A 144,179-nucleotide genomic window follows, 5' to 3' on the forward strand; every position below is an offset into this window, starting at 1 on the left:
AGGGGAGGGGCCTCAGGTGGGAGTGTGCACAGCTATATTCTGCATGATCATGCCACTCCTGGGAGTTCTCAAAGCCTAAAGAATGTTTCAAGGGTTTCTCAATGGTAAAAAAGTTGAGAAAGGCTGAGCTATATAAATGATCATTCACTTCTCTCTTTGATAAAATTTTATTTGAATCTCTTAATGCTCAAGACTTCGTTCACTTGATTGGCTACTGCTTTCAGTATTCACAATGATCCAAGGAGGAACAGAAACCATATAAAATGTCTCTGGTGATATTCATCTGGAACCATGAATTTATGTTTGCTAATCTGACTTCTTTGAGATTTTGCAAAAGGGGAATTATTTCAAAGGCAGGTATCAAAATAAAATGTACAAAAAACTGAATGCTTCAGAAGATTCTAAGGAATCTATTCTGAAGACACTGAAGAGCATAGAATATATTTCAATATGTAGAAGCCTTTGTGATTGTGACATACTAAAACATAGCAAGAATAAAGCAAACTGAAATACAAGTGAACAAAGATCACACAAAAGGGGAACATAGAATCATAGAGTTGGAAGGGACATCCTGGGTCATCTAGACCAACCCATGCACTATGCAGGACACTCACAATCCTATCGCTCATCCACTGTAACCTGCCACCCCTTTGAACCTTCACAGAATCAGCCTTTCGATCAGATGGCTATTCAGCCTCTGTTTAAAAATCTCCAAAGATGGAGAACCCACCACCTCCCAAGTAAGCCTGTTCCACTGAGAAACTGCTGTAACTGTCAGGAACTTCTTCCAGATGTTTAGACAGAATATACTATGTAATCCTGTCAAAATCTGGATGAGACCTGGGAAATCCACCATGATAAGAATACAAGAAAATTAAAAGCTGGTCACCAGAAAACTCAGCTAAGTTTTATGGAATACATAAGTGAGTCAGTTTAGTGTAGTGGTTAGGAGTGCGGACTTCTAATCTGGCATGCCTGGTTCGATTCTGCGCTCCCCCACATGCAACCAGCTGGGTGACCTTGGGCTCGCCACAGCACTGATAAAACTGTTCTGACCGAGCAGCGATATCAGCCTCACCCACCTCACAGGGTGTCCGTTGCGGGGAGAGGAATGAGAAGGCGACTGTAAGCCGCTTTGAGCCTCCTTCGGGTAGGGAAAAGCGGCATATAAGAACCAACTCTTCTTCTTCTACATAATGTATTCCAGAAGAACCATGTCATCCTAGTGCTGTTGACAGTGACCCTCTTATAAGGACCAATGCTGCATGTACTCTAATGTAGGGGTAGTCAACCTGTGGTCCTCCAGATGTTCATGGATTACAATTCCCATGAGCCCCTGCCAGCAATTCCCTTCAGCCCCTGCCATGAACATCTGGAGAACCACAGGTTGACTACCCCTACTCTAATGAGACATATGAGGTATCTTGTATGGGGCTTCTGTTTCACATACTGGTCTCCTGTGGCTGAATGGAACATGGAGCCATAAGTAAAACCATAAGGTTCTTAAAAGTAGTTGGAATAATCGAAGGGCAAGAAGAAAGCTGAAGACTCAGAATGCTAGAAGTGTTTATATTGAGCATACCAGCAAAGCTGGGATTGGTTGGCAATTTCTGGATGTATTTCTCCATTTGCTAAAACTACAGAGTTTCTCCTTCAGAGTCAGGTGGTCCAGAGAAAGTCCCCAACACATCTTTGAGTTCCTTTGGAATTCTGAGGGATGCAGCAATAAAATGGCTGATATAACATGTCTGCAACAAGAGGAGGAACAAAATGGTTGCAGCAGCTTATCTTCAGTCATATAGTAAAGATCCAGGCTAAACATGAGCAGGCAGTGTGATGCAGTGGTAAAAAAGGCAAATGCCATTTTGGGCTGTATCAACAGAGGCATCACATCAAAATCACAAGATGTCATAGTCCCATTGTATATGGCGCTGGTCAGACCACACCTGGAGTAATGTGTGCAGTTCTGGAGGCCTCACTTCAAGAAGGACGTAGATAAAATTGAAAGGGTACAGAGGATAGTGTTGAAGATGATCTGGGGCCAAGGGACCAAGCCCTATGAAGATAGGTTGAGGGACTTGGGAATGTTCAGCTTGGAGAAAAGGAGGTTGAGAGGGGACATGATAGCCCTCTTTAAGTATTTGAAAGGTTGTCACTTGGAGGAGGGCAGGATGCTGTTTCTGTTGGCTGCAGAGGAGAGGACACGCAGTAATGGGTTTAAACTTCAAGTACAACGATATAGGCTAGATATCAGGAAAAAATTATCACAGTCAGAATAGTTCAACAGTGGAATAGGCTGCCTAAGGAGGTGGTGAGCTCCCCCTCACTGGCAGTCTTCAAGCAACGGTTGGATACACACTTTTCTTGGATGCTTTAGGATGCTTAGGGCTAATCCTGCGTTGAGCAGGGGGTTGGACTAGATGGCCTGTATGGCCCCTTCCAACTCTATGATTTTATGATTCTATGATCCTTGTGATATGGTAGCAGCTGCTGCAAAAGCTTAACAGTCCTTGGCCCCTCTCCAGACCACCTGGCACTGTAAACTGTGGGGTGCCAAGGAAAAGTGTCCCAGCTCCCTTGGTCCCACTCCAGGTTACCCAGCACTGAAAACCCCATGCCTCCCCTTCTGGGTCAACCCCACTCATGGACCTGCGTTTTGCCCACCCTCGCACCCACCCTCCCCTCTCTGTTTCTGGATTGCATTTTTTTTAAGGCATAGTCCACATTGCTGCGGGACCACAAAGCGATGTCCCCTCAATACAAATAAAACGTTCTCTTGTGCATGGTAATATTGGGATCAGGCACCTAAAACACATTCCTATTTGTGTTTTCTGGAGGTAGGGTAAGAACAAGGAAATAAGGAGGAGCATGTTATGAAGCAGCCATCTCCCTATTAGCTTGGCATCTGCGCTCTGTGTTTTAAATCTTTATTGTGAACATACAATCACCAGGGTCCAGTTACCATGGCCAGCCTATGACAAATTTACCCAAACATAAAGAGATACAATTATACAAAGAATCCCCAAAAGGGATCAAAGGAAATGTTTCACCAATGCTTCACCAAAGTTACACAGAAGTGAAAGTTATTTTGAGTCCCCAAAACCACTGCTGTGAAGAGATGGGTGGCTTGCATTGATTGACAACCCAAGGAGAGGGGGGAGAAGTTCAGGTTGTCCATGATTTAGGCTTCTCCACCACCTCATCTGGAAGGAAAAAGCCATGATGAGGTGACGGTATAATGCGGGAGGGGTCTCCCATCAGGAAGCATGCAAACATTCAGTTTCCTATTGCACATTTGAAACAGGAGGCGAAATGTGTTTTACACTTCCATGCAGAAATGATATGGGAGATCTTAATACATCACTATTATAATTAAGAATTCTAGATTTAAGTGAGTGAAATTTGAACTTTGTGCTATGTACAAAGAATATCTTCGTGCTTTCAAAGAAACATTCACATGCTTCTAATATGGCATACTTTGGCCTATATTTGGTTCATTTTGTCAGAACATTGTTCATTCATGTCTACCCAACTTTCCTTTGTTATATAGATATATTAACACATATACCCAAAGGAACATTATTGATTCATTTATATGAAGAGGTCCAAAGAGATATTTCAGCCATATAATGGATGAATTTTGCATTAAATGGAATTTCCATTTTTAAAATCTTTATATAGTCATTCAGAGCTATTAAGCTTCCTGAAATGCCTTAAAACAGCAACAAATCATGCCGGTCATTTTGGATAAGTCACCTGCTGAATTTATGCTGGCGATTCAACCATATAATAGCTTTAAAGGACAAAATATTATATGAAGATAGATTTTTTTAAGATAGAAGAGAATTTGTTTTGAACATGAGTCTGGTTTCATAAATTTTGAATTGACCTTCTAAAACAATTAACGCCTCCTAAGATACTGATGGCTTTTTCAGTTCCCTGGCAGCTGACAACTGAAGGCCACTGCAAAGTACCTTCACAATCAGGCAGGGTCATTTCTGAAATACATTCACATATTTTTCTGTGACTGAATTTGCTGATTTTTCTTAAGTACATATCCGTTAAGGTTTGGAAATCAGTCAAGTACCAACCACTCCAGGTCTCTTGAATGAGGGGGAAAGTAAATATTGACATCAAGTATCTGGTTATATCTGTGATTTTGTCTCAGACAATAACAAGACAACATCCTTATTAAATATTATGCTACAGCAGAAAAATGTGAGAGTCTGAAATGTGGATATATCTGAAAAAGCTCTAATGATATTTTTTTATAATCTTACTGGAAATCTTTTAGTTTCTCTCATAGTTTTCTCAGAGTTGGTTTTCTGAGGAGGAACCTCCACATTCACATACAAAAATACTCCACGTGAATTCAGGTGCAGTTTAAGAGATGTGTGTTGTATTTTAATAGCAATAGAATTTTATGTTAATAGAAATAGAGTATTTCTTCATTGGTATTCTGAAGTTTTTTCCATCTATCTACCCACTGTAGACTTTTGCTAGGCAGACTAGACTTTTCTATAGAGAAAGAAAAAGGGCGGAAAGGGGAAGGAAAAAACATATGGCGGAGCATTTGGTATTAACTAGCATCCCCATATTGAAGAGCCAAAGGCCAATATATATTCTATTTATTGTATATTATTAAATAGAAGTTGAATTTCACAATTTGGATATTCATGATATTTATATTCAAAGAACAACCATTGAGGAAAATTTCCATTTGAAAATGGGACATATATAGAAATTGTTCTGGTTGGATCTTATACGAGAATAAACAAACTAAAACAAAGAACACTTTACTTCATTTATTTTGTAATAATTATTGTAACATTTATAGTATCCTTGGAATAGTTTTTTTCTTTCTCTCTTTGTATTCACTACAAACCATCCCACTTGTCTATATTTACCTATCCTGGATGCAAACTGCACGGAGCTTTTATTCCAACCCCAGATCGATTCAGTCCCTGCCCTCTACACAGAATGCGATTTCCGTTTGGATTTGGAGCAATTTAAAATTTCCTTCTGCAGCAAGAAGGATTGATCCGGAGTGATCCTACCTTTATTGTGCAATACCTTAGAGTGCTTTTAATGCTCAATATTTAAAGGCTGTTTTAAATCTGGGCTCTCCTCTGTGGTAGAGGACCCGTGATTGGCTACAGGTGGTCATGTGACAAACTTGCCTTAAAGGAGAAGCCCCTAATTTCTCTCAACTTCTGTCGGTTCTGGATTTTTTCTCCCTTCTCTGCCTTTTTTTATTATCTTCCCCCCTCCAAGAAAAGAAAGAGGCTCCCTGCCTGGCTCCTCCCCCCCCCCTCTTCAAGAAAAGAAAGAAAGAGGCTTGGCTTCCCCCCCCCCTTCTGAACTACCCTAACCACGTGCAGAACACTTTCCTGTTTCAATGGGGAGGGGGTGGAGAGGAAGATCTGCGTTGAAAGCAATCTGAATTCAACAGGATTGACAATGGAATAAACAAAGTAAGTGCAGACTCTGCCTTGGCCTCTAGCAAACTACAAAAAGTAGTTTATCACTAATCTGATAAAATGTATTTAAGATGTTTTAGCTATACAGGCATCTCAACATTTATCTGAAATTCAATTATATAACACTTCGTAGTAGCATAACATGGAGACCTATCTCAAGTCAGTTTGATCCTGAAAGTTAAGTAGGTTTTCCTGGGTGGGAGTCCATTGGGAACCATTGTTGCAATTGCTCCCCACCCTGTAACACACCGCTAGCATTTAGCTGACCACTCCAGAAAACTCAGATATGTGTTTAGAGACTACCATAAGAATATAACACTCTGTAGGTTCAGTAGGTATTCAAAAGACTTAAAACTCAAAAGCCAAAATTTCTTCTTAAGTACTTACTCTCCTTTAAGCAATACACAGACATAAACACTGCATAGCACAAGAAAAATAAAGCTACAAGCAAAGATCTTGGGGAGTTTTGCAGTTCAAAAAGAACACAAGTATTAATCTAATGAAAGCATTTCTTACTTAATACTCTTACCAGCAACTGGGGACAGTGTCCAGAGAAGTTAGGAGTGGAGTGGTAGCTTTGATCTACCTGTCGTCCATTGAGGTCACATGGTCCAGAAATAATTGTTGGTCTTACTTATCTGAAGTAAAGTATGATCTTATATCTGTTTTTCTGCCATTGTAGAATTTACATATAATAGAGTTCCCATTTCTGTAGCAAAAATTGAGCCATTATTGACAATACAATCTGACATATTTCAACTCCTAGACCTATTATGCAAAAAGCCCCACTGTTCCCTGCATGCGCATGGGGAAGGGGCTCCCCAGCATACACTGGCCAGCCTGATGCAACGGCCCTGCGCACGCAACGGGAGCCGGACGCACCGGGAGCACTCTGCAATGGTGGCAGCACCAGTGGAGGGGAATGGGGGCATGGGGCCGCCACTGCACGATGGCAGGAAGCAACCTGCTGCTCTCCCACCATGGTGGGGGTGGGGGATGCCCCTGTCAGCTCCAGGGAGCCACAGAGCTGGTTGGGGCAAGAGGCATCCCTGCAGGGATGCTGTAGGTCGCTCTGATTATGCACTAGGCTATCCTGACCTAGCCCTCGCCTTCGCCCATGGCAGACCCGGGAATGCAGAAGAATCCGTGTTTCCTTAATGTAGGCCTTCCGAGGGCCTGAGTCAGGCCAGGGCTCGGCGGTGCCCAGGATGGTGGTGACATCAAGCATAATTGGGGATTTCCCCCAAAGCCCCGTTGTTGCCATCTTGTTCCAGGCCATGTATAATCTGTCCTATTCTGTCAGGAAACCAAAGTTGGTCATTCTGTTCCACCATGTCAAGAATAATTGATTTCTGATATAGGAATTAGTATTTTTGTCTGAATGCAAACAAGATTAAAATGGTGATATGTGTGTATTCTTTCTCTGTCAATCCAACTGAACTTTCTTGACAAAAAATGCATGTTCATTGGACACTTTTACTCTTATATGTGTTAACGACTGTCAACCTGCAGGAGTATGGGGTGTAGGGATGGGACAAATGACACTATACTGGAGGTGTGATATCACTTCTGGTGAATACCACATTATGTGGCTGGCAGGATTTGGGCAGGATTTGGGCAAAATTCCAGATGTTTTTTCCAAATCCTAGAGTTTCACATTGACAGCATCTCTGGGCTGAAACTCAGGGGAGAGCGGTATATAAATATCAATATCAATATAAATATTTAAAAATTACATCTCCACAGATGGGTGTACACATCATTAATAATATATAGGTATGTAGCCAGTTGTCATGCTCATTTTTCACAGTAATTGCTTTAACTTCATGACTGATATTCAATAATTGTAATAAATTATCACGAACAAGTTAGTAAGTAATACACAGGTGGAAAACATAGCTGAACAGATATGACAAATGTTATTTCAAGGTTCTGAGATTGCACTCTCCTTAAATAAAAAGTGAGTTTCCCTTTTCAGAGTTAATAATTTCCTGAAGCATATGCAGGAAAATATGTTGTTGGTGAGGTACAGAATGTCATCTGATTGACTTTTCTGCCAAATGAGATCATTCCACACCTGGTACTTTCAATCACCAAGCAAGAAAATGTCCCTATGTTAATACCATGCAAAAATGGATACAAATTTCTGCCTTAAAATTTCCTAAGTAATGTATTGGCCATTAATCTGCCCTTGAATAGCTTTAAAAGCTACAGAATCTGCATTTTGTAATACAGCTCAGCTAATTAGTTTGCACCTTACGAGACACCTCAATTCCCATGTCCTTCACCCTTTGTGAAGAAGTTTGCTTGTGTTTTACAACTAAGTCCATTTGTTTGCAAGGTTCATGCCACTGAGCTTGTCTGCAAAGGAGCTCTGCTTTGTGCAAAGCTGGCTCACAAACTACCATTCTGTCTAAAGTGTATTATGCATCACAGAAAATTCACAAAAAGACTGCCAAAAACAATGTGTTATTTTTCAATTCTTAATGTGGCATTGTTTTTGCACTGCAAACCTATCGTGTCATTTTTGTTTTTGCACTGCAAATGCTGGCCACCGTTCCAGTAGCATTTTATTAGTGAGGCTTCTGAAACTAGTTTTACAGCAACTTTTCTTGAGTTATGGCACTGAGAATGGTTTTTTTTATGCATAAATGTCAGTGTGTTTTTGGTCTCCTCCCCTTTTCTGCTCACAGTCCGTCTGCCAATGAGAACTCAAGTGCCTTTATCTGCGATCACATGAACATGCCATTTGCCCTGGCAATTCTGCTGTATTGCTATGTAAATCAGTAGAAATTAGGTAAAGGTAAAGGTATCCCCTGTGCAAGCACCGAGTCATGTCTGACCCTTGGGGTGACGCCCTCTAGCGTTTTCATGGCAGACTCAATACGGGGTGGTTTGCCAGTGCCTTCCCCAGTCATGACCGTTTACCCCCCCAGCAAGCTGGGTACTCATTTTACCGACCTCGGAAGGATGGAAGGCTGAGTCAACCTTGAGCCGGCTGCTGGGATTGAACTCCCAGCCTCATGGGCAAAGCTTTCAGACGGCTGCCTTACCACTCTGCGCCACAAGAGGCTCTTTTACAGTAGAAATTACCCTGTGGTATTTATGACAGTTCCACCTTCTATGAACACTCCTGAGACTACAAAACATATCAGTGACCGGGGGGGGGGGGTGAGGCACTTGCTGCTGATTTCTTCTTCCTCAGTGTCAGTGAGCAGGTGAACATGCAATTTGATTCAGTCTCCCATTGCCAGTAATAACCCGAGGATAGCCTGGGTGTTCCACTTGGCTTTTTCTTAGGAAGGAAGGGGCTTTGCCTTAACTCCAGGTGGCTCTCTGGCATCCACTTTAGAGCAATTTTCCCTAGAAAGCAGTCCTTCATAGCTTGATTTCCACAGACCAAAGTTCTCTGTCTTGAATTGAAATACTATTTGCAGACAAACTAGTTTGAATGTTAATGATGTTGCTGAGCAACAGAATTCCCTCCTCTTATATGAACTTTATAAGGTATAGAATCATAGAATAATATTGTTGGAAAGGACCTCATGGATCATCTAGTCCAACCCCCTGCACTATGCAGGACACTCAAATCCCAATTGCTCATCTACTGTAACCTGTCACCCCTTTGCCTTCACAGAATCAGAAGAAGATTCAGATTCAGAGTACCTTTATTGGCATAAAATTGCAAAGCATAAAATGAAAATTTCAAACAGTTTCAGATGTAAAATCTATCGTAAAAGATTTTCATTTAAAATTGCCAGTAAAAACGTTGCTACTTTTATAATAGTTGCTGTGTCCCTCACATTTAGTATCATAATACTAGCTAATATTAGCTAACGGGCGACAAAATACTTCAAACTTAGGACACACCAGAAGTATATGGTACAACGTGTCAGGGACACTACATCCATGTAAACAGTATGTCTCCTGAGGAGGGATCTTCAAAAATCTACCTCGGGTGACATTTGAGGGAAAGATGTTTAAGCGAGCTACTAGAAATGCTCTTCTTAACTGGTATGTCTCCAAAATTTGGAGATATATGGGCATGGATTTGTAAGATAAGAGAATATCTCAGAAGCGGGGAGAACATACACTGTTGTTAGAGGAGCCTAGAATCAGTGTATCCTGATCTTCTAGTCTCTGTGATATTAGCTTTAGTATCGTCCTTTCATCTTGCATGCTAAGGGATGAGATGTCCAGACCCATAATTTGAAGGGTTTTTTGACATTTTGCCCAGCCAGCTGAAAGAATAAGGGTCACTCAAAGGTTAATTAACAAACTACCTGTTTGAGCATGGAAATGAATTTTTAACCAGTATTTAAAAGACTGAAACCAAGCCCGGCCTTCTAGACTCTGTTGGCCAAGTTCTGCGACAAGTATATGATTGGCCACACAGTTTGGGACTCCTAGCAGATTTCTGAAAAAGAAAGATTGGATATTCTCTAATTTATTATTAAATGCATCCATCCATATTGGGATTCCATAAAGTATCTGAGGAATTATTTTGGCATTGTAGATTTTAATGGATGCTTGAAGGTTTTTGTTGCCTTTTTGATGATAAAACTTGGCTAAAAGGGACAACTGGCCTTTTGCAGATTTGATTGTTTTTTCTCTATGGTTGGCCCAACTGTTATTATAAGTAAATTTTATGTCTAAATACTTGTAGTGATTGACCTGTTCTATATGTTTACCATTTATTATCCAGGGAAACTTATATCGGGTCTTTGCAAATACCATGATCTTCATTTTTTCAAAGTTTATTTTGAGTTGATTGTCACTACAGTAATCTCTGAATGACCGGAGATAGCGTATAAGGCCAACTCGAGTTCTAGATAAGATAACTGTGTCATCTGCATATAAAATAAGTGGAGTGGGTCTTTTGCCAAGAATGGGGGGATGGCCATTAATTGTGCTCGCTTCGGCAGCACATATACTAAAGAATCAGAATAATTGCATAATTGCTGAAAAACAAACACAGTATCACAGAATGTGCATAAATGGGAATGTTTTTAAAATGTTTTTAAAACAGATTATTTAAAAGGGTTGGCAAACTGACTGCATTGAAAACTGATTCATGCATAATAAGCCTAGGATTCTGGCTGCATGGAACTGTCATTTGTATCAGCTATCAGACCCACTAGGGAAACCAGTTTGGGCACCTGGAATTCAGTAATATACAAGGAGATTAATACAGTTGCAAGGAATATGGTACTGGGTCAGCAGTCCTCAATGGGAGGTGAGTCCAGGAAAAAGTAGCATCGAGCATTGTTAGTGCTGCAGTTTGCCATAGGAGTTGCCTGCAAGTGTCCAACTTCTTACATGATGACTGTGCAAGACATCACTTTCTAGCAAATGATACAGAAAGCTAAAGTTTGCCAGTTCATTTCTGCATAGTCTTAAAAGTGCTGGGGAATGCAGACGGTTCTGGCCCATTGCATTTGTAATGTGACTGCTAAAGACTGACTCCTTACGAAGTGAAATTACAGTGTATTGACAGTGCTGCCGTTATAGAGGTTTCTATTCTTTAAAAAATAGTACAAGTACAAATTGAATGGAAGTGAGGTGGAACACAAAATGAAAAGATAACAGTTCTTAACTTCAAAAAGTGGAAAGTTCCAAGGGTAGAGAGATTTCATTTTTAAAGTTAAAGTACAGTCTCTAGATGGGACCTGATCAGAGATGTGCATCTCAAAAAATATCAGTGTTTTTCAAATCTGGATTTCAGGGAGTAGGAAATTATCGGTATTCCTGGTTATCTGCATTCCAACTACTGGTTCAGAATTCAGATCTGTCCCCCCACCCCACCCCAGGCTTCCAGTATTATCTGGCTCCATTATTCCATATGGGGAATCTTTCTGGAGGACTAGAAAGGCTGGGTGGTGGTGGTTGTTTTTAACCAAATTGCATCAGAATTGTAGTAGACCTGCTGGTGCCTTTATACAACTTCTATATTTCAAGTGAATCAGACCCCTGAACAAGGTGCCCCCAGCCATCCTCCATTCTTTCCTTTGAGGAGGGGGTAATTCCATGCTTTCTTCAGAGCAAATAATAGCTAAAGAGAAAAGAGCAAGCAAAGCAAACAGAGCCAAACAAACCCAAAGATCCAATGTAGAACCAAGAAATCCCAATAGACAATGTAGCTAGACAAACAGAATAAATGTACAACTTGGGAATCCAAGCCAGTTTCAAATCAGAAAATCCTCCAAGCCAAATCAAACAAGAATGCTGTCAAATCAACAAATGTAGAATCAGAGAATCCAATCTAATGTATAACCCAGCAATTCAAGGCACTCTTGAGACATACAACATACATGACATAAACATACGTGTTCAGAGGATGCAATGTTGCAAGACATATAAACTACCTTCAAAGCCCAGAACCTAAGCCAGATGAACCTGGCAAGCTCAAAACATCCTGGGGAGAAGACACTGAAAGAGACACACAACAGAATTGAAGGGAGAGGAGGGGAAAACACTGGATTTCATATTCTGTTACAAATATTTCCAAGATTTTTGAGATCAATTTCCTGGTATCCAGGAAAACTCAGAATACCATTCTGAGACAGGAACATATCTGGAAAATAGTGATAAGCTCTCTCTCTCTCTCTCTCTCTCTGTGTGTGTGTGTGTGTGCAAGCAGAAACTTAAACTGACTTGTCTCAATTCCATTTGTACAAGATCCTGCACAGCACCTAGCATTTTCCTCCTGATATATTACAGAGGCCAAAATTGATTGCACAAGACCATGCAGAAACAGAAGCACAAATGGAGATATAATAAGTGTGACTTAGCATGAACACCTGCCTTCCTTTTTTCCTTGCACTTCTTGCACAAGAGCTATAGCACAAGTGGAAATTTTGTGCTCAATCTACCCTATGTTTTTTTCTTAATTTCTTGACATTTGGTCAGATCTTGTTTGAGCAATGTGGATTTTTCCCTATTATATTTTGGTTTTGCCTCTTTGGCTCACCATTTTCAGGATGCTGAAAACTGGCACTGTTTAGATCTACCCTGAAAATATCCAAGATTTTTCCAGGACTTTTTTGGTTTTCCCAAACAATCCCAGATATTTTTGGGATGCCAAAATATACCCCCAAAATACCAATAAGACATTGGGGGAGGGGTATATATTTGGCTTGGGTAGATCCCATACTAACAAGCTTCCTGTCCAGGTATCAAACACAGGGCTCCACAACTGGCCCAAAGAGACATACAAGCCTTAGATCCACCTGCCTTTGGACAGGTATTGTGCTGGTTTATTAATAAAAAAACAAATGCTAATAGGGCTGGATGAGTGATCTTCTTCCTTGATCCATCTTAAGGCCAAACAATATCTTGCGCTGAAAAAATATCAGCATGTGTGACATTCAATAAAAAAACCCCTTTATCCATTGTAACTGGAACTGTAGGGGAAAATATTTTGCCTTTATTCACATAAATGATAAGGGAGCAAGCTGCAGTAAGCCTTTAAATCATTGTGGCAGAACATGTCAGTCACACATCATCAACTGCGCATCTGCTACAAATAAAAAGATTTAGAGAAGGGAGGAGAGCCAGAGCGTTCCAGCTGAATGTGCTCCATTTTCTTTTTTTTCCTTTCTTTTTTTTTTCTTGGTCCCTGAATAGGAGGCCAGACATTTTCTGTACAATAATCCAGTCACAATTGCATTTGTCCACAAATTAACTGAATACATGGAGATATGTTCTCTATTCAAAAGCATTTGAATGGCCTTTTTATGTAAACAAATTGCAAAACAGCAAGAGACTGTTTGTTTTCCAATCAAAGGGGTGTGATACCAATCCAAGCTAAGCTGGAGGCCATTGCTGGCAGCTGAACCCAAACTTTTCAGCTGCCAAAGTTGTGCCCCGGCACTACCAAGCTCTAGTCTGAACTTTAAAAATAGCCTAAGGGTATCATCTTTCCATTGCTGGCTTTATAGCTCTCCCCAGGAATATGCCAGGCAATGCAGATGGCACCATGTCCACCTTCCTATAAAATTCTGTTTTGTAGAAGCCACATGGAGAGAATTGAGTGCAGTCCTAAACAAATTGCCTGCTGACTCCCATAGAATTAGACTGGAGTAACTTTACAATTGTATTTGGGAAGCCACTGCAAATTTGACCAGTTGGTTATTACATGTTGGCCAAACTCAGTGAAGCCTTGGCTGAAACATAAACTTTCAGCATTTTCCATTGATCTCTTTCCTAGTTCGTAATTAAATATTTCTGTTTAACATTAACATCTAACATTAACATCTAAAGAACAGGTGATTACTTTCTCAACTTAAATAAGTCCCTCTAGTCTACTTAAAGCCTCCTGTAGATAGAAAAGCTGGTATCAGGAAGATACTTATCGATAACATGCTAAGACATGGTTCTCTCAAAATGGTTACTATGGTTTGTTGTTATGTGAATGAGGCTGGGTGATCCTGGGACTTGCACAGCTAAATGTGGTGAAAGAGAACCAGGCAAGCCCAAAAGAAACTGACAGTAGAGCACCACTGGTGGTCATCTTCAATTCAAGCAGATCTAATGTCTTATTAATGTGCTACACCCCATGCTAGATATTGGTTCTTATCTCATACGAGCACTGGATGGGTGGGAGGCTAACATTTTCTTGCCTATAGACAGCTGGCTAGCCTAAAACAACTTCACGCTTGCCCTGATGAACTACTTAATAGTAACATGGACTCTGGTACGAAAGTCTGCAACAAACCAAGGTACCAAATTTGCTTTCATATAGATCCTAGTAACTTCATCAGTGGACTCAGTATCAACAGCCATACAATCTCTGGTTCATGCTCCTGCTTACCCTCTAATGTGATTTATGCCATCATAAATGCCTTTCTCTATGTTGGACACGCAGGCCAACAAGGAATCAATGGACATAATTCTGATGTTAGAAACCACAACATTCGAAACCCAGTGGGAGGACAGTTTAACTTGCCAGGACATTCAGTCGCTAACTTAAGAGCAGTCATTCTCATATGAAGAAATTTCAAAGGGAAATTTAAAAAGACTGCTGAACTGCAACTCATAATGAAGTTCAAGACAATGCATCCTCCTGGACTGAATCGCGAATTAGGATGCCTGTCTCATTACCTGTGCTGACTTGTGCATACTCACAACAAATAGAAACACCAGATATGATTAATCCCTGTAACAGATAATTTCTCTGATCAAGGTTACCATGATTGCTTTGGTTTCACTAATTTTTAAGCAGTTTTATATGTTCCACTGTGGTTCCTTGACTGTAGAAATTTTGCAATGAAAAAAGAATCATAATAATAATAATAAGAGTTGGTTCTTATATGCCGCTTTTCTCTACCCGAAGGCGTCTCAAAGCGGCTTACAGTCGCCTTCCCTTTCCTCTCCCCACAACAGACACCCTGTGGGGTGGGTGAGGCTGAGAGTGCACTGATATCACTGCCCGGTCAGAACAGTTTTATCAGTGCTGTGGCAAGCCCAAGGTCACCCAGCTGGCTGCATGTAGGGGAGTGCAGAATCGAACCCGGCTTGCCAGATTAGAAGTCCGCACTCCTAACCACTACACCAAACTGGCTCTCAATTACTGTAAACAAGTGGAAATGAACAAACAAAAACAACGGGGACCTGATTTCTCCACACCTACTACCCCTCCACATACCATACCTAACCCAATCAAGCCTGCTATTATCATTTGACATCTGAAATCACGCCACTGTCCAAGATATAAGGACAGTTGGAGTCACATTCTAGCTGTATCTCACAAATGGATTGTAAGTGCGTGGGCATAAGGGATTGTGTCAGTGCTTGGCTCTTGTGGCCCTTTCTTGCAGGCCCAGGGAATTGCTGATCACCACTTTGGGGTTGGGAGATGAATATCTTCCTAGCAAGACTGGCTAAGGATTCTTGTTTTTTTTTTTTGAGGGAGCATCATCTGGGCATGGAGTTGGAGTTACTGTGGGAGGGCAGATAGTTGTGAATTTTCTGCATTCTGCAGGTGGTTGGACGAGATTACCCTCGAGGTCCCTTCCAATTCAAGGATTCTATGATTCTAAGCAGTGAGCGGTAACTCTATACTCTTGTTAGAATGTCTACACACCCAGGCCAAATAATATATTCTCACCAGGTTTTTATTTAAGGGGCTTCACTTTAACATCTGTTTTATGCCACTCTTCTGACTTTAGGTCTGTTTTATGAATGTTTTTAGGATGACCAGCAGATACATCAAATAAGACTCTGAAAAGGAAGCATAATAATTAAATAAATCAACAATAAACTTATTCCACACGAGAGCACAAATCTCACATCTCATATTCAAAAGCAATATTGCTATGCCCAGTACTTTTGGAATTGTGGGAGAGAAGATGGGTGTTGAAAAAAGTTTTCAATTGGCTAGAAATATGTTCTGAATTTAAAATCAAGAGTTTTTCATTCTAAATTAATAGACAGTTTTCTTCATACTGTTTTATCAAAAATTATAACAGAACTAGAACCAAAACAAAAACAAAACCCTAAAATTGCCTTGGAATTACCAATGTATCTGTGAATACATTCTGCTCATTAGTAATCTACCTAAATACGAGGCCAGGTGCGGATACTGAGCCAGCAAAAGAAGAAAGCACTTCAACATACAATTTTAATTAACTTGGTGTTAGCCTACAATCCCAGGAAAAGAAATATATTCACTTCTTCAAAAATACTACTTATCCACTCACTCACTGTACCCAGAGTTCTGAGACTAACAACACTCTCCAATGCAGGGTTAATTTCAGTGGACCTAGACTATAGCAGCTCTTTGTAGGACTGTATTGCCCAAGTCCTTCAGAGTTTTGTCCAAAGTATCTTTGTAGCTTATTGATCAAAGCCAATACACTACAGCATCAGTGAGAAGTAGTTTCAAGATATATACTTGAGTAAACTGCAAGTGTATAGTTATTCATCATGTGGAGTCCTTTTTAAACTCAGGGACTTCTTAGCAATTCAGTAAGACCTAAGTCCACTAGTGAAGGCAGTGGTACATGTTAGTTACATGTGGATCATCAGTGTTATATAAGTAAAACCAATGTTCTTTGATTAAGTGTCAATGTGTTTGGCTCTAAAACTATACATTAAGAATGCTGACAGGTGCTGTCTGGTTATTTTATAAAATTAGGAATGTCTGAAAAGTATTTCAAGACCTTTTGCTGGTATCAGAAGAATCCACTGGGACTGCAATTCAGTTTTCAAGAGCAAAGGTCAGCACTTGGGGATTGTTCTGTGAATTAATGGAAATTAAATTCATCCCATGAAATTCTGATCTCAAGACCTCTACCTCCATGGGAAGAAGTATAATGAAGATACATTGGCCACCTCCCCAACCCAACAATGTATTGGCTCTTTCTCTTAAAGCACTATTATTTTCTTAGTATGATGATAAACACTACTTTGTCACTGTACAATGGTTTATTTTTATTTATTTATTTATTTATATTTATATACCATCCTTCCCCGAAGGCTCAGGGTGGTTTACAGGGAACAGGAAACAGATAAGATAACATGAGGTAACATATGTGACAACAGCAATAACCCTACAACAGCAATACCCCCAACATGATAACAGCAATAATAATATGATAGAACTGCAAAGGAGCCTCAGCTTGGATCCCACCAGCACGTTACATGGACTGAAAAACTTATGATCATGAAACTGTCACTTGACCCATTTCCTCCATCCTGTTGCAGCCCATAATCCTTGCCCCCTCCCCATGGATTCCTTGGAAGGAGATGGTGGTCTGACATCAGAGGGGGGGGGATAGCAGATATCTCCCACATGTGCATGCAGAAATGTTAAGCGGAATCCTTTAAACATGTTTAAAAGGAGTTATGAACATGGGACACGATTGTTTCACCACCCTCCAAGTTCAACCGACACATCTACATTTGAACACCTGGAATATCTCCAAGTGTGCAAGTATAGTTTATAGACCTTTCAATGAAAATGTACAGACAGGGGTAGAGGCCACTGTTGCAATCCCACTCCCCTGTGCGTTCAATAACCCGTTCTCTTCCAGGAATGTCTAGAAAGGGATGTTGGATTTCCTATTTTTAGACTGCTGTCTAAAGCTGTGGCTCATGCCTGTCCCCTGCAGAGAAACATATCGGCAACTGTGAGGAAAGCACACGGGCTGATTACAGATGTTATATAAATAGTGAAAGCAGTAACTCATGCTTCTCTTTCCCAGCTTGTCACAAACCCAAAGCTACCCTGGCTCCTTTTGTTCTAATAACTTTAACCTAAAACTATGAACCTTGTGAAGCATGGAGCTCTGGTACTTTCTCTATTTTTAATGAATAAATGTTTTTTTAAATGCTCAAACCTCCATTTCTTCCATCGAGAAGAAGGACGTAGCAGAGATCTGAAACTCAGAACTGGCAGAATTCTGTAAAGCTGGTAGAAGAGGGTTCTGGGCCATACTGAAATTAATCCACTCTTCCTTACTTTGTTAAATTCCCCAAACAGATCAAGAACAAAATATTCTCACATTCATTAATAATTTAAATTTCTGCATTTATGTAAACTGCTACCTTATGAATATTGAATGGCATTGCTAACTTATTCCAAACAGCTCTTCTATAAATATAGACACTTGATAATTACTTGTTTGGACTGTTTGTTTGCCAAATCAACAATCACTAATACACAACACAAATCAGTCTAACACCGGGAAGGAGAATCCACTTTGTAATAAAGTGAACTGAGTTATCAAGGTGCTTATTCCTGCTTTAACATCAATGTCACATTAGAATCCTCTTGTTATATTTAGTAAAACAGCACTTTTCAAATTTTGTTCTGGGATGGGTGGGAAGGAGAAGTTTTAGTATACTTTCTTGAAAGCCATCATCTCTTGTAACAGGATTCACATAAAAGTATGTTGCAGGCATGACTGTTACGTGTTCCTAAGCTGCAGGTCATGAAACCTTGAAGCTTTTTAGAGCTCAGGAACTACAGAGCTTGAGCACTTGTCAGAGATATACCCTTGGAACCTTAACATCAAGCCATTTATGGGCTTTAGCACATCTTCATCCAAGTTGTGATTCATTTCCACAAATGTTTTGGCAAAATAAAAGTAGCAGCAGTCTGACTCTCACAGTTATGTGAAACACATATCTGCTCTAGGGTTCCTTTGTCCTGGGCCCTTCCCTCTCTCTGACAGATGTGCTCACATGCACACACAGACTCCTTCACACCCACTTCCCTCCCCTCCCCCTCCTTCTCTTTTGCTTCCTTGACCTCATCCTTGGTCCCTACCCCTCCCTCTCTCAGACACACACACAGACTCCTTCTCCCTCCTTAGCTCTTGCAGCATTAAGGCTGCCCTCTTCTGCAGAGTCCTTTGGGCTTCTGCCTCCTCCTCCATGGCCTCCACCAGCACTGCTACCTCCTGGGTTTCCGCTGCCACCTCAGACTCCCCCCCCCCCACCGCCCAGCAGCATGGCTGTGGCCTCAGCCCTGGCCTCCTCTACCTCTGTCTCCTCAGCCAGCCACCTCCCTGCCTCTTTCGGCATGCTCCCTGGGGTGGGACTCTGGACATCATGTCCATACCCATTTCCGTCCCAGGGGGCACGCCAGAAGATGTATTCGACATCAATAACTGTTTATCTAGGTTTGTCAGCTCTGGATTGGGAAATACCTGGAAATGTTGGGAGCAGAACCTGAGGAGGTAGGGTTTGGGGATGGGAGATCTTCAGTGGGGTCTAATGCCATATAATCTCACCTTCCAAAGCAGCCATTCTCTCCAGGTGAACTCATCTCTCTCACCCAGGGAGATCTCCAGTCATCACCTAGTTGGTCCACCTGTGGAAGCACTGAAGGTTGAGGCACTGCTTTCCCTTCCTCTTCAGTAATCCTATACTGTTTGTAGTACTGTTTGTAACCCCCAGCCAATTCTCATTTGAACTGGGAGAGGAGGGTGCAAGTTAAATGTTAAAAATAAATTAAAACAAAGGGTTGGAATGGATCTTTTAATGCCACTTATCCTCTTCCTACAGCAATTAATTCCAAGCTTTAAAATAATGACTTCTGGAGGGATGGAGCCTGGTACATGGATTGGTGGGCTACAGTGAGCCAATATTGCATATCTTCTTTGCTTCTCACAGCTTTCCACAGGCTGGTTTATCTTATTTTAAGTTTTACACAGTGCTCTCTCCTGAATTTTTATTTTCTTGCTGGTCTGGGGCTGAAATGGTCCCTGAACTTTGCCCCAAAATTGCACAACTTCCTTTTTTCATGAGGCTCTAAGCATTCCAGGACAAGCTCATCATTCAGTCCTGTTCTCCGGTGCAATACCCATGGGCACCATTATGTGTTCTTTCCTAAAGCAAAGACTCACTTCTAGCTTTCATCCATCATAACATAGAAAGTGTTGCCTCAGAACATTAGTGAAGGTATCACAGATCATCATCTTCAGAGGACACCTACTGGAAGACAGCCACCTTAATCATATGAGGACATTTCGGTTTGAACCCTCAACATTATTTATTAGACACAGTTTTTAATGCAAACTATTTTATGGTTGGCTATACTCTACATGGTTGCCATTTTGTTGTGACCCTACTACTTGTCCTCAACATTCATTTAAAAACTCATAAATGTGGCCACAGCTTTATTGTTAAGCAAAGAGAGCATAGGGAAACAAGGGCATATCCAGCCTCTTCTGGCCAGCCAGCCATGAGGATGTGACCATACCAGCTGGCTGCCCCACAGGGACTGAGTGACAGCAGGTGAAGCTCCTCCCAATGGGTGGGTGGCTCATGGCCAGAGCTCGATGGGCCTCTATTGGATAACTTGACAGCCATCTGCAATGCCAGGCAGCCACATCCCCAGCAAGGGAGAAATTGCTGCCTGGCATGCACCCAGCCTCTTATGGGGGCCCTCAACCCTGGCAGAGTCTGGCAGGAAGGCAGGGATCTCATGGAAAATGATCCACCCCCCAGCATAACCACCAGCTGTGACATAACATAATAAAAAATAACATCACAACAACATAACATAGACATGACATATGATGAGCATGTCAGGAATCAGGCTGAGCCCAGCCTGTGGAGCCTCCGGTGAAAGCGCATTCGAAATCCAACAGCCGGTTGCAAATTTCAAAAGTAGCTTTATTAGGCAAAGTCCACAGTACGCTTAAGCAGGCCAAGATCTTCCTAAGCAAAGATCTTGATAATAACAAAGTACAGGGGGAACGAGAGGGGTAGTTATAGGGTGCACCAGGTAGGGGCGGGGGTCAGGGAATATTTCGGCGGGAGAGTAGAAAGGTGGCGAAAACAAGTCGGTTCTCAGGCGGCCAGATGGCCAGGGACCTTATCAAGCGGTTGGCACTTTGTTGAGACTTTGGGCTGTCTCCGCAAGGACACCTTACAGTAAGATTGATACATTCGGACGGAGCCCTCTCCCGCTGGGAAAGGAAGGGAGTGCAGATCTCAAAGGACAAGTTTATTGCTTTACGGCCTTGGCCAGATGCGGCCGGGGGAAGCATAGAAGTGTGAGAATATGCAGGGACGGATGGAGCCGGGATGGCATGAATCGGGGTTCATGACAGAGCAATGAAATTAGGGATGGGACTTGTCAAGAAAGCAGCTAATGGACCTGGGACAGAGCTGTGTAGCCTTTTAAAGCTGGCCCATTTCATCTAGCCTATCCCTGCTCACTCTGTGGCTCACACAGGACCGAGTCCAGTTTTTGCCTTAGGCAGCAGCTGAGCTTCCACGCTGCCTTTTCCCATGCCAGCAACCCCCGTGGCTGCGACCGATAAGGGTGCAGCCATATTTGTAGAGAACCTTGTAACAGAGCATTAGAATCACCCTTCTGAGGTCTTTGTGTAGCTGTTCTTAAGTGGCAATTAATATGATTATGATAAAAGGTAGCATTTCTAGAGGTGGACTGCACTTCTGAGGGAATTAATGTTCATCTCATAATTTCATTGCTTGCTTAACTGTGAGGCAATTACTAATTTCAGCAGCATTCCTAGAATCATAGAATCATAGAATAATAGAGTTGGAAGGGATGTCCTAGGTCATCTAGTCCAACCCCCTCCACTATGCAGGACACTCACAACCCTATTGCTTATCCACTGTAAACTGCCATCTCCTTGAACCTTCACAGAGTCAGCCTCTCCATCAGATGGCTATCTAGCCTATGTTTAAAAATTTCCAAAGATGGAGAACCCAACACCTCCTGAGGAAACATGTTCCACTGAGAAACCACTCTAACTGTCACGAACTTCTTCTAGATGTTTAGACAGAATTTCTTTTTCATCCCATTAGTTGTGGCCCATCCCTCCAGGGCAAGAGAGAACAACTCTGCTCATCCTCTATATGGCAGCCTTTTAAATACTTGAAGATGAATCATAGAATCATAGAGTTGGAAGGGGCCATACAGGCCATCTAGTCCAACCCCCTGCTCAATGCAGGATCAGCCCTAAGCATCCTAAAGCATCCAAGAAAAGTGTGTATCCAACCTTTGCTTGAACAATGCCAGTGATCTGATGGTTATCAGATCACCTCTCAGTCTTCTCCTCTCCAGGCTAAACAGACCAAGCTCCCCCAACTTTTCCTCCCACATCTTGGTCTCCAAACCCCTCACCATCTTTGTTGCCCTCTTCTGGACATGCTCCAGTTTGTCTACATCCCTCTTTAACTGTGGTGCCCAAAACTGAACACAGTACTTCAAGTAAGGCTGAACCAGAGCAGAATAAAGTGGTACCATCACCTCTCATGATCTGGACATGATACTCCATTTGATACAGTCCAAAATCCCATTTGCCTTTTTAGCCACTGAGTCACACTGCTGACTCATGTTCAATGCATGGTCTACTAAGACTCCTGGATCCTTTTTGCATTACTGTTTCCCCCTCTTTACAAATTGTGTAATTTGGTCTAGGGGTACCTCATCCAAGTCCTCTGAATGGCTTCATGGTCTACAGCAGACCCACACAATAATAGCATTCTCATTTCCTACTCCTTTTATATTTACCCAAATACACTCAACTGAACTTTCATGCTCAGGTACCTGTATTTCTTCTTAACATATATTGCTACACCTCCCCCCTTCTTTTCTTGTCTGTCCCTTCTGAATAGATTGTACCCCTTGATTCTCATATTCCAATTGTGAGTATTATCCCACCAAGTTTCTGTGATCCCTATTAGGTCATAGCCCCCTTCTTCCATTAGAACTACTAGTTCCTCCTTCTTGTTCCCCATACTCTGTGCATTAGTGTAGAGACATTGCAGTCCATCCTTTGTGTGCCCCATGGTTTTGGTTTTTGAACATTCTTGTAAGTTAGTCATTCCCTACTTATGTGCCATTCCCTGTAGATTTGCAATCTTCCTATCTTCAGTTCTTGCCATCACATCATGTTCTGAATTTACATTCAGTCAGTAACCTTTTATTGGCATAAAATGTATAAGACATATAAAAATAGGGTTTAAAATTTCAACAAAATAATAAAATGGGGTTACATGACCAAACAGATCTTAAACTATAAAAGATAAAATACAAGGTAGGCAGCATATTATAAAAGCATCTTAGTTAAAACTCTGGCAACTATAATGGTTATCTCTGGGTCTTTGTCAGAGAGCAGAAATTGCAAGGTCATAGATTTACTTACAGAAGGCTTGTTTCCCAGCAAGGCAACAAAGCTGTCATCCCGACACTGCTCATATAAGGGGCAATCTAACAAAATGTGTGAGACAGAGTCAGGGCAACCAGAACCACACGGACAGAGTCTCGCATGGTATGGGATATGGTGGAATCTTCCCTCTAAGACCTTTGAGGGGAAAGCATTCATTCGTGCGAGGAGAAAAGCTCTTCTCAGGGGTGGGACATCAAGGAGATGCAAATATGAAGGCATAATATTTCTCTGCATAATGATGCCAAAGAATGCTGGTGAGCAGACTCGAGGCTGGGTAGGTATGAGTTCCTGCTGCTCATGGTCTAAAATTCTCTGTTTAATAATCCGGAAGATACATTTTTCTTCCAGAGGTAGTAGGGAGTTCAGATCGATGCCAATGGAGACTAATTTTTGTTCAATAGCCTGGAACCATTGAAATTTAAGAGGGTCACTTTTTAGACAAGTTAAAAGGCTGCCAGTTTCTATTCTAAAAAACAGTCTGACCCAAAATTTAAAAGTGGCTATCCAGGCCCTTGTCTCTACCCTAATTTGGCCAAATTCTGCGCAAATGGCATGGTAGGAGACACAGTTGGGAACCCCTGCAATTTGCCTATAGAAAGCAGATTGAACACCCTCAATAGATTTATTAAAGGCAGGAACCCATAAGGGGCATCCAAACAGGAGCTGGGACATTACTTTGGCATTAAAAATTTTAATTGCTGCAGGGATAAATTGGTTACCTTTCGCAGAGAAAAAGAACTGTTTTATCAAAGAAGATGAGGATTTGGCCAGATTGATAGCTCGTTGGCAGTGGGAGCTCCATTTCTGGTTATACTGGAAGGTAACACCTAGATACTTAAATGTTTTGACTTGTTCTATTAAAGTGCCTCCAATAGACCAAGTCATTGCATGCCAGCTCTTAGAGAAAACCAAAACTTTTTTTTTACCATAGTTAATTACTAACTTATTATCTTGGCAATATTGGTAAAAGGTGGATAAGTATCGTTGTAAGCCAACCCTTGTATATGAGAGTATTGTAGTATCGTCGGCATACAACAACAAAGGAATATGCTGGGAACCAAGTTTTGGGGGATGACCATTAATTGGTTCCAGTTTTAACGCTAAATCATTAATGAATAAATTGAAGAACAAGGGGGCCAGAATACAGCCTTGCTTAACTCCAATGGTCATTGAAATCTTAGAGGTTAAGTCTCCCTTTGAAGAATACCGGACTTGGCAGGAGGTGGACACATAAAGTTTTTGGATGAGAAACACAAGTCTCGGTTCCATACCCATTGATCGCAATTTATTCCAGAGCATATCCCTATCTATCTTATCAAAGGCACTTTTACGATCTATAAAAGCTGTGTATAGCCTCTTACCATTTTGGGACGTATATTTCTCGGCCAGGCATGAGAGAGTTAAACAATGATCTATAGTAGAGTTACCCTGCAAGAAACCAATCTGTTCAGGACCTATAATTCTTTGAGAGCGAGCCCAATCAGTTAGGCGCCGTTCGAGATGTTTTGCATAAATCTTACCTATAATTGATAATAAACTAATAGGTCTAAAATTATTAGGGTCATTATGGTCACCCTTTTTAAACATGGGAATAATGATTGAATTCAACCAAGAACTTGGAACAATCCCATGTAAGTCAATTAAGGTAAATAAGTTGGCCAAGGGAGGAGCCCACCATTTAGGGTTGTTTTTTAGAAGTTCAGCTGAAAGGGCATCCTGGCCTGGGGCTTTGCCTATCTTAAGGCTCAGAATTCCTCTACTTCATCAGGCAAAACTGGGGACCATCTAGGGACATTAGTTGGGATGGAGTCATTCAGCAGATTTTCTGGAGCTGCTGGGACATTAAATAGAGCTGAAAAATAATCAACCCAAACTTGGGGGGCAATAATAAGTTCTAAATTATCAGTCTTCCCCCTCAAGGGTCCTCTTACAGCTGACCAGAATGCTTTGGAATTTTTGGATTTAACAATGTCAAATAGGCGGGCCCAATTATCGTGAGAGTAAAGCCGTTTTTTCTCTCGGATAAGACAATTATACTGTTTTTTTTGTTCAAAGTAACTGTGGATAGTAGTCTGATCCTCTGACGATTGGGCCTGTCTAAATAGCTGTCTCAGGTTTTTTTTTGAGATATGACATTCTTGGTCAAACCAGGAGGAATTGCTGCCTTTGTTACAGACTGGTTGTGCTTTAAGGCCGCAAAGGTCAACTATCTGAGAATACAGCTCTACAGCAGTCATAGGTGAGCTTGAGTTAATTAAAGTCTCCCGAAGTTCTATCATTCTTTCAGATTCCAAAAGAGATGTGATCTCTTTCTCCATCTTAGCGGACCATCTAATCCGTTTCAAACAAGATTCAGTGGGAACTGCTGGTATTTACATCTCGCTCCCCCCTTTGGATTTAGTTTACAGCCTCTTTACCAGGTGTGCAAGGGTTCTCCCCAAAATACTTTTTTCCATCCCTTGTGAGATGCACACCATCTCCTGATAGTAGCCCCTCATATTGACAACGTAAACCATGATCCTGATGACACCAGTGATGTAGCCAGTCATTTACTTACATTATTTTTCTCTCCCTAAGCCACAGCCACTTACAGGAAGGACTGATGAAAACCCAATCTGTGCTCCCAGGTCCTTTACCTTTTCCCCCAGATCCACAAAGTCTTTCTTAATATGTTCCATGCTGTGCTGGGTAGTATTATTTGTTTCTACATGGATGAGAAAGAAGGGGTAATGATCTGTGAGTTTGACGAGCCTTTCCAGATGTTCTGTGATATCCTTGATGCATGCACCAGGTAGGCGGCAGACCTCTCAGGACAACAAGTCTGGTCTACACACTTTGGCCTCTATGCCTCTCAGCAGGGAATCCCCAATAACCAGTACCCGTTTCTTTGTACCCTTGGGAACAGGCCTAGAACTCTCACCTGTAGGGGCCTGTGACTTGTTTCCTGGTTTTCATGAGGGCTTGAGGAATTGCTCATGCTCCTGTGTTCCTGAATCAACATCCTCAGGCAGATCCTGGATCTGATTGCTGATCATCAATGGGGCAGACCTTCTCATTCTTCTCCTTCCATTCATTACCCTCCTGTGTTCAGTGCTCTTTTGTTTGTTTTGATGGCTTTCCCTCCTCCTGCACTTGCTCTCTCAAGAGTGCTTCATGAGTTCTGTCCAAGAACTCTTCACCCTCCTTTATATGTTGCAGTATATTCAAGCGTTCCTCTTATCCCTGTACTTTCTCCTCCAGCAGAGCCACTAATTTATACTTGCTGCAAGCATAAAAGCTGTCCCCCAGACGTAAGAAGACAAACATGCTGCAGATGGAACATGTTACTACCTCAGCTCCTTCAGTCATCATGCCACTTTGATTCACCCAAAATGCTTCTGAAACAGTCCTGTCCTTCACTGAATCCTTCGGCTTGATCCTCCAGCAAAGAGCCAACAGCCACATGTCCTTTAGCTCTTGCCATTTGGCCCCTTACAGAATCTCCTGGCTTGATCCAGAACCCAAGAGTTCTTCAGTTTTTGTAGTTTTGTGTGTGCCAAAGGTGAACACTTCTGGCAAGCAAGAACCTTTTATAGAACAAAGGCCCATTCAGCAGAGGGCAGAGCTAGCTGTCAGCTCCTGAGTCAGCTGTTGATATGCCACTTCCTCCTTCTCCCAGCTCCAAGTGCTGCTTGACTGCAGTGTTTTTCTTACTTGTTATAAAAATCATCAGAACTGTATCTGACCTCACCTGTGTCAGAGCTGTTCAAGTGCTCCATCATCACATATGAAAGAATTGACCTCAAACTGAATCAAAGCTCAAGACATTCCTGCAAGATGGTTTATCATTTTATATGACCAGAGGACTTAGCTGAGGCTTTATCAGTCCCAATGGAAGAAACATTCTGCTAGACTTGTAATACATGGATTATTTATACCAGTGGCCAATCCAGTTTGTCAGTGCAGTTTAACTACCTTTTTTTTTCTATTCAGCCTACTGGGACCTTTACCTGAACTCTGTTCAGCATATTAATTTCTTGAAGCAACAAAAGTCTAGTGGAGCTAGATGGAAGCCCATAAATCATCAGATTTACAGATTACTAACCTGTAGATAGTTTCTCAAAGCTATCCTTTACATATTAGGGATCTCTCTCTTTTTAATATGGGTATTCTTAAGCATAACAGAAGAATTCTACATTTGACGGTAATGTCATCATTTTCATGTGTATACATTGGAATAGAATTTAATAAGGAACAGAGTCATTATTCATACCTGATTTTTGTTACAAATTCCTGAATGCAGTAGTAATAGAGTGTCTCTAAGCATGTGCAAATGCTATATTCATTGGGGGGGGGGAGGACATGAGGAGGTGCCAAAATTCATGGAATTTCCCAATCCAGTATTGGCATTGGGTTGGGTTTGCAAAAAAAGGGAAACAAAGATAAATGAGGCTGATTCATACCAGCAAGCTTCTGAAATTGATAGCCTCCCTAAGCATCAAATGCCTACAAGACATCATTAATAATGCACAACTCTAAAACTCTGCACAGAGAGAAACTGAAGTTGGGTGAGAACAAAGCTGTAAAGGCTTTGAGGTTCACCCCCCCCCCTTATTTTCTCCAGAGAAGGGCATGCCCTATTCTTTCCAGTGGTGCCTTTGGGGTATACTTTACAGAGAAGGCCCACCACAGTGATTTGCAGAAGAAAACTTCAGGCAAAAATACATTATTTTACTATGTAATATACTTTGTGCGTATGTGGGGGGGGGGGAAGGGAATATGAATGTAGGGCTAATGCATACTTGACAAGAATTGTTCCCCTGTAAATCCCACCTACTATTTCTGAAGTTCCGCTTCCTCTATGCAATTGCAAGGGATTGCAATCCCACCTTGACTGTGTACTAATATTGCAGCCCCCAGGCCACCAAATGTACTATTCTAGAGGGTTCCTCATTTCAGCAGCAGTTTTTCAGAAGGCTCAGAAGCCTGAAGGGGACAGACTGACAACATATTATTTCCATGAATTCAATGCAGTCAAAAAAGCACTGGATCCAGCCCAAGGAACATACGAACAATACACAATTCATGACGTGAGCCTGCCCTGAACATCCCAAATTACATCATTAGCCCTACAAGTCTGAGTCCAGTGGCACCTTTATGGCCAACAAAGTTTCATTCAAGGTATAAATAAGCTTGATCTTAAATGTGCCACTAGACTCAAACTTTGTTTGCTACTTCTGACCAACACAGCTACACATCTAAATCTACTATTGGCCTTGTTCAGACTTCAGAAGAAAACACTACCCATGATCCACTACCTAATATATGGGGTTATGCTTTTTGTGTGAAGAAACAATGTATTTCCCAGTTTTTGTATGTTTAGGTATGTACTCTTAAAAATATAAATTTTCCATAGCATAGACTGAATTTGGAAATTATACATATTTTTTAAATCTATTTTGTTTATTATTACTTTTATTCCTCTGATTCCAGCACAGTTGGCTCGCAATGGATTACAACATATTACAGCATACATGTTCACACAAAATGGCCATAGCACATATAGAGAAGATCATGCACATTAGAATTTTACCCCATGCATGGTTGGATTGTGAAATGAAGGGCCAGGGCTCTGTGGAATGGCATCTGCTGGTATACAATCCTGCCAGCCCCAGTTAAGAGATCGGGGTGGGGGATGGAGACAACCTCTACCTGAGACCTTGAAGAGCCACTGCCAGTTAGCGCAGAATCTGAGTGGACCTATAATCTGATTCAATATAGTTAATGTGCTCAAAAATGGAGTGAATGAGCTGGACAACTATTTCTTGTGTTATGTACAGATGCAGCTCCAATAATAACAAGTCCTTTCACATCTGGGATTGGGAGAAAGGTGTGCCATAGAAGTTGTCAATTTATGGCAGAAGAGGTCTTCTGAGCAGGAGGAAACTAATATGACAACAGCTTAGAAGGAGAAGGGATTTAGAGAGGTCAACACTAAGAGAGTAATTATTTTATACAGCAGTGTGTTGACACAGGCTATACCGAGAACTCAGTTTTTATAAAATAATTATAATTTTAATCCCACGGACCAAATATTTTGTATAATAACAGATAGATTAAAAGCAAGATTTGACAGAGTAAGCTATTTGTGCTTCTCTTGAATAAACAATGAACGCTGGCAGAATTCCACAAAGGCTTTTATTTTGTAACCATAAACTACCCGCTTACAATTTTAGCTGCTTGCAGAATTGATATGACTTGTGATTTTTCTCTGCTGCATGATTTAGTGAACAAGATTGCCTGTAGTAATGGTAGGGCAAAGTTCATGTTAACCTTCAAAGAATACTGGAAGTCTTCCATTTTCTACTTTATTGTGGTCTGATCCTGAAAACACTTGCACTCTGAGACTTCCATATGAAATATGGTGGGGATTGCAGCACCTGAGTTGTTTGAGAATGAGTACCATTGTCAGTATGAGCAGCAAACCATTTTATAGATTAACCACCATCTATCAAATTGTTTGAGGTCTGATAGGACTGATACACTGGCAGCATTTCATCTCCAGGCATCACACTTGTCAAAACAGAGTGACTGGGATGCATAAAAGCCACTGCTGTTTTCAGCAGTCATTTTGAGAACTGTCCTTTCTTGCCATTTCTGTTTTGAAACTGATGTGCAGTACTACATGCCTCTTTTCTGTTTTTGTTTAAGAAAAAAATAAAGAAATAAGTTGGTCCAGCTGCTCATTCTTGGGCAAACTTTGAATCTAAGACATGTCCTCAGTCCCAAAGTAGCTTGTTTTTGATCTAAATTTATTAAAAGGCCAGTTTAATTATTCCTGCAAATAGGGGACTGAATGGATTAAAAAGAAACAAAAACTAAAACTCTTGTTCTTTTACTGTTTTAAGACCAAGTAATAATGTAAGAACTTTCATTACTCATGTTGATGTGCTGTTGCTAAATATTTAAAAATCAGTTATTTTACAGCTTTCTCTGTTTTGTAACTAAAGGTTGTCAACCTCCAGCTGAGGCCTGGAGATCTCCCAGAATTACAACAGATCTTTGGACAATCTAGATCAGTCACCTTGGAGAAAATGGTTGCTTTAAAAGGTGGACTTTATATTGAGGTCTCTCCCCTCTGGAATCCCACCATTTCTGTATTCTACCAGATATCTAGGAATTTCTCATCCTGGAATCAGCAGCCCTGTAAGATGCATTTGTGTACGACAGAATCTTTGTGAATTTTAAAGGTTTCAGAAATCATGTTCTGAATGGTGCAATCAGTTCACATGAACTGTCAGTGTTGCTTCAAAACACAGTAATGCTCTCTCCCACAGCTGTGCATTTCAGAACGTAGTGGCCAGAGTTTGGAGGGCCCACATCGAGCCTGTGCTCCAACACTGGCTCCCAGTTGAACCTAGGATCAAGTTTAAGGTATTGGTACTTATCCATAAGGCTAGTTGTGGTCTGACCTCTCTGTCTATCCCTACAAAAGCTGGGGTATGTCTTGCCCCTACCTAATGAAATGAACTTCCAGAGCAGATCTGGGCCCTGTCACAGCTGGCACAATCCCACAAGGCCCATAAAACAGAGCTCTTCCACCAGGCTTTTGGTTGGGGCCACTAAAATAACATCTACAGGGGCCCTCTCATTGAAGATTCTCCCTGACTGTAGACTGGCTCTAGAAGAACAGAAGACATTTTGATAGCAGGATCTCTGACATCTTAGTTGCTTAATATGCTGAACTGGTTTTAAAAAATTTTACTTAAACTTTGCTTTTAATTTTTAATTCATATGTCTTAATTGATGTACACCACCCTCAGCCAGCTCAATTGGAGGGCAATATTAAAAATGTAAAGGTATCCCCTGTGCAAGCAGGGTAAAGGTACCCCCTGTGCATGTCTGACCCTTGGGGTGATGCACTCCAGCATTTTCATGGCAGACTCAATACAGGGTGGCCTTGCCAGTGTCTTCCCCAGTCATTACAATTAAATTAATAATAATGATGTAACAACAACAACAGAAGATTTGTAATGTGGGAAGGGGACAGCTTAATGTTTTTCTAAGACACTTGCTGTTTTTAATGATCATTGAGTAACCCCTCAGAAGTTTGCAAGGAAGCCCATAGTTCCCCATCGTACAGTCTGAAAACAATTTACAAAGAATAACGTTACCAAGAGTTGGGGGTTTGGGGAAACAAATTTCCTGGGGCCCAAATTAGCTGTAGGGCCCCTGAAGTCACTGTCATGCAGCACTGTCACAATTTATTTTACTTCTAAGGCAATTCCTCACTACAGCCATTAGAAGCTAAGGGAAGCCAGACCACAGTAAACAGCAGTAGCACTGACTGTCTGCTGGCTGTTTCTTTCTGCAAAGTTTATAACAAAGTTTATGCTTGCATATCCTGCTAAATAGTGTTTTTAACAGAGTTATTATTATTATTTCAAACAGACTGCTTTCCTTTTTCACACAGCACCATGGTTTTGTTTGCTCATCCAGATCTTCTAACTAGGTTGTTGTTCCAAGCATTCTGTTTCCACCCAGCTCTATTTTCATCCACAGCCAAATTTTCCCTGTTACTGTGTTGTAGAAAGAGGGATAAACTCTTGGTTTATGAAAATATGGTTCTGTTTGTGGTTTCTAGCATGCACTGTTGACAAACCATGGACCATTATGAACTTTTTGGTGCTACGCAGGCCAGTTTGGTTCATGAAGTTCATGATGGACTAGAACAGTGTCCCCCGCCCCAGGGAAGCTAGAGAAACCAAGCTCACAGAAGATCTCTAGCTTGCTCTTCTCTACCAACCTACCAAAGTTTAGTGAGGCCAGGTTTTACATGGTTTGACTTACAGCCCCCCAAAGAGTTTACCCTTTGGAAAGTGCTTTCTGGGGAAACGAGAAGCATGTTTAGGAGGTTCAGAAGTATATAGAACAGATGCTGTGCAAGCCAAAGATACCAAACTTGCAGCAGATCTCTGGATGACTCTCCTCTGTCTGCCTTCCAAGTATGGTGAGGATTGGATTTACAAGGTCCAAATTATGTCCCTTGCCAAAGAAGTTGCACTAATGGATTAGGGTCAAAACAGAGAATCTCTGCAATAGAAACTAAATGGGGGACATATTTTGCAAGCCCAGCAAAACCTCTGCCACTTTGGCTGCACAAACGCAACAGGACTAAGGTGAATTCAAGGGAATGTCAAGCACAGATTCAAAAGTGTTTAGAATGGACCCCCTGCAGGATACAGACACAAAACACACCCTGACACCAGCTTCTCTATAATCTCTCCAATAGATGTGCTACTATGCAGACCCTGGCTGCCACATTCTGGGCCAGTTGCAGTTTCTGGATCAAAGTTAAGGGTAGGCCTGTGTTAAGTATGGCAGGATAACTTTATTAAAAATAAATAAAAAGGAGAATGCCTACCAGAATTCTTAGCCAAATGCTTCGATCCATATGCAGCCATCTTTAAAACCAGGCCTACAGCTCCTCCAGGTCCTGGTATATCAGAACTATAACAACACATGGGATGGAATTATGACTATTACAGCAAGAATATTATTTTGTTTATTTATATGTGTAAACCTCTTTTTCCCTACTGATAAAGGTAACAACCAATGGAAATGTACATGTTCTTTTATATATTTCTGTAACTTACATAGGAGACATTTCCACTTGATACATTCTTCCATATCAAGGCCAATGAAAGATTTATTTGCTTGATTAGTATTTTAATGTTAGGAAATAACAGCCATTTAAAAAGCATTATGCAACCATGTGCCTGAGTTTAATTTTTAAAAATACACATTTTTTAAAAAAGTATCTAAAAATAGTGTTGCCAAGCAACAGGCTAAAAATACGAAACTATACCCATTGGAGAAAATATACTGTACAAGATTAATTCTGTCCTATAAACTGGGAGTTATTTCTGATGACTCCCCCCCCCCCCTTTAGTATGAAATTTCCAGCTAAGATTCATGATGCAGGCCCTTGAAAGCCTTTTCATTTGTGAAATGCTTGTTATGTCTGTCATGAATATGATTTGAAGGTATTGGGGAAATTTTTTGAAACAATGCCAATTTGTATTTCAGTATTCATTACACTCCTGAGTAGGTATTAGTATGCTGCCGGGCTCTAGAGTAACACTGAACAGGAATTTTTGAGATGTATATCCAGATCTCGTTTATTCTCTGAAGCTTACGCCTTTGTACACACACCATTTCCTGAGGGACAGAGCGATATTGGCAGGCTAGCAGAAATGGTAATTGTGTCGAAGAGACACAGCAAATGATGAGGATGTCTAGTGGGAGGCTAAAAAAGTGCAGGGTTTAATTACAGCCTTCAGATCCACAAGCTGTGAAAGAGGAGAAGACCAGTGTATGCATGTGCCATTGATCTGTGAATCTTTATTAACTTTCTAGAAGCCTTTCCCAACATTACAGTAGATCAAGCTTTACATAATAACGGAAGCACCTTTTCTTCTGTGCAGTATTAACTACCCCACCTGCAGTTGCAAGGGTCACTTAATAAGTGAGAGGCCATGATACAATGAAAAACTAAACTGCATTTTCTCCTCACATCATACAGCCATACACAAAAAGGTAGAAACATCACATTTTTCTTGCCACAAGTTTCAAGGCTGATCTGTTTTGAAAAGCTTAGAAAAAGCCACACTCATTCAAAATATTATATCTCAGCTAGCTACACAAATGCATTTTTGGTAGCATTTTAGCAATCAATATGGCAACATTTCCAGGATCAAAGCTAAAGCTGTGTGGTACTTTTATGCAAAGATTTAAGATGTAACTCTCTCTACAAGGGTTGGTATGGCATCCAAGGCTTGCTTCTTTTAGGTCACCTAAGACCAGTCATTTCTGAGCTGGGGCACATGCTGGAGTGTGGAACTGACTGCACTGGCCCCACCCCCTGCCTCCGTGTGATCATCTCCTTGTTCGCAGGGGCAGCTGTACGGAAGAAGCTGCTGTGTGTAGCCTCCCTTTGTATGATTAGGTAGATCGGGACTTACCCCGGGCGCATTTGCCGCCGCGGGGAAGCCCTCGCCATGAAGAGGCTGCCTGGGACTTCAAGTCCCATGATCCTGTGGGGGCCGGGTTGCTGGGGAAGGCCTGGGAGGGAGGGAGTTCAAGCCTCTCCTCCCAGGCTCCTCAGCATTGCCCATTTAGGGAGAGGGAAAAGAGGTGCGAGTCTCTTTCCCTCTTCCCTGCCGACGAGGTTGCCCACCCTCCCTCCCTGTTACTATGATTGTTAAAAAATATGATGGTATTGGAAAGTTTGTAATTGCAGAGTTTTGAAAATAAGAACTTGAATAAGAATGTATTAATGATTTGGTTGGATTAATTGTCACAACTTGCGGAATTTGGGCATGGGGGAGGAACCATATGGGAGCAGACCCAGCCTGCGTGTGGGCCTGCTATAGAAAGGGGGCCTCCATAAGAGGCTGTGTGTACGCGGTGCCGGGCGGCCATCCCTCATGGAGGAGGAGCCTTGCCGGCAAAACCCGCATTTCCGGGTGACTAGGGAACTCGGCAGAGGTTCACGCCTCAACGAGTTCTCAAAATGGGGGTCACCTCCCTGGACAACCAACAGGCCATTTGGGGGCTCGGGGAGCCCAGCAGGATGCCGGAGGGCCCCGGGCATGCCTGTTGAAGTAATGCTTGGCTTCCTTGTGGCCGGTGGGCCACGAGACGGCTGGTTCCTTCACCCCATGCTCTCCAACGCTTGGTTTATGTGTTATAATAAAGTTGTGGCCTATTTAAATGCCAACAGTTGTCTGGGTGTCTTTATGGCGACAGGTATTCACCTGCAAGGCAAGTGATGTCATAGCACTCACTGTGCACAGGCAAATGATCAGCAATTCAGTATGGGTGTCTTTTTATTGAGATTTTATTTTGAGATTTTATTTTGAGATTATGATTTTGGGTTTAAATATGGTTAGCTATTCAGGGATGTTGGAAAGTGTAGGATAGAAATGTTTTAAATGAATACATAACAGCATATCCTCAGATTAAATTTGGGGTGTAGGCTCAGTCTTTCATTTATATTTCCTGAAAACAGTTTCTCTTCTATTCTCTGATTCTCAGAAATCATTTCCAGGATCTGCCTGTAGATAGTGACTCTGGACCATAGGATTAAGGGCTATTCCTCCAACTCTCCCAAAGCTCAGAAGATGTTTCACAGGCCCCTGTAGATTAGCTCTTCTGATCCCCAATGTATTTTGAACAGTAGACATGTGTTGACTAAACTTCTTGTCTCAGGAGGTATGCCATCTAACTGGCACAAGAATCAAGGATGTCACAGAAAGGGTGGAAAGACTTGTAAAGCCCAAGGACAGATATCGCTTTCTGCTCATTCATATGAAACAAATGATGCTGCTCGGTGCAGTGCAGTGCAGAGCATATGAGATGAGACTATGTGGCCTGGGGGAGGGGAAGTGAAGGACTTGGAAGCGCAGATTTATTTTCATTGGTTCTTCCTGTTAATGGCTGAGGCTTAGGAAGGGAAAGAAAAATAATTCAGATAAAAGTCTGGCTACATCATTCATAGAATCATAGAGTTGGAAGGGGTCATACAGGCCATCTAGCCCAACCCCCTGCTCAACTCAGGATCAGCACTAAGCATCCTAAAGCATCCAAGAAAAGTGTGCATCCAACCTTTGCTTGAAAACTGCCAGTGAAGGGGAGCTCACCACCTCCTTAGGCAGCCTATTCCACTGCTGAACTACTCTGACTGTGAAAAACTTTTTCCTGATATCTAGCCTATATCGTTGTACTTGTAGTTTAAACCCATTACTGCGCGTCCTTTCCTCTGTAGCCAACGGGAACAGCATCCTGCCCTCCTCCAAGTGACAACCTTTCAAATACTTAAAAAGGGCTATCATGTCCCCTTTCAACCTCCTTTTCTCCAGTATGAACATTCCCAAGTCCCTCAACCTATCTTCATAGGGCTTGGTTCCTTAGCCCCAGATCATCCTCGTCGCTCTCCTCTGTACCCTTTCAATTTTATCTATGTCCTTCTTGAAGTGAGGCCTCCAGAACTGCACACAGTACTCCGGGTGTGGTCTGACCATTGCCATATACAATCGGACTATGAAATCTTGTGATTTTGATGTGATGCCCCTGTTGATACAGCCCAAAATGGCATTTGCCTTTTTTAACAATGCATCACACTGCCTGCTCATGTTTAGCTTACAATCCACAAGTACCCCAAGGTCTCGTTTACACACAGTGTTACCTAGAAGCGTATTCCCCATCCAGTAGGAATGCTTTTCATGTTTCTGACCCAGATGCAGAACTTTACACTTATCTTTATTAAATTGCATCTTGTTCTCATTTGCCCATTTTTGTGCAGATTCAGCCCAGATTACCAAGTTTTCAGAGAGACAGGACCTAGTGGTCATGGGAGATTTCCATTACCCAGGTATCTGTTGGAAGGCCAGCTCTGCTAAAAATGAAAATTCCATTACATTCTTGACTTGTGTTGCTGACAACCTCATTTCTCAAAAAGTGGAAGGGGAAACTGGACTTTATTATCTTGGGGAAGAGAAAAACTGTGCATAGTCACACGTACAGGCTGGACTTAAAGTTCTGTTGGGTAGAATCCCATGGTCAGGAAAACTAAGATGGAAGTCCAAGAAGGTTGGGAGTTTCTCAAAAGTGAAGTACTGAAGGCACAATCTCAGACAATTCCCTTGAAAAGGAAAACTGGGAGGAACCTAAAGAAACCTGGGTGGCTCCATAAATACAGAACTGAACATTTCATTTAGGAAATGGAAGGAGAACCTTATAACCAAGAAGGAATATAAACAACACATGCATGTAGATAGAATGTTTGAAAAGCTAAAGCTCAGTATGAGCTTCAGCTAGCAAGAAATACTTTAAAAAAGAGGGTTGTTTAGTTATATTTAAAGTAAGAAAAAGAATAGGAACATGGTAGGACCATTGCAGGGACCAGAAAGTGACATTGTAACAGGTGATGAAGAGAGGGCTGAATTGCTCAGTTCCTACTTCTCCTCAGTCTTTTCTTGTGAGGGGAATCATGCTCAATGTGACAAAATAGTTTCATGTGATGAGGGATGGGAGTTGTGGCCTAGGATCACTGTAGCGGTAGTTCATAAACACCTAGTTTCTTTAAATGAAACCAGATCATCTGGACCAGATGAATTGTATCCAATGGTACTAAAAGCATTTTCAGGTATAATTTCTGAGCCTCCGTCAATTATTTTTGACAATTCTTGGAGAACAGGTGAAGTGTCAGAAGATTGGAGGGAGGCAAATATTGTCCCCATCTTCAAGAAGGGGAAAAAGAAGGACTGGGTAACTACTGACCCATCAGCTTGATGCCTGTAGCTGACAAAATTTTAGAACTAATCATCAGTCGGTCCTTGAAAAGCTAGATGAGATGGCTGTAAGAGTCAGCATGACTTTCTCAAGAACAAATCATCTTTTTTTTGAGAAAGTTACTAACTTGCTAGATCAGGGGAATGCTGTGGACATTTCAGTAGGGCTTTTGATCAGGTTCCACATCATACCTTTAATGACAAGTTGGTAAGATGTGGGATGGATCTTATTAGTATTAGGTGGATTGAGAACTGGATGACAGATCATACCCCCCAAAAATGCTTATAAATGGTTCATCATCCTCTTAGAGTGACGGATGGAGTGCCTCAGGGATTTATCCTGAGTTCTGTGTTGTCTAACATATTTACATGAACGAATAGAGGGGGTACTTATTAAATTTGCAGATGACATTAAACTGGGAGGGGTAGCAAACACACCAGAAGAAAAGACAGAATCAGAATACAAGATGATCTTGACATGCTAGAAAACTGGGCTAAAATGAATTTCAGTACTGATAAATGTAAAGTTCTTTATTCAGGTAGGAAAATCATATGCATCACTATAGGATTGGTGAGACTTTTCTTGGCAGAAGTACATGTGAAAAGGATCTGTGGGTCTTAGACCATACACTGAACATGGGTCAGCATTGTGACTTGGTAGCTAAAAAGGCAAATAGGATTTTCGGCTGTATTAAAATATAGTGTCCAGATCATGTGAAGTAATGTTACCGCTTCACTCTCACTTGGAGTACTATGTTCAGTCTTTGGCACCACAACTGATGTAGAAAAACTGAAGCACGTCCAGAGGAGGGCTACAAAGATGGTGAAGGGTTTGGAGACCAAGTTGTATGAGGCAAGGTTGAGGGAGCTTGGTCTGTTTAGCCTGGAGAGAAGACGAGTAAGAGGTGATATGATAACCAGCTTCAAATACTTGAAGGACTGCCACATAGAAGATGGAGCAGAGTTGTTTTCTGTTGCCCCAGAGGGTCGGACCAGAACCAATGGGTTTAAATTAATTGAAAATAATTTTTGGTTAAACATCTGGAAGGAGTTCCTGACAGTTAGGCGGTTCCTCAGTGGAACAGACTTCCTCAGGAGGCGGTGGGTTCTCCTTCTTTGGAAGTTTTTAAGCAGAGGCTAGATAGTCATCTGACAGAAATGCTGATTTTTTGAACTTAGGCAGATTGTGAGTGGTTGGGCAGGAAGGGATGTGCCAGTGTTTGTCTCTTGTGGCCCTTCCTTGCATACTCAGGGAATTGCTGATCACTACTGTGGGATAGTAGGTGCACGTCCTCCAGGCCAGGCTGGATTCTGGATTTTTGGTGGTTGGGGGATCACTTGGGCATGAAATTGGGGACACTGTGGGTCGGAAGTTAGTTGTGAATTCCTGCATTGTGTAGGGTGTTGGACTAAATGACCCTGGAAGTCCCTTCCAACTCTATGATTCTACCTTTGGGAAGATGGGGTATTCTTTTAGATTGTCACCCTTCTCTACAAACACTGGGGATCTTTATATCAAGTAGATGCTGCAGTATATGACCAAGGAATAAAAGTTAAGCTGGTTCTGTTCAGAGAGGCTGTTGAAGAGGCATCAAATGAAGAAGCATTGACCATGAAAATATGTATTTTTAAAAATCCACAAAAGATAAAGGAATATATATATGTGTGAAGATAACTCTCGGTGACATTTCACAGCTGAGATGGATAGCCTCTTGGTTGTTGATATGGATGTAGCAGACTTGTATTGACATGAAAGAATTCCTTTATAGTAGCTGTTTCTGCTGGTCGGCAATCCTCCCTTCTCCTCTTTCTCTTGCCAGGGTTATTTCTCTAGTTTAAAGGTTCATCTGCCTTTGAGAGAACAAATACACTGCTGGAAATTAGCCAGGAGGAAACTGAGCCTCAATGGAACTCTATATTAAAAGAAAGAGGGGGGAGAAATCTAGTGTTTCCGTCACTATTTTTGCTTCTTTGGAAGCCGAGCTTGGGACCCAGGTGGCCTGATTCTTACTTACAATAAGGCCCTTTTAAAAACTGCCACAACCTTAAAGCTTCTTTACATTCCCAGATGGAACAAAGAGGCTTCAGTGTAAATCAGAAAAAGCTTTTAGGATCTTTTTCCTTCCTTCGTCCACTCTTACTGAATTCAGTATTAACATTGCTAGGACTTAAATACTACTAGCACTTCAATTTTTATATTTGTTAATTATAAGATATTTCCCTATAGGGTCCTCAAGGCAACTCATTTTGCACATAATAAGTGCAGAAGTTTCCCATACAAGATATTAGATCCAGACTAGGCAGGCAATTTTCACTGGTCCCTCACTGCTGGCCCATGTTATTCCCCAGGATCGTTTTCACCCAGGAACAGCATCTCATGCCAAATAGTGAGCTTTTTTTTCAGGGGGAGGGGGCGGAGGAGAAAAGTTCCATTCTGTCTGTATGTAAAGTGCCATCAAATTGCAGCTGACTTATAGTGACCACAAAAATGGGCTTTCAAGGCAAGTGGCAGTGAAAGGTGTTTTGACATTGCCTCCTTTCCAAGTATCAACCCCCTGCTTAGTTCCTATGTTCTGATATACCATGTCTGCTTCCCTCCCATGTTCCATTCTCCTCATGAACAATTACTACAGCTTCAACTCATAGCATGGGCTGAACAATGCATGGCTTAGAGAAATGTATAGCCCAGTCCTGCTGTCAGTTCCTGGGCTTCTGGAGCAGCTGTCCCAGACCAAAAAATAAAGGAGCCCCATGCTGGGAGCCCCTCACCACCACTCTTCAGCCACCCTGAATACCCACTGCCGCCACAGAACCCCATACTACCTGAATGAGTTTGCTGAATTGCCCCAAAGATCCTGCTGCATTGAAGTAGTATTGTGCAGGTAGGATCTAATGTAAAGGTCTCCTGAGTAGCTGAATGATACTATTCAGATACCTACTAAAATGCAGGGTTGCAACTTTTTCTTTTTCTCACAAAATTTCTGCATTTTACTGTGACTTATACCAATCCCTGACTCTATGTGGCAAAATTTTAATTGATTTTTATAGGGGTTTTTTTTTGGGGGGGGGGTGTTGCTGAATAACACCAACAACTTTGTGACTTATGAAGTCGCTTCATTTTCAGGGCCATTCCACACCCAGAAAATGTAGTGAAAGGGTTACGTCTTGCAAACGCTTTTTTTGTGACATTTTCCACAATGTCATCAGCATCCAACATTCTAGCAGCAAACCAGCAGCTAAATCTTCCATTTTAAAGTGGTAGTTGGGGAATCATATAAAGTTGATTCCCCCAACTCTGTTGCGCAAGCAACAGGAGAGCAACCCGGAACCACTAGAAAAATAGCTGTGCGTAACCAAAGTGGCCAGAAGTAGCTTGATCTCTGGCTCCAGTGCCTGCCTCCTTTTCCTTGGAATGGGCCACTTTTTTTTGTAGCAAGCTGCCTGGGGCAATGAATACGCATTGCTTGATCAAGGCAGAGAAAAAAAAATCCACTCACCAGTTGGTGTACAAAGCATGCCTCTCAACACTGGCAGTCTTCAAGCAAAGGTTGGATACACACTTTTTTTGGATGCTTTAGGATGCTTAGGGCTGATCATGCATTGAGCAGGGGGTTGGACTAGATGGCCTGTATGGCCCCTTCCAACTCTATGATTCTATGATTCTAACACCACTCCCCCACAAAATCTGGAAAATAATTATTTTTGTTGATCTTCAAAAACTGGGAGAAAGTTGATTGGCTGGCTGCCATGATTGACAGGCAGTGGGAGACTGGTGGGTATAGCGAGTTCCTCTCCTCCGCCATTTTTATCAGCCTTGCAGAGTGCCAGGAAGCATGAGAAGTGGAAGAAAGCGAGAGCGGAAGGAGATGAAAAATGGTGGGGGGCATGATTTTTAATAGCGTTAAGCAGTTGTGTTGGCTTAACACTATGTTCTTAGATGTGTGGAATGGCCCTCAGTGAGTGCATCTAAAATTAAGCCTAAGACTGTGAGTAATGAGCTGACAGACTGTAGAGGTAATGGATAAGCTGAATGATTTTTATGCATTCAAAATGTATCAATATGTTGCATCTTTGGATTTTCTTGAACAGTTTTGATATATTGTAAGGTACTTGTTTGCTGTGCAATACTGAATAATTTGATTTTCAAAATATTTCAAATGGAACAGCCCCGTCCTTTACTATGCTGCACTGAAGTAGTGGTGTGTAGCATCCTACTAATAGGATAAGAAGACAAACTCCCAAGTCCAGCCCAGAAGAATGACCCTTTCTGCTATCTATAAAATTATCTTTTATTGGCAGGATTCCTGTGCTTTTAATTGCTCAAAGGCAAGCAGAAATTCAACAAGTACCGCTTTGTCAGCATGTAGAGTTTCAGTAGCAAGTCTGTTTTGAATTTCTGGGAACTAGAAGTAATGGCAAAAAAGACAGCAACTCTAAAAGCACAGATGCAGTAAATTACCCTTGAAAATGGCAAGGAGGCAGCAGCTTTGAATAAAAAGGTCCTAGGTTCAATCCCTGGTACCTTCCGCTAAAGGATAATTACTATAAAATACCTCTGCTTGATAATCTGGACAACGTTTGCCGATCAGAGTAGACCAGTGGTCCCCAACCCCTGGTCCGGGGACTGGTACTGGTCCATGGATCAGTTGGTACCGGGCCGCAGCTCCTCCTTGTCCTCCTCCCCGGCTGCTGCCTCAGGGGCTGCCCTGCCACTCTGCCTCCGGCTCACCTTTGGTGTTCTCCACGAACAACCATGGCTGAGGCTCCCCCTCGGTCTGGCACTGCACAGCTGCTGCTAGCAGCGCCTCCCAGCGGGCGGCGGGAAGACAGGGGCACCAGCAGGAAAGCAAGCAGAGCAGGAGCTCAGGGGGCAGCGGCAACGTCCCCTGGCAAAAGACTACCCCCCTGGCCTCAGTAAAATTGTCAAGCGTTGACCGGTCCCCGGTGATAAAAAGGTTGGGGACCACTGGAGTAGACAATACTGATTTGAACAGATCAATGGCATGTCTCAGTATAAAGCAGATCATATGTATATTTTTTGAAACAAATTTGGCAACTTACTTGAAGGTATAACATACAATAATTAAGACTTCTTAATTTGTTTTGGATAATAATATAGAAGAACAAGTGCAAATATGGGGGATAGAAATCCCATTTTCCCAGCCCACAAAGTCATCCCCTTTACCACTTATCCCATCAACACTTTCTCACCCATCATTCTTTCACCCATCATTCTTTCATATCTCTCACCCATCATTCTTCTCTGTGGCCACTTTCTCTGCACCTTCACCACTTTCTCCAACCTTCCTTCCTTGTGGCTGCGTCCCACCTCCTACCCCCCACTGAAACTTTCTCTTCTCTTTCTGGTCAATCAACAGGGCTTTTTTCCCCCTGACAACTTGTTAACTAGGCAGTTATACTTTGCTAATCATGGTTTCATGAGATCCGAGTCAACTTTTTAAAGATGTAAATTTGGTTTTAAAAACTCATTTCCACCACTCCACACACACTTTTTGTATTTTGCTGCAAACCTAGAGATTTATAGAAACATCCCTGTCTCCATTGTCTGGATTTCTTGATCTATACTCTGAGGCTAGGTTCAGAATTGGACAGAACAGACCAGCTCCTAGCTCCTTTTAATACACTCTTCTTCCTTTAGAAACTTCTTTTTCTAATGAAAGTGGTGGTGGGTAGGGACAGATTAATTCTGGATTAAGCAGCACAATTATCCAACATTAAGAGAGAGCCAAATTAGTATAAAATGTGCATTGACTTATCAATGAAAACATCTGCTGGAGCTGTTTTTCTTGGATGCCACCAAAGGAGGTAAAGTGCAAAGTGATTGGTAATGTGCTCAACATTAGAAGTCTCTGTAGGAACAAAATTAGAAGCCTCTATAAAAACATAGACCCTGCAAAACAAGACAGTGACTAACAGTAGAAATAATCAAGCACAATATCCTACCATTTCTCCATACAATCTGATTACTAGAGTTAAGGATTCAACCTTCAGTTTCATAATTAAACAATAAGCCTCCCTAGCAAGAGCTTGGATATAAGATAAGCTTCAGATTCTAATATGAAAATGTTAGCCTGAGTAAACATTAATCCATTTTTGCTTCATGTGGAAATGTGTATTGTTAACCCTGATTAAGTGTTCACTTTTGTCAAGCATGTTCAAGTGAGAAGAAGAGAAATGATGGCAACGGATGTATTGCAAAAGGACTTCCCTGTGGGATTTGTCAGCTTTCTGCAGGGCCTGTAAAACGGAACTCTTCCACCAGGTCTATGGTTGAGGCTGGGGTCAACGAATCAGGGACATCGCTCCCCCCCCTAGGAGTTGGAGTGTACACTACTCCCCTATCCTTTCCTCTTCACCTCTTTGATAATTGGGGAAGGGATGGGGGTTTTAGCCGTCATGTTAGTAGATTGATGTTTTAATGGGAATTTTAATGGGGTTAGTTGTTGTGACCCGCCTCGAGCCTGTTGGGAGAGGCAGGAAATAAATCTAAAAATAATAATAATAATAATAACTGTACTGTGGCATGGGGGATTTTAAGATATTGGCCTCATTAAGTCAGCACCCACTGCTGCATCAACACTGGGAGTCTTGGCTTAACCTCCCCCCCCCAAAGTTGGCAGCTTTAGTTTGATCTCTCCACCTGGAGCAGCACTGCCACCCACCAATGCCAGCCTCAGCCAAGGAGTGGTGAGGTGAGGAAACTGCAAGAAGATGGACTTATTTGTAATTTTTTCTTTTTAATTTATTTTTATTTGCATATGGGGCAATGCAGACACGATGTGATAGGGTGAGGAAATGAAGGGCCAGCTCCAGATCCCAGCTGGCAGCAGGCAACACTAGGCTGAAGCCAAAATTTCCATAGAAAGGCAATAACATTCTCAGATCTATATCACTTCACCAGCCATTGGCTTGGGCCGATCTACAACAGTTTTACAAGTTGTAACATAAATATATTCTTCCATATCCCTGTGAAAAACTTTAGTTGAACCCTCATGCCAGCAGGGTATCAAACTTGCAAAACTGTATGACATTACCCTAGGCTTTATCAAGGACTCCCCAATCACCAATCTGATAGAACGGATCAGAATTGATGGAGTCTTTCCTATTCTCCTCCCTTAGGTAGAACGAGAATTTCCCTCTCCTTCCTAATTTTAGTACAATATTGCAATGTCTAATTTAGCTGACAAGCAGTCACTCCTGAACACATTAGAATCTGATTACAGATACTGAGGATATTGGCAATTCAACTGTACTCATTTTTGGCCCCACAGAGTGGGGTTCTGGGTTCTATTTTACTAATCCTACACAGTTAAGGGCTCTGATTTAGTACACAGTGATATTTGGAGTAGATGGCTTAGATGTTTGCAGCTGTTTAATGTGACTCTTAATATACAATATGTTAACATCATAAATTACTATAATGTTCAAAAACATTTGTATAAATATAAAATTTTCACTGTTCCTCAAAAACAACAAATTGTATAAGAACTGTAAATAAGACTATTGCAATAATACTAGAAATAAGGTTTCTATAGCTTTAAGAGATCCTGTGCCCACAGTTATTCATTTTAATCATTAATCCATTAATTAACAAGTTCAGTTACTATTTTGTGCACTCTTCTGGCCTGAACAGCTGATGTGCCCCAATTTACTTTCTTCATTTATAAATTCCTCTAGAAGGTGTCATATATCAAGGGAGAAATGTTCTCTGCAGAGAACTGATAGCACTTAATGATAGTCAGTTGTAGAAGCTGTATAGATCAGGGTTTTTTATATCTTGTCTCCTATCACATTCATTTTAATAATCTATTCAGAAAGCAAAAACTAGTCCTCAAAGCATCCAAGAGAGCTATGTGAGGGTGGGGATTTATGCAAAATAGAAGAACAGAAATAACTGGAGAGATATAGAATTGTCCTTTATTCAATTCAAACTGCTTCCCAATAAATTTAAAATTATCTCCATCTATTCTTTTGCATTGCTCATAACCTACAACTGAAAATCCAGCAGAAAAGCATAGATGGAAATTTTCTCCATTTATTTGGAAATGTGCTTCAATGGTGAATAAATTAGAAGCTTTAAGCAAGCAACCGTTTCACATATTCAGTTCCCCATCTGCACTATATGAATAATCATTAGAGTCAGCATCAGTGTTGGGGCATGGAGATCTCCAGGAATGGCAACTGATCTTCACAATACAAAGATCCCCTGGAGGAAATTGTAGCTCTGAACTCTAGAGCAGTGGTCCCCAACCTTTTTATCACCAGGGACCACTCAACACCAGGGACCACTCACCGGGGACCACTCAACGCCTTTTACTGAGGCCCGGTGGGGTGGGTAGTTTACTCCTCTCAACCACTGCCCTAGCGCTCTCTGATCGCTATGGTAATGTTTAAACATCCCTTCAAAATAAGATACAGACACGTCACAACAATGAAGTGTGTTGTAAAGGGCCGGGGGGGGGGGAGAAGGCGTACTTCGGGGCCCACCTCCAATTAGTCGAAGGACCACATGTGGTCCGAGGCCCACAGGTTGGGGATCGCTACTCTAGAGCATCACATCCACATAGAGCTTTGTCTCCCTCTCACACATCCATCACCCTTGCCTGCATCACAACAAAACCTCTAAAATTATACCAAACCAGATTTCCCTACCCCAGTGATCCCCAACCCCCGGTCTGCGGCCCGGTACCAGGCCGCGAGAGACTTGGCAGCAGGCCACGGCTCCCTCTCCCTGCCCCCCCCCACAGCGAGAAGCTCGCCAGGCTGCGAGCAAAATGGCCGCCAAAGCGGCCGATTAGCTTGTGGCCTGACAAGCTTCTTGCTGGGGGGGAGGGAGACAGGGAAGTGTGGCCACCGGCATGCTGGTGGTGCAAACGCGAATATGTGGCAGTTTCGTGCATGCAGGTCCGCTCATGTGTGTTTGCACGGGCCCTGGATCACCCTCTCCCCCCACCCCTTGGCAGCGGTCTGCAACCGGAAAAAGATTGTGGACTGCTGCCCTACCCTATCCAGCAGGGGGCAGTAGATAAAGCATCAGATTGGGGGACGCAGCTTGAGTCCCTGCTCTGTCTTGAAGCTCACTGAGACCAATTATGCATGGCAGTGGCTATACTCAGCCGCCGCCAATTCCTAGCAGCAGGGAAGCATGGCCCACCACATCCTGTGTAGGCATGGGGGAAGAATTACCCCAGCATGCACAGTCCACCCCAGAGTTGTGCATGTGCACACACAACTCTGGGGAGGGACCATGGGAATCCTGTGTGATGAAATGGTTCTTACTCCTGAACACTTAAAAGTGAAAGCAACTAATAATGGAATTTTAAGATTTTATATGAAAAGCATATCAGTTAGGAAGTTCACCAATCTCAAGTAAGATTAACTCCCACTCTGTAGCCGGCTAGTCTAGGTGACTGTACATAATTTCTCTCAACTGTTATCATCACCACATGGCCAGCTCCCTCCCAGCTCTCTTCAGGCTGGCACAGATGTGTATAACAATTGCCTGCTAGGTATATATGCTTAATTCCCTTCATGTTCTGCAAAGCCATATAGTAGTCTCTAAATAGATACTGCATACAGGAGATACATGGCTGATATATTCAAATTGCATATTTCTCACCACATTTTCACCACACATCTTTGTGGAATGCTCAGAGATTGCCAGAATATCTTTACAGGAAATGAGACTACACCTATTAAGTGATATGTATAATTCCTGCTTCTAAACAAGTGAAAGGTATATTTAAAAATACACAAGTGACTCAACAACAGTTGATCTGTTCTGTTTATTGGTCCATAAATTATCCGTGAAACTAAAAATTCTTTCGATACTGGCATTTGATACAAGAATTGAATGAGAATATTGAACCCATTTCAACAAATTTGGAGTAGCAGATTCTTTGCTGAAAATAATATTTTCAATTATCAAAAGTGTTCCTTCAAGGGAAGTGAACATTATGTCCAAGGCACTGACTTCCTCATAAAGAAGATTTGGAGGGAGTTCTTTTTTTTCTGTGATAACATCCAGATTTGAACTACTTCATTAAAAGAAGAAAATTATCATAATTAGCCAATATGGTGAATTAACTACTTTTCTAAGTACTTGAAGAGTCTTGTGTATGTCAAAAACCCTGTTATCACAAGCTTTTGCCTGTCACCTTTACATTTGCCATAAGTCCTTTTTCATCCCTTGCTATTCACAGTCCTAGGTGTGAAGCTAGCTGGTTTAGTGCCTCTGGGATTTTGGCCCTTGGGTTGTTTGACGTTGTGGTAACTGTGAGAATACACTATCTCTTCCCCCACCCTTGAACAGCAGAGGCAGCAGCTGAGACCAGCTTTTGGTTTTGGTTTTGGTGCACCATGGGGCATCTGGACAGTTTTATGATGAAATGGGTGATCATGGGAATGGCAAGGGTAGAGGTAGATCAGGATTAACGGTTCTCAGGGAGATCAGTTTTAGCAAGAACTTAGAGATGCTCAAATAATTTCTTCAATAAATAATTTTCTTCAGCAAATTTCTGCTCATTGAGAGCCATTCGTTGCTTCTTACTGTTCAGGAGGGCATTTTTAGATAAGGAATAGAGTTGAATTTCTAATTAGGAATGCGCAAGAACTGTATTTTAGGAGTTTGGTTTGTGGTTTGTAGCTGAACCATGAGCTGAACCCAAATTGATACTTCGGTTTGTGAATTAAACTGATTTGTATCGATTCATTTATGCTTTCTGCTCCCTGCTGCTCAATTGTTTTTCATGAAGAGTAGAAAGCAGGAATTTAAATGACTCAGAGCCATTTAACCACCTGATTTCTGCTCCTCATGAATAGTGAAATTATCTTCAAATACATACAAGTTCATGGCCACTCTTAATTTTGCAAACATCACTGTGAATATGAACTGGCCAGAATTCATGATGCACTTTAGATCATATGTTGATTCATGCCCATCCCTATCTGGACTATCTAAGAGAAAATTTAAGCCATTTGCGGTATGCATTATACTATTTTATACCACTTTTAAAATGTTTTTAATCTGCATCAAACCTCAATGATAAAAGTGGACTGATACTGAAGTAAGTAACTAAGAGCAGGTGCAATTGGAAGAGGGAGTCAATTGACCCCCATACTAGTATAACTGAGATTTGCATTGATTGAGATTTGCATTCATGCCCCAGGTGAAAAGATGTGTTAGGGCATGCCTGAGGTTGCTGTTGTGAGGGGGTGGTATGGTGTTCACCATACATTGAGTAGCTCTTAGTGACAACTGCCAAGGGGTTTCACCAATTAATGTGACAAATTGGCCCTTATAAGAAGTGACATTCCCCCCTCTCCCTCACACACAAACACACACACACACACAGAGAGAGAGTTAATAAATACATCAAAGTTGGGTTTGTTTAAAATAATTATCCATGAGATCTGATAGAGGAGAAGGAACCAGGCATTTCATAACAACTCTGCCCCTTATTTGAGCATAAATAAAACCTTTAGATTTTTTTTTTGGGGGGGGGGGGACTTGCCTGATGAGAGAAAGAGCATCAAACAATTTATATGTATATGTTCCTACCTACCCTTTCAAGTGAAACCATGGCCCCATGTTAGAAAGAAAGGATTGAGGAGCATTCCAAACCAGTCAGCTCAATGCATGAATTATGAGGGGCTTACTTGAAATATTTTGAAGGAAAAGTCCCTTCCTCATTTTAAATCTATGTCCTCACAAGTCTCTTGTGGCAAGAGAGAACACATTTGGTTTATGAAAGAGAAAACCAGTTTTGCTATGAAAAGTGGTATTATCCAACACAATGTGGTATCATCCCATAAAATGTGACAATTAGCTGCAAATTAAAGAACAAAACCAAAAGCACAGAATGCAATGGTTTAGCCATGTCTGCAGAATGAACATCAGAAGACCATCTCATAAACTCTGGCATGAATGAACAACTGAATAGAAGATCCAACAACTGGTACCAAAGAAAACATGGCTTAAACAGATCAAGGAAGACCTTAGAAACCAGCAATTGACTATCCACACAGTCAGAACTACTGCCACCAATTGCCCAGAGTGGAAACATTATAAATAAGGCAAAAAATCCAGCAGCACCTATCACAGTGTATTGGCAGAGAGGACAACCTCTCCATCGATCACCAGCTAAAGGATAAAAAGAACATCATCCTGCAGCCTTGCCCCAGATGGAATAACCCTTCTTTAGATTAGAGCCACCTGGGTGGGAAAAGACAGCTTCCTATACCTCCCCATCTTATCTGCTTCTGAGACATTGTAGTAGAACACATTAGGTTAATGGGGGGGAGGGGTAAGAGCAGAAATGCAAGCCAGACTAGATGTATAAGGCCCTGACCAGCATGGCTCAGGGTAACCTGATTGCTTCAAATCTTGGATGCTAAGCCAGGTCAGCCCTGGTTAGTACTTGGATGGGAGGTCCCCAAGGAAGTCCAGAGTGGCAATGCAGAAGCAGGCATTGGCAAACCACCTCTAAATGTCTCTGGCCTTGAAACCCTAAAGGGTTATTTTAAGTCAACTGTGACTTAAGGGAACTTTCTCCCAGAAAAATAAGATTTCCATTAATAGGTGGTCCCCATATTATGAAGAGAGTTCCCTCACAACCTGAGGCATGGGAAGAGGTGAATAAGGAGGCATTGCATTGAGCTTTCCTAATGGAAATTTGGGAAAGGTCTCTTTAATTCCCTCCCCTCCCCTCCCCTCCCCTCCCCTTTGCTCTTCCATCCTACTTGCAACCTTTGGAGCCTGCCCATCCAGCTTGAAGAAGCTGGGCTTAGGCAGCCACCTCAGTTTCTTCATCTCTTTGCTGACAGTCCAGCTTCTCTCAGGATGTAGACCCTGAGAGCTCTGCAGCCAAGACTTCCTTGCAAGCAGCCAGCAGCCTCACAAGTGTCTGAAGGCAGCTGCAGCAACGAAAGCCCCCAGGCTCGCACGTGTTTTGGCCTTCAACTATTCACATGATCAAAAGAAGCCTCTGCTATACCATTTCAACAGTGGGCAAAGTTTCCCAAACTTGATATGTTGCTTTTCTTAACTAGAAAATATAGATCTCCACCCCCCCCCCCCGGACAGGGAGTCAAAAAAACTGGACTGCTTAATCAGACACCTGGAAGGCATAGTTTCAGTTTGTTATGAGCTGAGATCAGCAGTTGAGAAGATCAAAAATACATAATACACATTGGATGCATAAAATAGATACTATGTACAGAAAATATGCAATACTAATAACAAATTATTCAAAAAATAGACTTTCTGCTGCTGCTTTGTTGAACATGCCAGAGTGCAGAATCTTTCGACCTTAAGAGTAGTTTTGTTAAAACAATCAGCAAAAAGTATAAAAATCATTTGATCTGCCTGGATATTTAGGCAGAGTTGGGTAATGTACATATTCCAGATGTCCTGGTAAAATTGTCAGTGCAAGAGGACATGTTTGATTGTTTCTACCATTGCAGATTGATATGGGCGGAAGCACTGTACATATGGAATACATGCATATCTCCCTTTTAGAAGGGCTGATGGGAGGTGAGTAGCTGGAGGGAGGTGAGTAGCGGGGTACCTCAGGGCTCGGTGCACAGTCCAGTACTTTTTAACATATTTATTAATGATCTAGATGAGGGGGTGGAGGGACTACTCATCAAGTTTTCAGATGACACCAAATTGGGAGGACTGGCAAATACTCCGGAAGATAGAGACAGAGTTCAACGAGATCTGAACACAATGGAAAAATGGGCAAATGAGAACAAGATGCAATTTAATAAAGATAAGTGTAAAGTTCTGCATCTGGGTCAGAAAAATGAAAAGCAAGCCCACTGGATGGGGGATACGCTTCTAGGTAACACTGTGTGTGAACGAGACCTTGGGGTACTTGTGGATTGTAAACTAAACATGAGTAGGCCGTGTGATGCAGCGGTAAAAAAGGTGAATGCCATTTTGGGCTGTATCAACAGGGGCATCACATCAAAATCACAAGATGTCATAGTCTGATTGTATACGGCACTAGTCAAACCACACCTGGAGTACTGTGTGCAGTTCTGGAGGCCTCACTTCAAGAAGGACGTAGATAAAATTGAAAGGGTACAGAGGAGAGCGACGAGGATGATCTGGGGCCAAGGGACCAAGCCCTATGAAGATAGGTTGAGGGACTTGGGAATGTTCATACTGGAGAAAAGGAGGTTGAGAGGGGACATGATAGCCCTCTTTAAGTATTTGAAAGGTTGTCATTTGGAGGAGGGCAGGATGCTGTTCCCATTGGCTGCAGAGGAAAGGACACGCAGTAATGGGTTTAAACTACAAGTACAACGATATAGGCTAGATATCAGGCAAAACATTTTCACAGTCAGTAGTTCAGCAGTGGAATAGGCTGCCTAAGGAGATGGTGAGCTCCCCCTCACTGGCAGTCTTCAAGCAAAGGTTGGATACACACTTTTCTTGGATGCTTTAGGATGCTTAGGGCTGATCCTGCATTGAGCAGGGGGTTGGACTAGATGGCCCATATGGCCCCTTCCAACTCTAATTCTATGATTCTATGGCATTAAAATGGTCCAGGCTCCAGAGTGAAGGCTCTATTTGAGGGATTCTAATATATAAAGGTGATGTTATGGAATGGAATTTGTTGCCATTTCCCACTGCCAGAGCACAGTGTGATCTGTTGACTTGAACGGATTAATGAAGTTAATCCAGGGGGGAGAAGTTTAACTTGAACCAGGAGTATATAGCTAGGAACCAGGCAGGCACTTCAAGTGGAACCAGTCCTGCTTATAGCCTAGATAGGGAACTGGGCACACAACAAGGTACTCCAAATAAGGATCTGAGGAATTTGGAATGGATTGCTTCTAATTTACTGTAGCCATTGCAGAGACATGTTTGTGAGCCATCCATAAGCCGGGGGATCATTTTGCCCTGCATATGGCATGTGAGAGCCCCCTTTTGTAAAACAAAGAATCTTAATGTTGCTGTGGCTGTTCTTTGGGCAGACTCATGATATGGGAGGCTGAGCTATCCATGAGCCAGACAGTTGGAACACTACACCTAAATATCTTAACACTTTTAACTTGTTCGATCTCATGGCTGTCAATCTGCCACCTGTGCTTGTGAAACCTTTTACAGAAAAAAGAATCTGGCCTTTAAAAGACTGAAATGCTCCTCACGGCAGTAAATGGCAAATGCTTGAAGGGCTCTCCTGAGTAAGCTAGAATAACCATATAATCTGCATTAGTGTGGAGGTTGGACTCTTGGTCATATTGGATGGATGGAAGTTGGGATGGGATAAGGCTTGCGTCATGGAGTTTATACAGAAGGGATCCCAGGACGCATCCTTGTTTCACGCTTCTCCTAACCAGAACCATATAGGACAGATGACCTTATGAGTTACATCCCACTGACAAATAGTTGTTCTCATGTAGTGTGGGTATATAAGGGCAAGCAGTTAAAATCTATTGTGGTAGATTGTTGTGGCCTATTGTAATATTAGCCATAATCTGTCATGTGAAATATTATCAAATGCCATCTTATAATCAACAAAGGCTATGAAAAATGCCCCACGTGGTCTTGTGGTATATTTCTGCACCAGATGATGCACCATCAAGCACTAATCCATTGTGGAGTGACCACTTCTAAAATCTGTTTGCTCCTCAGCTAAAATGTTCTCTCAATTGAGGTAGTCCCAAATTTAGGTGTCTGGCATAAACTTTGCCCACCACACTAAGCAGACTAATTGGGTAGAAAGTAAAGGGTCTGGTTTAATCCTTATCCACAGCTGCCCACACCCTGATTGGGCCAGTCCCTAGCAGCCTCCCTCACAGGGTGCCTATTATGGAGAGAGGAAGGGAAGGTGATTTTAAGCTGCTTAGAGACACCTGAGACCTGCTGGGTGACTGTGGACCATTCCCAGTTCTCTCAGAGCTCTCTCTACCCACCTCCCTCATGGGGAGTCTGCTACGGAGAGAAGAAGGGAAGGCAATTTTAAACTGCTTTGAGACACCTGAGGCCTGCTGGGTCACTGCGGCCCATTCCTAGTTCTCTCTCACAGACCCATCTCCCTCACAGCTTGTCTGTTGTGGGGAGATTAAGGGAAAAGGTGTTTGTAAACCGCTTTGAGACTCCTTTTGATAGTAAACAGCAGGGTACAAAAATCCAGCTCTTCTTCTAAGGAGCAACAGTGAAAGAAGCATTTGGGCACATAATATTTTATCAAAAGTAAAAAAATGGAGACGGAAGAAACAGGGTGGATACCTGTGTACTGTGACTAGGTGTATTAGGGCAAGGGGACAAGAAGGGAAATGTATTCCTGGTGTATTCACCAGGAATATCACCCTTGACTGTATCATTCAAAACAAAAAATCCTAATTTGCATGTTGATTGTGATAAGCAAAATCCTTTTCAATTCTATATAGCATCTTTGGGTTGTCTGGGGAGTAAAGGAAATATGATTGTTTGGGCAACACAGTGGAGGTGGTAGAGATACTATAGATAAATTGGGCCATTCCACTCTGCTGCACTGGGCAATGGAATCCTCCACACAGAACTTTCAAGCTACAATAGAAGTAGTAAAGCAGATATAAAGACTGCCATTGTTACAATCACAGCTGTTTCCTTTTCCTATTAGGTGCTTTTCCCTTTGATCTTCTCAAAGGCTTTTCATCTTTCTATGTATAATACTTTCCCCCTAAGCACTCTTATTTGAATATGGCCTACAAACACTGTGGTCCATTCAAATTCTTTAAAAAACACACACACCTTTAAATCCTCTCTGACAAATGCTCAGTTAACAAAAATATCTTGAGGGGAGAAAAAAGAAAGCAATGCAGTTATTCCTGTAAAGTCTTCTACTGTACTCAGTTCAGTTTTTATTTGTTTGTTCTTGGCGACATGAGAAGCAACCATATGGTGTCTGCTATCTGTAATAGGATCCAGTATAGCTCACAGTAATATACTCTCTTTTTTTTCAAAGAAGGAAAGATTGTTTCTTTTGTTATCCCATGAACTGTGGAGATGAAGTGATTGGACAGATACTGTGCACTTCAAACACTTTATGGGCTGAAGTTAAGAAAGGAGTGGGCCTTGGGCCAATTGCTATTGTGCCAGAAAACTGGGGCGAAGACAGGTGTAATGTTTTACCAGTGCAATCCAAAAACAAAGCTGTATCCTTAACACTGTTGACTTCAGTGAACTTAGAAGTAAGTTTGCCCAGGATTGCACGCACTGTAAGGCATATGCTTTGAGGGCAAAGAATATGTGTTTATACTATTTCTACCACTCTTACAAATGTGTCTCTGTGTTTTCCCTTAGTGCTGAAAATGACATAATGTTTCAGCATGACATTAAAATACATGACATCATTCCAACCTGGTACTTATATTATTTTGGGAGTATGAGCTTATGTATGAGAGAGCATAGAAGCATTTGATTTCACACTTGGCTTTTGACATGACACAGCCCAGAAAGAGGTCCACTACATGCCTTCTGTTTGATTAGCAGGGTGGCAGTATGCCAATGAAGACATGACTCATTTCTGGCATCAACATGGCTTCAGCCACTTTATTATTGTGCCAACCAAAATGGAGTTGGCCTAGCATGATAGGAAGCCTGCCCCTCAGCCGTTTGGCTGCTCACCTGAAGGTCCACGATTGCCATGAGACCCGCTTCATCCCAGCCGGGAGAGCAGGTCCTCTGTGTCCAGAATCCCTCACCAGGGAAGCAACCAAGTCGGGGCCCACCTCACTTTGGACCCCTTGGCCGCTTGGATGGGAGCCCCTGGCCCCTCAGCCAGGTAGGCTGTGCTCGCATATTAGCCAGTCTCATTAAGGAGGCCCCAAACCCCAGGGAGTCCAGTGCGCAAACTGAACTCCCTGCCAACAGGCTTCTATCATGCCTAAACTGCAGCTGCAACAAAGAACATAATCACAGGCAAACATAAACAAACTTCCAGCTATACGGCTGGAGGGTGGGATGTTGTTTAGTTGTGCGGGCAAGAGGAGCCGGGAGGCCTGATATAGGCACTCATGCCCCACCTTTCATGCACACTGCAGAACGGCGTGCACAACCACACAGCCCCTTGTCGTGGCTCAGTGGCCACCACCTGCCACATCGAAGGCAGCTGAAGTAAGTCTCGGCCACTGATTCTTCTTCTACATATATAGTTTTAACCTTATAATCTTCAGTACAATGGCTGAAGGATCAAGTTACTAATCCTACAATCCAGCCAGTTGAACATTTGCACAGTGGATAGGGCCATGGCTCAACAGGTGGAATCATGGGTTACCGGTGGATGCTCTTAGCATGGAGAAGTTCCTAAATTCAGTCCCTTATGAGATGACAAATGATGTGAAAGATGTATGCCTGATAAAATGGAGAACCACTGCCAGAGTAGACAGTATTGATCTGGCTTTCACTTACTATAAGGCAGATGCATTTGTGAATGTCCATGTGTTTCCTCCTATACACCCTCTCAGGAGCATCCTGCTGCTACCCATTCACTCCAGTCATCCAGCCATCTGAGGGGAGAATGGTGGCAGCCTGAGAAAGGGCCTTTTCAGTCATAGTGTCAAAACAAATCTTAGATTTTTAATGCCCCACTTTTCACTGCCTAAAGGAGTCCCAGATAAATTATGCACGGTGGTGGCTGTTCCGGTCTGCTGCCTGTTTCTTGTAGTTGAGCAGCATGCTCCACAGCTTCCCGTGTCCCCATGGGGATCTTTTACCATGGCGAACCCTGTCTGCCCTAGGTTACAGCATCTCCACAGATGCAGCTAGGGTGGAAAAGTTCTGCCGCACAGGGGGACGGCAGAGGGGGTTCTTTGTGTCAAGGTGGAATTGCATGCCAACACAATCCCACCTTCCTGTAAAGCAAAAAAAAAAAAAAGTCCCATTTGGCCCTATAGTGCTGTGACGTGCCATGGAGCCATCTGAGACATTTTTTGTCCCTGCCAGGACACCGTAGGCAGGGAATCATAGAATCATAGAGTTGGAAGGGGCCATACAGGCCATCTAGTCCAACCCCCTGCTCAACACTGGATCAGCCCTAAGGAAGGAGCCTCTTCCCTATATGCACAGGCCTGGCCCCACATGGGTGCTGATGGCAGGCAGCAAGAAAGGAAGCTGAATAGTCAACATTCCCTTGTCCCAGGCCATTGGAGGCCCTAAAGCATGCCAGGGCCAGGAGGGGGTTGGTCCGGAGACGATGTTATGTGTAAGCAGGGATTAGACCTGCTGCCATGCGAGTGCCAACCCACCTTTCCCACCATGCACAATTGGTCCCAAAGTCACTTATAAACACTTTCCCCCTTCTCTACCCACAACAGACACCCTGTGAGGTGGGTGTGGCTGAGAGAACAACTGCAAGAACAGCTCTAAAGAACTGTGAATGACCCAAGCTGGCTGCATGTGGCAGAGTGGGGAATCAAACTCAGTTCTCCAAATGAAAAGCCACCACTCTTAATCACTACACCATGCTGGCTTTACTCTTTTAAAAGTTTTCCCTAATGTTCACTGTCCTGGGTCCCTATTTTTCAGGCACCCACAAGCTATCTTGTCTTGGGCACTTGGCTTCTTAAATATTTGGAAGTCAGGCTAAACATCCTTAGGCCCACATTTACCATTTGATTGCAACATATGTGTAACCCACGTATGCATCGCAATGAAGTCCATTGTATATCAAGTGGCGTCTATGGCTTTCTGGGTAGAGCTGGATCTTTGAGGTGTCCTCTGATAGATGACATTGCGAATCTTACTCTCCCCTTGTTTCCCTTTTCAGTTGAAATTATTTATGTCCCTTCACCAGGGAGTGAAGTTTGGTTCTGTCTCAGAGGCAACCAGTTGTCCTTGTCTGAGAAGTACTTGGGTAACCCCAAAGTCTATTTACTGTAATGATTTATTCTCTGCTGTCTTGCTGAAGTGTGGATTAAGCATAACCTTTAACTATAACTACTGTCTCTTATCTGCATCTTTGGTCATGAATACTGTATGAGCTTTGACATTTTTACTTAGGTGGTATCTTATGATGTTTGTGCTTTATGACCCTAAGAAATGTACTACCACTCTTCTGCTTGTGATTTATCAAATTACCAGTGTATTACAGAAGTTCCATAGGTCCAACACATTAGTGAACTGACTAGTCCACTGCATAATGTCTGGCTGTTATGTGGGATAAAATTCCAAGGAAGTGTCTACCTTTATACTTTTCCAAGACACTGACTGAAAAGCCACTGACATCCAGTAAGGTACATACTCAGACTAGCTGATTTTTTATACCCTGCTTTTTATTACCTGAAGGAGTCCCAAAGCAGCTTATAAACATCTTTTCCTTCTTCTCCCCAAAATAGACATCTTGTGAGGCAGGTGGAGCTGAGAGATCTCTAAGAGGATAAGTGAGAATAGCCCTAAGAGATCTGTGACTGGCCCAAGGTTACCCAACTGGCTGCATGTGGAGGAGGAGTGAGGACTCAAATCCAGTTTTCCGGATTAGAGTCCACCAGTTTTAACCACTACACCAGTCTGGAGTTTTGGTGTAAAGCAACCATTTAAAAGATAGTACCAACAATGGAACAATCACTGGAACTGTACTTTGTTTTTTCCAAAGAACGATACAACTTTGAAGTTCTACAATGGCTTTCTATGTTATTTGTCTCTTAGTTAATTACAAAATATTGTTTCCTTGTAATGTGCTTTTCTGTTTAATTTTGTAAATGGCATTTGATGTATTGTTTTTCTGACAACCGTACATTTGTATTAGGCTTTAGTCATCCATAGATCTTATGAAGTGAGATTGCTTTGTTTTTTACTTTTATCTTTGGGAAACTTAGATTCTAAATACAGATCTTTCAACATTTCTTCTGATGCTTATTTCATTACTGAGGGACTCCACGTATAAGTGCAACAAACTCTGACTAAATTTACACAAAAGTAAGGTGACCAGATTTTAACATTGGTAAAGTGGGACACCATTGACCGGGGGGGGGGGGTTCTTGATTAAAAAATTGGTCTATATGGAGCAACAAAAATTTTCATAGAACGCAAAATAGTATTGTAATATATATATTTTAATTTCAAAATAAGTAAAATTTGCCAGGTGCCACCAGATGTCCCTCCAAAATTGGGACGATCTGGTCACCTTACACAAAGGCAAATTCCCATCTCATCCATAAGTGCCTAAATAGTCTTTTTTCAACCAGTTTCAACCCTATAATGATCTACTTTGAGAAAGAAACCTTGGAGGGCATCCAGTTACTGAATATTTGAAAGTCTATCAGGGACATTTATCCAGTCTTTCCCGAGACTCATTCCCTTTAATGGAAAGCTCTTTCACAATACCCTTGGAGTAAATAGCTAGCACTTAAGGAAGGAAAGCTGACACCCATTTTCAGTAGGATTATTTATGCCTATACAGTGCACTCGATACCAAAAAAAAGTGCTCTAAGATATTAGATCATTTAATCTTTTGCACTGAACCTTTGACAAAAGTTTGATTTCAGGCCTGAAGATTCTCCTTGAACCATAGTCTGGCCACTATTTACTCCAAGCCAAGTTGAATGTGCCTCTAACATGTCTCAGGAGTGGGGACTAAGTTAACACAGTCCACCAATGGATGTTCATGAATTCTATTGGATACCAAAACACTCTGGGGGGGGGTTTAGGATTCCTAATCCATGCTCTGTTGAAGGTTGTGAGGTGTCTAAAATGATGGCAGCAGAGAATTTGTACTGAATCTGACAGAATATGATATAGATCACACTGTAAGACATACAAAGCAGTGATGAAGGCAACAACCCTTGATGTGGTGAAAGCAGCAAAGAAATGTTACTTCCATCCATCACTACTTATAATATCTAACTGCTCAATCTCCCCATAAGAATATTTCCAATACTGTGTTGAAAATAATGAAAACTCCCCTCCTCAATGCTAACAAATACTTTCTTTTCAAACTAGCCCATCTCCATGTCACACTCCTTCCCTTCTTTCTCTCTCTCAAAAAAAAAGTTAGAAAAAGTTGCCCCTCAACCCTAATTTCCATTTTCAGTGTCAGATTCATCCAGTTAGCCCAGCTACACTGGTGGTCCTTCTGCCTCTCCACCCACTTTGCTGCAAGTTCTCTCACCTAGTTGATCTCACTCTCACACAGCTGTTTCACTGCTACAAAGGAAGAGGTGCATATATTTGTTCTCCGCACTTTTTTAGTCATCCCCTATAGTCAGGTAGCTTGTTCAGGGAAGGATTCAACTCTTTTTATCATTCTCTAAACTATCATTTTACTCTGCAAACTGCTTAAAGCTTTTAAACTTGTCTTCTGTTAAATGCCCCTCTGCCTTTTAAGGCTTATTCCCTAAGGTGCCCATCCGTCCTGAATCTCGCGGGACAATCATGGGTCCCACGTTCCAGAGCTTTTTAAAAAAGTCCTGCCTGGCCTGGATGCTGCAAGAAGACTCATAAGCCGCTCAAATCAGCCTGGTTTTGGGTGGCAGCGAACGGGACCCACGAGTGCTTTCCTAAGGTGCCCCCATCCATCCTGCATCTTGCGGTGCTGGGAGGTCAGTCACAAAGTAAAGCGGCAGCGGGGCCGATGAGAGCAACAGGGCCAATGAGAGTGACACGCTCTGCTGCAGCCGGCCGTCGCTCTGAGAGGGTGGGGCGCCAGCTCGGTGCATCGCCCTCTTGGCTCTCTGCAGCATTTGCCTCGCTGCCTGCTCATCAACAGCACCCCAGGTAAGGCGAGCCATGAGCAGAAGCTGCCAGCCTGCCCCAGCTGACACCGCCGAGCAGGAGCGGCCGCCCCCCCCCCCCCACCGCCACTGCCGCTGCCCTCGGTGTCCCGCTTTAGCTTCATAACAATCTGGTCACTTTATTATTCCCCCCATTCAGTGTACAGATGGTTAAAGATCTTGATATTTAATACCCTGCAATTCACATGTCTGCACTGTGCCAGCAAAGGGACAGTTTTGCTCATTATGGGGCCTTCACATACATAGCGATTTGGGTATCACTATGGGATGGAGATGGCCATATTGACCCCCATCTAAATATAGATAAAGACCACACTTCCTTGTTATGCCTACTGCATTCATCTGTCACCTTTGATACATTGGACCATGCTATCTTGTGGAGGCAAATGCAGGTACCAGCGGATAATTCCTCGTAGGCCAAACTAAAAGCATTGCCATTATAGACCAGTTATAATACATGTGGGATCTATCCTGTGGTGCTCCCAGGATGCAATCTTATTCCCTACACTCTTCAATCTCTACTTAAAGCCTTAAGTCAAATCATGTGTAGGTTTGGGGTTGACTGTTATAAATATGCAGATGATACACAGCCATATCTATACTCATCTAAGTCTTGTGTTTATGTCGCAGAGGGAATAAATTGAAACTAAACCATGGAAAGACAGCAGTAATTATGTTTAATTTTATTATACCTAATGACTATATTGTTTTTGTCTCTGAAATAGGGGAATAAACAGGCTAGTTTAGCATATGAAGAGCGGGTAAGTGGTTATGGTTTTGAAACAGAAAAAAGAAAACAAAACAAACTGCAGATAGTATATAAATACAACTAGGGTTTAAACAAACATGTAGGTGGCTCAATTTTAAGTTAAACCTAACATTTTAAACTAATTCTCACTTTTAAAAGGAACAGTAAACAAGTAGTTACATACCTCCTGTAACTGCTGTGGTTATTCTGATAGAATCCTCTTAATCCAAGTGTGGAAGGGCTAAAATAACATTTGAAACCAGATTATCATTTTAAGTAAAAGGCAGCCTGAAAAGGTATGAGTATTGCCTTTTCACCAAGAACTATCGTTAATCAACCAAGAGCAGTCTCACTCATCCTCCTTTATTGGTTGGCACCCAATCTGCATGATTGACTTCAGTGGTGAGTGGAGTTTTGACTCAAGCTATTTGTTTAGGGTTCCAATATGCAGGCCCCAGCTCTGTGAGGTAATAGGCATATCTCAGCAATAAAGTATCTGGAAAGAGAGAATAAACAGCTGATTTTAGCAGATGTGCAAGCACTGTTAAAAATACAAATAAGTATTTTAAAAGATGAAGTAATGGTTAATGAACAAAGTAATAGAAGCACTTAAAAGTAAGAAGGATTCCTTTAAGTGGTAGAAGACTAGGCCCAGAAAGGTAAATAAAACCGAGTATGGGCTTTGACTAATAAAATGTAAGTCAGTGATCAGATAGACAAAAGTGGACTATAAGGAACATATTACAAAAAACATAAAAGCCAAGAATAAAATTTTCTTCAAATACAAAGGAGGTAAATGCTGTGCTGAGGATTATTATATAGGGAATTGAAAACAAATCAGCCAGTATCAAAATGCACATGCATAAATTGATAGTGTGACCTCATTTGGAATACTGTGTACCCTTCCTGCCGCCCGATATCACCCTGTTCTCCCAGCTTACTTGCTAGGGAAGTAACTGTGGAGTGGCAAACCCTGGGATCCAGCATGGGCTTAAACCTCTATGTGGTTCCCTTGCCACCTGGTGGTGAGAGCCAGCTTTCAACCCCTGTGCTCGGCATGCCATTGTATGATTCCACTGTATAGCTTGAGTAGCTGGTAGAGTAGTTAAAAACCCTGTGATTCCCCATTCCTTCACATGTAGCCAGCTGGGTTATGCTGTCCTTACAGAGCAGTTCTGTTAGGGATCTCTGAGTTCCACCTACCTCACAGAGTGGGAAGAGGAAAGGAAAGGTGCATGTAAGCTGCTGTAGGACTACTTTGGGAGTTCCCTGTACAAGGAAGGCAGGTCTCCCCCACAAAGGGATCTGGCCCAATGCCCTAATTGCCACAAAAGCTGGGCAAGCCAATGTTCCTATGGCAACATCCAACAAAGTGGCCTATTGTAAATGATGTGAAAACAGATTTCCAGACCCCATTCTAAGAGGGGAATCCCAACAGCCCTGAAAAGAAATGTCTGCCTGAAGGGAATGTCCAGATGCCAGATCACAAAGTCCACCAGACACTTTGATGAGCCACCCTGCCTCCTTAACTTTTCTGCTGCCAAGGTCCGCCCTGTTGAGGGAGATGGCCCCATGTCATTCACACTGCTCCAGCAGCTGCAACCAGAGAAGCCAACGGACCTGGGAAGATGGTGAAGAGAGTCTGTAAGTCCACAGCCATGGTAATGGGGAAGTCCACCCTCTTTCATCCTGGAAGATCATCTTTGCCAGGCTGCAAAATGATGGCATCCCAGGAACGCAGGCAAAAGATCTTGTGGGTGAGAGTCCTGGTGCATGCCTCTGAGTCTTAGCTTAGGATGGCACAGCAAGAATGTGATTCCTATACCATGTTTTGCACTGCTGAATTGAAGCATCTATACTAGCAATTACAGAGTTCATCTGTCTTTAAAATAGCTCCTTCTGAGAAGGGTTAGGTGGAGAATAGGGCAGTAAGAGAACCCCCACCTTCTTTGACATTCTCTTGCACTCTGGGCACATGGAGGGGGAAATCTGTTTTTAGCTATTAGTTTCCAAAGGACAGGGGTTCCCAGGCAAGTGGGGCAGAGCTTCCTTCTAGTCACACGGAATTATACTTGCCCCCCACTGTGCTAGTTTAGTTGAAGCAGACTCACGGGATATAACCTGTGAGAAACATAATTATCAAAGCTTTGAGCAAAGGTAAGTAATGAAGATGAATCCTGATGCTATCACAGCATGAGGGAAAGTGTCTGCTGTTCTTGAACTAATGTTCTTTGAGTTGCTGGAATTAAATAATTACCATAAGAAAAAGGCATCCCACATTCCTAAACTGAACATTCAATCTTTCATGTTTTCAAATGCCCAGTTAATAGTAGAGCTTTGTTCCTGATACTGTCAAGGGTGTGGATCATCATCTTCTATTCCAAGGGGGACTTTGTACACTTGCAAAAGCCTGTTCTCTTGAAGGATTAAATAATTGGAACTGAGACTCACAAGAACAAAGCAATGGAGGTGTAAGTGACAGTCACAAATGTAATATATTATCCAGTCCCAAACCCCTTCACATGCGGCATGACAATACAGAACTTTCAGAACAGATTTGTTTGAAGTTTCTTTTTTTTGTTTTTACTGTTGTCTAAAAGTACCTCCTTTTTTGGTATATTTTTATTGGTCTCTTCAAATATAATCTTTTTTTTTTGTTCAAGGATATGACACTTAGAGGATGTGTAAAAAATCCCCTGAAGAAAAGCTTTAAGACTCCAGGGGACTGAGGAATCATATAAGACAAAGAAGCTTCAAATTCAGGAGTAGCTCATGAGCTGATAGTTCAGATTGTGTATTTCATAGACCCATTATGCACGGGGGTTTTAGCACACATTCGGGGTGGAATGGCGGCGACTAAAATCACGGATAACGCACGGAGCCGGCTGCAACCGGCTGCAGCTTCGGTGCATGCCGCCGAAAAAGCCGCATCAGTGAAACGCGGAAGAAAGCGCAGCTTCCGGGTGAGCGGGGCGCAACCAGAAGCGGCGCCCGGATCGGCGCGTGCATAATCGGTTACTCTGGGTTTTGCCGCCGTCGCGCCCCGCCCCGTGTATAACCGGTATGCGTCGCGTCTTCCCCCTCCGCGTTTTCCATGTGACCCGAAATCGCCGTTTCGGCGGCCGTGCATAATGGGCCATAGAAAACACAAGGAAAGATTGTGGAAATCCCTGTCCTAGAACGTTTTTTTAAAGATAGCTTTTACTTAATAGTATTTTTCTCTCTGCGGCACAGCTTCATTTCTGGTGTTCTTCCTAGTCCCTGTTTTGTTTCTAGAAAAGAATTATATGTATTTATTTAATTCATATGCTGCCCCTCTTGAATCAGCAATCTTGGGGTGGTAAAGGTAAAGGTATCCCCTGTGCAAGCACCGAGTCATGTCTGACCCTTGGGATGACGCCCTCTAGCGTTTTCATGGCAGACTCAATACGGGGTGGTTTGCCAGTGCCTTCCCCAGTCATTACCGTTTACCCCCCAGCAAGCTGGGTACTCATTTTACCGACCTCGGAAGGATGGAAGGCTGAGTCAACCTTGAGCCGGCTGCTGGGATCGAACTCCCAACCTCATGGGCAGACAGCTCCAGACAGCATATCGCTGCCTTACCACTCTGCGCCACAAGAGGCTCTTTCTTGGGGTGGTATACATCCTTAAAATGTATCATTGTTGCTGTTGTTAGGTGCAAAGTCGTGTCCGACCCATCGTGACTCCATGGACAATGATCCTCCAGGCCTTCCTGTCCTCTACCAATCCCCGGAGTCCATTTAAGTTTGCACCTACTGCTTCAGTGACTCCATCCAGCCACCTCATTCTCTGTCGTCCCCTTCTTCTTTTGCCCTTGATCGCTTCCAGCATTAAGCTCTTCCCAGGGAGTCCTTCCTTCTCATGAGGTGGCCAAAGTATTTGAGTTTCATCTTCAGAATCTGGCCTTCTAAGGGGTAGTCAGGGCTGATCTCCTCTAGGACTGACCGGTTTGTTCGCCTTGTAGTCCAAGGGACTCGCAAGAGTCTTCTCCAGCACCAGAGTTCAAAAGCCTCAATTCTTTGACGCTTGGCCTTCCTTATGGTCCAACTTTCACAGCCATACATTGCAACTGGGAATACCATAGCCTTGACTAGATGCCCTTTTGTTGGCAGGGTGATGTCTCTGCTTTTTAGGATGCTGTCTAGATTTGCCATAGCTTTCCTCCCCAGGAGCAAGCGTCTTTTTATTTCTTTGCTGCAGGCCCCATCTGCAGTGATCTTGGAACCCAGGAAAATAAAATCTGTCACTATCTCCATGATAGTGGAGATAGTATCATGTATCATTACAATAGTAAAATTGTAAACAACCAGTAAAATAGCATTTAAACCATTTACAACCACAAGTCTTGACCACGACTGAATTAGTTGACAATAACCAATGGGAATCAGAGGAGAGAAGGGGAGGGAGGCCCCGTCTGGTTGTATTGGTTAGGTTTCTGCTGGTCTCAACCATAAGCTTGGCAGAAGAGCTCTGTTTTCCAGGCCCTGTAGAACTTGGTGAATTCCACGAGGGCCCTGATCTCATCTGGGAGATTATTCCATCAAGCAGGGACCAAGGCTGAGAAGGTCCTGACCCTGATCAAGGCCAAGAATACTTCCTTGGGGCAGAGGACATTCAGCAGGTTGGAGTTAGTTAATCTGGCTGCCTACTCAGGTAGGCAGCCAGATATGCAGGTCCTAGCCTGCGTATGATCTTCCTTTAAGGGTAATACCAAGACCATGAAATGAATCTAGAATTCAATTGATAACCAATGCTGCTTCTGGAGGACTGGCCTTATGTGGGCTCTCCAAGGTGTTTGTGTGAAAACCTGGGCAGCTGCATTTTGGACCAGCTACAGTTTCTGGGTCAGGGACAAGGGATGGCCCATGTAGAGTGAATTACTGTAGTCCAATCTGGAGATGACCATTGTATAGATCACTATGGCCAGGTAGGGTGCTATTAGCTTAGCTTGGAGAAGATGGGAAAGTATTAACTGTGCTACTCTCATGTTTAAGGTGGCAACAAAAATCACATCCAGGTTCCTGGCTACCTTTGCATTTATAATTTGCATGCTGTCCAGCCTGGGAAGACATGCTCTCTGATTTGAGACTCCATGTTTAAGGTGGCAACAAAAATCACATCCAGGTTCCTGGCTACCTTTGCATTTATAATTTGCATGCTGTCCAGCCTGGGAAGACATGCTCTCTGATTTGGCCTCTTCCTTCCTAGCCACAGGACCTCCATCTTCAAAGGGTTTCACTTCAATGGTTTGTCTTCAGCCAGTCCACAACAGCCTCCAAGCACTGGACCAATGAGCTCAAAGGGGAATTTGGCTGTCCATCTATCAGGAGATACAGCTGGGTGTCATCAGCATGTCGATGGCACTTGGTAAAAGGCCTCTACAGTGGGGATGTAGCTTGGGATACTTTTCATTTTTCAAAAATAGCTCGCATTAAAGAAAATGTTTGGCAGCTCCTGGCCTAATCCTTGAAGCTGTGACAAAGTCCTGGAGAAAGATAGAAAAACAGAAAAGCCAGTATATTTTTTCCCCAAGAAAAGGCTCAAGTTCATTTCACTAAATTGCCCATGGGTGAACGTGTGGTGTTTTTTAATTTCAAGAAGTCCATAAAATCCATCCTAATTACTGAGATTTGTCTAACAGTTTAAACAACAAAGGTGTCTGTTCCTTTTCTGAGGCAGAGATTAAGCTTGCTTTCAACAGGACATCAGATTTTTTTAAAGTAAATGCTGCAGTGGCAAGACATAAAATGAAGATTTTGCTTTTAGCAAAATTGTAACATCTTTAACACACTGCAATTCTGAAAGACCATTCAGGTGATGGCAGGATGTAAAATAAAGAAAAGGGGATTTAAAAAAAAAGAATGATGGCAAAATAGGCTCAAAACCTGATCCTTGGGAGAGCAGATAAGCAGTGAAGAGATGGGTTCACTCTTTTTACAGCTATAATCGTTTCCCACATGTGGATGATAAAATGAGTTCTGAAATGCCTCCAGATTTCCAAATGCCTTGTCAAGTGGTAAACAGGGATTTTACATCAGTTAAAAGCAGTTATAATGGGCAGGCGGTAGGTAAACAGAAGCAGTAATTATCCATCTCAAGTACCAACATGGTAAAGAAAAGTGCTCAATAAGAGAAACACATAAAAGGGAGTTTTTTGAGCCACAGCTTGAGTCATGGCCAATGGGGGAAAGAGAAGATAGCAGATAAAGACTTGCTAAGAGATGACATCCTCACAGGGAAAGTACCCAAAAAACACAGGATCTAAATTATTCAATAAACCTCAGAATTTAAGAACTCAGCACACAGGCTGGGATCCTGCGTGGGGGAAATCCCTCTGGGTGGAAGGGTTGATGTCCATGGAACAAGACTTCACTCCCTCTTTTTGCTGCAGTCCAAATTCTGCTCCTGGAACATGGGTGACTCCTCTCCAGAATAGCTGGGGAGAAGTTGGAGAGCTATCATGGGGTAGGGTGGAATCAGCAAAAGTCTTTCCATGAAACTTTTAGGTGGGATTCAAGCCTTAGGCTGCTCAAGGAAAGGAAGCCCCCCCCCCCCAATACATATCTCCATGATGACTTAAAATGTCGCGTTAAAAATGGTTAAAAGTACATGCTAGACAACAATATGTAAAACAGTATTTTTTAAAAGACACGCATACTCTACACAATGTAGCACAAAGTTTTCTGTATGACCTTGGGCCAGTCATTCTCAGCCTAGCCTCCTTCAAAGGATTGTTATGAGGATAAAATAGAGGATGAAGGCATTGTGTGGAAGAGTACTGTGTTGAGCTCCTTCCAGGAGGGGTGATGCACAAGGTCAGCCCAAGGGGTGTTGCTACACTAGGCTAGCTGCCCATTGTTAGGCCTCACCAGCTGGCCAGACACCTCATGAGCTACACATCAGCTGACTGGCCTAGGTGGGCACACTTGTAGCTGTGGTTGAAGTGAGTATTCCGTGAGCTGACCGCTAGCCTGCCTGGGTGGGTGGGTATCTCCTGAAGAAGAAGAGGTGGGGTTTTGTACATGGCCTTGCACTATCCAAAGGAGTCTCAAATTGTATTCCTTTTCTCTCTCCACAAAAGACACCCTGTGAAATAGGTGGAGCTGAAAGAGCTCTGGTTAGCTGAGTATAGAGGAGTGGGGAATCAAACCTGGTTCTCCAGATTAGAGTCTGCTGCTCTTTGAGCTACCAACTGGTTTGGGCATGGACTAAACTGCAGTCTGGGTATGCACTAGGTTGCTGGCCTGGGTAAATGCACCCTGAACCACTAGCTGGCCCCACTGGGGCATGGTTATTTCAGGGCTGCCTCTGGTGTCCCCATCCTCTGGCACCCTAGGCAATAGCAGAATGCCTAGAGGCAGGTTGTTCTTACTGTCTAAAAATATACCAAATAAAATAGAACACTTAGCCACAGTGATCCATGTGATGATAGCCTCTAGGTTATTCTACTGAATCTTGCTCTATGTGGGTCTTCCCTTAACCCTGATCAGGAAATTGCAGCTGGTCCAGAATGTACCTGCCTGGGTCCTTACCAGTCCTCCAGCAGCTGCAACTAGTTGGGAGTGAAATTCCGGATAAGGTTTAAGGTGTTCGGTTTGACCTTTAAGGCCCTACATGGTCTGGAACCTGCGTATCTGAGGAAACACATGTCTAAATGTGTCCCCTGAAGAGTTCTCTGATCAGCAAATGCCAACCTGCTAGTGGCCCTGGCTTCAGCCTGGTGAAATGATCTGCCAATAGAGATCCTGGCTCTTTTGGATCTGTCAAAGTTCTAAAGGCCTGAAAAATGGCACTCTTCCACTAGAGCAGTGGTTCTCAACCTTCCTAATGCCATGGCCCTTTAATACAGTTCCTCATATTGTGGTGACCCACAACCATAAAATTATGCAAGTGTTCTTTCACAGAAATTAAACCGAAACTGACGAATGGCATGAAGATCTATTGTTCGCTTCTGGGGTTTCTCAGTTCAGTTCTGCCTCTTGTTCCACCGAAGCGCACCGCCATCTGGAGCGCCTGACTGTACTATGTTGGAGGCACTGCTGGAATGGCTGGCAGCTGAGTGCGGGTGTCTGCAGGAGGAGTAGCAACAGTGGCAGTGCTCCCCCCGGCCAAGCTGTTCACCCTGCTGCAACCCCTGTGAAAGGGTTGTTCAACCCCCAAAGGGGTTCCAACCCCTAGGTTGAGAACCACTGCACTAGAGGTATGGCTGAGGCCAAAGCCAGCCCTTGGTGGCATCAATAAATGAGCCCCCTGCATGCACTTCACTCTTTCCATCTGAATTTGGGGATTATAATCCATAATTGGACCTACTTGACCCCATGTTCATAGATTGTTTGTGTGTTGAAGTGGTCTGTCTCACCATTTTAGAATTTGTAATCTGTAACTGGCTTTATATAATTTAGGAAAATGTATATTAATTTTCTTTTTTTATAGTTTTATTTATTATTATATAAAGCATTTACAGAAAAATTAAGAAAAAAAGCGACCAGCTGATATGGTTTGCCATCTCTTTTAATATACATATTCAGTTCCCATCACATATTATTCCTAATCTAGAAGTTTTTACCATTTTTCTTAGCCAAGTGATTGTTAATACATATGAGAATATGATCTGTTATAAGAATATATTCTGTTATTATCTTAAATGGTATAAGGTCAGTCCCCTTCATAAATTGGCCCTGACCTAAGAGTTACTACTGCCGTCTTGTTAATACCTATGAAGTATAGTTTGTCATCCTCTTTTAGCATACATATTGACATACATATTCAATTCCCATCACATATTGATCCTGATCTAGGAGTTATTACCATCTTCCTTAGCAGAGTAGTTGTTGATACATATGAGAGTATAATCTATTATAAGGATATATTCTATTATTGTCTTAGATGATATAAAGTCAGTTCCCTTCATATATTGGTCCTGTCCTAAAAGTTACTGCTGCTGTCTTTCCCACAGGAAGCCAGGAGAATACTCCATTGTTCAACTCATCCTTCAGGTGGTCGCAGCAAATGAAATTGTGTTTTTTCCCATAGTAGAGTGTTTCTGATTGTCCTTCTGTCAGGGCCAAAGAAGTCTCTTACTTGATTCTTGCTTGCAGTCGCCTTTGAGTAGGCTCTGTATACTTTATCAATCTGGATCTCTTCCTCTGGTCGCACAGGAATATCTCCTGATAGCTTCCTGGGTGCTGTCGCTTTTGAATAGACTCTTTTTATTTTGCTGATCCAAATCACTTCCTGCTCTGAATAGACTTCCAGGTTTTCGGTGCTTTCCTTCCTTGAATCTGTTTTCCCAGGTTCTTCAAAGGTACTTTGGGTTTTTACATCCCTAGCCCTCTCCCCCTCCTGTTGATTAACTTCCATACATTGAATTTTCGTTTGATTTATTATTGGCTGAGCTATATCAGCTGCTCTCTCCAGACCGTCAGCTCCGTCCAAAAGCTCCCCCTTAATCCCACGGATTTCCTTTTCCAGCTTATTGACTGCTTTCAGTATCTTTGAGTTCCCTTCGCATAACAAATGGAAAAGCTGTGCCTTAGTTAATTTTTCCATAGTTCTGGGCAGTCACAAATTATAAACAGAAAGTCTCGTGAGGTCTCGCGGGAGCACGGGCAATCCCAAATTATCAGTTTGTCGATCTCCGTATCAAGTCAACTACCCCCACTGAACTTTTTCCAACAAAACTTCAAAGCTGTCTCTTTGTTTGGTTAGCGGGTATAATTAGCTGGGAGTCTCTCACTCGACGAAAGAAGGAATTCACTTGTAAATTGGTTGAGGAGGGGGGAGGAAGAGCTTGTGGGAGAAGAAAGAGAAAAGCCAGAAAGCTTTCAATCCTTACTGTTGTAGACTTCAGCTTCTGTCAGCGCTTCTGTCAATCTGGTAAAAGATGGTCTGGGAAGAATGTAAGGTCAGCTGGTCGTTTCAAGCTTGTAAAGTTGTTTGCGACAAGGGCGCCATCGGGCCCGTGAGCACACGCCGCTGTTGACCTGGGGAGCTCGGTCCCCCTACCTCCCCACAGATCTGTAGGACCCTCAGGATTCCGTTCCCGGTTCCTGGGGCGACTGGCGAGCAGATTTGCGTATCTGCTCAGGTCAGCCAGGTGCAGAAGCTCCTGACCCTCAGCATGGCTTAAGAGCTGAATAGAAGTCCAGTTTTTATGGTGCCATCTTCAGTCGACTCTCCATATATTAATTTTCAATTCACATTATATTAATTTTCAATGATGTTAGCTGCCCTAAGTTCATTATCAGAGAGGGGTGGCCTAAAGATCCCATAAATAAATAAATAATTTAAATAATCTTTCACTTGTATATAGCCCTGAGAACATTTTATCATTACCACTAGGAAATATCTACACCCTTTTTCTATATTTCCAGATTTCCAGTCCCCACTATATTTTTGCCAGTCCTCAAGAAGTAAAAAGGTTTCTGGTCATCTGTAAATGTATCCAGTTTGGCTTCTCTTTTCTCCTTGGGAGCCTGAAGAAGAGTACATGGTGTGAGATCAGCCTGAAATTTATCAGCAGGCACCAATATCCTCCAGGATGGGCTTCTGTAATATAACCAGGCAAACAAACTTACCTAACAGTGTTCCTCTGAATAAATCAACGCCATGAACCCACCATGTTCACAACTCGAAATCCTAATTTGATTATTTGCCCAAGGTTGCATAAGATCATGAAGGCTTATAATTGAGCTCAGATTTTCCGATTCAAGGTTAGTATCTAGCCACTGGACTTGTTCCCATTTCACTTGGCTGTACACACATCTTCCTGCTGTAGCAAACCTGAGTGCGGATATAATACTATTTGTGCAACTTTGTCTTTTCCTAAAGGGCAAAGCAATTACCATGCACAGTGGTAACTGGAATACAGTTTTGCTACCAACTGTTTACTTCCTTTTTCTCTTGCTGCTATTCTTCAGCAAATTCTCTCGTCCCATTCCTCAAATGCTGCTGCACTGATGCTAGTCAGGAGGTGTACTTGGCAGTTGTGTGATCCATATGTCAAGGTCTGAACTGAGTCCTTCCCCCCCCCCATACACACACACACACCTCTCTGTTGAGCAATGATCTGTGTCTAGCTGCCTGTAAGATTTAACTGCCAGGGCCCTGTATTGCACAATTCAAAAGAAGGCAAAGGAACTTGCTATGCACACCATGTGGCACTAGCCAACTAATTGCTGCCATCAAGGAGTTGGTTTCCCACATATATCTTTCTTTGTATGAGGAACTGGATATATTTGTGTGCTTTACAAATCATGCCTTTCACTGACGGCTAATGAGATCCATATGCAAGACCATCCAAGGATTGTGTCCCCATAGCCACATATTGCTAGAAATACATGCCAGCCAAAGAGGCATTCACAGAGCATTAATCAGGACTCATGCATCCACTAGAGCCACTCTGCCACACAAAGGCAATGAATTTTTACTGGCTGCCATTCAGCTAATGGTAGGATTATATTACTCTTGACACAAACTGCCAATCCAGCTGGCTGGAGGCATCTTTCTTGCATCGTGAGCACTCCTGATTACAATGATGTTTTTCCTTACAATTTGGGAGAATTATGTACTGGTATGCTGTTTTGTTTGACACTGCCTAAAGCAAAGCAACATTGTAACAGCTTCAAACTGAAAGGAATTTTCTTTGTGGCCTGGTCCCCCCCAGGAGCATCCTCCTTCCTCTTATACATGCATCTGCTGCTGATGTGGGCTTTTGCCTAGTTAGAAATGCTATAATTAATTTGCTAGACTTCCAGGGACTGCATGGTTTGTGCCGAAAGACTAACAATGCAATCCAGAACACAGTTTCACTCCTCAAAAACGATTGACTAAAATGGATTCTGTCATTCTGAAAACACTTTACTTAGAGTAAGCCACATTTAATATATTGGGACTTACTTCCAAGTAGACCTGCTTAGACTCTGTTTAGTATATTTCTCATAACTCAACTACTTTTCTGGGAGTCATCTAAACCTCCAATGATCTTTCCTCAGAAGCAAACTAATCCTTGAATACCTGCCCTTGGCACTTACTACAACTTCTGATATGAGCTGGATGCTATAGCTCTGATACATTCCTGGCAGAACTTTTTTCCACTGCACTAGTCTCATGGAATTCCATTTTGCATCACTGGAAGGCTCCTTGCCATGGAACAAAACTTTTTTGTTAGCAAAACAGACAAAACTCTAACAACAACAGATGCAAGGAAAAATAAGCAGGATGGGAGGATGTTAGAAGGAGAATATGAGAGGATTTTAAATTTGTAAGAATATTCCACACTTAATTAAATCCAAATGGATTTTGTAGTAGCATATTATTGAGGGGCGGGGTTGAGGATCACTCATTGTGCACATACCCTGTTACTGATTGAATATCAAATAACTGAGTGAAGGGGACATTATTTATTAATTGGCCTGGAAGTGCTTGGCTAAGTGCTTGGAAGAACTGCCAGCTTGTGAGAACCAAGAAGGACATAAGACATAATGAAATTAAGACCTTTGTTTGTTTCCTTTATCTGGACCTCAACAGGCCTTAGACAGCCCTGTCTTCCACTGTCTTCCCTCTACCCAGCTAGGATATGTGTCGTCCAGGTCTAAGTTCTTCCATCCCACTTGAACAGCTGCATTTCATCCCCATAGTGAACTGGGGCCAGAGGATGAATGTCCCAAGCAGCAACCATTCCCCCCTTGCCAAATTCTGCTGTGGCTTGCCATGCTGCCAGCCTCTCATTCAGGCCATCTCTGGAAGACCCATCATAAGGATTGACTATCCTGCCACCACCAGGGGCCATCACCTGGCAGGCCACACCTGCTGATTTTTTCTGCTCTTTGCCTCCAGTAAGCGCAGGACTGTTGGGGCTATTTCCAGATACACTGGTCAAATAATAATGTTTGGTGTTAAAGATGGAAGTACTGCTTGAGCAAATCTGAGGTTCAATGTCCAGTTAAAAGGCTCATGGGTAAAGACTGATATCTGAAAAATTGAGGTGTCTCTGCCAGTTAGAGCTGATAATACTGGACTACATACACCAGTGACTGACTCAGAGCTAGGCAGCTTCATATGTGCATTCTTAATTAAAAGCAAATATTTAGTCAAAAATACAATGAATTTATAGTATGTCTTGCCAGGCTTTGCATTTTAGCCAAAAGCATTTTACTGGAGGTTTTTTAAAAAGCTGTAATTGCACATTCACATTTTGACTTTGACTGGGGCTACAGCCACCTTATGTCTTTGCATTGCATTTCCTTTTGAAATGTGAAAACAAATACATATGTAAATCTATAGATCCTATTAAAAGCCCACCAGCAGATACTTGGTCTACAACAAACTTTTTACATCATGGTGATGTTAAGGCTAGTCATATATGAGAGACTAATATTTTTTTATTATTATTATTCATGTATTACAAGAAAATATTTCTATACTTCCTCGTCTAATTTTTAATTTCACATATTTCATGATTAATCTAAAAATGTTCATCCTGGATTTTTTAAAGGCTTGAAACATTAGGAACAGGGCATAAGCATTGCCCTTGGAATAAAGGTAATCATTGTCTCAACTGAATTAGTCAAGGGACAACTTTTGACCCATTAATTGAAATAGATGGGGAAAGTGAATGTCATAAAGGATTTATATCAATGGGTGATATAAATGAAAATGTGCAATCTGGCAAACAATAGTGACAAATGGATTTCAGAAACAAAACCCAGACAATGAAAAGCCAAGGCTGTTAGGAGTATTGTGTATTAAGTGCACTTTGACCAGTTAATTAGTTTAGAGGCATGAGGATTTGAAAGCAAGAACTAGGCTTCCCAACTCCAGTTCCTTGAGATTTGGGCGTAGGGCCTGAGGAGGGCAGAGTTTGGGATATGATATCTGAAGCTGCCGTTTCCTTCAGGCAAACTGGTCTGGAGATCAGATGTGATTCTGAAAGGACTTCAGTCCCCACTTTGTGATTGGTAGCACTGATGTGACAAAATTGCTAATAGCCCCCCACCCCAAATAACAAGATCTGCTATTATGTCTTTAATAGCACCTGGGTTTGCAGTACAGCATTTCATTTTGTGAAAATAAACATGATCATTTACAAATGTCTGCACATTGTGCCACCGTGATAGGCAGAGCTTCATGCCTCTGTGAAAAGCACAGCCAGCTGTAAGTGCTGGTGGAGAACACTGCTTTGTCAAGATCTGCTGTAAACTCTATTTGTAATTTACTTCTAGGAAGGGGGTTACTACAGTTCGGACATGTACCTTTAAATCTAACCATGTCTGGTATTTAAGAACAATGTCGTTATGTGATGGTGTATATATTACTAACCTTAAATTTGCCTCGAATATTCCACAATCATATACAATTTCTTCGTTGCCATCAGTATTGTTGTGGCATTATAGTGCACTAAAATATTTAAAATGCCAGTATCCATAAAGGAGCATCATACTGTGATATTATTTCATAGCAGTTTGCACATTTGTAATGTGATGAATCAGGGTGTGAATGAAAGGATTTAGCAATTTAGAAATAAGAAACTTCTGAAATTTAACAAAGATCTTTTGATTTTACATGTTGAGAAATGTCTTTGAAAAGCTTATCCATTACTATAAATTTTATGGAAGTTTGCCTGTCAACTGTTAGGCTGAAATAACCCTTTCACTTCCCCCCTTCCAAGCAGCAACCATTTAAACCTGACAGGGGCACCCATCTGCTGGCAGCCTGAAATGGCCATCAGCCATTTTAGCAGTCCATTTGGCTTCCCCATACATCTAAGCAGGAGGGAGCAATGGGGTGCAGCCATTTTAGCCTGACGTCAGGGTAGATGTGCCCATCTGTGGTCTCTTTTGTTTCCCCTTGCTTGAAAGTGGAGGTAGAGTGAAATGAACCAACCTAAGCCAGGTAGTTTGTTTCAGGGCTTTAGGCTAGGTTTGGGGTGGGCGTTTGGTTTGAGAATACCCTGAACCCCAAACTGACCTGGAATTTTCCAAGTTTTGCCCATTCCTATTAATGAGTACTGAATCTATGATCCCAATACTGGTATGAGTTCATAGTTTGTAACCTCTAATTGCTGAGTGCAGCTGAATGCTAGGGAAGGTGGTGCCTTTACTGGATGGCACCATGTGGTAACACTGGATGTATCAGGCCTGTGGCACTTATGTCATATAGGTCACAAAAACCTAATGGATAACAGAATAAGGCACTAGAATGTGCTGTGATAACCTGCTCCAATGCTGGCTTCTGCTATCCTTTCAGGATTAGTGCAAGTGTGTGGTGCTACTGTTATCACCCCAGCAATCTTTTCATACTTTCCAGTAAGGGCAACCAGTGCCTCCTCCCCCTTCAGCAGTACTTAGGGTGGGTGATGGAATTCTCCCCATCACGCACTCTGTGAGATGCTGATAGATGGCACTGACAGAACCAGGCCCCTGACTTTCCCATCTGACAATTCCCCCCACCATCCTGGGGTCTAAGCTCCACATGCCAAAGAGGCCCAGAGCCTTGCCTATCATTTAAATATATATATATCTTCTTTTCCTTTTCTCTTAGGATAAACTTATGTAAGCCTGCCACCACCAGAAGAGTCTATTTTTTGACCAGGTCAGTATTTTGTCCCTTTACTAGACTGCTTTCCATCAAGCCTGTGTGTGTGTGTGTGTGTGTGTGTGTGTGTGTGAGAGAGAGAGAGAGAGAGAGAGAGAGAGAGAGAGAGAGAGAGAGAGAGAGAGAGAGAGAGCAAATGACAGTTCAGCTTCATGTTTGTCCTTCCTCCCTTTTTGTATGAAGGAGCTGTCCAATTCAGCACCAACTTTCTTGTAATGTAGCTTACCCTGTCTAGCTCATGAGTGAGTCCTAAAACTAAGAGATCCACTCCTAGAAGTCCAGAGGCCAGGTTGTATTTAAAAGCTGTATCAACTTCACATATATTTTAGAAAGCAAATATTAGGGAACAATGCACAAGCAGGAAGACTTAAGGCAAAATACTAAAAGATTATAAAATGCTGGCTAAGCTCTACTTACAAAGCTTACACATTTCAGTCCCAAGGAATGGATTCAGGGTCTTAGACTTGTCCCCTTGAGCTGCTAGAAGCTGATCTCCAAACGCCTCTCATCCAATGACTGATATCAAACTGCAGCTCAGTTTCCCCCAATAATGGACTTTACTTATATTTTGGAAGCTTCCTCCAAAGGCCAAACTGAACCTGAATACAGGATCAAAAATCCTTCCAAGATGACTTTGACCAAAAGTGTAGATTAAAGAAGCTTTGCACTCTGCAGCACAATGAGTCCAATGTTCAACTAGAAATAGCTCTTATAAACAAGCAAGTAATATATTTTAAGGATAATTAACAGACTGGCCAAAATGGCAATATCTGGCATATTGATTCTGCATGTTGAGTATAAAAGTACTAGCTTTGATTCTAGAATATAGTGTGGGATCTTATTGCCCACTTAAAATAGAAACCTGTGCTATTCTAAAAATATATTGATCATCCATAACAGGCACCGCTACAGAAATCCAAACCTACTCACAGTTTAGGTAATGCTCTATAAAGGTCCATGAAAGCCAATGTCCTGCTCTCTGCAGTGAGGTTGCTGTTGCATGGATGTTGGACTTTTAGCCATGGGGCTGGCCAAGATTTGGGGAGCCTGAGGGTTGTGACTAGTGAACTGGATGATCCAGCAAGGCAGGTCTACTAGACCTTAACTAGACTGGAAGGTTCACTGCTGGCAGGTGCTGGACCTTCAGGGACTTTGCTGTGCTCTGTCCAGGATCCTATGAGGAAATATTACCTTCAGAACAGTGTTCTAGATTCACAATGGAATTGCATGCAGCCAGTTTGGCACTTCACTTCCTTTGTGCTAATTAAATCTGGGCCTTTTATGATTGCTGTTCCTAAAGAGACAGAGCAGATCCTAGGGTAATGGACCCAGTCTTGTTTTCTTCCTGGGGGAGGCCTGGTGACTATCTCAGAGGTTGCCTTGCAAGGTCTAGTAGGGTTTCCTCTAGTACTACTGGACCTTGATAGCAGGAGCCTCTGTGGTTCTGTGCCCTTCGTGGTCCATTTTGGTTTTCCTTGGGCACTGGTCTTGGCTCTCAGGCTCCTGCACTGATTGTGAGTCCAAGTCACAGGGCTGGTCAGAGCAGGTCATGACAGCCATAGGTTTAGGTGCAAGTCATGTTCATATGGAAATAAGGGGCTCCAGGATGAATTTTCTTGATGAAATTAGGCCCTCTGAGACATTGCAATCACATGTACCAGGAGTACACCAGTGACTATCTCCAATGGTCCTAATATGTTTGGTCATAAGATGCATTTTCCATGAGCGTATGTTTTTGGTGTCTTCTTGCTGTATGCACTTGGAAAATCCACACGTTGCCCTATTCACATGAAATGGTCATTGTATTGGGTGCAAATGCCTTCCCTTTGATGAACTTTCAGTATGCATGTCTATAACATCTTAAACAGGCTAATATGGAGAGACACTGCACACCTAACACATTAGTCAAGAGCTACTACTTGTGTTAATTGGCATTACTTGGATTGCCAGATATCTACTGTAAAACAGCTTTGCTGTGTGACACAGACTTTTTTTTTCTTGTTGCATTGTTTAACTACCTGCAGCATGTTCTGTCAAAACATCAGGACACTGTCAATCAAGCCTACGAAAAACCAGGCGATTTGCACCCACATTGTGTGTGTGTGTGTGTGTGTGTGTGTGTGTGTGTGAGAGAGAGAGAGAGAGAGAGAGAGAGAGAGTGAGCATGAGAGAGAGAGAGAGAGAGATTGGATTTTTATATTTATTTTGCCAGCTGATTTTATATAACATAACCTTGTTCTTTAGTACCCCAACCTTCATCTTCTGAGAGTAAATGCTTTAAAATACTGGTGCAGAACCCCAGTGTTGAGGCTTTATGTTCTGCATTGTAAAAAAAGGGGCATGAGAACAAGGAGTTCAGATCTCAGTTAATTTTCTATTTGTCAAAAATGTAGTCATTGAACATAAAGATAATTGAAAATAATGGTTGGTGGCTGCAGTAATCCTAAATAATCTAAATGTATACAGTGTACAATGTCATGGCAGACATCAAACAAAATTATGGTGCTATTGTACAAGAAGCACAATATCGAAATGCTAAGAAAGCTTCAAAATTTTATTATTTTACATTTTAAATTAACATACTTCAGGTGTCTGATATATGTACAATTTTGTACCTAGAGATCATTTTCACTGACAAAAATAATTTCTTATATTAAATAAGTCCTCCTGAAACTCATAATAACTTCCCAATGCCGCTTCTTAAAAACAGGACACCCCCTGGAAGACTGTGACAGAATCAGCCACGTGCTATAGGGGGAATAAAAAAATCACCCCCTTATATTCATGGAAATCTTATGCTGGATACAACTTACAAAACTCTTTGAGAGCACAGGATAACTCTATGCATTCTTAGGTGCATTGTTTGACAGTGTAAAGTAGGAGGCTTCCTCTGTTCCCACATTGGGGTTATCAACTGTTCTGTGGAATTCACCAAAATTTGAACCAACTAGTGTTCTACCTAGACTCTCCAGAGCACACTGACACCAGGACATAGGAGTTGCCCTTTCCAAAGAGTTTACAGTTTTCAGGAAGTCCACAGGCTATGCTCATTCTTGCTATGCATGAATAGAGGTCTCCAATGTATTGTTCTTATAGAAAGCCATTTTGGAGTGCCCTGCATTCAGGAAATGTTGATATCTCTCTATAGAAATCTGGAATTTCAAAATCCTCCCACCTATCTACAGCTTTTTTAAAAGTCTAAATGCCACATTGTCAAAAGTTATGCTAGCAGGAAAAAGAACTGGGCAGATGTATCAAATTTAGACCTGGAGGATTTGGAATCGAATCTGGATAACTTGGAGACTGACATGTGGAAGAAAGTAAGTACTTGTAGATTTACCAGTCAGAATTAAAACTCTAGGTTAGGGATGATTCTTGTGGTTCAGCTTACCTTTTACTCGCTGGTTGCAATAGGGGAGCCAATCATCCATGGAGTTGGTCGGATGCATCTGAATGCATTCAGTTGTCTCCATTTGTATGATTAGATGACTTTCTCATGTAATTAGACTGCTTTCTCACAGGGCAATATACCACCATTCCCTTCTGTACCTAAAGAAACCTCTGAACACATGCTAGTTTCTCTAGCTAAATTCAATCTTGATTTAGACCCTGGAGACTTATGCATACTATGCTAAGGTTGGAGGCTGAAAACCACATTTTCAGAAGTTATAGCAGCATAAGTACTAATTCTGAAATCTCTATTTCATTATCAAAATCAGTGAACCAGTCACAAAAAGAAGCTAGTAATGCTTCACCTTCCAAGCGCACCTTTGACGCTCATAGGATTCAATACGTCTATGGGTAAGTTAGAAATCTCAGAAAATTCCTGTCCTAACTCAAACTGCTGAAGTGTATATCTAAAAAAACAGCACGGACACATACAAACACAAAACAAATCAATATGATTGTACAGTTGATTGCATAAAAACTGGATTGTTGCAGGATTTAATGAATATATGCCATACAAATGTACTCAACGTAAAAAAGATGTAATCATACAAAGGTATTCTAGTTTCAGAATTAAACTGAAGGATAGGCATAAATAAGGATAGGTGAGACATAGAGTAGAGCTACATTCCAGTGAAGAAGCAGAACAAAGGAAACTGTTTGACTCTAAAAAGAAGTGGTAAATGAGAGCCAGAGTAGTATAGCAATTAAGAACATCAGCCTCTAATCTGGAGAACTGGTTTTGATTCTCCACTGGGTGACCTTGGCCTAGTCACAGTTCTCTTAGAGCTGCTCTCACAGAGCAATTCTGTTAGAGCTTTCTCAGTCCAACCTACCTCACAGGATGTTGTGGGGAGAAGAAGAGAAAGGTGTTTGTAAACCCACTTTGGAAATACTTCAGATTGTGAAAAGCAGAGTATAAAAAATTAGCTCTTTTTTTTTTTTTTTTGCTGGTACAAAGCAAAATCCAGAACCAGGAGAGAGCCCTTGTAATACCCCTTATCAGAATCATCCAAAAATGCCACAGAACAGTGTCTAGTAGTAAATGCCCTCCTGGGTAAATATCTGTGAACAACCAGCTTACTGAAAATGATCTGTGGACAGTTTTGACCCTGATGCTCTCTGTGGGCCATTTTCAAGAAGCTGTACACATAGTCTCAAAATAAAAGATCAAAATAAATTGGTCCTGATGCTGTCATAACAATAAATCTATACTACACAGCAGGGCAGGACAGAGTACTGCTATAGAATAAGGATTAATTTAGCTCATTGTCTGCAAAGACAGAGACAAAGCTGCTTTAGAAGCTGGAAGAGTGGACTCTCTTTCATCTAAAACTCTGCTTGCTCGGGAAGAAGGTAATTAAATTATCTATCTTATTGATGAAAGCCATTCTTGTTTACTCAGGAAGTGGATATTAACATTACAAGAATTTATTGTTTCACTTAATCTAATAACCTAGCCTCCAAGAGACTCTGACCTATGATTGAACATGCTACGGTTTTGTTACTATTTTTTCCACTAATCAGACCGCAATGATAGTGATGCACCTTCTAAACAGGGTGAATCTGAGATCACATATGAATTATGGGGCTTTCAAACCAGGACTTTTGCAATGGAAAGAAAACCAGGACATTTGCTTCTATGCAAAAGTACTCCAGAGGGGGGGCTGTTCATTAGGATATTAGAGACCACTCAGATGGAAAATGCCTCATCCAACTGGCTTTATGCTGGAAATGGAACTTGACACTCAGATCTGTCAGCTGAGCAGTGCGAAGTCTGACATTCAAAACGAGTGTTGTGTTTCCTTGAGTGAAAGGGAGACTTTGAAACTCACTGCACAAGTAGCCTTCATGCTAAAGAACAGGTAAGAGACAATGCTGATTTGCTGCCTCAGGACATGGCAGCAGTATAATATTTTTCAAAAAATAATTTAAATGAAATTTCTAATGGTTGTACAGACTGATGTGCTATTTCCCATGGTTAGAACACTGCAAGAAAGGAATCTTGTTCACAGCCCTACATGTATTCATGTAATGGACAGGATCCAGTAGAAAAGTTCATGGAAAGAATTCATGTAACAAATATTTCCCCTCCCACTTCCAGAATCCTCCTCCTGTTTCTCCCTAAAATCCTCTCAGTGGGTTAGGTCAACCAAGTTAACAAAACTGAAGAAGTATGCTTGTACACATAAGCTTATAAAATAGTGTTGGGACTAAAACTTTATTTGAAATATACATTACAAACTGGGCTGCAATGGAAGGCAGAAATGGGTTTCAGCACCTCTTGGTTTTACTCTTTCAGATTTCACTTCATTTGCCCATCTCACATCATCATCCCATATTGTAGCAAAAGTTCACAGTGGTCCCCTAACCTTCAGAGAGGAATCTTAGGACAAGCAACAGGCTGCTGGGAGGAATGAAAAGTGAGGAAAGATAAGCTCTGCCAGTTTCTTCCACTGGATCCAGCCTCTCCAGATCCACATCAACAATGCAGTAAGGAGAAAGACATGTATTAGTCAAAGAAAGTACAAGATGAGATAAATTGCAGTGCTTAACTATAGGATGAGGGAGACTAGTTGTGGCAGTACATGCAGAAGGCTTTACGGGTTTAGTAGACAATTCACTGCGCATGAGTCAGCAGTGTGATATGGCAGCTAAAAAGGAAAAAGTGAATATGGATTGCATCAATAAAAGTGTCCAGATCATGTAAAGTGATGGTATCACTTTACTACACTCTGGTTAAGCCTCACTTGGAGAACTGTGTTAAGTTTTTGGCACCACAGTTTGACTAGGTGAAATGTGTCCAGAGAAGGGCAATGAAGATTTGGGGGAGCTTGGAGTAGAGATGACTGAGAAGTAATATCATAGCCATCTTCAGGTATTTGAAGGACTGTCATATAGAGGATGGAGTGAAATTGTTTTCCTAACTTCCTAACAATTACAGTGGTTCCTCAATAGAACAGGCTTCTTTGGGTGGTGGTGCACTTTACTTCTTTGGAGGTTTACTACTACTACTACTACTACTACTACTACTACTACTACTACTACTACTACTACTACTACTAATAATAATAATAATAATTTTATTTCCCACCACTCCCGAGGCTGGCTCATTGCAAGTTAAAATTGTCCACTAAAACCCAATAAAAACCCCATTAAAATACAGGATGTAAACAACAGTAGCAGTACAGAAACATGGCAGTATTAAACAATCACCTATCTGCAAAATATCTAATAATGGGGTTGGAAAAGGGGGCCATTGATACCACCTGTCCTAGGTGCTGCTAAGCACTGGAGGGGGGCCCAACCCAATCTTCCTCACCGCCCTGGCCTCAACTGTAGACCTGGCGGAAGAGCTCCATTTTGCAGGCCTGCAGAATGCTGGAAGCTCCTGCAGGGCCCACAGCTCAACCAGGAGCTCATTCCACCAGGTAGGGGCCAGGACTGAAAAGGCCCTGATCCTGATCAAGTCTGGGCATGCTTCTCTGGGGCCAGGAATTACCAATAAGTTGGTACCCACAGAGCTCTGCTGGGGGGCATAGGGTGACAGGCGGTCCCTCAGGTATGTGGGTCCCAGACTGCATAGGGCCTTAAAGGTCAAGACCAGAACATTGAACTGGATCCTAGCAGCAACTGGCAACCAATGCTGCTGCCTCAGTACAGGCTGGATATGGGTCCTCCAAGATGTAAGGACTCTAGCACTTGCATTTTGTACCAGCTGCAATTTCCAGGTCAGGGACAAGGGCAGGCACACATAGAACGAGTTACAGAAATATATTCTGGAGGTGACCATCACATGGATCACTGTGGCCAGGTGTTCAGAGGACAGGTAGGGCAGGTAGGGCACTAGTAGCTGTGTCTGGTGAAGATGGAAGAATGCCTGGCCAGCTACCCTCTTGACCTGTGCTTCCATGGTTAGTGAGGCATCAGTGGTCACTCCCAGATTCCTGGCCTGAGACGCAGTCATGTCATGTCCCTTCCAGGATGGGTAAATGTACTTCCTGCCCTGCCCCCCCCCCAACTTCCCAGCCACAGGACCTCTGTCTTGGAGGGGATGTGTTTCAGACAACTCTGCTCAAGCCATCAAGCCACCGCTTTCAAATATCTGACAAGTGGTTCCATGGGGGAGTCCAGGTAGCCGTCAATTAGAAGACAGAGCTGGGTGTCATTGGCATATTGATGACAACCCAGCCCAAAACTCCAGACGAGCTGGGCCAGAGGGCACATCAAGATGTTGAAAAGTGGGGGGGGGGGACATGCCCTGAGGGACTCCACAAGGGAATCAATAGGAGTGCAACAACTCTTCTTCCACTGCAACCCTCTGGGTCTGGGTCTGGAGAAAGGAGCATAATCAGCTAAGAGCTATGCCCCGAATCTTCATCCCAGCGAGATGGTGGGCCAGCAGTTCATGGTCAATCACATCAAAAGTGACTGACAGATCTAACAGAACAAGTAATGCCGACCCACCTCAATCCAGCTAGCAATGGAGTTCATCCATCAAGGCAACCAGCACTATCTCCACCCCATGGTCAGGATGGAAGCCAGACTGATATGGATTGACAGCTGAAGTTTCATCCAAGATGCCAGGAGCTGGTCTGCCATGGCCTTTTTCAACCACTTTACCCAGGAATGCCAAATGCGAAACCAGGCGATAGCTGGCCAGGTCCCGTGGGTCCAGTGATGTTTTTTTCAGGAGAGGACATACCACTGCCCCCTGTAGCAGCTCAGGGAACACCCTGGTGGACAGGGAGAGATTGATAATATCCCTGACCTCACCTCCTATGCTGGCCACCTCCTTTGAAGAGCCACAATGGGCAAAGATCCAGGGAGCAAGTGGTAGCCCTGACCGAGCCCATCAATTTGTCCACTTCAGATAAAAAGAGCCATCTGAAGCCATCAAAATTCACCTCCAAAGATGGCCAACAGGCCTCCAGTTCATTTACTGTATCAACCGTGGTAGGAAGGTTGCAGCAGAGCAACAAGACTTTCTGTGAAATAGCTTGCTAATGCCTCACAGTCAAGATCCAATTGACTATCATTTTGGTGCCCCTCCTCCAGGGCAGTAAGAAACCAAACTACCTTAAACAATTGGGCCAGGCGAGAGCTTGTGGATGCAGTTTCCACAGCAAAAAAAAAAAATCATTTGCCACTTTCACTGTCATCTCATATGCCAGAAACAAGCAATAAGATGTTCTTGCCACCTTGTAGCAAGTTCTCCACCACACTTGCTCTAGTCATCTCACTTTCCTGTTCTTTTCCCGGACTGCCTCGGTAAAACAGGGAGCCTGTTTGAGTCAAGGGCAAAGAGAACATCTGGGGGCCATCTTGTCAATAGCGGCTGCCAAACAGGACTGCCAGTCCTCCACTAGGGCCATCAGTGAGACTCCAGTAGGCATCAGGTCCCACAGAGCATTCTGGAAGCTAAGTTGATCCATAAGTCTCGGCAAGCATACCAAAATACGCCTGGTGCCCAATTGGGGAGAGGGTGGTATCCTGAGCTGGGCTCACAGGGCATAGGGACGGTTAAACCTGCATCCAGATCCACTTCTATCCCAGCCCCAAAGATCAAGTTGAAGGTGTGGCCAGCCTGTTGGGTGGGCCCAGCAACAAATTGCAAGAGCCCCAGTGTCACCATGGATCACACCAAGTCCAAGCCAAGGCCCGGGGGTAGAGCATTCGCATGAACATTGAAGTCTCCCAGGATTAAAAGCCTAGGAAACTGTAATGCCCAGGCAGTTGCCACCTCCAGCAAGCTCAGCAGGGCATCTGGCAGGGCATTGGGCAGGCAGTAAACCAACCAGATGGCCAAGCTCTCAACTGAGTCCCCCCCAATACTGACACATTCCACCCCACTGATTTCTGTCACTGGGAGAGCCCTGTAGGAGAAAGCCTCCCAGACCAAAATTGCCACCCCACTCCCATCTCATGGATCTGAGATTGATGCAGGACTGAGTACCCACATGGTGCTAATTCTTTCAAGCTGACTAATTCACCTTCCTGCAACCAGGTGTTGGTCATACAAGAAAGGTCAGTCTCTGATTCCACAAAGAATTGTTCAGAGTTCAGGCCACTCCACCAGTCCTAATAAAAACCGTCCTGGGTACCATATCCCTCTCTTCAGGATCTCACAGAACAGTTCCCCTCACCTTCCCTCAATTCCAGGACTAGACCCAAACCAAGTAGATGGGTCAGAAGTGGTCCAGACCAAGCAGTTCTTCCTGTCACCACTGGGTGGTGGTGGAGACTCTGTCTCCAAATTCTGGAGCCAACAGCTCCACCAGATCTACAAACCAACAACAGATGGCACAAGAGAACAGGCTGTCCTCCCTCCATGTTCCAATCAAGCCAGTTCTTAAAGGCAGAGTCACGCTTCCTATCCCTAGGCTGCCACTCCACTGGTAGCTCTACTGCCCAGGGCCTTGCCAGACTTTGTGTTGGGGAAGAAGACACCAGGGAAACTTCCCACCATCATCCCAAAGATCTACACTGCCAACAAAAGCTGCAGAAGTCTCGCAGACCTGGGCTGCGTTCCAGCCAATGCCTCGAACTTCCGGCTTAAATCCTCCACACTCAGACTATGCTTTGCCATTACAGAGCTGGGAGAACCAGGATCCGCCAGCCCAGCCTGCCAGCAGCTACGGAGATGGATCTTTCCTACAGTGACAGTGACAGCCCCAGGACTGTTGAGTCGGTGGTCTTCATAGCTCCCCCAGTATACTAAAGCTAGAAGGGGAATGCCTTGGAGGGGCCCAGTTGCATGATGTTACCTGCCAGGCACCTCCTAACGTGAGTCCGAGGATGTTCTGAAGCCACAGGCTGCTGGCTCTCCTCCCCACTTTACCTCTCCTTTGTAACTCACGTCCTGCCCTCCTCAAGTCCAATCCTGGTCCCCAGAAGGAGGGAAGATGAACCTAAGCCCCTAGCCCCCTCCAAAAATGGGGGCAGGGTGGACAGAATGTTCTGGCAACCCAAACACAATGGTGAGGCAGAGCCCTAAATTTTGGTGTCTGATCCCCTCCCCATCATGTTTCTAAGCAGAAGCTAAATGGATAGCTGACAGGGATGCTGATTCAGTGAACTTTTACAGATCACAAGAGGGAGGGCAGGAAGGGATAAGTCAGTGCTGGGATGTCATGTCTCTTTCTTATATGCCCAAGGGAATGCCAATTGCCACTTTGGGTTTGGGGAGGGATTTTCTTCCAGGCAAGATTGGCCAGGGATCCTGGGCAAAGAGCAGGGTTCACTGGGGAGAGGAAGGTAGCTATGAATTTCCATTGTGCAGCGGGTTGGACTAGATAACCCTAGAGGTCGCTTACACCTTTATGTTTTCTATTTTTCTATGTAGGCATCACATCTAAGGTTTAGCCAATGCATCAAGGGTGGGGTCTGGGCAATGGGCGCAAACTTGAGTCCCTTTCATACACTGATACAATCTAGTTTAAGAACATCTGTACAGAAAGACACAACACATGCAATTTGCAAAATACCCAAAGGGTATTGCAAAAAAAGCACCACACAGTGTGGGTCTGAAGGGTATGATGTGTACAAATAAGAATAGGTGTAAAGAGACCAGCAAAGCATTGGACCCATTCCAGAAAGTCAACTGATATTAACAGAGTTAAAATAAATATATGACATTGGGCCAATATGCCTTCAAATTATTAATAATCAGGTTTAACATCCATGAAATAAACCTGTCATTACAATAAAGAAGTCCTAACCTTGAAAAGAAAACTCAATTCTTAAAAAGCTTCTCTGTCAAACTATATTTTTCAAAGTAGGAGCTGATTATTAATCCAATTAACGGTATATAAAAAACCCTATAAGAATTGCCTTCTGTAAGGGTAGTGAGGACTGAAACGTGACACTATCCAAAACGCCTTTCATTTCTAAATCTTAAGAGATGGGAGCAGAGTTGTAATTTTCTTTTTTATGCTTCTTTTTTTCAGGGGGGGGGATGTCAGTATGTGGAACAGATTGGTAAGAGAATTAAACTAGGAGTCACTTGAAGTTTCAAAGCTCTTACATCATTTCAGACATCATAATCAAGCAAGCTGCTTAAGCGAGTGAAGCAGAAAACATAAATAGCCAAAATCATTTTCTGCAAATGCAGTGTTTGTACTTAAGGCATAATGTAAGCAGCTGAAGATGACATACGTATTCCCAATATTTTTGACAGAGTTTTTTTTTAAAGATGCTTTTAACTATTTACTCCCAGAAAAATAAAAAGAGTTATTTGCAGATTGGAGCTGGAATGTGTGGATTAGGAGTCTATTGCAACATTATATAGACTATGTTGGCTATAAATGGTATTTAAAAATACCAACATATATTCATATACACACTGACAGAGATTGTCTCATCAGCCATGGGTGAACCTTGATGAGCTGGAAGGAGTGATCTTTGGTTTTCTACTTTAGCAGTAATTAGCTTAGGGTATAGACAACATACTGTTCCAACTATTACCATAGACGAGCTTGCAGAATACATGGTGTATAGTACTACTGAGATATTTTTGTCTTTGAGTGCAGAACTCAGACTCAAAGGCATGTTACTGAAGTGTCAGAGTATCAGGCAGTTTTATAAATGGAATTATTTTCTTTTTGCTTAGTAAATTGTTCCAGCTGGGTGAGCAAGAGACACTAGCATGGAAATACAAGCCATGCCAACCTGTTGCCAAGTTCTGAGCACTTTCTAGCTAATAAAAGGAGCATAGCTTGTGGGAATTCCCCTTGTGGGAAGAAATTCACTACCTGAAATGATCTATAATCTGGGCAGTATTTAAGTAACTATTCTTTCTTTCAACTTACTCCTGCACAAAAAAGCAATACCAAATCATTTTCGGAAGCAGCACTCAGCTCAACAATGAAACAGTGCCCAAGGAAAATATTTGCTTAGAAATTGAAACTCATCAACACACCATTAAATATATACCATACCAAGTATCAGCTACATTGAGTGAGAACACAGGGTATAATATTCCCTTCTCAAACTTTAGTACCACACCTGCATATTCTGCTCAAATCTCTATCACATGGTATAAAAAGCAAAGCCCAGAAATAGTCTATATATTGTTCTTTTTTTCAAGTGTATTCAAACTGCCTTTAAACTGCACTATGTATCTTGACTTTCTATTCTCTTCCCTCCCTGACCACATTTATATACATCCTGAAATGTAATATTATTCATTACTTCGTTTTTGCAATGGGATGTTAGAGTCTTTGTCTTGCATATTGTCAGCTTTGAAAATCTGCAGAGCTTTAACAAATGTATCCTGATAATGCCGAGGGGAGGAGACAGAGCTCAGGCTTTGTATACATGCATTTCCAGATGACAATTCCACATTCAATCCCTGGAATCTCCAGGTAAAGCAGTAGGGCAAATGCGGGCAGGAGCCTGAGGCCTTACAGAGTGCTCAGAGTATAAAATATCAAGCTAGATGGATCAGGGGTTTGGCACAGTATCAGGCAGATCCTTATATCCTTGGTAATCCACTGGAGTTCAGAAGTGAAAAATGTGATTTATGCCAGTGCAAACATTTTTTTTTTGCATTAAAACAATCCAGATTCTTTTTGTTGTATGGAAGATTTTTTCCCCTCAGTGACACATAGAAGGCTTTTGAACAGAGGCAGCACCTCTGCAAACTTTTGCCTGGCATCACTGTGGCAAGGCACTGTGCAATCAAACTGATTGAAGCAGATTGCACTCAACCAAGAGTTTAATTTAAGGGTTGTTTTCTATGTCAGGACTCAGCTCCAGAATATGTGGAAAGATAATGAAAAGATAATGAAAATTTCTGTACATGCTCAGAGAGGTTTTTTAATTATTTTGTAGTCTGATCCAGGAATTGGTAGAATTTCTTTTTAATCAATTCACTGCACTAAAATACTTAGCATGCTTCTTCCATACCTTTTTTGCAAAGGGCTATGGCTATATGGGCCCTTATCTCTGTGAAAAAGTGGTTTGAAAACAGTCAAAAATAAATTTCATAGTTCAATAGGGCTAATGGGCAAGTAATTATGATAGGACCAGAGGCAAAGCCCGTTGAACCCAGGAATACAACGAATGCTAGCACATACACCTGCTCTGTGACCTTCCTGGGTGCTGGCCCTCCTCACCCTCCCTGCTCAGTCTTGAGATCCAGGGTGGTGGAGTAGTTAAAAAGTAGCCAACTCTAATAGCAAGAGCTGAGTTTGATTCCTGACTTCTCCTCTATATACAGCCAGCTGGGTTGTCAACTTGCAGGTGGGGGCCTGGAAACCTCCAGGAAGATGAAAGAGAGAAAGACAGGATGAAAGGTAGAGACAGAGAATGAAAGGGAGGAGGGAAGGAAGGCATCAATTCTCCCAGAGAAAGCAGCTACTTTGTAGGAACATTAGCCCTCCAACCCCACCCCCATACAAAAGTGCCTTCATAGGTTACCACTGTCCCCACCTTCCCATCAAACCCTACATCTTCCAAAGGCCAGTCCAGGCAGGCTGTGGAGGGATGGGCTTCCAAAGGCTGGGCCAGAAAGGAAAGAACATAAGGGGGTGCCTCCTTTCCACCCATGCTTCCACATATCACAAAAGCCAGGCTGATTGGAGAAGGTAATAGGGAATGTACTGTCTCCTTCCCACCACCCCCACATCTCTCAAAGGACAGGTTGGACACAGAAGGCTGTTGGATCCCCCCAAACCCTCTGAAGAAAAGGAAGATGGGGGTAAGCTAAGAGTGCTTTGATGGCCAGCTGCAGGGCCATGCACAGGTGTTGTGAGCCCAGATCCTGTTAGGGAGGTCTCCTTGGAGAGAAAGCTCTACCTGGAGATCCAAGCTTCAGCTGAATGAGAGCTTAGCCCAGCCAGATCTTCAACAGACAAAGAGTTCTAACCAGCAGGAGGGAATGGAGCTGGAGACAGACCAGAACTTAGATGCCAAAGTTGTTGCAGGAGCTCATTATTCCTCTGTCCAGCCTTTAGATGCCGCTCCCTGCCTTATCAGTACACCTGGCTCACCTGAGCCAATTAAGCAATGCCAGCTGTGTGCTGGAAGAGAGCTCCAGTCTAAAAGGCACCACACCATGTTAGCAAGACAGTTGCTGACTGCAGAATATGGTGAGTCATCACAGATGGAGGACTGAGAGGCTACTAACAGCCTATATTAAACTGAGACTGGGAGGGCTGGGTTGTGGACATAACCTGTGACTTGCTCCTTCTGCTGATGCCCTTGGACTGTCTGAAGGAACCCTTGACTCACTGGAATAAGTTAAGACATTAATTGCATTCTTTCTGTTCCTTGGAATTTTTTGTTTTGAAATACTGGTTCTCTCTACCTCCCTGGCAACTTGTCTGTGCTTCCTTCCAGCAGAGAGTTGAATCCTGAGACCAGCAAAGGAAACATCTGGCTTCCCTCCCTTGCCTGGAGAAGATGCAGAGTGAGAAGAGGCTGAGGATGGAGAAATTTACCAGGCAGGGCCTTTCAGAGAGGCCAGTATCTCTTCCACCTAGCAAGCAGCAGAAAGAGGAAGAAGAGGACAAATAATCCCCACAAGTGGCCTTCATTGGAAGAATGCTATCTCCCTATTGGTGGCACACCCCAGGGAAGGCTAATCAGGTAGGGAGTTATTTGTCTGCATGCAAACTGAACTGATTGGCCTTCCTTAGCAGAGTGCAATTTGAACTAATTGGCCCTCATTGGCAGAGTGCTCTTTCTGTATGTGTGGCACACCCCCAGGGAAGGCCAATAGATAAGGTGTAAGTTGGCTGCACACAACTTCAACTTTATAATGTTTAGTGACAGTGATTAATGATAGTGATAGTATCCTCTGTAATTAGAGCCTAAGAATTCAGTAAGAACTCTACATGACCGTAGAGATGCATACTTCAAATATGTTCATATTAATTTCATTTCAGGTACTTAGGGAGGGTGTGCATTTTAGGAATTTTGTTACAGTTTCAGTATACCATTTGGGGTACATTATTCAGATTCTGTAACTACAGGGCCACTGTTTCTTATATTTCCTCTTCTATTTCCCTACCACCACCACTGCCCTACAGACAGCGGTAGCAGGAAGAAGGAGATGTGTGCCCTGACAAGCAGCTGTTTGATAGTTTGTGTGAATTGGGGCACAGATGTACCTCTGTAGAAATGATGGTCCTTTAAAATTTAAAGGGCACATGCACCACCAAACCACTGGGAGCACTCAAAATAGTGGGCTGTAGATGTGGCCTCCAGAGTCTGATGAGATGAGGTTGGGAGGAATGGAGGAAATCTACTTTTCACTTTAGTAATAATTGGCTTGAGGTATCCATTATTTTCAATAGCAAAAGACTCCCTTCAAGGGAAATGGCTGCTTCTTGCAACAGTAAATGTTGTTGGAAGATACGTGTTGTCGAGATCACTTGTTTTCCATTAGTACTGTTGGAAACAGATGGTGCAGTTCCCGGAAGGACTGAGATGCTTGCATTCATTGTTCAGTAATTCACTTTGTCTTAGCAACTGAATATCAGGAACATAGAAAGATTATTATTTCCCCCTCCTTATTCAATAAATGTCATATATTATATCCAGAATTAACTACAGCAGATTGAAACTTCTGATCTAGGATAAAAATGTAGTTGTATTTTTGCTAATTATGCAAATTAATCAGAAAATGTTTTATCTTCAAAGTTTGTACTTGTTAACATCAATCACCAAGAGTCTTCTCTGAAGCAGTATTAAAATATGTCAAATCAATGTTCAGCTCTTAAATACTTGACTTCAGAACCCAATTGTGTAACTCAGATGAAATCAATAACAAGAGCACACTGTTTGGGAATAAACAACAAAAAATATATCTTTGAAATGGCACCATTACTGACTGTATATGTGCCAATTTGTTATGTATTGACATGGGGCATGAATCCGGCTCCTATTATATAACTCTTCTTCAGTCTTTAATTTGTAACTTGTGTAACATTTGCTTGTGTAACATGTGAGACACAAGCTCTTAATACACACCAATAAGAAGCCATACAAATGATTGTTCTATACGTTGCTTTGCTTTTCTCAGTCTGAGGGTACACAGTCTCATTATTCATCTCACTGTATATCATACAAAATCATACTGCCAATTCACAAGATTAACAAAGCTAGAGAGATATCATGTTCTTCTAAAGCAGTCTCACAGAATATCACTAATTGTAACTTAAAAACCTCTTTAGCACCATCACCATTGACTCTCTTAGACCGTTTATGCACTGGAAGATTCATGACGAGCTGCAGACTGGAGTTTTAGTTGTGGCAGGTTGCCCCACCTCTTCCTGCACCCACATGGGGGAGCATTTGGCCTGGTGCACCTCATCCGGCCCGGATTTGTGCTCCTGCATGAGAGCTGGGGCAGTGAAGTTCCCAGTGCATACACGGTCTTAGAAGAGGATCCTTTCCCCCCTTATGGCCTGTTTCCATCACTCCTTACTTGCATATCCCAAGTCTGAAGCAACTAATTACTAGCAACTGTTGATAAAATCCCACAGTTTATCCCCTACAACAACAATCCCCTGTAGGAAATGTTATCAAAGAACCCAACAACATGGAGAGTTTATTTACCTGCACATCCTCTTACATGCTAACACATGGCAGCTTATGCCCTTCTGTCATTTGCGTTAGTCAAATCATTCACTCTTCAAAAGCAAATATATGGATATAAATCAGGCATTAAAAATAGGAAATCAATGGTGGAAATATTATAGTGCTTAAATCAGCCAAGTTATATCCATCAGCGAAAGACTTTCAACAAGTCTATGATTCTATTATCCTAAAAAGAGATTCCCATTGGATCTAGCACATTTGAATTCATATGCAAGTCTTTGTTAATTTGGGGCTCAATAGGAACTGGAGAGGTCTATCTTACCACAGAATGGAATTGTCCATGCATACAGGTATATGTATACTATACATCTTATTTTGTCAATAGCCATGCCCACTTGTATCATTTCATTCTGTTCAGTTAATCATGGAATACAGCATCTTCTTATCTATCTTTTTAATAGCATGTCCTTGCCTTATGCCATAATTTGTTGTATCAGTTATAAAAATTGACAGAATACAGGTGTTTATTGAAATGAAAAACAACTGCTATAGCAATAAAAGGAATAAAAGGAGCAGAAAGGTCACACTGTGTCTTAATTTTTGAAGAAAACTTCAAAACCCAAGTTTATTTGTGAATTCAAGCTTCACTTTTCTGGCTTAAAACACTATTGTCTGATCAAGTTCCTCTTATTGGATGGAGGAAATTGTCATAGGAAATTCACAGAATTCCTTTGTTGTTCAGCAGGTTTGTCCTGGAAACTTAAAAGAAATAAGGACAGCCACATGATCTACAGTGGACTCCTGCTTATTGAGTCTGTCTTGCCAGTTTGGCAAATGTTTCCTTAGTTCATCCATTTAGTAAGAGTTTGGTGATAGCTCAGAGATTGACCCTGCTTGACTTCTTCCTGTTCTTACTGTACATGTGATCCTGACAGATAAATCTTCACAAATAGATTTCCTTCTTAGAAATCACTGTTCTATAGAAAGCCAAATGGCCTAATTGTCTTCCCACCTTGCAGGAGCAAAAGTCTCTGCGGATATGAACAAACAGGTATACATCATGATCTGGTAGAACATCTCTACCCCTCCCACCATTTATTCTTGAAGAGACTGAAGAAGACTTCTGTCTCATTCTAAAGACTTTTCTCCTGCATGTTAAATGGCTGTTGATCCAAAGAAAGAATTACATTATTCAGTATTTGTTTGTTTTTAATTTAGCAGCATAGCTACCAGCATCACTGTATTTCCATTATGGTTGCTTTCACACACTTTTGAGAATGCATTTTGAATGCACTTTAGTCATTTCTTGCAACTCAATTTTCCTGTTTCATGCAGGAAAATCTACTTGCAAGCAATTGATAAAGTGCATTCAAAGTCCATTCTCAAAAGTGTGTAAAAGCTACTTGAGTCCGCATGAAACTTCTGGATGCAATAAATAAAAGTCCAGAGGCCATCCTTCATAAAACTGCAACCTTTAAGAGAGATCACAAGAAAACAATTTTTACAGTCTTTCAAAAGAAACATAAACTATGGCCTAAAATCTACTAGAATCTATTCAGTGGTACTCATTCCTGGGAAAGGGTTCTTAGGACCGCACCGTGAGCAGTTCCTATGCATTTTTTTACATTTACAGTTTGTTTCTTAATCATCCTCCCCAACCCCACTCATCTCCCCAAAACAGCCATGTGAAATCCTAGACAGGACAATGGATGCTCTTATGACATTGACTTTTTCAAGGTCAGGCACTCTGACTGAATTTATCCAAGCTTTTCAATATATTTGGGCAAATATATATCTTTTAGTTTTTGTTAAGAGAACTTTTGTCCAACAGTTCTCACTGTAAAGAAAACAATAATTTCCTACAGAATGGAGAAATTTAGCAATTTTCTCAGTTTCAAATATAATCCTTGTCTAACAAATGAGAAAGCAAATACCTTAAAATGATTATTTTCCCCCTCTGTAGAAATGGAGGGAGCTTTGAACTGAAGCCACAACAACCAAGATCTGTAACCAGCCCAGGATCTGACTGCACTTTTAGGATTCTTGCCCACACTGATCAAAACAGATGTACACAACTTGCTCAACAGCATGCCTGCATTCCTGCCCATCTGTTGGAATGGCATTCTGCCTGTTCACCAAATATAATGCCAATTTCAGTGTTTGATAGGTGAATGTAAGGGTGAATGAAGAAAGTGGCAGCCACAGAATTGCAATATGTTGAAATAATGAGCCACATTTTTGCTCACATTTCATATATTGATGTATTACTGTGATTACTAATCTCACTTTGCCCCATCCATTATTGATGTGTGTTTTATCTTGAAATTATGTGTCTTTTAAATAGGGATTATGCAAATTTTGTATCAAACATGCTCAACAGTTGAACTGACCTTATTTGTCTGCAACAAACAGATATGAACTGATCACAGTCTGTTTCAGCACTGAATGTCTGCTGAACAGGTTTGTATTCGTCTCCCCTCCCTTTCAATACACCCAAACATTGCCAATATAAAGATCATTAATATCACTAAATCATGGACCTGCAAGAGGGGAGGCAAAGGACAGGCTGGTGGCTGGTGCAAAAAGGTGGCAAATTGGTTCCTGAGGCTGGGAAAGGTCTAAAGATTGGCACAAGTCTTCTGGCTGGACTAGGAGGCATCCTGACTCCAAGGGCAGAGAAGAAGAAAGGAAGGGTAGGTGTGTGGGAAGGAAACACAGGCACAGGTCTTCAGCTGGATCTGGGCATGTTGGTGTTAGGGAACACACTGGAAAGCAGTGATGTACCTGCAAAAGAAAATAAAAGGAAAAATGTTTCAGGGTAGAGGGGACAAGGACGAATTAGGATGATTTGACCCACACCAACTGAGGGTCAAGAAACCTAGTCTGAGGCCCTACAAGTGAAACATAAAAAATGGTTTGTTTGTTTAAAAAAAATGGAATGTGAAAAAGAAAATTGGAAATTAAAGAGTTAAGGTTTGAACTGAGGACAGATTTTGAATTTGTGTCAAATTTCATTGAATCTTGTAAATGCACTTACATTAATAAAAATAAACTTTAAATAAATAAACCTCGGTGGCAGATTAAAAAAAACAGACTTGACCCTTTTTAGAAATTTTTTGAACTGAAGCGAAGTCCCATTTTGAATTGCATGTTTTAGTCTTAGAGATGCCTGGGGGTTTTTTCATGTTCTTTTTTGTACAGTGATCTTTCTATCAACTATTAGTTTTTGAAGAAATAATCATGAGAGGGAGACACTGTCACTAGAAGCCATCTACTTTCTATCCCAGCATAGTAATAAGAATTCACCTTCTCTTCATTTGAAAGGTCAATACTATCCTACACAAAGCTCAGGAACAGATGCTTTACCTCCTTTTAGGAGCTGGATCAGGATTCTTCTGCAATTAGTTTGATCACTCATGGGCTGTGTCTTTGTAGTACCTAGTAATGGTTGTTTGGTTGTTTTTGTAATGCTTAAATAATCCCCATTCTAATAGTTCATTTTCAGCATAAATTACATCATTACATGAGACCAGAGCAGCTCTGCCTGAGAATTCTGAAGCCTCTTTGTTAATGGGTAAAGAAAACTAGAGCAGATTTCAGTCAAATATATAGGCTGATAGAGTCAGTGGTTTCTTAGTGGTTTCAACATCAGATAATTTTTACCTGCTCTTTCCCCACTCAGTTCCTAGGGGCAATTCATCTTTGAAAGGAGATGCAGAACATACCGATGAGCAGCGCCTCTTATGAAATGCACCTCCTTCCTTGTGAATTGCAACTTACTGGAGGACCAGTGTTAATATTCAAGAGGTTGAGCGTCTGGATCTGATCTGGGGAGTGTAATATGTAGCCTGTCTCTAAATAGGTAGTGTCCTGACATAATTCAGCACTAGCTATGCAAGAGAGAACAGTAAATTACACATATAAGTAGTTGAGCCTCTTGTGGTGCAGAGTGGTAAGGCAGCCATCTGAAAGCTTTGCCCATGAGGCTGGGAGTTCTATCCCAGCAGATGGCTCAAGATTGACTCAGCCTTCCATCCTTCCGAGGTCGGTAAAATGAGTACCCAGCTTGCTGGGGGGTAAACGGTAATGATTGGGGAAGGCACTGGCAAACCACCCTGTATTGAGTCTGCCATGAAAACGCTAGAGGGCGTCACCCCAAGGGTCAGACATGATTCGGTGCTTGCACAGGGGATACCTTTACCTTTAAGTAGTTGAATCTGAGCACACTGTACATTTATATATTTAGAAGAGTGAGATACTTGTATTTATTTGGATACATGTCTAGGTCTGATTATTAGCCTGGATAATTATATACAAATATATATCAGCATTCTAAGTATTTGCTTGTACTTTTGTAAAAAATAGCTATATGCACATTTGACATAAGATTTAAAATTTCTTATCCAGTGGCTTTGCTACAAAATTCTGGGGAAATTAATCTGAGTGGCAAAATGATTAACCACAGCAAATAAATAAATAAATAAATAAAAATCATGCCAATTACTCACTGGCCTGCAAAGGGGAAATCAAGAAAGTGACATTAGCAAGTGGGGAAGCAAGAGAGGGAGCCAGAGATGGAGACAGTGTTTAGGATGAGACTTAAACCAAAATGATGAGTTTCGTAAAAGGCTATAGAAGATGGTGGAACTGTACAAGTCAAAGAAATGGAAAAGTGTAATGAAATGTGGGGAGAAGATCATAAAAAGATGAACAAACCCTGGAGAACAGAGTCAGAAAATCTATATATGCCAAGGCAAGGAAGGAGAAGAGAACAATCCATTGTGTCAAAAGCAGCTGATAAGTAGAATCAGAATGGAAGTAAGCCTTCTGGATTTAGCCACAAGCAAACCATTAATAACTCCAGTGAGGCTGTTTCAGTAGAATGACCCAAGAAAAATGTGAATGATAGAAGGTCAAAGATCGAATGGAATGCTGAACAAGCCAAAGAAGGCTAGGGAGAACATACTGGTTGCTGAAAGGGTGCTTCTAGGGACAGCTCAGCCAGCACTTTTTTCTTTTCTTTTTAAAGAAAACCTCACAAAAGAACTTATTTGAGAATTGCAGCAATACCAGCCTGTCAGCATTCATTTACCTACCTTTTATTTATTTACTTACCAGCATAATCCCAGAGACCTTAGTGGAACCTAGCAAAAAGTCTACTCAGGAGCATTGATACACTGAACAACTAGAGGCAGCAATCCAATGTGTTGTTAGATGTCCTTCAATACAGAGCAAAAACTGAGAGGCAAGATGACATTATCATTGTTTTTTAATTGTGGGTCTTTATTTTTTACACAGTTTTTTTAAATCACAGGTACGTTTATTCCAATGTCTAAAGATGCTATTTCTTATTAACTGTTCATGTGGTTCCTGTATTCTTTTATATCAAACAAGTATGGCTGAAAGAAAGATAGCAGTGCTGGTCCATTGCAAATTCCCAAAACAAAAAGTCATGAGTCAGCCAAAATACTGTAATACACATAGTATGTACATTTCTGAGTTCTCTTGATCAGGCTGGGAAGGGGAAAGGTAAAATATCTTTCATGGTCTTGAAGGGTTTTTTTTTTTAATCTATATATTCCACTTTTTAAAAAGATCCAAGCAGTTGAAAAGTTTGGGACAACTTGAAACTTTGCACACTGTGCTGTGTTATTCTGATTGCTCTTAATAACAGGTATTACAACACTTTTATTCCAAGCGCTTCTCCTCATGGGACTTTCTTGTCGGCTTTGGCTGCATTCTGCTTTGGTTTAGTCCATGATTTCCACACACATTTCTGTGCTGTTAGTTTTCACATTTTTCTTTTCTTTTTCTTTTCTTTTTCCCCCCAGTCTCTATGAAACCACTATTTATTCTGATATGTCATCCATCCCACCCGATTCAGAAAGCTGATTCCAGGATGCCCTTTTCCTTGTGAATAACATTTCAGTCAGTTTTCTTTGCCCCGCCCACTCCCTCCCAGCTTCACCTCACTGTTCAATTATTGGACAGTCATGGTCAAAGCACTCTCTCCCCTCTGATGACTAGTGATTTCTTTTCCTTTCTGAAATGTATTTCTCCTGGCATATTTCTGCTAGGGAATGTACTAGAGACTTACTTTTTTGAAAAATGCAAGCTGAAAATTCAGAGAACCATTTAAGTGACTTGTTACAATGCTCCAGCAATATTAGTGTCATTTTTTTAAAATAGGGAATGCAGTGTTGACACAGATGACACTGAGGATGACAAAGCCACCTTCCCATGAAAATTCTCATTAATGAGGGCATGCGTGGGAGAACATAAACAGACTCCACAACTGTGAAAATGCACAGGGAGGGTTGACATGTAGAACTACTGTGCCCAAACTTTTCCCAGTGCTTTTGGATCAACTTCCCAATAAACAGGAATAAATTGAGTATGTAGAAAGGCCCAAAGTAGGTTTGTACTAATTGGTCCATGATCATAAAGTAGAAACTCATGGGACATCTATGGAAAAATATCTCTGGTCACCTCTGGAGCAGGTGGGGCTAAGCAGTCAGCAGATTGCCCAGGTTGGGCCTTCTCAAGCTGTGCCAACCCTCCTACGTTGTTGTTAATAAAGTTTGTGGCCATGTTAAAAACTGTCTGTTGGTCCTATCTTCTTTCAGCATGAAACTGCCCTCCTGCTAATCAAAGCTCTCACAATGAAAAGGGCTCTACAATGCATCCTAAAAATGTCTAAAGGAAGCACCCCCCCTTCCTCTTCAAGGAGCATATTCTACAAGATGGGAGCCACTACAGAGAAGGATGGGGTTTTGTAGTAGGCCACATCTATGGAACGAGATATATCGGAGGCAATTAAATGAATAGGGACAAGCACACTGAATAAAGGAGGAGGACGAGGACGAGGACGAGGACGAGGAGGAGTTCGTTCTTATATTCTGCTTTTCCCTACCCGAAGGAGGCTCAAAGCGGCTAACAATCATCTTCCCATTCCTCTCCCCACAACAGACAGAGGTGGGTGAGGCTGAGAGAGCCCTAATATCACTGCTCGGTCAGAACAGTTTTATAAGTGCCGTGGCGAGCCCAAGGCCACCCAGCTGGTTGCATGTGGGGGAGTGCAGAATCGAACCTGGCATGCCAGATTAGAAGTCTGCGCTCCTAACCACTACACCAAACTGGCTCTCAGTTGTAGTTTAAACCCATTACTACATGTCCTCTCCTCTGCAGCCAATGGGAACAGCATCCTGCCCTCCTCCAAGTGACAACCTTTCAAATACTTAAAGAGGGCTATCATGTCCCCTCTCAACCTCCTTTTCTCCAGGCTGAACATTCACTACTCCTAACCACTACACTAAACTGGCTCTCAATATATTGGCCTAATCCTTTCTTTACAGCCCACTGTGCTGTCACTGAAAAAACATACTGTGCACAAAGTGAGGCTCATGCTTTTTCAGTGCCTTGGAGGAATTTTATTCATCTCTGAAAGCTGCTAGTTGAATACAGCCTCTTTCTAAACTTTCCTCTGTAGGCAACAATCTTACCTGTTGAGTAATCAACATCCTTTTTGATATTCTCTATCTGCAGCTGAACCCTTCCAAACCTGAGGTTTCAGATAATAAAGCAACAAGACTCTCTTTCTAGATTGATATGTGTTGTGTGGCTACTCCAGTGCCAATTCTTCTTCTGTGGTTTCCAAACTCTGGTGCCAAAATAATGCAAATTCTCTTTTTGACTAAAATAATCCAGCCAACACAGGGTGAGAGAAGGAAGTTGCAAATATTTATATGGAAAAGTTTATGATACCACAGGAAGATTAAAAAAACACCTGTTCACAAGCCATCAAGTGAAAGAGACACAGGACAACAAAAGGAGTAATATTAAAAATAACCACTATACAAATACTTGGCTCACTTTCTCCCCTGAAGTATTCCTCACAATTCCTATCTTTTGCTATCCAAATCCAGTAGTTTCCTACATTTTGGTGTCCACAATTAAAATTGTCTCAAGAGAAAAATGAGTTCTTCCCCTCAAGGCTTCAAATTGTTTCCACCTATCTCTTTACACTAAGCGGTCACCAATAGTATGTTCATTTCAGCCTCTCACTGGAAGCTGCTCATCTTCAGTAGCTTCTTGTTTACCTAGCTACCTCAACCACTCAAAAAGCAGGCTGGAATTATAGTGTTATTGAAAACAGATTTTGAATAAAGGATGCAACAAAGCTATACAACACTTGTAATCATAGTTGCTTGGGGAAAAGGCTTTGCAAATCTAGTTGCCAAATATCAAAAAACATGAAAGAAGATCAAATAATGAATAATACTTTACCCACTTCTGCAATTATTTTCCTTCTTTGTTTTTAAGCTTTGCATTACCACTTGAAGCACTGCTGGGTTTTTTTTGCAACTGAACTGTGTCCTATTGGTTAAAAAATTACATTTGGTTGTCAGCCTTACACTGCCACATGAGGGGAGGGGCGCTTGGGAAGGTTGGAGTTTGGAGAGTGATTTCTACTTCCTGTATGCCACTTTAGGAATTCCCCCAATAGAAATAGAAAAAATTCCTAGAGCAGCATTGAGGATGTGACATCACTTCCATATAAAGGGGTGTTGACCTTGTCATCACTTATGGAAGATACTGTAGGAATTCCCTTCCAATATCTCTGGTCTTTACCAGTAAGACAGCATTAAATGTCTAGAGTGTCCCTGTAAATGCTGGGTCACTGGGCAAATGGTAGCCCTGATGTGGACCCAAACTCCTTTTAAGAAATCAAACAAAATAATAGGTCAGTGTGTGAGAAGTGTATTTTTATTTGCTTAAAATATTTTTATTAACCTTATTTTAAAAATTAAAAATAAGGGTAGGCCTGCGTTAAGCGAGTTGCATAAATTATGCTCAAGACTGTATTTACAATACAGAATTTTAAACCAACAAATCTGCAAAATGTAGAGCCACTTCTTAACATTTTCCCAAGATAAGTCATTTTTATTGTTTATTTGTTTGTTTGTTTGTTTATTAGATTTTTTATACTGGCCTCTCATATGGCACAGAGCAGTTCACTGAAAACATTGCAGGAATAATACATAGAACAGTCTAAACATATAACACAGTCATAAATAACATATCAACAATAATCTAACAGTGGCTTCAATAGAACGATAACTTGGACAACCCTCAGGCTGCTTTAGGTCATAGAAAGGGTGTCTGAGGGGGGACCAGCAGAAGTTGTTGGGTTGCTCAGACTCAAGCAAATACCTGGTGGAGGAGCTCCCTTTTGCAGGCCCTGCAGAATTGTGAGAGTTTGGGCAGGACCCTAATCTCTTCAGGAAGCTTGTTCCACCAAGTGGGGGCCAGGACATAGAAATCTCTGGCATTTGTTGAAGACTGACATGCTTCTTTGAGGCCAGGGATCACCAGCCAGTTGGTGGCAGCAAGGCGTAGTGCTCTTTTGAGGGTGTAGGCAGAGAGACAGTCTCTCAAGTACATTGGGTCCAGACCACATATGGCCTTGAAGGTGAGAACCAAAACCTTTAGCCTGATCCAGAATTCAACTGGGAGCCAGCTGAGTTGTTGGAGTACAGGATGGATGTGAGATCTCCATGGTGTATTAGTTAGAATCCTCGCTGCAGCGTTTTGCACCAGTTGTAGTTTTGTAGATAAGGGTAGGCCTGCATAGAGCAAGCTGCTGAAGTCCAGTCTAGAGGTGACCACCACATGGATCACTGTGGCTAGGTGTTCTGGGGCCAAGTAGAGCACTAGTAGTTTGGCTTGGTGGAGTTGATATAAAGCCTGCCACACTACTCTCATGATCTTTTCCTCAATGGAGAGAGCTGGTTTTATACCCAGATTTCTACTGCTCGAAGGAGTCTCAAAATGGCCTACAATCGCTTTCCCTTCCTCTTCCTGCAACTAATATGCTGTGAGAAGTGAGGCTACGAGAGCTCTGATAGGACTGCTCAGTCTGAACAGCATTAACAGGGCAATAATGAGCCCAAGGTCATGGAGCTGGTTGCATATGGAGGAGTGGGGAATCAAACCTGGTTCATCAGATTAGAAGTTACTGCTCTTAATCACTACACCACACTGGCTTCACCTCACCAATACTTACTAAGGTTTGCTACTTTCCCACATCTCCAGTGCACCAGGAGTATCAGTGATGGCAATGCTCTGGGACAGAATTTTGGATTTACTCTTGGGTAGAATGTTGTTCTTCACCCAGACCTGTGGCAAAACAGTGGATAAGGTGAACGAAATGCAGAAGGGGGCCTATGTTTCTTCTTTACAACAGTAAGCAGGAATTGAGTTTATGTGATGCACCCTAAAGTAAATATAAATAGGTAAAACAGAATTATCAGGTTACAACTTTTATATTGTACTTGTCAAGAAAAAAACACACACTCACTGGCAGATGTTATACCTTGGATCAAAACTAAACTCCGCACCCTCTGTCACCCAGTAACTCTCCGTCAGTTCCAGAGCAGTATAGTGTAGAATGGAAATAAAATGTCAAATTGTTCTAGGATGGTCATTCAGCAATGACAAGCTTGATTTCATATTCAGAAAACTTTTCTTAGCATAAAAAAGTAAATCCATAATGAATAAAGTTCACATATAAGGACACATAGGATAACATCAATAGTACTATATTTGTTACCAACAGTTTCCATCAATGGGAGATTTATTCTTAAAATGGCCAACAAAATTTTGGCTATCCCAAAAATAGCTGATGGGTCTTTCTCACTCAGCATCATTTCAACCAGCTGCTTCTCTTCTATGCAATCATATTTTAGTTTCTTCATGTAATCACCTAGGACAGTGGTCCCCAACCATGTTATCACCGGGGTCCGGTCTTGACAATTTTACTGAGGCCCAGGAGGGGGGGGATAGACTTTTGCCAAGGGACATTGCCACCACCACCTGAGCCCTTGGTTCACTTGCTTTCCCGTCAGTGCCCATGACTTCCCACTGTCCACTGGGGGGCGCTGCCAGCAGCAGCTGTGCAGTGCCATGCCGAGGGGGAGCCCCAGCCATGGTGGCTGCTGGAGAGCACCAGTGATGAGCCAGCGGCAGAGTGGCAGGCCAGCCCCCAAGGCAGCAGCCATGGAGGAGGACAAGGAGTAGTCGCGGCCTGGTCCCTGGACCGGGGGTTGGGGACCACTGGCCTAGAGAATTTTGATACTTCAAAACCTTAGAACAACCAAACAGGATATTGCATCCATGCAAACAAGTTATTTCTTTAAATGGAATTTGGAAAAATTGTCCCCTACATGAGTTTAAAGGAAAGATATTAAACTGTTCTAAAAGAAAGGCTGTAGTACATGTAAATAAGTTGGCGTTGATTTGTACAACAAAGGGATACCTTGATAACTAAATGTGCATACCCTATAGACTGATGACCCATTAACTGCAGATTGTGGTTTTCTAGTTTTGCGTTATTAGCTTTAAGATTGTCTGTTCTTCATAATTAATTAAGCAAAACTTACGTCTGAGAGTGAAAATTATTTTTAACCATTATTTACATGTGAGCCAACAAGCACTCATTTCTAGTTTCTGTTGGCCAAGTTCAGTTGTAAGTGTGAGATTTGCAATGCAGTTAGGAACATCTAACCATTGTCTGAAAGAAGCTGATTGACAATTTTCTAGTTCACTGTTAAATGAACCAATCCATATTGGGATTCTGAAAAGAATTTGGGGAATTATTTTAGGACAAGCTTGAACCACACATGGAAGAACAAGGACATAAACCAGAATACCAAACATAGATTAGTTCAATCTATCATATTTCCAATAGCCACTTATGGCTGTGAAAGTTGGACAATGGAAAAATCAGAAAAGAGGAGAATTGATTTGTTTGAACTCTGGTGCTAGAAAAGGCTTCTGCACATTCCATGGGCAGCAAAAGTCATGAACAAGGAAATATTAGAATGCATAAAGGCTGATTATATCACTGGAAAGCAAAAATCATAAAACTCTTACTTTGGCCATATTATGAGATCCAACTCACTGGAGAAAGCAATCATGCTAGAATTGGTCAGTGATAAAACGAAACCAGGCCAACAAAGAACACTGTGGTTAGACATGATCAAAATGAACACTGGCCAGAGCATCATACAATTAAAAGAAGTGGCAGAAGATTGAACCACGTGGTGACAGCTGAGACATAGAATTGCCAAGAGTTGGACTCAACTGAATGGTTAACATCATTATCATCATCATCATCATCAAAAGTCTTACATGGTCATCCCAAGCAGAGTCACAATGACTTTAACCTGTATTTAGGATCTCAGTCAGTCAGTAGCCTTTTATTGGCATAAAATATGTATAAGACATATAAAAATAGGGTTTAAAATTTCAACAAAATAATAAAATAGACCATGGGGTTACATAACCAAACAGATCTTAAAATGATTAAATAAACTATTAAAGATAAAATACAAGGTAGGCAGCATATTATAAAAGCATCTTAGTTAAAACTCTGGCAACTAAAATGGTTACCTCTGGGTCTTTGTTAGAGAGCAGAAATTGCAAGGCCATAGATTTACTTACAGAAGGTTGTTTCCCAGCAAAGCAACAAAGCTGTCATCCTGACACTGCTCATATAAGGGGCAATCTAACAAAATGTGTGAGACAGAGTCAGGGCAGCCAGAACCACATGGACAGAGTCTCGCATGGTATGGGATATGGTGGAATCTTCCCTATAAGACCTTTGAGGGGAAAGCATTCATTCGTGCCAGGAGAAAAGCTCTTCTCAGGGGTGGGACATCAAGAAGATGCAAATATGTAGGCATAATATTTCTCTGCATAGTGATGCCAAAGAATGCTGGTGAGCAGACTCGAGGCTGGGTAGGTATGAGTTCCTGCTGCTCATGGTCTAGTATTCTCTAGTATTTAGGATCTCGCTGTTAATGAAAACTGAAATTCACACACAGTCTTTAACCCACTCACCATATGTCAAATCTTAACTGGCTCTGCTTCCCAGCCCCTAATGGTTTCTGGAGTCCCACTGTCATTGGAGCCTATGTTGTTAGGCAGTTCTTCTCTAGTCTGTCACATACCCATTAGAGGTCTTTGAGATGATGTCTTAGAAGTTTTCGCCATAAAGTTCCACTACTTGCATCCTTCCCTGGATTATTAAGTGCAACTTTCATACTGACAATGATCACAGAGAATTTTTTAAAACATTTCTTGTTGCTAATACTACCTTTTTAGCACTTACCAACAAACACTTGCAAGTTCTCAAAGATGTATAGAGAAGAAATGTTAGCAGTGTTTAAAAGCCACTGTGTAAAGGCTAATGGTCATTTTATTGTCCACATCCATACTAAATCAGTGGCAAAAAGAAGTTTCAAGATGATAGCACAGAGATGACAGGAAGTGAGTAAAGATGGCATTTCAGAGAGGTAAATGCCAGTGAACCTTCCAATTGCTTTAAGGAAAAGATGGAGGGTGAAAGATAAATTGGTTGCTGCTGATGTCAAAGAAGGATCAGTGCTAAAAGCCGTGAGTCAAGGACTGCCAGTCTTCCTTGACAGGCAGAACCATAAGGACATTTTTTGGTGTGACAAGTTTCCCATTAACATTAAAAATCACCCCAGAATCTATCTGGAATATGCAGAAGCAATGTGGAGATGAGAACAACTTGGGGGGGGGGGAGTATTTGATAAATTGCATGCATTTGTTCAATACAACTATTTCTCCTTCCCTGAGATGTATTAAATAAAAATATGATCTTTTCCAGAATAGTTAATCAAGGCTGTTTAATCTGTACGTATGTAAATATACTTATTTAAACAGTACTGTAGTATGAAAGGTATAATATTACCTCCTATAAGCTATTTCATATAAACTTGTTTTGTTTTAAAATCATCCTGTTATACTTTTTACAAACTGTGTGGAAGGGGAGTTGGTTGTTAGCTCTGCAACATGATTTACCAGCCAGAAGTAAGTACATCTAGATAGAAAGTGATGCAACATGCCATGGCTGGGATGGCTATCTCCCAGATAGTGAGCAGACCTACAGAAGACCATCAAGGTTGAGAAGTGCAGCCTCAGTATGACCGTTTATGCACTGGGAACTTCACTGCCCCAGCTCACATGCAGGAGCACAAATCAGAGGCATATGAGGTGCACTGGGCCAAATGCTCCCCCGTGTGGGTGCAGGAAGAGGTGGGGCAATGTGCCACGACCAAAACTCCAGCCTGCAGCCTGGCATGAAACCTCCAGTGCGTAAACAGTATGAAAAGAAAGCTGATAGCTTTAGCCCTCAAGAAGGAAGCCTCTGCATGGAAGGTGACCTGCAGATGTTCTCTTGAACTGAAATGCAATGGGTTGTCACCACTCCTCGAGCTGCCTCCTCATATATGAAATGAAAAAGAAGAGTTGGTTTTTATATCCTGCAATTGTAAGCTGCTTTGTGGCTTCATCTGGTAGTAAAAAGTGGGATATAAAAACCAATTCTTCTTCTACCTGAAGGAGTCTCAAAGAGGCTTCCCTTCCTCTCCCTCAGTTGACATCCTGTGAGGTAGGTGGGTCTGAGAGAGCTCTGAGAACAATTGCTTTGTGAGAACAGCTCTGACAGGCTGTTCTCTAGCCCAGGGGTAGTCAACCTGTTGTCCTCCAGATGTTCATGAACTACAATACCCATGAGTCCCTGCCTTCAAATTCTGGCAGGGGCTCATGGGAATTGTAGTCCATGAACATCTGGAGGACAACAGGTTGACTACCCTTGCTCTAGCCCAAGATCACCCAGGTGGTTGTATATGGAGGAGCAGGGAATCAAACCCAGCTTGACGGATTAGAACATGTCCCTCTTAACCACTACACCAAACTGGTAATATTGTGACTATATCTCCATTAGCACCAGTATTATCAATAGAGCTGTTTCACTTCACAATAGAGCTGTTGGATTCCCCCAACTAAAAAGCACAAGCTAGAGCAACTAGCAAACCACACGCTAAGGAAATGTGTGGAGTTCAAATAGCACTATCTGTGCCTCCAATATCTTGCCTTCCCACCTGCCTTTCTCTCCCTTCTCCCAGGGACAGGTTTTGTTTCTGTTTTTTAAGCAAACTGCCTAGAGCAATGAATAGGCATGGAATCATGCAGGCAAAGCAAAAAAGAAAAAAATCCACAGTTTCCATACAAGGCATGCCTCTTTAAAGTTTTCTCCCCCCCCCCAATCAGGAATTATTCTTCTCCCCTCCCCCCCCCCAAATCAAAGAGCCCAATCCAGCCGCCTGGGCTTCAGCGCCCATGAAAGTCTATGGCTCCATAGACTCTAATGGGAATTTTGGCATTACTGCCTTTCCTGTGGTCTGGGGGTGTTGGGTTTGAGGTAGAACTTCCAAACCTTCAGGGTAGTTCCATGAGGCTCTTCCATGACTACTCTCCAAATTTCAGAACGATTTGTCCAAGGGGTCACCGTCTAGGGGCTCCCGAAGAAGGTGCCCCCATTCCTCCATTATATCTTATGAGACGAACTCTCCATAGGATATAATAGGAAGGATTGAGATACCCTCTTCGCAAGTCCCTTGAAGTGGACCCCTTGAACCAATCATTATGGAATTTGGAGGGGAGTCAGGGAAGAGCCTCCTGGAGGTATCCTGAAAGCTTAGAAGCTGTACCTCAAACCCCAAAATTACCCTAGACCCCGAGATAGGCAGGAATGCTGAAATTCCCATTATAGAATATGAAGAAAGGGGATTGGCTTCCTGGATTGATTGACAGGTGGAAAAGAGTCTCCTGTAAAGAGCATTGCTCTCTTCCACCATTTCAAGCAGGCATGCAGAGTGCAAGCGGTGCGAGAAGGAGGCAAACAAAAGCAAGAGAGCCAGAAGGTGAGGAATGGCCGGAGGCAGGATATTTTTTAGCGCTACACCATTTTACTGGTGTAACGCAATTTTTTTAGCTGTGCATAATTGCCCCATGAATATACCAGGCATAGTTAAGCTTCCTTTACTATGTTGGAATATTTCTTAAAGCATAATTTGGGATTACAGTCAGGCTAGTATTCCTCCATAGTTTGTGAGCAAACATAGCCAAGTAAAATTAGGAAACAAATATTAAAATATGGATAAAGAGGTTTAAAATATGGGTGCAGAGCTCTAGCCACTTGAAAAAGACAACTCAGAAGTCAGAAGGCAAAGTGTTCAAAGAAATTTCCTGGTGTCATTTGTTGTGTTTACATAGAAATTACAACATGACAGGAGCTATCAAATGAAGGTAAATTAGAAATGTAATACTGCAATGTCTCACACAAGAAATAATTAGTTACATGAAGGTGACTGTTCTTCAAGATCCAAAACACCATGTCCAAAACATGAGTCTCATTTCAAAGAGTCACATCAGGCTCCAGTTTCACCCACAAGGCACTTTGGGAAAAATATTAAATTTTCACCCCACCTTTTGACACACACTCATACATATACTACCACCACCATTGCTTAACTTAGATTACCTTGTGTTTTCCCAAGATGAAGGTGAAGGTAATAAATGCTGGGAATTTATATTATATGATGATGATGACACTGCCATCCTGCTCGATTTCACCATAGCAGTAATGCTGAGGGATATTTCCTCTCAAGATATTATTCTAACAGTGTAATTATTTAGCTGTAAGACTTCCACAATTTATATTCTTTTCCACAACTGCATTTCTCCATCCTTAATCAAAGGAAATGCAAGGAACAGAATATGTGAAGCATTCTATTGTAATCCTTGAAATCTCATTATTATAGCTCAGGGAATTCTTTGTTATATAAATCGGAATATATATTACAGACTGACATTCAGCAGGTATTTTGAAGTATGGCTTTATTTTTAATATTCCAAAAAAATGGAGGGCATGTTCTACAAAAATTGAGGGGTTGAGATGTCAGTGGCTTTATGACTGTGTCTAACTATTTCCATACCTTAGTAAATCACAGTTTCATTGTTGGCTTACTTTATGCTTGATAGTATGATTATACTATACTTTAGCTTTTTGGTACTAGATCCTAGTACTTTTTTATGTGGTTCCAGATTGTCAATTTTGAGCAAGATAGCTATTTTAATAACTTAAACGGAAGGTTATTCATTTGTGTGAAATTGAAATCACTTGGTAATTTTTACACCTTTGTAGTCTAGTATGACAACTTGCAGGCACAAAATGTGACAGATTTTTTCCCCTCAATAAAGAAGAGTATTAATTCTAAAATCAGACACATAATTATGTCTGGCATGGATTCAGCCAGGAAACATCTGCCACCATGATTAAAATGGAGGGCATAGGATAAATTTGCAGTATCTTTGTTTGAAACATTAAAATATTTTTATATTGGGACAATAAGTCAGAAACGTTCAACATTTAGGTCATTAAAATTATGATTTACAGTACAACTTCTTTGCTGTCAGTGTTCAGCTTTCTGCACAATGTTCCCCCAATATCACAAAAGCTGCCTTACTACTTTAATATAGCCTTCACAGTAAAAAGCATGAAACAAATCTCAGTTACAAAGTATTAAGATGGCTTTATCTGAAATTTTTTGGTTCCCACATAAAAACTTGACTGATGGAGTGCAGTAGGAATTTCCCCAGCTATGCTTCTCACTGTATCCCAAGATGCCCACTGAAACTTTGCCCATGATGATACAGGAAACCTCCAGGAACAGCTAGGTGGGAGTCAGAGGTCTCCCTCTGAGAATTGGCAAAAATGGCCTCGATTCCATAAATGAAGAAGAAGAAGAAGAAGAAGAAGAAGAAGAAGAAGAAGAAGAAGAAGAAGAAGAAGAAGAAGAAGAAGAAGAGCTGGTTCTTATATGCCGCTTTTCCCTACCCGAAGGAGGCTCAAAGCGGCTTCCCATTCCTCTCCCCACAACAGACACCCTGGAAATGGAAATGGAAATGTACAGTGGATCAAATGCAACACACTTTGAATTTTAACCAATCAGTCCTGCTCACAAGACTCTTGTGATTCCCTCTCTTAAGGCTATTGGTCTAGCAACAGTTCAGTTGAGAGCTTTTTGATGCGATTTCTCTAGCCTTATGGAATGGTTTTCCAGAATGGGAGCAGAAGGCACCTTCATATTCTGCATTCAGGAAGGTGTGTGAAATGGTATTTATTTCAGAGAGTATTTGGTTGAAGATAAACTGTTCTGGCAGATTTGATTTCATGCATTTTTATTGTATGTGTTGTTTGTATCTTGTAGATGGATGGTTACTTTTCTGTGCATTTGAAATCTGCTGCTTTGTGGGCCGGCCACCTTGAGTATAATAAGATAAATATTTGAAATAGGAAAAAAAATTAAAGGGAGAGTACATGGCATTTCATCCCAGTGTCAGCTGCCATGGCAATATCTTAACCAGACTAACACTTCCTTTCTTGTAACCCTTGTATTCAGGGATTAGAAGAGTATGTTGTGGGATCTTCACAGAGCATATTCAACTTCATTCAACCAGGCATTTGTGCTACCATTGTGAGGGAGGGAAGGAGTGAAGCAAAAGGTTTAGAGACATTCTCTGTAAAAGTAAAGATCCTGCATATTTCTAGAAAGCTGCTGTCGATGAAAGACAGCAGTAGGTTTGACAGCACTATGTCTTTGTGTGCAGTCTTTGCATGCCTGCCTCTAGTTACTGCATTTCCATTCATTATATCTTCTGATTACCTGCAAAAAAGAGAAGATGTAGATTCAGTGAATGAATTACTCAAGAAATGACCCACTTCCTAAGCTGTGCTAATGCTTCTGAATTAAACAGTGGGCTGGCTCATTCACAAAAACAAGCTGACTATATTCTGTAGGAACCTGTCAAAGGAAGTTTACACAGTGCTGAAGTTCTGTCACAGAAGCTCAGTAGAAAGGTACCATCATTAGAAAGCTGTTCACGATGAAACATCAGGTTCATCCTTCCTTATCATTAGCAGACTTGAAAAACACAAATCATTTGCCAATTGTCAAATTATTTTTCTTTTCCAGGAAACTAGAACCATTTAAAGGAAGAAAATCTTCCTCTGGCTTTTGAATCACAGCTGAAGGGTGACCGTGCAGCATCTTTATCATCTTCTCTCCAGTACTTGAAGGTGTGCCATAAATATTTCTTTTGATTTCCAGACACTAAAAATTCCTGATTAATAAGCTAAATGTCAGATCTATTCAGCTATCAGCACTGTTATCTTATTACTTTTCTATTCCATTTAGCCTGGAGAGGAGACGACTGAGATGGGATCTGACAATCATCTTCAAGTATTTAAAATGCTGCCATATAGAGGAAGGAGAGGAGTTGTTCTCTCTTGCCCCAGAGGGATGGACCAGAACCAATGGGATGAAATTAATTTAAAAGAAATTCCGTCTAAACATCTGGAAGAAGTTCCTGACAGTTAGAGTGGTTTCTCAGTGGAACAGTCTTCCTTGGGAGGCGGTGGGTTCTCCATCTTTGGAGATTTTTAAACAGAGGCTCGATAGCCATCTGACAGAGAGGCTGATTCTGTGAAAGCTTATGGGGGTGGCAGGTTGAAGTGGATAAGCGATAGGGTTGTGAGTGTCCTGCATAGTGCAGGGGGTTGGACTAGATGACCTAGGAGTTCCCTTCCAACTCTATGATTCTATCATTCTATTCCACCTTTCCTCCAAAGATCTAATAGTGATGCTATAGCCATGTTCCAAATTGATGAGTTAGATTACCAGAAAGTTTTTACAAAATCACCCTGTAAACTTACTATTGGGGGAAATGTTGCTTCTTCCCGCCTGCTTTGGTCAGAAACAGACAAAGCTGGTGTGTCTTTGGGAGGCACAAAACTTACACATAGGACGCAAAGTCTTTATGTTGTTCCGTAATCAACTCAAGGACTTTGTAATGTGTAGAAAGAGCCTCAATGCATGTTTCCCTCCCCTGTCCTGGATATAATATGTATGTGAATGCACAGCTGTTTCTAGAGAATTATGGGAATTGTGTCACTTCTGTTTTTTAACCAGAGATGCAGTGGGCTACAGAAAGTGAAAGCATCTGCAAATGCACAGCAAGGACTTGAAGAAAGAAAGCACTAACCTCCAAAAAGAAATCTGCTGATGCTAATGGCTGGCCTCCCTAATGAGCACATCTCCTGAACTGTCATAGATTCATCCAACCCATCCAAGGAAGGAAAGCCCTCCTCATCCCCCAAATTAATTGGCAGATGTGAGGGAAATAGCAACAAAACATTTTAACTTTTTACAATCATAGAATAATAGAGTTGGAAGGGACCTCCTGGGTCACTCACAACCCTATCACTCATCCACTGTAACCTGCCACCCCCTTGAACCTTCACAGAATCAGCCTCTCCGTCAGAGAACCCACCACCTCCCGAGGAAGCATGTTTCATTGAGAAACAGCTCTGTCAGGAACTTTTTCCAGATGTTGAGACGGAATTTCTTTTGTATTAATTTTATCCCATTGGTTCTAGTCTGTCCCTCTGGGGCAAGAGAGAACAACTCTGCTCCATCCTCTCAGTGGTCCCCAACCTTTTTATCACTGGGGACCGGTCAACGCTTGACAATTTTGCTGAAGCCTGGGGGGGGGTAGTCTTTTGCCAAGCCACTGCTTTAGCCCCTGCTCTGCTTGCTTTCCTGCCGGCTCCCCTGACTTCCCACCGCCCGCTGGGGAGTGCTGCCAGCAGGAAGAGGAGGAGCTGCGGCCTGGTACCAACTGATCCAGTTTTTCTGCATCCCTCTTCAACTGATGTGCCCAAAACTGAACACAGTACTCCAAGTGAGGCTGAACCAGAGCAGAATAAAGTGGTACCATCCCGTGATCTGGACACAATACTCCAGAGAGCTGGGATGTGTTACTTTGAAACAACAGTGAAAGCCAAATCAAAAGTTCAGTGCAAACTTTTGTAGTCCTTAGTCAGGTAAAAATCTCACTGAAGTCAATTTGACCCTTTACATTTCAATTACATGGGTATGCAAATTAAACATCAACAGGGGCACAATTGGTTTAAGCCAGTGGAAAAGGTCAATATATTCTCAGGATTTGATTGAGAGTTCCCCCCCCCTTCAGAGCACAGTAATTCAAGCCATGAAATTAGAATATTGACAGAGTACCGCTTGAGTGATGGGAAGATGTGAGAAGTTACAACAAATTACCAACTGACTTAATATGAATACTCCCTGAGACAGATTGCAGTGGTTTTCCTGGCCTGTTTTACAATTGTGTGTCTGCCTTTGGTTATTCAGACTGTTTCTGAGTCGATCATTGGTGTGAACAGTTGAACCATTCATGCAATGTTGATTGTAGTATTGTCATGTAGTCAGTGAACATTTGATAGTCACCTTATTTTCTTTTCATACAGACCATGGTATCCTATTACACAACCTGGCAAAAATGAGATGGGAATGGAAAACAATTAGAAGAAGCTAATAAAGTCTGTTAGTTAGTGAAATGATTGTGAAAATAACCCTCAATGACAGACACAAGACACAATTTCTCAGTTTTTGGCTTTCTTCTTCAGTTAACAGCATTGTTGTTAAAACAATCATCATGTAAAATAGCTTTTAAAAAGCTAAAAAGATGCTAAAAACAAAGACATACTAGTGTAAAAAATCAGATTGGGATTTCTAGGGAGGAAGGAGAATTCAGGATAGTATTACAAACATTTGAGGACATCACAAAGAAACCAAAAAGGCAGCTTACTCCTTTCTGAAAATATTGTTTTTCTGTATCTTTAACACCAGATTTCCTTCTTGGAGGCCAGATCAAACAATGCTGCTGCATGATCATGATCAAATAGGCTTCCAACACTGAGGCATGTGTTTCAGAAAGACAGAAGAACCTCAGTTTCTGAGGTTCGTGATATGCTACAACACCGCCCCTCCCCAAGCAGGACAAAGGAACCAAACTCACTGGTGACCTCTGGCTGACTTTCCCCTGTGAGACCTCTGAATTTTGGTGGGGACTGGATTTAGAGGGTGCAAGTTATGCCCCCCAAAAGAGGTGCCTCCCAAGAAAGTGCTTTCTGCATAAATGAGAGGTAAAGGGGTGTATTGAATAGACTCTGTGCAAGCTAGAATCATCATAGGGAACCTCACCTAATACTCCTCTACATGCCCTCCAAGATATGTGCAAATTGGAATTAGGGGATCCATGTTATGCCCACCCCCATCCCCAAGATGCCGCCAAGAAAGTATTTCTTGGAGAAATGTCAGATACAGGTTCATACCAAGGGTGTAGGAAGCCTCACCCTTCGATCTTATTCCCTTGTTGCACTGAAGTGTTCCTCAGTGAAATGGGCCTTTTGCTCTGTAGTAACACAGATGCTCTTGCTTGATACCCCAAGGTCAATGTTTTATGCCTCCTTATCCTCCTTCCACATTCATTCCTCCCTTCCTTTCCGTAGTGATCTGTAGATCCCAGAACTTTCTGTTCCTTGATGGGCAAATGATTATCCCTGTGTTTTGACTCCATTGAACTGTGCTTGGTTTGAGGAGGAGGGAGGAGGAGAGCCCCTATATTGTTCACATTGTGCTTTGTGAATCTGTCCTGACTATGCCTTCAAAGTAGATGCTTGGATTTTCTTAAATAAAGAACCTTAAATAAAGACTCATAAAACATGAGTTTACTTGTTTAGAAATTAAAGTATCTCACATTAGCAGAAAGTTTGGGATCCCTCTTACTATTCCCTCATCTACCTGTGATCTTCAGGGGTGCATGAAGGGCATCAGTGTTGGCAGAGTTTCAATATGCAGAGACAGTGGAATCCCAGGCTGCATAAAGAATAAAATAGTCTTTATTCAGAAGAATAACAACTATGTATAGGAAGAGGAGAGGTGAGACCTAACTCACAGGCTGTTTTCTGTTCAACTGATGTTCTGGAGGGAAGCTGGAAGGAAGTATACTCAAAAGAGCAGGAAGTCACTAGCCAGTCAGGACACAGGAGGAGACAACTTGAAAATAATCAAAAAGTTACTATCCTAACTGTGCACACTGCAGATTTTACATATTCCAACAATTAGGAGCATATTTAATGTAACAATAAATAAATAAATAAATAAATGTAGCCATTTAATAACACTTGGTACCAATAGGGTTGATTTCTGGTATTCTGGATGTAATCTCATTGATCAGTCTTTGAAAGCTCATAGCATTCCAGTGCAATTTGTTTCCTTTTCTGTTGCTTTTCTCAGGAAACAAGGTCTGGGCAAATTACTTTGAATGGATCTCAACATTTCCAGTTTTTTTCTGATTATAATGAAGGCCAAGTTTCCAAATTGCACTATACTATTCTTTTTCATCACACACCCTGTCAAAATAGATGTATTCACATTATAGTATATTTTATCCTTTGCTTGCCATAATCATTATCAGAAATATGAGACATTGGAATTTTAATGGCCCTTGGGAGAAAAGAAAGATGGTGTATCACATTAGTATTTTCAGTGTTCAAATTAATACCTTTTAATCTCTATCCCTGCCTACTTACATTTGCTTTGTGGATGGATGAAGCGGTTAATTTTATTTTTATGTGAAAAGTATATACAGCAGAAAATGCAACAGGAATCTATTCTCATTTCAGTGCTGGAAATCAGAATAGATCCAATCTAATATATTATCTATGAAGACAAGACACTTCAAAACTTCACCATGTTTCCTTGTTTATTTTGATTCCAATCCCTTTCCTATTCCCTATCCAAACTAGAACCTCAAAGAGATGAAAGCAACTGATTCTGTAGTATGTCCCTGGTTGACCCTGCATCCTTTGGTTAGGAAACCTATCTATCTCAAGGCCAATTTAGTCATTCAGCATGCTTGTCTTTGCATGGAATGAAGTGGGCCAACGCTCTGAGACCATATCCCAGGCTCTAGGGATTTCCATGAGTCGGTTCCTTTATTGTTTTAAAATTGCTCTATCTGTTGTACTTCACACTTCCTTAATTCCAGTTCCACTAGAAGAGTTCACTATACTTCTCCACTACTATCTTCCCCCCTCTACCTAATTGCTATGTATGAAGCAATTGAAAATAACTTTAAATCCTGATTCAGTCATATTTATGATTATTTTTAAGGCAGCAAATTGGATTTTTTTTCTTTTGAACACTGAATCCATGGTTCATGCATTGTATGGTTTCCTTGTTCTTACTGTTTTTTCTTCAAAACGCACATTTTAAAACATTACTTATATATCAAAAAGCTATTATTTACATTATAGAAACCTGGTGGAATTATCTCCTTGAAGAGCTACCGGCCCTGATGGAATTGTTGGAACTGTCAGCTTTCTGCAGGGCCTGTAAAACAGTGCTTTATGGTTGAAGCCATGGTGGGTCCCAGAGTCTCCATCAGTGGATCTCTTCGCACTGGTAAATCAGGACCCTCACTGCCAACAAGAAAGAGCTCTTGGTCCCCTATAGTTGGACAGAGGAGAGGACGGGGGTTAGAACTCTGTATTCACCATATTTTTAATTGTTAATTTTCAATGGGTTTTAATAGGATTATACTAGTTTTTATTGTTTTATTGTGAACTGCTGCAAGGCTGAAGGGAATGTGGTGGTATATAAATGGGTACTCATTTTACCGACCTCAGAAGGATGGAAGGCTGAGTCAACCTTGAGCCGGCTGCTGGGATCAAACTCCCAACTTCATGGACAGACAGCTTCATACAGTGTTTCTGCCGCTTACCACTCTGCGTCACAAGAGTACATATGGGTAAAACATTATCTAAAACAATTTATAGCCTCAGACACTGTAACAAAATTACAGATTGCTTCCCTGGTGTTTTATCAGTTTGTATGTTCATATAGGTAATGTATCTGCGTCAGGGTACAAAAATTAATTGAAGGAACACAAAACTTCAGACTCCTTTACTGTATCTGTACTTGATGTAGAAATAATTATAAAAATAAAAGAACAAAGAGGATTCACTTTTGGAAACAAAACATGATAAATCTGCAGCTCCCAAATCCATGGTAAAATACAGATGGAAGGAATTTTGAAATCATTTTGGGGCACTTAATGAGTGCTGAATGCTAACATCTATGCATGTGCACAATATTCATGCAATACACCCAGGATCCATGAGACTTCTATCCCTGGTTGTGAGACCTACCAACAATTTTAAGAACATTGGGTTTCTTTGTATCCAGTGAGTCATTAGTCATCCCAATGCTACAAATAAAATTATTGTGAATCTTAGATGAATTAATCTAGGACCTCTTGTATTATTTGTATAGTCAGAAATATGTTGTGACCTAGTTTGACATATCTGCATCAGTGCAGGAAACAGCACTGCATTATTTTGTATTATGTGAACTGAGAAGCCATGAAATGCCAGAACTCCTTTGGTGCATCAAACTCTTGCATCTGCACAGCAACTTTGGAGTGGAAATAAATATGAAATATACAGTTCTCTTAATGTACACATGTGATCATATTTCAAGACTTGCTATACATATTTCAAGACATTTGATATTATATTTTAGGTCTAAATTAATGGTGAGAGTTTTCAGGATCTGAACAGCTTAGCTTGAATGTCTACATAGCCAGTCTTCCAGGTGTCAGTTTTTCTACATATCTGAGCAAAATGGAATCACATATAACTAATTAAATTCTATCTACCTGTTTATCAACACACATTCATTTTCCATGTTGCTAGGGGGAGACCCCAGTGCAGGTCCATTCAATATCAACATTTAGCTCTAAAGACAGATCCAACATTGTTTGATAAACTGTATTATCTAATGTATGCAGATTTCCCAGAATTTGTGTTCCGAGCATGATTTTGGGGAGAAAGGATGAACCATCCTGATGCAATCAATGATAAAGCCATGCCCTTTAGAATGTGATACCTCATTTCTAATTCTGTAGTTCACCTGTCAATGAAGGAATGATCTCTCACCTAATTATATTAGTTCATGTTCTTTTAGTTTGGGATTGCACTAGGAATCTCAAGCAATTTGAAATATAGTACAAGGTTCTGAGATAATATGTCTAAGCAACTGTCATCCTCTTGCCCTAATAGATTTTGCTAGTTCCTGAGTACAAACTCTTTATCTATCCCTTATGGATGCACTTCAGTATTTGAATTATGCAAGACTCATGTCACACAAGCACTGACAGGAAGTCAATATACTATTTATGTAAAAGTTTTTTAAAAAAACACTCATAATCTGGAGTGACACCACTTCATGGTATTAAATTGGAAATTGCCAACAATAATTTGATTTCCCCTTCTGTACAAAGATAATCAGATGTTTAATTCATGTTAGTGCACTTTCTCCTATTTTTAAAAAAGAGCTTCCATTTCTTCCTATATGGAAAACACTTAGAATTAAAACTAACTGAAAAGTAAATTTAAAAAAAATATTGCTGTCTCTTAACTAGCTACCAGTGTTGGAGTTGATGAAACAAAGCTCAGTTTTTAAACTTAAGCATTATCAGCATCCTATTAGTAGTAACCCATCAGACCAAATGAGAGATTTTAAATGCTTGTAGAGATGGAGCCCCTCCAATGAGACATGGTCAGCTGTGTATACATATACATATCAGAAATGTAGAAAAGTATATTACATGTATAACGGGGAAATAATGGGGAAGTTTATTTTGACCTGAGAAAAAGGTTGCCTATTAATAAGTCATACCTTGTGATCTTTCGCCCACTATATTAGGATATTTAAAAGGTTAAAAATATATTTGCAAATATGAAAATTTTGTGAAATGTAATAATATCTATCTATTTATTTAGAGCATTTATACCCTGTTTTTCTCCCCACTGGGGACCCCAATTCACCTCTCCTCTATTTTATTCACAGAATGATCATGTGCGGTAGGTTAAAACCAAAGTGTGTAACTAGCCCAAAGATTAGATTAGATTTTTTTTTATTTACTGTCATTGACCAGCATCAAATGTAACTAACCCAGCACGCTCCTACTGTAGAGTGGGATTTGCACCTGAGGTCTAAACTAAACAATATGGGCATCCCCAATGACAACCTCCATTTTGAAGTAGTGAGATCCTGCAAGAAAATCCTTTAAAATGTGCTGCAGAAGTCCAGTCCTGGTGGGGATCACTGCAGAATATGTGGAGACACACTCTTGTCTTCTCTTCTCTGCCATTTTGCCAACCTAAACAATAAAGACCCCTCAACATCATTACAGGTCAGAAAAATGACCAGGAAGATAATCTGGAGCCATCTTCCATAGCATCTTGGTGATACTGACCAGTGCTGCAATTTAAATGAGTTATCAGATGGAAATTTATTACTTCAAAATGGTAGTCATTTTCAAAATTTCTTGTATGCTCTAGTTAAGTCCATGATCCTAGTCTAGCTTTCTAACTACTACCTTATATTGCTTCTCCTTCAGATACTGCACAATTGGCAATGGTTTTATTGGGGGTTTTATGCTGTAACTCGCCTCGAGCCTCCAGGGAAAGGCGAGTAACAAGTCTAATTAATAATAATAATAATAATAATAATAATAATAATAATAATAATAATAATAATAATGTTCTTTAAAAGCATCCTTATATTTCAGGGGCAAATGTTTTGTGGTACTGGATTTATCATAGTTTTTAAAACATAAATGTGGCTGCAAGGAGGGCCGAAACAGCTGAAGGGAGAGAGGAGGGGCTAATCCTTACTTTAAATCATTTTTTTCTGATTTCTCTATCCTATGTAATGCCTGTATGATTTTTCCCTTCAGGGTAAATAGAAGCTGGGGGAGAATTTAATTGGGAAACACTGCGAAGAAACACTTTAAACTCTCCATGTCTTCAGTAGGACAACTCTGATATTAATCCACACTCACAATACTCCCTTTTAAACTTTTCTTTCAAAGTATGAGGAAAAAGTAAACAAGCATCTCCTGAACCAAAATTGATCTTCCCTTAACCCGAGTTGTGCAAATTGTTATTTTTTTTAATGGAAGAATTTTAAACATAAGAATTCCTGGATAACAGTGATCAGCTAACCTAAAATGCCTCCTGAGTAGCAAAAAAAGGTTGACCATCTGTCCTGGAACCTCTGTTCAATATATTTATAAATGATTTGGATGAAGGAATAGATGGGGTTCATATTCAATTTGCAGATGACACTAAAGTGAGAGGGGTAACAAACAAACTAGAAGATAGAATCAGAATACAGGATGACAGACTAGAAAACTGGGCTACAATGAATTTAAATAGTGATCAATGTAAAGTTCTTCAATCAGGTAGGAAAAAGTATATGCATCACTAAAAGATCAGCGAGACATGTCTTGGCAATAGCATGTGTGAAAAGGATCCTGGAATCTTAGTAGACCATACACTGAACATAAGTAAGCAGTGTGACACAGTGGCTAAAAAGGTAAAGGTAAAGGTATCCCCTGTGCAAGCACCGAGTCATGTCTGAACCTTGGGGAGACGCCCTCCAGCGTTTTCATGGCAGACTCAATACGGGGTGGTTTGCCAGTGCCTTCCCCAGTCATGACCGTTTACCCCCCAGCAAGCTGGGTACTCATTTTACCGACCTCGGAAGGATGGAAGGCTGAGTCAACCTTGAGCCGGCTGCTGGGATTGAACTCCCAGCCTCATGAGCAAAGCTTTCAGACGGCTGCCTTACCACTCTGCGCACAAGAGGCTCTTAAATGAAAAGGCAAATGGGATATTAGGTTGAATTAAAAGAAGTAGAGTGTCCAGATCATACAAGGTGATGATACCAATTTACTCCACTCTGGTTAGTCCTCACTTGGAGTACTGTGTTCAGTTTTGGGTATGTCCAGAGGAGGGCTACGAAGATGGTGAGGCATTTGGAAACCAAGTCATTTGAGTAAAGTTTGAGGGAGCTTGGTCTGTTTAGCTTGGAGAGAAGACAACTAAGAGGTGTTATGATAGATAGCCAGCTTCAAATTCTTGAAGCTGTCATATAGAACATGGAGCAGAGTTATTTTCTGTTGCCCCAGAGGGCAGTGGGCTGGAATTAATTCAATACCAGAACCAGTGGGTTGGAATTAATTCAAAACAATTTTCAGCTAAACATCCAAAAGAAGTTCCTGATATCTGGCACCAGCTGGCCCAGGCGGTTAGGCCATTCTCATGCTTTAAGATCAGTCAGCCACATTTTTGTGGTTGACCACAAGCTATAGGCCCAACGGCTCACTGGGACTGGGATTAGGGGGACTGCACTGCAATGGCTGGTCTCCTTTCTCCGGAACCAGACTCAGAGGGTTGCTTTGGGGGATGAGCTGTCAGACCCTGTGGGGCTCCCTTGTGGGGTCCCACAGGGGGCGATACTCTCCCAACACTCTTGAACATCTATATGTGCCCTGTAGCTCCACTGGTCCAGGGTTATGGGTTGGGCCGTCATCAATATATGGATGACACCCAGCTCTATCTCCTAATGGATGGATGGCCAGATTCCTCCCCAATAACATTTGCCAGATGTTTGGAAGCAGTGACTGGATGTCTCAGGCAGAGTTACGTGAAACTCAACCCCTCCAAGATGGAGGTCCTGTGACTGGGTAGAAAAGGGCAAGATCAGGAAGTGCGTATCCCAAGCCTGGATGTACTGCAATTATCACCTGCACCATTTGCCAGGAATTTGGGGGTGACCTTTGATGCCTCCTTGTCTATTGAGACTCAGGTCACAAAAGTAGCCCAGATGGCCTTTTTCCACCTGTTCCAAGTGTGGCTACTAGCACCCTACCTGTCCGCTGATACTTGGCTACAATGATCCATGCAATGGTCACGTCTATATTAGACTTCTGTAATTAATTCTATGCGAGCCTACCCTTGGCTCTGACCTGGATATTGCACCTGGTCCAAAATGTGGCTGCTAGGGTCCTCACTAGAACACCATGGAGGGCCCATATTCAGCTGGTGCTTCAACATCTGCACTGGTTACCAGTCTGCTTCCGAGTCAAGTTCAAGGTATTGGTACATACCTTTAAGGGTTTACGCAACCTGGGTCTTATTTATCTGTGATACCTCTTAGTTGCTTATTCCCCCTGCATTACTCTTCACTTTGCTGGTACTAATTTGCTGGTGGTCCCAGGCCCCCAGAATGTTCGTCTGGCCTCAACCAGGGCCAAGCCTTTTCAGTCCTGGCCCCAACCTTGTGGAATGAGCTTCCAGAAGAGCTAAGGGCCCTGATGGAGTTGCCAGCTTTCTGCAGGGCCTGCAGGATAGAGCTCTTCCACCAGGCTTATGGTTGAGGCCAGGGCAGCACCCAGGAGGATCCCCCTCCATGTTAATTAGATCTGGCCCTCGCTCCTACTATACTATAATAGAACTGACCCTTGGGCTGAATAGGGGGGGTGAGGGTTAGGGCACATCTAAGATTGATTCACCATCTGTCTAATTGTGGTAATTTGTAATTGTTTTTATGGGATGTTTTATGTTTTTATTGTATTTACGAATGTTGGAAACCACTGAGAGACCATTGGAGAGCAGAGGCATAGAAGCCATAAATAAATAAATAAATAAATAAATAAGTGGTTCCTCAGTGGAACAGGCTTCCTCCAAAAGTTGTGGGTTCTCCTTCTTTGAACATTTTTAAGTAGAGGCGAGATAGTCATCTGACAGTAATTCTGATCTTATGAACTTAGGCAGATTGTGACTGGGTGGTTAGGAAGAAATGTTTCAGCAATGAGGGTAACCTAACAAAACCAATGAACACTCAGAAAGGTGTGAGACAGGGTTGTATCCTAGCCCCCTTATTTAACTTCTATGTTGACTCCTGAGCCTTCGGGGAGGGCGGTATATAAATCTAAATAAATAAATAAATTGATCAAACGCTTTCAGAACTCTGATATCCATGCCCCCAAGTTGGACAATAAGAAAATACCAATCCTTATGTATGCGGACGATGCTGTGATCCTTTCACAAACCAAAATTGGCCTTAAACGCACTCTGCTTATTTTAAGCCAACCATGCAAAGAAGAACATCTAAATATTAACTATGAGAAAACCAAAATAATGCACTGTAACAACAGGTTCCAGAAACATCGCTGGTATATTGACGGGCACATAATTGATCAGGTTAAGTGTTTTAGATACTTAGGAGTCAGCTTCCAATATAATGGTGGCCATTACACCCATATACATTCGGTAACAGATTCCGCAAAAAAAAGTCCTCTAGCCATCCTTAGATTCTTTCATATCAAAGGTGGCAAATTTATTCCAGCAGCCCTGAAGCTTTATTCTGCGAAGATATTAGCGCAAATCCTATACGGTACCTAATTGGGTCCTTACAGGAGCTATGTGCTGCTTGAAAGAGTGCAATCAAAATTTTTGAGAGACCTTTATAAAACACCTAACTGCACACCAAATGTTGTTCTACGCCAAGAATCTGGCCTTCTGAAGGTAGAAACCCGTGCCTGGCTGACAACCATCAATTACTGGCTAAAAATTTACCTCTATCCTAAGGGACTAATCCCGAAATTTTTAGCAGTCTCCTCGCAATTCCCAGGGAATAGTAAAATCATTGGAAAAATCCAAACTCTGGGCCTCGATCCAAACCATCTAATAGAACTTGGCCTTAAAGCAGCCAAAGCTGTCGTACGGCAACGTCTTTCCGATATAGATTCTCAGGAGGAATTCTCAATTCTTCCTAGAATCTATAGCACTCTGAAAGGATGGTCAGGATATACTCCAGCTCCGTATCTCACAAACATCTCAATAGCAAAATACCGTTGGGCCTTCTTAAGAGCACGTTTCAACTCATTCCCCTCAGCCGCCCTCGAGGGCAGGTTTCTCAATCGTCTGCTGGAGCTAAGTGTATGCCCCTGTGATAACTCCCGGCCTGAGACAATTTCACACATCTTATTATATTGTCCTTTTTATGAAAGCTCCCGAAAACATCTAATCCTACCTTTACTATCCCACTACACTAGACACTCATCCTTATCATCTCATAATAGTGACATTCTAGTTACATTTTTGCTAAGGGATAAATACCCACTCATTTCTAACATGCTAGCAAAATTCCTTTACATCTCTACTAGAATTAGATCGGAAAGAATGTCTGAACGATAGTAATGGGTAATGGATAGGCCATCTTATCACTTGGGTTAACAGACTGCTCTAGAAGATGTATTGATTCCCTGTCCCTGCAGTTAACTCCTCTGAGGTTTCTCCCCCCTTCTTCTTTACATGTTATAACCCTTCCCCCCTTGCCTACAATAACATATTGTTTCCATCAATATATTGTTTTTAACATTGTTTTATTATCTTAATATTTTTATGTAGCAATACTTTTGTATTTTTACTACACATATTGATTAACTTTTATAATGGATTGCAGTCTCTATTGATGAATTATTTATATGGGTCAATCGACCGAATAAACATACTGAATGGTTCAGTCATTGGCTCTTGTGGCCCTTCCTTGCATACTCAAAGGACTGCATATTTTCACTGTGGGATAGTAGGCGAATTTCCTCCAGGTCAGGCTGGATTCTGGAGATTTTTGTGGGGGGAATCATTTGGGCATGAAATTGGGGTCATTGTGGATAGAGCCAACTTGGTGTAGTGGTTAGGAGTGCTGACTTCTAATCTGGCATGCTGGGTTCGATTCTGCACTCCCCCACATGCAGCCAGCTGGGTGACCTTGGGCTTGCCATGGCACTGATAAAAGTGTTCTGACTAAGCACTGATATCAGGGCTCTCTCAGTCTCACCTACCTCACAGGGTGTCTGTTGTGGGGAGAGGAAAGGGAAGGCTACTGTAAGGTAGAGAAAAGGGGCATATAAGAACCAACTCCTCCTCCTCCTTCTTCTTCATAGGCAGGTAGTTGTGAGTCCCTGTATTGTGCAGTTGGTTGGACTAGATGACCCTGGAAGTCCCTTCCAACTCTGATTCTATGATGATCTCTGCATTTAAGCATTATGCAAAATACTGTGGAATTTGTGCACTGGAAAGTTCTATGATTTACCTTCTCCCCAATCGTTATGCCCAGTACTCCCTTTATTGTACAGTAAATTACATTAAATGAATTAGAAGAAGAAGAAGAGTTGGTTCTTATATGCCGCTTTTCCCTACCCAAAGGAGGCTCAAAGCGGCTTACAGTTGCCTTCCCTTTCCTCTCCCCACAACAGACACCCTGTGAGGTGGGTGAGGCTGAGAGAGCCCTGATATCAGTGCTCAGTCAGAACACTTTTATCAGTGCCATGGTGAGCCCAAGGTCACCCAGCTGGTTGCATGTGGGGGAGTGCAGAATCGAACCCTTTAAAAAAAACCCTTTTAAAAAGACATTAAAAGACTTTTAAAAAGACATTGCAAGATCAGTGCTGATGGCAACTATGACAGCCCCATCCACTTCCCTTTCTCAGAGGGAAGATTTTCCTTCTATTTTTATATTTCCTTTCTGTGACTGAGCTGACCTTGTAATGTGTTTTCTTCTTTTCTGAAGAACTCTTGCTGTCTCACCTGTCTCAATATTATATCTTTTGGTGATTTGCTCAGCCTAGAAACTTGAGGGACGGGTCAGGAGCATGTACTCACTTCAAAACTTAAGTGGCATCCAAGGCATTTTAAAATTCAAAAATAAAAACATATTTTATTTAACACAGAGAGAGGTAAAGTGTATTTAGGGGTTGAAATTCTTCAAGTAAAACCAAGACACAGACTTTAGTTCTTAATCTCATTACAGTGATCTTTATTTTGAGAGAATTTTTGTCTCAGTGTTTTCCCCCAACATTTCAGTATAGTTCCTTGAGTATCTCTAACTCTTTTGATTTCCAGAAGGCTGGTACACTGTTTCCCGTACCCAAACTCCTTCTCTTGAAGCACCAGTACTCATCTTAAATTTTAAACTAACTCTTAAGCTTTCTTAGCACAATACACCAGAGTTCATAGAATCATAGAATCATAGAGTTGGAAGGGGCCATCTAGTCCAACCCTCTGCTCAACACAGGATCAGCCCAAAGCATCCTAAAGCATCCTAACCAGTTCTCCTGGGTAGGGAATTTTCTTGACTTTCTAGAAGCTCTGCTGCCTTTCCATGGACCAAAGGGGAATCTTTGATTACTTCCCAAATTCCTTTTCAAATTTCCCACTCAGTTCTCTGTTTGTGTTAAATTTCTCTCAACAAAAGTTGAAATCAGACCTTAAGTCAAGGCAGAAATCTCCTCAGCATGCAGCTCTCAAGTCATTCTTTGCTTAGCTGGGGCTAACCTATCAGATTAACCCTTCACAGTCCTTTATGCTGTTTGCACAGCACTTCTAAGCATTGGAAAAATACAATCTGTTACAGCAATATTTTAAATTAACGTTACAGAGAAGTGCGCCCCAATTAAAAATTAACTTGAAGTCTATATTTTAACTAATCAATGAAAATAGAACATCACATTGTTATAAAGGAAGATAAATGGACTAGTTATTTTAAAGAATAGATCCAGATTGGGTGTGACAGCAAAGTTGAGCACAGTTGAATAATTCTGAGTCTAACTTTCCATCCCCAAGTTTAATTGCACGAGGCCAGACATTTGTCAGTATTGCCTCTGCTTTGCTAGTTTTCTCCATTTCTCATTGATAGGGGTGTGCTTTCAGAAACAAAAAAGTAGAAAGAAATCAGTTATGTTTGAGGAGATGCCTATTGTTGCACAAGAGTGTTTAGGCTATTCAGAACTGTCAGCTTATTTCCATAAAAAATGTGTATCCTTCCTTAGTGTTGGACAATCAGACCCTTCCAAATATCTACCAATCTAATCGCATTTTAAAATTCTGCGTAATGAAAATTTTCAGATTAGAGATCACATCAAATTTTGCAGGCTTACAGGGGCTGTATTATGATTTTTTATAGGCTCTAGGCACTTTTGCGGGCCCATCCCACAATAATGATATCTATATTAAAAATATGTTTGATATAACTTCAACTTTATACTTTTTCTGTTTTAGGCAAAATTTACTAGATTTATATAACCCCTAAATATCTCACTTTTTCTGATGTGAGAAAAATATCAAAACATTTTATTTGATCCTAAAATTTAATTTATCTCCTGATTTTAAAAGAAATTAAAACTTTTTTAATGAGCTGCTAAAAGTATAGTGGGCCCTAAGCTCTGTGCCTACTGTGCCTAATGTAGCAGTTGGCCCTGAGGCTTGCTGGTTAGAGTCATTTAAGTTTTATTTTTGTTTCCCCTTTGCATTAATCAAATTTATGAATTTGATTAATGCAAAGGGGCATGAAATTGGGGTCATTTATTTCCATACCTCTTTCTACTTCAGTGCACCACGCATGTACCCATTTGCAATGTTATTTGTACATGAATAAATCAGGAATGGACATCGTAACCTTTCATAAAGCATATATATGAATACTGTATAAAGTACATAAAAGTAAGCAAAAATACTTAAGAGAAACAAATGAATCTCTTATGCCTTCAAGAAAATATGCCTGCAGCAACAGTTTACCACAATAACCGAAAGAAAGAAAAATACCATGCTTGTCCATTTCCATTTTAAATGTCTGGCCAAACAATATATAACATTAAGGAATTAATGTGTATACTGGCATCGTCCCTTATTTGGTCTACCAATAAGATACAGTGACCCTTCTGAAGGATCACTTTATGTTCACTTAACTGGAAAGGCATGTAGGGTTTTGCTCTAGCAAGATAATAGGAAGATTTTGGAAGACATAGCCTTGCTCTGAGACTCTGTAGAGTGAAATACTAAAATTCTGCAGAATCTGCCGCTTGTCTGTTTGAATTTTTATTTGGATAAATCTGGAATTAATTAAAACTGATTGTAAATTTCTAAAAATAAGGGGGGAAAGATTGCTGCATTTCAGGAAGAAATTGGAATTAAGAGAATTTCTCTTAACAATCCTACAAAGATCCAGACAGTTTTTTTTTTGGTTCAATATCAATCAATTCTTCTTATATCATGTCCCATGCCACATGACTTTTATCCTGTATGTCACATGTTCCTCAACATAGCTTTTAAGTGGTCACCAGTGGGAAAACTGCTTGGATCAACTCTTCTGCTTATACATCTCTTTACGTACACAGAGCTTCCCCCTACACATAGGAGAGGAGCATAAATAATAGTATTTATTAATATGGTATTAGACCAGCAAAGTAAAGAATGTACAACAACAAATGCATAAATGTGTAATCAGTAGGTATAAACATAAGAAATTATAAACTAAAACATCAAAAATTATCAGGTTGCCCATTGTGGATATATTTTGCAAGCGACGGCACAGAATATCACAGTTAGTGTATGCTGTGGTAATGTGTTGGAAAGTAGCAGTCTGACATATTTCAAATCTGGATGTCCTGAAAAATTGTTAATAATAGACAAAATAGTCCTGAAATTAACCATTTGAGGGGCAGAAAATATCAGCAGCAAAGCAGGATGCATACGCCCACACAAGGAATATTAAATCACTGGTGCTGTGCTGTATAACTAATTTTTAACTGAACTGGTAAAATCAATGACATCTTTTATTAATAGCATGAAGAGCCTCAGACACTGACTATTACTTTTAGCACAGACATCTGAATCCCAGCTTCAGAGTCTGGTACTATTTCTAAAGGTCAAATATCAATTTAAGGAGCCAAACATCAATCCTGAAATCACAACCCCACTCTGAGTAAATCCATTTTGTACTAAGGGGCTGAAGTAGAATAACTGACCTCAGATTGTACTTTGGCAGATTCTGAGATGGGCATTGTATGTTAAGTTTGCATTATCTTATTAAACCATCAAAAAGAAGTAGAGGCAGAAAGAGAAAAAATGAACCACTAAGAATGTACAGAGTAATGGAGATGAATCAGAAAAACAAACAGAAGAACTGGCTGAAACAAAGAAGCAAGGAAGTCAAATAATAGGAAGAAGGGAGGAAGTTACATTACAAAATGAAAAAAAAAACCTCCTCATTGGAGAAGAATATGAAAAAAAATGATGAGAGGTAAAATACAAGGCAAAAATGCCTTTCAGGTAAGGCAAGTAAGGGGCGTTAAGATTTACAAAGAATTCTTGAGATAAGAATAATTCAAATTCCTGTCTATTCAAAAGAAATGTGACTCAGAATATGTTGGTGCAATCTTAAATAACGATGCATTAAATCATATTGATCATCTGTATATTCCTTTAGATCAGCATGTAAGAAAATTTCACATAAAAAGGTCACATAAAGGGTGCTATTGAAGACTTACTATACTATGGCCCCTATCTGTCTACTTCTGAACAGTGAGAAGTTTCATCCAGTTCATTAACAGGGACAAAAGAGGGTGTATTCACGGGATGTGACTTTTCCATAAAACCTGTTAAAAATTAAGCATTTGCCCAAATGGGTTTAAGAGAAAATGGGAGACAGCAGATAGTTAGCCATGAGTCCAGTGGTTATTTTTTTTTCTTTTTGCATATTCTAAAGCGTTTCTTGCTTGGTTTGTGATCACACAGAATTCTGGAATCAGTTAGGTGACGAGTAAAGCAATCCTAAACAGATTTATAGTACAAGCTTTGTTATCTGGCACTTGAGTATCCAAAAGAACAATTAACTGGCATGTGGGTAATGGAGTTAACTTACTGGCATGTGGGTAATGGAGTTAACTTACAAGGTCAGTGAGTGATTGGAAAATGCAGTGACATGGCAATGGCTTATAGAATGAAACCCCACATGGTAGGGCAGCTGGGATATGAGGTTTAGAAGGATGAAAGATGAGACAGTGGCAAAGACAGCATGCTCCTTGAAGAGAAAAACCATGTGGACGGCACTTAAGACTTGAGGGGGTGGTGGGTGGGAAGAAGTCTAAACACATACACAAGATATAAAGCTTGAGGAGCAGGCACATTTGCACAAATACATGCTGAGAAACCATGAATGCCAATAATAATACTTGTACTGTACACAATTCAATGAAACTAATAGGCTTAGAAGGGTGTAACTCCAACTTGCATAAAGTTATTTTAATTTTGTGCAGTGTAATTTGTCCTAATGTAAGACAGCAGGAGTGCTGGTTGAGATTAAAAATCAGGGTAAAAGGTAAAGGTATGCCCTGTGCAAACACCGGGTCATGTCTGACCCTTGGGGTGATCCCCTCTAGAGTTTTCATGGCAGACTCAATATGGGGTGGTTTGCCAGTGCCTTCCCCAGTCATTAGCGTTTACCCCCCAGCAAGCTGGGTACTCATTTTACCGACCTCGGAAGGATGGAAGGCTGAGTCAACCTTGAGCTGGCTGCTGGGATTGAACTCCCAACCTCATGGACAGACAGCTTCAGACAACATTTCTGCTGCCTTACCAATCTGCACCACAAGAGGCTCTTACCCAGAGGGATTTCCTATGTGACCTTAGTACCTGAGACTCAAGTCAATTTAAGCCCAGCTGGGTTTTATCAACTCAGGGCTAACATAGCTTTTGACTGGCAAGAAGATTGGGCCCCTTCAGCATCCATAAATTTAAAATTGTACTGTATGAATTAAAAGGTAGCAGCTTAGTTGCTCTCATTCCACAGAACTAGAATGCAGATTTTTCCTATAAGGAGAATATGAAACTCTGGACTAAGTCCTAGCACTGCCAGGGAAGAATTAAGGTGAACCCTCAGTAAGTCAAGATAATTCAAGTTGTGAATAATTATTGCTGCTATGCAAATAGTAAGGAAAAGGATGATAAATCATTGGTGGTAGGAGAGTTAATAATTCCAAACAGAATATTTCCATTTTAAGCTGAACAGAAGCATAGATAAATTCAGTTTTTTTAATGCTTTCTTATTCACAAGGGCCACTTGTTCCTTTTTTATTATTTATTAATCATTAATCTGACAAATATAAATAATAAAGATGATATTGCAGCGATATATTGACCCAATGTAGCTTGTTGTACATCTATATTCATTCATTCATTCATTCATTCATTCATTCATTCATTCATTCATTCATTCTTATTTTATTTTATTTTATTTTATTTTATTTTATTTTATTTTATTTTATTTTATTTTATTTTATTTTATTTTATTTTATTTTATTTTACTTTACTTTACTTTACTTTACTTTACTTTACTTTACTTTACTTTACTTTACTTTACTTTACTTTACTTTACTTTACTTTACTTTACTTTATTTTATTTATTATATTTTTCCATCACTCTCCCATGCAGCTCAGGGTGGTTTACATTGGTAACTTTTATAAAACAATACAGTATAATAACATCTTGAATTGAATATATAACTTTTTTTAACAATAGAAACATATCAAATAAATCATTTTCAATTTAACATTCAACAATTTACTGCACTGTGATTCTGTTTTTCTTCTATGGGTGCAGTTGATGGTGGGAGGGGCCTCAGGGCTCTGGTTGATGGTTGGTTCATTGGTCTTGACCAAAAACCAGGTGGAAGAGCTCCATTTTGCAGGCCCTCTAGAACTGTTTGACAATACTTTATCATTTGTATTTGATAATACTTCCGGATAACAACTAGACCACCAAATTATATATATTTTTAAAAAATCACTAAAGTAATTCATTACTGATCTATTAAAATGTCTTTTGAAAATATTTCTTTTTAACCTTCTTAGAATCTTGTACAAAATCCAATGGTATAATGAACAGATGTATGCAGAATATTATGGGGGCAAAAACCAGTCAAAAGGATTTTAAAATGAATCTATTAACATCTGTATGGCTAATGTGTTGACAAATTCATAAATGATTTGAATGAAGGAATAGAGGGGGTGTTTATTAAATTTAGAATCATAGAATCATAGAGTTGGAAGGGGCCATACAGGCCATCTAGTCCAACCCCCTGCTCAATTTGCAGATGTTACTAACCTGGAAGGGGTAGCAAACACAGCAGAAGACAGAATCGGGATATAGGATGATCTTGACAGGTTGGAAAACTGTGCTAAAGTGAATAAAATGAATTTCAATAGTGAAAAATGTAAATGTATGCATTTAGGTAGGAAAAATCAAATGCATCATTATGGAATGGGGAGATCTGTCTTGGCAGTAGCATGTATGAAAAGGATCTAGGAGTCTTAGTAGACTATATGCTGAACAGCTGAGTCAGGAGTGTGACCCAGGGACTAAAAAAGCAAATGGGATTCTGGGGTACATCAAAATAAGTATAATGTCCAGATTGTGTGAGGTGATGGTACTGTTTGCTCTGGTTAGACCACACTTAGAATACTGTGTTCAGTTTTCAGCACTACAGTTGAAGAAGGATGTAGGCAAACTGGAGTAGAGGAGGGCAACAAAACTGGTGAAAGGGTTGGAGACCAAGATGTATGAGGAAAGGTTGAAAAGACTTGGTCTGTCTAGCCTGGAGAGATGACTAAGTGGTGATATAATAGTAATTTTTAAGTACTTGAAGGACTGTCACAGAGAGAATGGAGCAGAGTTGTTTTCTGTTGCCCCGGAGAGAAGGACCAGAACCGATGAGATAAAATTAATTCAAAAGAATTTTTGGCTAACCATCCAGAAGAAGTTCCTGGTTTCTAAGCAGAGGCTAGATAGCCACCTCACAGAAATGTTGATTCTGTGAATTTAGGTAGATTGTATGTGGCTGGGCAGAAGGAATTATGTCCATGCTTGGCTCTTGTGGCCCTTTCTTGCATGCCCAGGGAAATGTTGATTGACATGTTGAGGTCAAGAGGCAAATTTCCTCCAGGCCAGGATTCTCTTTTTTGGGGGTGGGGGGGTTGAGGTTACTGTGGGTAGGCAGACAGCTGTGAATTTCCTGCATTCTGCAAGGAATTGGACTTGAGGTACTTTCCAACTCTATGATTCTAAATCCTACAGAACCAAAAAAATCTATATTGACATGCCTGTATATCTACCTACCTACCTACCTATCTACCTAACTTTGACAAATTGCCAAACCAAACAAGGTCCTGGAAGATATGATTATAACTCTATGCATGTCTTTTCTCCAAAGTGAGCCAATCTTCCAGAGCAGATTATTTCTCCACTGCAGGAAACAGAAACAATATGGCAATCTCAAAATCAGGGAAATGGCATGGCAGGACAAAGACGGAATTTCATCTATGCCACAATCCTCATCTGAATGACAGCAAATGACAGCTAGGGCTTTTGAACACCCAGCCTTTTGCCTCACCATCTGTTCACTGGTCACATACAGGGAGCCAATTGTCCCCTTCAATCAGTTCACTGCATTCTGAGCCTGTTTTTTGGATTACTTTTTAAGTTGTTAAACAGTACAGTACAAAGCAATTGGCAGTGTTTCACAAACACATATTCACACAACTCCCAAGGGCAGTCTTCCTTCCCCCTTCCTCACAGATCTGTTGCCATTTCATAACACTTGACAACCAATGGTATTATCAAACAGTAAGCAAAACAGTCAGTCACCCAGGTATTATAATAGCATGCAAATTTTTCACACAGCCTTAGAAGAGACATAATTCCTTTCTTATGCCATTTAATGACTTGATCCAATGAGCCATTACCCTGGGTAAAATAAATCTCATCTATTGCACAGGTGCAAAAACCCTGCAAGGCAAAGAAATGAATTACCACCACTTTAAAGAAATGAAACTTTACCACCACAGCTACTATGCTGTAAAGCTGTCCAACAGACACTGGTTAGTTGACAGATAAGTGAACACGTTGGTTGTTAGGTTCAGAGGGGATTACATTAGACTTCTATATGTGCTCATTGTGAAATGCATGGTATTTCTAATAATAAGAAAAACACACTGGCAATCTTGGAATTCCCACAGAATTTCCAGCATGTCATTTAGTATGATGGTTTTGAATAATAAAACAACTTACAGGGTTTTTTCCCCCCCAAAAAAATATTTATTTCCATGTACTGTTATTATCCAGCTGGCAACAATCTTAAACACATATTAGAAAATAGGGTGAGAAGATCTGTGAGAATCTGATTTGTAAAAGACTGCACCAATACCATTGCTCCTGGCTACAGCCTGCTAGATGAGCCAGGGCAGATTGTCCCATTTTTTCCTGCTCCCACACGGATTAGGCCTGGTGAACCTTGTCCTCTCCAGATTAGTGCTCCCACATGGGAACTAGAGCAGCAAGGTTTCACTGTGATGTAGGGTGGTCTGGGTCTGTTTTTTTTTAATTTTTAAGAATGTCGTATTGTGGTCCATCCTAATACAACTTTTTTTTAATGCCCCAGGTGGCTCTGCCAGGCTGTGCAGCACTGTATAGTCACCTGGGGCATTTTTTTCCCTTCCGAGATACCATGGTCGGAGGAGGAACCAGGCCCGGCCAGCCTAGATCTTCCTCTGCCACAAAACTGGATTCCCCCAACTATGTAGTGTGAGCAGGAGGAGAGCAACCAGCAACCACTAGCAAAATGAATGTGCATAACCAAAGTGAGGAGTAGCATGATCTCCGTCTCCAGTGCACACCCTTGTGCCCTCCTACTTTTTCCTTCTCCCTGGAATGGGCCTCTTTTTGTGTAGCAAACTGCCTAGAGCAACGAATATGTTTTGCTTCATCGAGAGAGAGAAAAATTCCACCCACCAGTTGGTGCACAAAAACATGCTTCTCAATCCCCCCTGCAAAATAAATTTGCGGAAAAATTACTTTTGTTGATCATCAACTCTCATAATCTCCAAACCGGGGTGGCATTAAAATATGCACTATGAATCTATGATTAGATGCACAGGCATAGCAACTGAGAATTTTTACTTTAAAAAAAAGGTGGCTTGCATTACTTTCCCTTTAAAACTGGGAGAAAGATGATTGGCTGGCTGCCATGATTGACAAGCAGGGGAGAGTCGCGGGTATAGCGAGTCCCTCTCCTCTATCATTTTAATCAGCTGTGCATAGTGCCAGGAAGTGGGAGAAAGCGGGAGAAGACAGTGAGAGAGTGAGGAGGTGAGAAATGGCAGGGGATGTGATTTTTTATAGCGTTAAGCAATTGCGCTGGCTTAATGCTATGTTTTTAGAGGTGTGGAATGGCCATGTTCCTGCCAGAATATGGAGGATTTTGTGAAAATGACAAAATACAACATTGTTGACATAAATGTCATAGCTATAATGGAAACTACAATAATGGAAGCTGAATGAACAAACACATTTCATTTTTGTAATAGTGTAAGATGACCAGGTCTATATGGAGCAACAAATATATATATATATATATATATATATATATATATATATATATATATATATATAATTTGTCAGGTACCCCCAGATGTCCCTCCAAAAGTGGGACAATCTGGTCACCTTATAATAGTGCCACCAAATTCATAACACTGCAAGTACTACTGCTCCACTCATACTGCAAGGACTTGTGGTACATAGTAAGTGGTAGGGTCATGAAATTATCATTGCTATATTTCTGGAATTTTCTTTTTACATTTAGTCCAATATGAAATATTTTCAAAATTACTGCAGGCATTGGGTTTCTTATAGGATGTTTTTCAATAATTGTCATTACACTATCTTGGGCAGGTGGTAATTTCAATTTATAAAATATAGGTTCTTTGGGCATAAAGAGAAGCGTTCACTAGGAACAGAACAATCCTATGTGAGGGTTTATGAAAAAGAAAATAACAACTGAAAAGTCAGTATTTGTCCAACAATGCCCTAATTTTAAGAATGTTCTAGTGTATTGATTTGTACTTTTTGCAGAAGCATTTTAATATATTAAAAATGAGAAGGTTAAAAGCCACTGTGGTTTCCTTTTAGAGTATTAAAACTATCCTAACATGAGCAGTAAGAAAGAGGTCATTTTATGGCAATGTTTTCTGGTTTTAAACAATTCTAGTCCTTACATTATTACAAACAAAGAAGCAACTGGATTAATTTTGTTGTAAAGCAACAAAGGGAAAGGTTCTGGTTTGACAAAGGATGGGACTAACTCTTGGAAGTCTATTATAGTAGTAAGTAATTTTAAAAAGCTTTCAAGTTCTTGCCTAAGGTTAACAATCAAAAGCAGCTCAGCACAATAGTTAATTGGTTGGGGGGAAAGCTAATGCTTTGGGGCAGAGCTTTGGATTTGACTCCTATATGTAATACATTCAAAAGAAGCCTCAAGAGTTTCAGAAAGCTTTGGTAATTAATCTACCAAAAGTAACTAAAACTGAATAGAAAGTACTAATCCATATTAATTGCAATGCAGTCCTAAACAGACTTACACACTTCTATGTACACTTCCTTCGATGGAAATAAAAGAATGTGTCCCTGCTGAGGATTGCATTTTATGTCTCCAGTGCAAGCTTGGATTTGGGGCTGCCTTTGTGCATTGGTGCTAATGAATGAACTGGGATTGTAAATGTGAAGGATACTGATTCCAGAGATGCTCTGTTTTCCCTTGTATTATATAGCTCATGTTTACTTGAATAAGTTCTGAACACTAAGCACCAATGGGTGTCTTGTGGTTTAAGGCACATTCTGCTCTGCATGGGTCAAAGGGTGGCTGGTTTAAATGAAGTTGGACACTTCCAGCCCAGATAAAGGATGCTACATTTTGTGTGTGTTTGTGTGTGCCTTCCTTTTTCAAGGAGTTCTACACCCACCCCCTTTTTAGGATTTCCCCTTTCACCTCAGCCCTGCAGGAAAGCCTGGGTTCAGCTAAGATCCCAGAAGAACCACAGTGGTTCACTTTTGTTACCTGCGGGGGGGGGGGGCGAATATCTACATACAGAAGCAGCAGAACACATTTTATTGCAACTCAATGCATGAAGGTGGCTGCACTGAGCCACAGCTGATTTTTAGCTGTGGGGCACCATACCCTGCAGTGCCCTGTGTATGCACGAGCGAAGAAATCCCCTGGCGCACATGGTTGACCCTGCAGTGGGCGTGCACACACACAACTCCAGGGCAGGAAGGATCTTCCAGATCTTGTGGCAGCAGCGGAAGCAGGGGGGCAGGGGGCATGGGGGTCTCGACACATGATGGTGGGATAGTGGTAAGCTGCTATGCCACCACTGTGGGGAGTGTACCACAAAGCCAAATGGAGCATTTAGTGTCTCTTCAGGGACACCATAGATGGGTAGGATACCTTGTTCATGTGCCTGCCCTGGCCAGGCCTTTGCTGACCACCACAGCAAGGCAGGGAATGCAGAAGAATCTGTGTTCCCTTGACATGTGCCATCAGAGGCCCTAACGTGGGCCTGGGCTGGGAGAGGGCCTGGACGGCACCGGCATCATGCGTAAGCAGGGATTAGCCTTGTTGACATGCAGGCACCAGCCTGCCTTTCCTGGCCTGTAGCGAAATAATGGCTTCAAATCCAGTTAATGAATTTTTGGTTCAGGCTTCGGCCCTGTGAAATCTAAGTGGGCCACATGAGAAAGTTTTTTTGCTTCTCTTAGTGTAAGAATGTAGTGCCAATTAGTTGCACCTGTGCCCTTAAGAAGCCTAACACTGACCACCCTGATAAACCTTTGATAAGTCTCAAGACTGCCTCTGGGTCTTGGCCGCCTGGGGGCCCATTCAGAGGTGGTGGCAGTACTACCGAACAAGGAGGTTGGGTTATCTATCTCCTTGGTTTTGTAACTGCATTGACTCTTCTTGTGGCCCACCCTCTTCTCTGAGGTTTGTGGACTTGGCCTCGGGGAACTGGGGTGTCACCCCACGGCCCGTGCATAATCGATCAATGCCAACAAATATAGGAACTAAAAGTTAAGGAAAAAGAAAAAAATCAGGGGGTGGAGTTTCCCTCCACTCCTAATCAGGTTTCAGTTAACTCTTTGCTATCCATTTTACTACATCCACACACACAGGCACAGAGCACAACTGGAGAAAAGAGAAGGGAATGCTCTTGTGGCAGTATATGTTTCATTTGATGGCCTCCACAGCAACCTGTCAAGTAACAAGGCAACCCACCCCCAAAGAAACAGACTCCCCCACAATAAAACCATTGAAGGGAATGCCAGATTCCCCCCCCCCAATCTGGAATAGCCACTGAAGGGCACACTGAAGGCAGCATGGGGGGGGGCAGCTTGGCGCTGCTGGTGTCAGCTGAGGCATGAGAGCACCCTCTGAACTGCAGTGAGTAGCTGACAACAATCCCTTTGAAAGACATTAATGCTCTGGAACTGTGATTACAGCCCCTGAAAGAGAATGACAATTCCTGAGTGTACTCAAATTTAAAAAATAGTTTTTTTTTTCTTTTTTAATGTTAAGGAAGTTTAGAGTTCAGGATAATACTAGTAAATGCTTTCAGCAAAGTGAAGGTATCAGTTAGTTCCAGAGTTCCAAACTATCCCTGGGAAGGATGCCCTGCTGTTACTTGATCCGTGTGATGCACAAAGAACAGCACCGGTTGTGCCTTGCTGGCTCTGGTGCTACAAGCCCCACAAATCCTTAAACCGGGCCTACCCAGATCATCCTCTTTGCTCTTCTCTGACCCCTCTCAATTTTGTTCACAGCATTTTTGAAGGGAGGCCTCCAGAACTATACACAGTACTCCAGATGCAGTCTCACCAATACTGTATAACTGGGACTATGACATCTGGTGATTTTGATGTGATGCCTCTGTTGATGCAGCCTAAGAAGGCATTCACTTTCCTTATCATTGCATCACACTGTCTATTCATATTTAGATTACAGTCCACAAGTATCCTAAGGTCTCATTCACATACACTGCTATCCAGAGGTGTATCTCCCATCCAGTACGCATGCTTCTCATTTTTATGACTCAAATGTAGAATTCTGCACTGCTTCTTAGTGAATTACATGTTCTCATTTGCCCACTTTTCCAATGTGTGCTGATATTGTTAAACTCTATCTTTTTTGATGGCCTTTTTCTATGGCTTCTATTTAATTCTTTTTGTAATGAACTAGCATGATTTATGAGATTCCCATTGATTCACAAGAGGGCATGTGCTGGAATAAGACATGACACACCAATGTAGGGTATAAACAAGGCCAAAACTTTATTACCTCCCCATGGGAGTGTTGGCACAGCATGGGAGAGGGAGCCTGACCTAGAAGTCAGAATAGGTTACCAACACCACACAGAGTCCAGAGGCACCCTGGGGACCTGCACCATTCCCAGCTGGGAAAGCAGATTCCCTTGCCTACTGAAGTCTGCCACTAAGGTAAGCAACCTATGCAGGGGAGCCAATTGACTGGTTCCAGGCCACCCAGCAAATGAGCCCCTGGCCTTCCAGCTGGGCAAGCCATGCTCATATATGCGCCGCCTCTTAAGGAGGCATCAAACCCCAAGGAGTCCAATTGCACACTGGATTCCCTGCCGACAGGCTCCATCCCATGCAAACCTGCAGCTGTGACAAATTATTGACCATGAAACATCTACCTTGTACTCTGTACAAGGCTGTTCAAACATCAACATAGGTTGAGTGGGAGGGCAGCTGCTCCCGCAGCATCCCATGTGAAGAGGGTGGGATCCACATATGCAGCACCTTATATAGGAACTTCAGGTTCCACCTTGCTCTTGAGACTGTGTATGTTACGTTCCCGCAGCACATCACTAGAGTGCCTCTGAGGCTTCCAGCAGGCCCTCCATGATATCAGTCATCGGCCGCAGTAAGTCTTGGCTGCTTATTTGTAAGTGTCAACCACATAGCATGCAGTCCCATTCATTTCAAAGCAAAATGCTGTTCTACCCAGTAATTGTCGGCCTTTGCACTGGTTTACAGGTAGCATGGATTATACTGGGATAGGAGAGTGATCAGTGGAGAACCACTCAATGATGGACTTTTGAGATCAGGTTTTTAAAAATACATTGCTTAATCTGGGTGTAATTTGTAATCTTGAGCAAGTCAGTATAATATCTTTCTTCCCAACGTGGACTCAAAGTAGCATACATTGTTATCCTTGCTTCCATTTTCTCCAAAAATAGCCGCACACATGTTCTATTTCTTTTTTGCTTTTTTGCACAATGCATTCTAAGCAGAATCCTCACCGTGGAGCAACACCTCCAACAGAAAATATGTGTGGGAACCAGAAAATAAAGGAAAAAGCTTTACTGGGGGGTGGGGTAGGGGAACAAGGCACTGCAGGCTATTGACAGTTGCTTCCAAAAGAGCAGTCTTCCTGAGAACACAGGGTGATTCTATCTCTTTACCAGAATAAATGGGAAAGGAAGCACTTGAAGAAGAAAATGTAGAGTCAAAGGAGAAGAGCCAAGAGAGGGGGCTCTTTATAGGTTTTGTCCTGTTACCAGCCCTGCTTTGTCAATATGTCTTGCATAATTCAGATTTAGATTCTACATTAGCAGGTGCAGATGGTCCTGAGGTACCAATTTCTCCAGCTGTTAAAACTCAGCAGTGCAATTGGGAAGACCAAATATTCCAGTCACTATTGGGAAAGCTACATTCTCTACCTCATCCAATTCTCTTTAGTCTTATCATGTTCCTTACTGCAATCAGAAAGACTAGGGTATAGTTTACTGCAATCAGAAAAAACTAGGATATTGTTTTATAACTTGGAACAAAACATATGCTTCAACCATATGCTACATGTTGATCATTTACAGTGCCATCCTAAGCTATAAGTTATAACCTAAGTCCGTTCAAGGAATGCACTGTTGACTCTAATAGAAAGCAGCAATGTTTAGCCAAGTGATTCAGTTTTATTTTACAGTGAAAACTCATCTATCATATCCTATTCCCCACCCCTAGAATTCTCTTTCACTGTAGTAAATCCATGAAATATCTGGCCTTTCCATTTTCTCTTATCTACACTCTCACTCTCCCAAACGGTTTCTGATTCAAACTGGAACACCAACTACAGAGAGGATTTGCAGTGAGAAATAAAGAAGTACCACTGGTCTCAACAATTAACCATGTATTTACTTTCAGGTATTTTTGATCCCTCACAATGCACAGGAAATCAATTTTCTTTCTTACAAAGATCTTCTTATCCTTATTTTGTATAATTTATTAAAGTTACTACAAGACTTTTTTGTTAATACATGCATAGTTTGCTGGAAATTTTAAAAAAACAGTTCATTTTCTTGGAAACCTGTGTGTCACAATTATCTTTATCCATCTCTCTATATATTTGTGAAACAGCCTGGGGGGTGGAACGTGTCCGGCTGTCCAAGTTGAAATAGGGCCAATCAGGGTGCAGCTGTCCCTGCGACTCCCACCCTCTGTCCCTGGACTCTAGCCTTTTTGCTCTCAGACGTGCCTCAGTGCCTGTAGCCAGCAGCAGGTAAGGGGAGAGGGCCCTGGGCAAAGGGTCATGGTGGAGAGCCTGCTAAGCTGGGCATGCTAATGAGGGCCTCCCAGCCTGGGCCTGCTAACGAGGGATTCCAAGCCTCCTAGGCTGGCCCTGCTAACTAGGGCCTCTTGGCCTGCTAAGCAGGGCCTACTAGCAAGGGCCTCCCGGCCTCCTTGGCTGGGCCTGCTAAGCAGGTCCTGCTAGGGCCTCCCGGCCTGCTGACTGCCTGCAAAAGAGCTGCTAACTAGCTGGCCAGCCCCCACCCACCCCATTTGATTTGGCTGTGAGCTGCAGCCCAAAGCCACCTTAAGCTGCCTGTCCAGGGACCAGGGGAGGGGACCCTTTCAAGGCCCGTTCTTAGGAACGGTCTTTGAAGCTAGTCTTTATAACAATAACAGTGTGATCCTAAACAAAATTGCCTCCTTATAGGCAATCACTTCAATGGATTTTAACGGATGTAACTGTAACTGTTAAGTATTACATTGTTGGTTTCCTAAAGCAGCAAACTTGCTCCATTTTGTAGCAGAGAGAGAAAAATTTCTGTCATTGACAGTTCTGCATCTTTTCAGATTTGTAGTTAAGAATGTACTAGCCATGATTTCAAAGTTCAAAATCCTTAAACAGGTCCTTTACTGGCTATGGTAGTTGAAAAATGGATTTCTGGTCTGAACTGAAAAACCTGAGCTTGACCTTTCTGTTAATGTGTTGAAGTCTCCATCAAGTGATTCTTATCTCACAAGTGACATGGTGTAAGTCAAGTCTAAATGCCCTGTCAAGTAGTAAGAAATGCTTTAACTACATTGGTTGTTCTTTAGTATTAAGATTTTCTATTTTGAGGTACATATCAATTTTTTTATCACAGGAAGGCACATTTGAAATGAACTATTCATGACTCAATCACCTTATGGTGCCTTTTCCACATTAAAATGTAGTAAGAACTAACCCATATTGATTATATTTCAAAGACATAATGATGATATTTCCACTTTACTTTTACAAGTCCCTGAACAAAAATCCTGCACATCACATACTCAGACTGAAACCACTTTAAATATGTGTTAAGGTTGATGGGAAATTATATATCTTTTTAAATCCCCTTAAGCTACTACGATTATAAAGCATTGTAGTCTTGCTGCAAATGAGCACTGCAATGAAACAGAGATGATGTTATAATATGTCACAGAAAAGCAGCTTTTCCCATATAGCACTTTGAGTATGGTGACCAGATTTTAACATTGGTAAAGCGGGACACCATTGACCGGGGGTTCTTGATTAAAATTTGGTCTATATGGAGCAACAAAAAGTTTCATAGAACGCATAGAATGCAAAAATAGTATTGTAATATATATTTTTTAATTTCAACATAAGTAGAATTGGCCAGGTACCCCCAGATGTCCCTCCCAAAGTGGGACAATCTGGTCATCTTAACTTTGAATAACTTCCTCCTGGGTCCATTTAAACTAGTTATCACTTCTATCTAACACTGCCTATTTGTATTCAGGACAATAGTGATTATTATTTGAGAGATAAAATGATGCACATTGAAAATTAAATTGCATTCAGAGAATAACAACAGCAAAGAAAATTATCAGTTCGGAGAACATGCAATTAATAGAAATTGTGCATGTAATCCTCACCAAGGATACCT

The sequence above is a fragment of the Paroedura picta genome, chromosome 5, assembly GCF_049243985.1.
Source record: "Paroedura picta isolate Pp20150507F chromosome 5, Ppicta_v3.0, whole genome shotgun sequence".
In the NCBI taxonomy this organism is placed as follows: Eukaryota; Metazoa; Chordata; class Lepidosauria; order Squamata; family Gekkonidae; genus Paroedura; species Paroedura picta.